Raw genomic sequence first — 144,179 nt, 5'->3', positions numbered from 1 at the left:
TTATCCATATGAAACACAAACTTATTCTATATAAATATAGTTAAACATTGAGGAATGCCTGATTCAAGCACAATACCCTTAAACTCAATCAACTGGAAGAGTTCAACGTGATAACGAAGAGTTGAACCGATTTAAAAAAGTCTTGTTCAGTCAGACTAAATGTCTTATTTTTTTCTAAACCTATTACGGATTAGGAAGGCACGAAACGAATGCAATTTCTTGTTGTTAACGGCATATGAAAGGCGTTTGCAGCGTTCCCGTTAGCTCTAATGCGAGGATTGGAATGCGTTTTTAAGGATGTTTGGTGGATTTAAACGATTTTCCAAGTGCTTTCAACCGTCTTTGGCATATTTGAGTCAAAGTTTCAGGAAAAAACCTCAGCCTCAGGAAAAGAGAACTCTTCCCCTCTTCTTTTTTCTTTTTCATCAATCCACTAACAGTGGCCCCCTATGATCCCCCCCAATCGATGATGAGCAGAAACCGGATGAGAGGCAAGAGATGAGGACATATGGATAGACAGGCTGTGAGGAGGGTAAAGAATGCTTGCAGTAATGATTGCGAGAGCGGAGGGAACGTTCTTTTTTTCCTGGATGCTGCAGAGGTCTGGTGATGCCGAATAATGAGCCAGAGGGCGAGCCGATAGACGGGGAGGCGAGCACCAGCAGCGGTTCCCTAGGAGATCATTAATATCAGGAAATTTCTTTTTCCTAAGAATTATCCGGAAAGTGACACGCACACAGAAGTAATATGTGTGTATATAATGGATCTGAGGAAATAATCTAACGGCATTTTTGAAACATTCTCAAGTATTCTCAAGCTATAAAAGGGAAAAAAGTGAAGAGGTGGCTTTGTGGCTTTAAACTAAAAATAACAAGGATTATATGTGTTGAAGAGATAAATTCGACACAACAACAACAGCTAAAGTCGCAATTTTGAAACCAGTAAATTCGGAGGAAAAGAGGGAAAAATAGAGATATGGAAAAATGTTAGACTGGTAAAGGTAATTTTTAGGCTACAGATACATAGAAAATTGTTACACGACAATTCTTCGCATAGTGGAATCATCGTAAAAGAATTATTTTAAGGTTAACGTTGTTATTTAGGGAAAACAACCAACTTAATATCGTTTAAAATGAATGACACGTTGACTGACTAAGGTGTCTGGAAGTCTTTCAAATCCATCAACCTCAAAAAAAAAAACCATCGGGAACGTTGGAAGAGAAAAGGAGAAATGGATCACTTTCGCTACATTTTCTTAGTTTATTTGCGCGAAATTTAATTCCTTCGGATACAGTTAAAACCATTGTTCACAGCAACCCCCGTTTAGTTTGTTAACCAATAAACGAAAACATAAACATATCACATAAACATCATAAACAAAGCAATTAGTGCTGCATATTTGCGAGAAAAAAAAACCCACACCTTCTATTACCCTCAAGATCCGTTCAGAAAAATGTGTATTAGTAGAGGAAGAACAGATTAATTGGAAAACTCCCGACATAAAATATTCTAGAACAAAAAAAAAAACAAATGAAAGAATGAATGAAAGAAAAATACATACGGTTTTCATTAAAACCTGTAGAAATAGTTGTAAATTATTCGAAAAATTCCCAAAACTTTTCTGATTCGGAGATTTCGATTTTAGTGGTACGAAAAGTTGTATAAAAACTATTTCAAAATATTTTTATATGGTAATTTTATAAAAATAGAACTATTCTGTCACTAAAAAGAGAGGAAATTATTCATCTGCGGAACGCATACAAATGAGAATGAGTTATTTGCATTCGGTACATATTAGTAGTTGAAAAGGAGAGGCGACTCGAGGAACTTTTCGTCCGATAATCAGAGAAGCGCGGAACTGAGAATGTGTGCTCGCTAACAATGAACGCGAAGACCGCTTCAGTTGCATTGGAAATGTGAAACGAAACCATTTTCCAATGGCTGTAATTTTCTGGAAGCGTCGAACGATTCGGAAACAGGAAAATGAAATTGTTTGGAAAAGTGTTTTGGTGCCGCCAGCTGGCTGGCTGCCGCAGCTTCGCTTAAAGAAAGAAAAGGGGATCTGCTGCAGCACAAGCGCACAAGAACTTCACTGCCCTCGTCATTTGGAGACAAATGCGGATGCGAGAACCGCTTAGTGATGGATTGCAATGCGTTTTTTTGATGTCCTGGAAATGCTGTGTCAGTCGATAAGACGTTATTTTCAAGGCGTTAGACGCGTTCTAAATGTGAACGGATGAGGACAGTTGAGGAAATTTTCATTTTCGTACCCAAAAATATGTACATCGAAATCAAAAGAAAAAAAAAAGAGATCGAATGCGCCTTTCGAAACCGGAATCACGATTAAGCATCATTGAAAGCTGGAAAATTCCAACCAGCACGATTAAGATTAGAGTTTAAGAGGGGATTAAAAATCGGAGGAGATAGGAGACGAAAAAATCAGCTGTGAATCAAAATTTACTGAAATATCATCAAAAGTCAATAGATTGCCCCCAAAATACAGGTAAAATATGTAAATAGGCCCTTGTAAGGTCCTTGTAAATAGGGAGGTCCTTGAAAGCAAATATCCTTGAAAGAAATACGACTGCTGAACAATAATTTTTACTTTAACCTCTACTGAAACCTAATTAATTTATTTCTCCCTTAATAATCTCCAAAAAAGTCGTTTATTCATTTGTTCATCCATCTATTTATTTATTTGAAAACACCCATTTTTCTCATACACTCATGATGCGTCAGCCAGCCAGCAGAAAAAGTGATAGGATCCTATAACATGATGTTAAACAACAAAACTAAATGCAAATTATGTCCCTAAAGGTGAACACAGAAAAAATGAAGGTGACCAGTTTCAGTTCCAAATCTAGAAATCGAAAGAAGAAAAAAGAAAGTGTAAAAGAAACATTTTCCTTAAAAAAGTGGTAAAGTTAGTGGAAAGCGACACAAGGAGGCATCAAATGCAAATACTATTCTCTGAGACTTAGAACTGGAACTCAAAAATCCATTAATCTTCTTCGTTACCGATTAGTCCCGTATATTGAGTAGGTTAAAAAAAAATTCCACACATATATCATCTGTCCCGCCGGAATAGCACAACGATTGTAGTCGGCGCCAAATATATTCAAACTAATGACAGCGATGCTCATCAATTGGTGCGCGGCACACGCGTCGCGGTCACCCGGTTGAACATAGTTGGTGCCGAGCATGAATTGTGCTGTTACGAAAAAAAAAACGCATTTAGTTTTGATCATCAATAAAACATGGTTTATAATGAAAAAAAAAACACTTATCAAACAATTATGTGAATATACTCGAAATAAAAGTAATTTGAAAGATATGACATCTTTAATGAAGGTAAGCTAAAATCAATCAATGTTCGCACGAACTTCAACTAACCAAGAGGCTTAATTTCTAGTGAAAAATTCCACTCTCGCATGATTTTCCTGAAATATTCATGAGTAGACGTTCTTGAATAAAGAATATAGGAATTTCGAAAACTTCAGAATTTCGTGCTGTTTCGTGCAGCATTAATTTGAATGCTGTTCTATTGCAAAACTGAATTTTCTCAAAGAAAAGAAAAAAGAAAAGATGAATCAAATGTTCTCAAGGGAAAAAAAGAAAAGATGAGAATGTAGTCAATTAGTGCTTTCCTGCACTACATTATGTATGTAGATCGTGAGTACCATAAAGAAAAAAGACCGACGGTAAAAAAAAATGTCCAAGCGAAGCGAAAGCCGGAAGTTAATCGCAACGAATGTGTTTGTCTTCGACTTCGAGAAAGAGTTCACACAGATTTTGCGCTGTTACCGACAATATCCGTATAGAACCTTCCCAGATAAAACATTAGCAAATAAACTATAATTTTGTCTCCATTTCCCCAAAAGTATTAGACTATCGACATCTTTCTCGGTGTACTTCTCCTTTCCTCTCTTCAAATGACCTCTTCCTTTCTGTTTCCTCTCGTTCTCTACCTTTTCTCTTCCTATTCCTTTACTTTCCTAATGTCGGTAGTCGTCAATCGCTTCGTAATAAAATAAGAAAACAAAATCTCCTTCTCGTTATACTAACGAAATTGGAAATTTTATAGGTGGGATTTCGTGGGAATTCACAAGAGATTTCCATCAATTCCATAAAAATACGACGTTATATTCGTGCATGGCACGAAATATGACATCCTCAGTGATGTTCCAGCGGAAAAAACGGTGTTCTACCGCTGATAGAATTCAGTATACAAAATCCTAGTCATTTTTTAAACTTTTGCCCTACACGGGATCTCCTTCAAAACCTCTTCGATCTTTTTCTCCATCTTTCTTCAGAATTTTTTCCATTCTTTTCCACCTTATGCTACATAACTATCGTTTCTTTGAAAAACCAAAGAAACTGTAGTTGGGAGCAAGAAAACGATGAAAGTAAGATCGAGAACTTTAGCTCGATGATTTTTTTTTATTTTCTTATTTTATTATTACTATTGTCGGTTGTTTTATTATTGTTTATTTTTATTTTGTTTTCTTTTTTTTAATTTTATTCTAGGATTTAGAAAATAGGTAAAAGAAAGTTCGAAGGTTATTGAAGGAATTCCTGAAAAAAAAAACATACGAGTGAGAAATGAAAGAGAGAAATGGATAGGTTACAGTAGGACGACGACAAAAAAAAAACGTTGTGTGTTTTTGTTCGAGGAGCGACCATTTTCTTCGTATATTACACTGTAACAATAGAGAAGAAAATAATTTCGAAAATTCCCCTAAGCGTAAAATTAACGAAACTATGAATCGTATCGTAACATTGACGACGAAAACGGAATTGAAAATGCAAGGCAATCGAATCTTCTCTCTCTCGGTTTACGGCAATGACTCATATGTCAGAGGAAAAAAAACCATGCAATTTTACTAACCAGTTTTTGAAATCACAAGTGATTGACAGACAAAAAGTCGCGCACTATAGTCAAAAGTAGTTAATGACATTAAAATAGAAGTCACGGGAATATGTACACATTGTAACAAATAAAAATCAACGCTAGGTATATAAAGGCACTAAGGCAGTCCAATAAAAAATGTAGTATAATATTGATTTAAAAATTAAAAGCAATTATATCAGCATGGAAAACCAAAAATACCATAAAAGACGAATAAAATACTGCTTTCAGAGGAATAAATACTCTTTTAAATGACTTGTTACATAGTGGTAAATTCTTTTTTTTTTCTGCGCGGAAGTTTTTAGAAATTGAAGAATCTGAGGGAATTTTCTTTAGGATTTGAGGATTTAAAAAAAAAAAACATCATTAGTTCCATAGCCTAATATAAATGCAAAAATTATGGAAAATGAGAGTTTTCGATAGGAGTTTCGATAAAGTGTGGATGGGTGTGGGAGGGGGAGGGACTCAGTCACGCTCCTATTTCTGGAAGTAAATAACTAAAGCAGTAGAGGCCTTAAAAACTAAGCATCAATCTTAGCGGCGGATCTATGACATGTTAGCTAAGAGAAAAAAGAAAGATAGAGCGTCCAGAAATAAGAGCGCGGTTGAACGACGCCTCCTCCCCTCCCAACTCCCCTCGAACTACATTTCAACACCCAGGAATTTTTGAAAAAATCCAAGGAAACTCTCAGTTTTCTCTGTGGGAAATCATAAAATAATCGTTAATCGAAATGTACTATGCTATACTCACCAGATTATCCTACAAAAAAAAACAGCTACCGAACTAGATACTATAAAGTATTAATCACATTCCCGATAGTAGCGAAAGTATAGCGGAAGTACTTATGTTTACTTGGATAACTGTCAGACGTCCGCTACATTTTCGATATTTTCTCTACCTGGCGACACACATTCTTACTGCCCAAAAGCATGCTCTAATCGAACGCGTGTAGCGGACGGATATGCGCACAAACTCGCATTACTCAGGGGTCTATGCAGGGAAATTTGCGAATCATTTTACTGTTGACTTGACTATGTTCAGCCGGCTGACCGCGACGCGTTCGGCACAACGCAAGCTTTTCTGTGCAGGAGACACATCCACTCCGATGCACCTTTTTCGCCTTAATCGAAAGCGCATCACGGTCAACTGGTTAAAGATGCGGACAGTGATCGGTATATGTGAAGTAACTACAAACTAAACGATTCAAATAGCAACCTGGTGTACTACTCGAAAAAAAATCAATACTAGCTCTTATTATGAAATTCATTGAAAGTTGAACATTTCGATACGAACGAAATGATTCCTTTAATGACACATCAGCCTTTAAGAAAAGAACAATCACGATGATAAGAGCGAGCCGACGTAACAAAATGAGTAATGATGCTTCAAAATCGCATGTATTTTGATAACGGATCAAAAATTAGATCGTAGGAAAAGAGTGTAAATAAAGCAACCACGTGACAACTGACAACTTGTCAACGCTTGAGAAAATCGGTGAATGAGTGACAATGACAACGAATTCGGATACTCACATCATTTTCTTCCAAGCATCTTATCTTTTGCTACTTATTAATATTATATCTATGGAATTTTGATAGCAAAAGATAAAATGCTAAGGTTCTTAAGGAAAAATAACTAAAATTCACTCTGCAGCTACGCGAAACACGACCATCATTCTACATACCTCAACAGATCCAAGCAGTTCTCAATCCTAATCGATTAGTATGATCCGGATCTTCTCGCCCCGGCTCATATCGTCCACCTTATCATCGTCCTACTAATGTCAGTCCCCGGTTTTGAAAGTCCTCACCGAACTCGGATCGATGTCGTCAATTAACGCGCAACAAGTGCAACATGCACAACGGTGAGGGTCTTGAACGGATTACTACGGAGATGTCCGTATAGAGGGGAACATCAAAGCCTATTTTCCGTGGCAAGATTTTGGGCCTAGAGATTAACTGCCGCTTTTTTTGCACAAATACGTCCTTGAACATCTCATGCGTTGTTTTTTTTTTCAGGATTTTTGTAGACGGATCTATCTCTAAGTCGCATCTAAAGGTCTTGGTTTACCGTCCGCATAGAAATCTCAACAGCATGGGAATGTAAACACACTGGAAACGGGGAAAGGAAAACATTGTGAAAATTCCGAATAATCTAAGGAACCTTCTTCTTTTTTTTATTTTGTCGGGTACGAGAAGGATCTTGGTGTTCTAGCACAACTACGTAGAATTCATTTTACCTAGATTTTGAGAGAATAATTTCCGTTTCCGAAAAAACCCTGCAAGCCGGAGAAACCAAAAAGAAAAAAGTAAACAGCTGTACCTTTGGATTATTTGTTTAGATGTCTTTCTGGAATCGACGATCCGCAGTGATTCTAAGGAAATAGGAATTTCTTAGAAAATATTCGATGTCTAGAGTTGCGGCCCTTTTAAAGCAGAACCAATCTTTTCTTTCATCCTTTAATTATGCGCTGCCTTCTCAGAAAAGCTAATCCTCTGTGTTTGTTTGAATCCCGAAAAAAAAAGACTTGGAAACTTCCAAACACTGAATATCGGACATAAACAGGTATAAAACAACTTTTTTTTTACGAAGAGATGAAAAAAGAAAAAGAAAGTGAGGTGAAGGAGAAATAAATGGATGAATAGCTGAACATTTACGTGGAATTCTCAAAGAGTAAGGATTAGTTATTAATGTTACGACATTATTTAATAAAATATTTCTTTTCCGTTATAATTTAACATGGAAACAACACTCAAATTTTCCAATCCACTGCAGAGAAAAAATCCTCGTTCTTTTCCAAAAAAATCCCTGTTCTTCTCCCTTTTCTGTATTCAGGTTTCTGCACTGCTGGAAACGTACTACGGTGTGATTTATATGGATCCCATTCTTTGCATTTTTTCCTTCTACTAAACACTCAATCAACGAATTTTACTGGATTTCATAAATGTTTAAGGAATGAATTCTTGATTACTGTGGATACGGAGTGAAAATGTTCTTTTCTAATCTTTTTTTCTTGGGTGTTTCCCTCATCAATCATTTCAAAACCAACTTTTTATTTGGGCAGCATGTGATCGATTGATCGAAACTCGAATTAATCGATAGGTCGGTCAAACTTTAAAAAAAAAACTTGAGCATTCATAGGTATAAAAGAAAGATGCTTCAGCTATGTATCAGCAGAATTAACAGAAAAAAAATTAAATTTCACTTCAGTTGTCGAATTTATCTTAATTTTAGCCTGATCTTGTAGCTATCCATTTTAACAGAGGATTTCCCTCTTTACAATAGAAAAAGTCTTGAGGAAAATGTTTTTCCCGATGATTTCAACAATTATTCAAAAATGGCAAGGTATACAGGCATGTTTACGGAATTCCGCATAGAAATTAACGACACACAATTCTCATCAAACTTGGAATAACTTCTGGAAACTGGAAATTTTCATCCACAAAAAGAAGTCATTTTTCCTCCCGACAATATCATTTTAGACGAGGAAAACTGCGTATGGTGTAGTTTAACAGGGTTTCATGCGAAACCGGATATTTTCACGGATACAGTGTTTATGGTTTTGTTTGCTCTGTGATCAGAGAAGAATTTGACGCGAAAAGCAACATATGTGATTTCTTAAGACGTCTGGCACTCTCCGTGTAATCTCTGATCTTTCGCCGAATTCCACGACGCATTTGTTTCCTCGGCGTTTCATCGTTTATGACACAGAAGAAATATGATAAATAAATAATAAATATAATATATAAATGAAAAATAAAATAAAATAAATAAATTTAGAAAATAATAAAGTAAAAAATAAAATTAAAATGAAAAATAAAATTAATATAATATAGTATAGTAAATAATAAATAGGAATTAGAAGTTACGGTGACTTTATACTCAGAATTTGGATGAAGACTGTTTGGATGAACAAAATAATTTTGTGTTTTTTTGTTCTTATGTTTTTGTGTTTTTTCCTATTTTTGTTTTTGTGTTTTTTTTTTCGGGGAGGGGAATGAATATCCGATCAAACTGTAATCTTCCGTATTTTCCTGATTTTTTTTTCAGGAGGAGCAGGTGATTTTTTTACGAATTGTTGCAACTGCAAACTGCAAACTGATTCTATGTACTTTTGTTTTTAGTACAATGAGAGTTGACTGCAGGATCAAAGGTCCTTCAATCAAAATGTGAATTTTTTTCAAGGCGAGCCTCAGCACTGCAGTGAATTTGGACGAGTTACACCACGTGCACTATACGGAGCACAAATTAATGTCGAATCGAGACGACAATCCTTTCCATTGATGCGATTTGGTGCAAAAATACGTGTTAGATTAACGTATTTGTGCAAAGTACGTGTTTACACTATTGCCGCTGGCGAATGTCACGCGCATGATACGTTCACGAGTATTGACACATGTACGAGCGCTGCGGTAAATTAGTGCGGAAAACTCGTCCACGTAGGCCCCGGAACTGATGCCACCATCACAGCGATACCCGACCTTATCCTGCAGGTTTTTTTTAAGAGATTGGGGGGAGGAGGAGGAGAAGGAGGAGGAGGAGGAAGAAGAAGAAAAAAAAGAGGAAATAAATAGCTGATTTGAGCAATCGCCCGTATTTTTCTGATTTTTTTTTGAAAAAGAGAAACCTATCATTATTTTAAAAGAATCCAGAGTTTAATATTTGTTTTACGTTAAACCATACTATCAGCGTCCATGAAAATCAGGTCCCAGTCTTTTTTTTTCTGTTGGTCCCACTTCTCGTAGAGTTCGATTTGCTCAGACGAGAGAGACAAGAACAACAATAACAAAGCTATATAACTGGTGCTGGGTTCACGAACACCCCATGGATATAATCCTAGCATTTGTTCCATGCAATATTATGAAAAATAAATAAAAACAATAAATTTTCACTTGGGAAACTCATTTTAATGTCGAACGAAGAAAAACAAGGAGACAGAGCCTACCTTCTTTTTTTCCACGGCAGAACAAAAGTGGTACGATTATTTAGGAACGAGATACTAATATTTCAAATGAGGTGATCTGATACTAACAAATCCTGACCGCAAGAATGACAAAGAATCGATGACAAGAGGAAAAAATTCATCCGAAGTGTACTTTGCTTGTCTAAATTTAAATCTCTCCCTTTTTATCCGAAATTAATTAACGCTGAATTGATATGTTTTTTTTTCTTCCGTGAGAACACGAACAAAAAAGTGAAAAAAAAACGTGGGAGATTCGTCGAGATAAAAAAGGAACGTTTGAATCGACGCTGAAGAGAGAACGACGATGCACAAACTTTAATGTAAACAGCAACTGTAAACAAAAAAAAACGTAGCAACATGATGTAGAGAATAGCAGGTTGCGTGGATGGATCCGAATGAGTCAGAGGACTCAGAAAATCATATAGACGATAGGATTTCTGTTTACTTAAAAGCTTGTCGTGAGGAAAAGAAGCTCTCTTTTGAAAATGACGAGCACGTGAGAAAAAGAAATGTATCTTTAAAATGTTAGCCGATAATATTTCTGGATTTTTCCATCGAGGAAACCTTGCGGAAAATCGAATAGCATTGGAAAATCGCTTCCGTTTACACATACGAAGCAGCATGAAAAATCGATGAGGGGGATTGAGGCGAACACGAGAGTTCAGCAGCAGTGAGCGGCCAGCCAGCAACACAACGACAACAGCGCCGTCCACGAGGTGACGGCCGCCGCCGCCTGATCCGCCACCCGGGCCGTGAAAAAATTCGCCAAACCTTCTCACATATCGGCGCCCGTTGATTATCATTAAATATTCATAGAAACCGTGCGTTTTTTCCCCGTCGCTCATCGTCCTCCGTCCTACATCCGTAAACCTTTACGACGGAATTTTCTCGGCGGATATTTCTACTATATTGTGATATTTAGTTGTAAAATTTGCTCTTTTCACAATCAGTGGATATCCAGCGAGCAAAAACGATTACGGTATTTAGAAATTACGAAATAGAAGCAAAATCTATTAATAAGATATGTACCCGAAAAATGTCTATCTATTACTGTATCTCTAAAACTAGGATTAAGAAAATGAGAAAAATTTCTCATTTTAATGGAATCTACTTCGTTTCGTGAGAGTGAGAATTCAATCGCTTTCAACCAAAATTTTATTTTTACAAGCGTTTTTTCCCCTAAACAAGGTTCGTCGGGTCCAAATTGTGACTGTCCAAAAATTGCTATGATTTGGTGAATAACTTATGGAAACTGTGGACAGTAACAAAAAAGTGTTAGGTGGATTGTATGTAAAATAAATGTACACAGAACCATGTAAACAGTATGTACAGTGGGAACATGGAGGATAGACGTAGCTAAAATTTAATATTTTCTCCATTTTTTTATATTTACTAGTTTTTAACTTCCATATTTATTTTATTTTATTTTATTTCTATGAATAAATAATTTCCTATCCATTCCCTTTTGCTTATTTACTTGTCTTGTTCCACTTTTTAATTTGAAATTTAGAACTAAGACTAATTTTATATGCAACGTTCATATTTTAGACCTATTTCAAATTTTACGGGGAATATGTATCTCCTGTTTTAGTTTAGGATTGATTTTATTAAAATTTATAATTGATCTTTAGATAGATTTATTTTTTATTAATTACTATTTTTTGGATTTTTTTAATATCTATAGATTTCAATATTTTGTTTTGAGATCTATATTCATAGCATATGCATTAGTTTTTTTTTTGTTTTCTACATTATGTCTAATTATTTTATTAAATTTAATCTTTTAACTAGCTAATTTGAATTTTTTTTATAGTCTTATCATCTAATCATACGTGTGATTAGATAAACTGCTTTCATATTTCGGTTGAATGACACACAGCATACTGTATTTAAAAAAAAACAAATAAACACCATAGTTACGTCGGAACATGTTTTTAGTGATTATGCTGCTGTTCCCATGCAATTTCCCGCTGTGCTATTTGCTGCTAACACCTTATTCACATATTTTCCATGTGAATAGAAAAAAAAACCTTTGTGAGGGAAGAAAAGCAGTAACTTGACTTCTAGACACATTTAAATATGTAGATTTTAAAAAGGGTACCTGTGACTGCAGAAGCTATTCTTGAAAGCAGTAATAAGTAAGAAATAACAACAATAATAATAGAAATATAATAATAGAAATACTAATAACGAAATAATAAATAAATAAGAAATAGTAAGAAATAATAAGTAAGAAGGAAATAGTAAGAAATAATAGAAAAAAACAGAAATAAAACCAGTCTCATTAGTTTAAAAAAAATTTGGAGTGAACTACAAACAAGTGAAACGGTAAGAGCGGCTGTAAGATAACAAATAACAACAATAATATAAGTGTATTATTTAGATAACGCAATAATATAGATAAAATAAACAATAATATTAAATAAGTTAGCCTTGATGAGGTCAATCAGAAAAAATTAGAGATTAATGAGAAAAAAGAAAAAAAAGTAAAGATTAGTGAGACTAGTAATGAAATAACGAAATAATAGATATAAAAAAAATAGTTAAATATGAAAATTAATATAAATATAAGTAATAATGATAAATATAAATGATAACAATAAAATAAAAACGAAACGAAGAAGTAAATAACAATAAAATGTAAATGACAATAATATAATAGAAATGAAACGAGGAAAATAATAATAATAATAATAATAATAATAATAATAATAATAATAATAATAATAATAATAATAATAATAATAATAATAATAACTAGACGTGAACTGATTGAAGATCAGCGCCGCGTACATACATTGAAAAAAAAATAAAACATAAAAAAGAGAACTTCAACATTAACGTTAGAGTCTTAGCTGTAGAATTGGCGAACGATTAATGAAAAAACTGCTGTGGTAATTTGTGTTTTTGTTTTCTTTTTTTTTGTCAATGAGATTTTAGCGAAACTTATTTGAACTCACAGCCTGAGGTCCCACGAATTCCGTCTTTATCAAAGAGCTAAAAATGGCTCGACGTTTTTGCGGCTACACATATCCCATCGAACTTTTTTCCTCTCCTTTTTCAGCCATAATCGTCCAAAATACATTACGCAAGGGCCTCGGAGCAGAAGAAAAACAAATCGAATGAGAAAAAACACGTGGAAAACAAGCAGAATGAATGAAAACAAGAAAAAGCACCTGATTATCAGAAAAAAAAAACGGAAAAAAACAGAAAAAAAAGGCCTCGAAAAATCCTTCAAATAAAAAATAAAATAACGGGTGAAGATAATAAAATAACATGGATGAAAACAATATAAATGAAAAAATAACATAAATAGTAAAATAACGTAAATAAATGGTACTAATTTAAACTTGGAACTAGCATAAAACGGTGTTGTTACGGGTCTAGCACCTTTATGTCACCTTTGTGTACCTTTACGTTTAATATTCCTTGGAATTAGGATCCTAAGGGGAAGGCACATATTTTATTTCATGCTTTATTTATCCAGATCATCTCTGACGATGAAACATATCGCGTGTGCATGTTTTGAATGGATTTGCATACGTAAAATGTTGACAGAAACTTCTCGTGTTACTTGCTTCTTGTTACGTTACGCTCTCAAGCTGAATTGTTCCCGATTACACGATCTCAGATTACAAAAATTAAATGTAGCCTGAGAAAGTTTCGCTTGGTGATTAGAGATCAAATAAAAGATATGTCTGGCCTAAAATTACAAAATCTTATAGTTCTATAAATTTAAGTCCAGGACTTGTAACACAATATGTAAGAATGAATTTATGCACCGAAAACCCGCAGGTAGGAATCATTTGGAGTTTATAAATATTTTTTATTACTTTGTTATTTAGTTAGAACTTATGCGTAATTATTTCGAGAAAAAAAAATCAAGTAATGGCATCTCCCTAACATCAAGTGTTGACGTATTCAACAATTTTTAAGGGGTGAATTTCAAGACAAAAATAGTCAGTACAAGAATGGGACTTAATTAATTGATTAAAAATTATTTATGCAAAAATTCTGATGATTTAATTAGCGCAGTTGTTCCAGAACTTTACTCACTTACAACCTCATTCCGCTCTAAGGAACCGCACTGAATATCGCCTATTCTATATGATATTTGAGCGCGATTCGAGCACCATGCGTTGCGATCCTCGCTTGAAGGTCCGATCGCTTCGTAAGGGCGGGGTCAATTGTCATTTTTCCTATAATCGAAAAAAAATTCTGTACAACAAAAAAAATCGCATGCAAGATGATTAACCCGTTGGCGACAGCGCGCTTTTTTGCGTATTTGGGCCATCTTTCTTTTCCTGGTCCAGGTTATGCGTAAAATATTAAATATAAATAAAAAATAAATAAATAAATACAAATGAATATGTAAAATAAAATATAATATCAAATAATAATGTTATAGTAATTTGATAATAACATAATAATATAACATAACATTGAAATTTTTATAATAATAATATGCAAAATAATATTGTAAAATATTCGAAGACAATAAACCAGCTAACTAAAAAACAAAAAAATAACAATAATAACAGAAAAAGACTTTTTTAATCAGGAAAAAAATTAAAATTATGAGTAATAACAACTGAAAACTATACGCCTCATTGGTGAGCTGCGCTGTCGTCAAACATTAATTATTTAGAATTTATTTGTCATTTTTTACTCAATATTGTTTTTATTTTTCAATTATTTTTTAGGTTAATGATGCTTTAGAAACACGGCTCATCACATTTCAGCATTAATACAAAAGGTAGTAAAGGTGGAAATACTAAATAGATATACCGGCTCTAAATCCTGGAAAATCACGCGAACAGTTGCCGAAAAGGACCCTCTGAGAACACATTCGCCGGTCGAATTGCGCCGTTAATGTCCCATTATGTGCCGGTCCCCGTTTTCGCCGCTTCAAACGCTTCAAAAGGCGCCGGTCCTATACCGAATACCCGATATTCGATTGTGAGAGCCTCACTGTAAAAAACTGTAACTGCCATATCTTTTCACTCTTTTTCTTTTCACTCTTTTTCATCTTTTTCTTACTGCCATTTTTCTTCATTTGCATCATAATTGCAGTGTTGAAGCGTATTCCAGGTTCTTTCATCCTTCTTCGAAAGGAATTTGTAGCGAAGCTGCATTATGAAAACGAAAAAAGTGAAAAACTCGGACAAAAACATCTTAATTTATCGATTGACTCTTCCGATTCACATCAATTTCATTATTTTCATCAATTAATCAATCATAATCACAAATTTCGAGGAAAAAAAAAGAAAATACTAGAAGAAGGAAGCGTTGACTCATGGAAAAGTGCTAGGATTTATCACGGCAAAGTCGCGTTGCTATGCTCCGATGCTGTCCGCATTGAATTTCTAACAATACGTAGTCAAGTGCCTCTTTTTTTCGAAAGAATCGTACTCGTTTAAATGCAAAAAAAAAATCAATTTTTAGAATTAATTCTCAAAGTGGCCACAAATATATGTAAAAGGATGCCAGATATGTTACATAAGTGTAAAAAATTAGTGTAAAGAATAATAGGAATGTTGTGAATAAATAAATTAGTAAATACATTATGAATATAAATAAATACTCTAGGCATAGAATATCTGAAAAATCATCTGATCGCGAAGAAAAATTATTTTCAGAATTAATTTCCTAGCTCCGAATTTGAAACAGTATCAGATATGTCGAACAAATAAATAAATAAAAAAATAAACATATGTAATTGTTCTAAAATAACAGATAAAATAGATATGCTTCAAAATGAGTGTTGTGTATAAAATATTATATATGAGAATGTTGTTGAATTAAACGTTATATAGATATGTATATATTATAATGAACATGTAAATATTAATTATTAAAAATAAATGTATGACTTCAAATAGATACTCTAAATATAAAATAAAAGTATGCGAAAAAATAAATAAAATATATAAAAAATGTGTGTTACACATAAAATATTGTGTGTAGAATTGTTGTTAAATAAAAAAGTCGAATAAATATATAATATAGCGAATATATAAAAATAAAAGAATCAAGTATTAAATTAAAAATATGAACATATATAAATATTCTAGATATAGGATAGATAAAGATATACGAACTAAAGAAATAAATAAAATAAAAATAATAAAATAATAATAATAATAAATAAAAAAAATAGAACATGTATATGATGTGTATATGAAAATGTATGTTACATAGAAAATGTTTTATGCAGAAATGTTGTTAAATAAAAATGCTTAATAAATGCATGATATTTTTAATATATAAATATTAAATATTAAGCTAAAAATATAAACATAAATAAATACTCTCTATTAAGAATAGTAGATGTACGAATAAATGAAAATATACATATTGTGGAATAAAGAAGATGAATAATCAAATAACTAAATAAATAATAAAATTAATGAAGCCAAACGTCAAGTCAAAATAGAATCAAATAGATAATGAATTTATACACTAAATATATAAATATTGAACGTTAAATTACAAATAAATCGAAAATAAAAAATTATTGATTAAAAATAAATTAAAAATCTAAAAAAAAATAGAAATAAAATTAAATATAAAAATAGATATGTGTAGTGTTATGGTATCTTTATAGGTATGCAAATTATTTTATTACGTTGGTTAACAGGGTGGGTGTAGTGTAGCGGTTAGAGGTTCCGCTGCCCGTACAATCGATCGGAGGTTCGAATCCGCCCTAGTGCTCACCAAGCCTTTTATCCCTCCGAGGTCAATAAATTGGTACCAGACGTATCTGGGAGGATAAATGCACTGACTTGACACATCGGCTAGCCACCGCAAGTAATTGTATGGGCCAGATACACGTTCGTAAACCTCAAACGATTCTGAATTGAAGTGAACGTGGGGGCGCATCCCAAGCGGATTGATTAACGCGAGAAACTTTATCCTTTTATTGTACAATTCTGTAGCATGAAAATTGAAAAACCGACCGAAAGTGACGACGGAGCACCGTCGTTCAATGCCACTCGCTTTTAACTTTTTATAAAATGGAAATTTCTGGACAATTTACAAATATCATGTTTATATTTATTATTATCATTACTTATATACTACACTTATCTATCGTTGGTTTCCTCTCTTTGAAATCCATCCACAGGTCGGGATATATAGAAAAGGAGCAAAATGCCGCCGATTATTGGCCAGAAGCCAATAATTTGAAACGAACGTAGTTTGGGGTTCTAGTCGAAAAGGTGTGATTGATTAATGCCAGAAATTTTATCTTTTTATTAAATAAAAAAATGTAAACGTAAGTGAATGCTCTAGATATATAGAATATGCAGCTGAAGAGAATAAAATATGGAATTTTGCCGAGAACCGGGCGACCAACATTTCACGTTGAACTGGATGAGCAGCAATTATGCATAGGTGCGATTGTGCGCGCCGGCGGACGTCGGTTTAGATCTCGCCGCGACTACGATGCGATTCGTTTTCTCGGTTGCCGAGCGCGCTCTCTCTCTCTTCGACACTCACAGAACACATTAAATTCGCTTGAAAACACATGACACTATGAATTTAATAGTGACTAGATGAAATGAATTTCGTATTCGAATTCATTCAAGAATTCGTTTAAGAGAAGCGTTTGAACATTCAATTGACAATTTGTCGGAGCAAAATTGCACTAACAAGGAATTGAACGAGGATGAAATAAGCGACCCGATCGGAGCCAGATGGAGTATTACTCGAAAAAAAAATTGGAGAGAAGAGTGCGCAAATACACACACACACACAGACATGGACACAGTATCCCTCAAAATTTTTCTTCATTTGAAACGTCAATCATCCCTCAAAAGGGCACATGACTGACGTTTCAAATGAAAAAAAGACCACGAGACAAGAATTGTCCGAAAAGAAATCATCAACGATGAAGAGCACGAACAGAACAACAACGGCTACAGTAAGAAATGACCTAATTCCATGGAAATTTCCACTGTATGTAGATGAATGTGCTGTGATGAATTTTGCTTCCACTTTTCCCCTCGAAAAACAAGAAAAAACAGCACATTTCAGTGATCCGGTGATCCTCAATGGATTTCAAGTGTTTTTTTTTTGACGGCATCCCATAGAAAAATTAAATATTTTGTTTCTATTATTTCTATATTCTGTACAATGTGAAATTATGAGAACTGCTTAAGAAAACTGTAATAAAGCGACTAGGTCACGAAAACCAACGCTCATAATACGAAGGATACGGTAATAAGCAGATACGCAAGGGAAAAGAAACCATCCGCAAAGGGAAATGGAGCAAAATCCATCTTTTATCGTTTCATCTCTATCTATCTGTGCTTTTTTCATCTGAATATTTCGAAAATTTTGCTTCTGTTCTGAAAACTCTGAGAAAAACGCTTGAATATTTTCGAAATCGCGTGACGGATGCTAGAAAGAGAAGAGAAAGAAAAATAGATAAAAATACTGGAAAAGAGAGGGAAAAATCTAAAAAATGGAAAAAAGCTGCGTAAACAGTATTGATCCATTCATTGATCGGACCTTTTCGCATTTAATTAATAGTTTTCGTAATTAAATACCTATAATACAATATAAAAAATGCAATAAATACAATCATATGATAATTAAATACAGTATTATAATAAATATTACAATTTCATGATATACCTATTGCAAAAAAAACTATATAAATAATGTAGTAGGTAGTGCCTCAGGGCGGTTCTCATAATTCCCACGGTTCTCGTATAACAGAGGAACGCATGTGAAACGCTCAGCAGTGCATATTACATGTTACTTCGGGAAAAATTCGTTGTTTGTTTCAGAAAAAAAAATTGAAAAAAAAGAAATTTCAGAAAAAATTTTCCATCACAAAATGAAAAAAATTAAAATATAAAAATTAAACTCTAAAATAGAAACATTGACATCGATTAAACATTTGAAATTGAACATTGACATTTTAAACCTTTAAAATATCAGCTTCAGAATTTTAAACTGTAAATTTCAAAAGAAATACAAACTAAAATTTCAACAAATTTCAAAATTAATAGCAAGAGGAAGGTATGGATACGGTATTGATCGCATGTCCTTTTTTTTTCTTGCATGAGATATGTCTTTGTGTCCCAACAAGCTGCATATACCAGGAATAAATGAGAGAAAAATCTAGCAGAAAAATCTTTTTTTTTTTGGTAATGCGAGAGATGCGTCGTTTTCGATCGATATCATGAGATTCATGCCGGCACATGTTGAACAAATTGTGCAAATGCACCATTTCTCATCATTTTTTGATGCTGCTCATAAATTAATGACAGTATAGAATATTTGTCAAAATGATTAAGGAAAAATTAGATCAAAAATTGGGGTTCGCAATAAAATCAATCTCCGAACAACATTCGGAGCAGCCATTTGGTCACGCGGATGCAAACGCAAAAAAAAACGGCGCCAAGCATGAAACGAACGGATGTCCAGAGGGGTGATTACATATTTTCCCCGGGACGACGACGACGACGGCGGACGGTTCAAACCACTCACACCCCGATGGTGGCCCGATCGATGACCGGAAGAACTCAGGACAGCAGAGCCCAGCCCAAACGCCTGCTGCTGCGGCTGCAGAGCTCTGCCGCTGTGAGCTGCGACTCCGCTCAATCCACTTCGCGGAATCGGAAACATCTGAGGATCATCTCCGGATGCAAAAAAGAGCCAGCGGAGGACATGGGGAGCAGCACTTGACGCCGACGGCGCCGGACCACCGGATGTAGTTTTATCGTTGTTCGGTCGCTGCGAGGACAACGAGAGCTCGATGAGGCGTTTAAACACTTGTAAATAAGAGGAAACTGTTTCTATCATGCTTTTTTATATTTTTTAAAATTTTTATTTAAATTTTTAATTTTCAAAAATTTTTACTATATTGTTTGCATTATTATATTATGTTATGTTTTATTATGTTATGTATTATTATGTTGTATTGTGTTTATTATATTTTTACTATATTATTTGAATTTTTTAAAATTAGGTTGTATTATTCAAGTATTTGAAAGTTCAAATAATTTTAGAATTGAATGAAAGAATGAAAGTTCACGGCTCTGTAGAATCCACCACCCAATTCGATCTTTGCAAACACAAAAAAATTAACCGTAGGTGTCCTGAGCCAGGAATATAATATAAACTTTGATGCGATATTGGAAAAACAAATAAATATATAATATAAAAATAAATAAATGGGGTTCTGGGGGGATTCCTCCAATATTCTGAGTCGAACAAGGTGGGTTTCCTTTTTCCCGGTGCACTATTGGTGCATGTGTATAAATAATTAAACAAATATATATAAACATGCAAGTAAACACTAATAATATAGAATTTACAATTAAAACCAGTGATAATAACAACCTGAAGAGCAAAAAAGACGAAACGTACCCAGCCATGGCGAAGAAAATGACATCTATGAGAAAAATATCGCGCCATGGCCATTTATTACCATCATGTAACTCATTTCGATGGAATTTTAAGATATGAAAAGGAGGAGCCGGTAGGTAAGGAATGGTGACACAACAGGAAAAGATCGCTGGACCGTTCTGATATTTCCCCAAATATTACGACATCAAAAATTTTTTTTAAAATCACCAAAAAATTCTTTTCAAGGATTTTTCGCGTAGATGTCACGGTTACATATTTGCGATTTCTTAGCATGATCGGTGGTGATTGGAAACGGAAAAAAAAAGTTAAGGAAAATCCTTCAAACTAGTGTTTTCAAATCCAGAGAGTTCTACATAGATGAGCGAGGTATGTACTCTGTTCTTCATACTAGGTTTATCCACAGAAATTTGCACTGTATTCCATTAAAAATCGAACAATAAGTAGGAATTCGAAGTTTTCGGACATTTTCGTCGAAGAAAATGAGAAGAATTTGTTTTGACAACGAAAACGGCCAAAAAGAAGAGGCTTATGGGTAATTTACTTAAGAACGGCGCTGAAGGAGATTTCCTTGGATTGAAATTGAGGATTAAGGAAGAAATTCTCCAGGCTTAGGATCTGTTTTAGGATCGAAATAAAAGTCACTAGATTTCATCAAAAACGAGAATGTAAGTCACTTCAGAGAGAAAAATTTGGTGTTTTAGAAAGCAAAAATCTTCTATTTTTAAAAATGAGGAGGGAAAAAAGAAGTTTTTGACAAAAAGCCAAATTTGAACGCCATTCAACGACGACATGATGCAATACAGATTAATCTCATCAAGAATTGAAAGACAAACGCTTACATTCTAGACAATTCTGTTTTTTGTTTCTTTACGTTTTTTTTCCTAAGCAAAATGGATCAAAACACGAAATTCACATATAACGAACAGAAAAATGCCAAAATTCCACGATTGTAGGCTCAGAAAACCCTTTTTGCTCGTTGAAATCCAGTAAACATGAGGTGTTTTCGGGAATTAATGGTGTGAGCGTAATCCGCGTGATCAAAAAGCAATAACTAGTCCCATATTTTCGACAGAACATAATAAGATTGTACGAAAAATACAATAAAATTTGATCTTTTTGATCTCTGATTCCAAAAAAAATATGGAATATGTGAAAGAGCAAAACATGCGCTAGATTCCACGTTTAGATTAATGGTTCTCGCTAGAATAAATGCTCTCCTTAACTCCGAATTTAGGATTATTTATTTATTTATTTATTTATTTATTTATTCACATACACGAATGGTGTACCATATGGAAAATAAAAGAACACATTTTTGCCCAAGTCAGAACACTTGAGAAAAAGTCGGCTAACTGTGAAGGAATTATTAGAAGGAATTTGGCATTTATTTAGAATTCTTAGTAGAAGGAAATTTATTTAGAATTATTATTAGAATAATTTCTGGAAAGAATTCGCTATTCATGGAACAATTAGGATGCAAAATTAAAACTAGAATAATACAGTTTCTAAGAAAAGAAAAAAGAAGAAGAGAAGAAAAAGAAAAAAGAAAAGAAAAAATAAATTTTGATTACTACCCGTATTTAAGACGAGTAACGCATCTAGACGATCTCAGACGCAACCCGGATAGAGGGTGAGAGGTAAGGAAGCGGACGGGGAGGTACATCTCGTCCGAACCGCCGCCCCGCATTCGCAGCATACTTTACACTGTTAACGAGCAACGGAGGGCTCGTGAGGGACGGCGAATCGCGTCACGAGAACGAAGGGAGGGTAGCGAGGTTAAGGATGAGGCTCTGCTCGAGTGATAACGTTTCAGAGTTCGGAAAGAGAACAATATTTTCATTTCCAACTCATTTTTTTCCAATTTACTTATTTTTTCTTATTTTTTCCAATTTATTTATTTTTTTCAGAATTTTATTTCCCGTTTAGATTTTTGGAATCGCACACATGGAACTGATCCTTGCTCATTGAATTCTTTTTTTCTGTCATTTTACTACAAAAATGTATTAGGTGAGAAATAAGAAAAAGAAGAAAAGAAAAACAAAAAAAGGAAAGACAAAAATAAAATTAGATTACTACCCGTATTTAAGATGAGTAAAGCATCTAGAAAATTCCTAGATTTTTCCGTAATTCTATTATTTAAGTGTATTTTATTCTATTTTTTTTCGTTTCTTACTTCCCACATCTTTTCGGTCTAGCAATGAGCGTAATAAGTAAATAAATAAACAAATATCAATTATAATTACGTATAACTCTTAGCTAAATAATAAGGGAACGTAGAGAGGGTAGCGAGGTTAAGGATAAGGCTCTACACGAGTGATAACGTTTCAGAGTTCGGAAAGAGAGGAATATTTTGGAATTTTATTTATAATTTTTATTTATAACTTCCAAATAACATCTAAAAAAAGCAGATTTTCGATGATCAAATCCGTTTTAGCATATTATACTGTAACTTCTTACTCGATTATCGATTAATTTGAACTATAGTGTTCAATTCGGTAGCCAGGGAAATAGAAGTATATAGTATACATCGATACTGACAATGTCTCCAGAAATCCAAGAAATCCGCGCAAATATGACATCTACATCGGATCAAATTGTTCAGTTCACTTCAGGCACAGTTCAAAAACTGATGATACACACTTGGATGAATGTATAGATCCACATATTTCATAGTGAAAAAACGATAACGGAGAGCAAGCGTTGTTAGAAGTACTGAAAATATCGTAATGATTCATTTGTTGTTGTCTGTTGTCGGTAACGGTAGCATACAAATGTGACAAATGTCATATGTATGAATTATATATGAGTCAGAAAAATGAGAACGCGAGAGGAGGAACGAGAAAAAAAGAACGAGGGACGTTAGAAGAAATTTCACACGCAAACACACCGACGACGACGACGACGACGACGAACGATTCGTCGTTATTGGGAGGGCACGAGTGTGCGCAACTGTGGGGATGCACCCACCAACGCGCTGGTGCCGGTACGGGGCGAATGGCCTTGAAAGCGAAAACACACGCAACACACACCGCACACACGTACGTTATTCTACGTTTATGTGTACGTGTGTATGTACGCATGTGTCGTGAACATAAACGATTTCTCTCCGAAAGTCCGAAAATCATGGCGCTAATTAGATTTATGTCTTCTGTAGGTGCAAGTGTGGCGCAGTCGGTTAGAAGTCCCCTGCAGCCAAACGGTCGATGGTTCGAATCCGCCCCAGTGTCAACCAAGCCTTTCATCCCTACGGAGTCGATGAATTGGTACCACACTTGTCTGGGATGATAAAAACATTCTATAGGCTAACACGCGCACCAAAAATCCCAACGATTACGAATTGCAGTAAAACACGTTGCCGTGTCCCGTGTGGATTGATGCGCCAGTGTCTTTGTCTTTTTTATTGGTATCCCTACAAGGTTATTTTTTTTTCTAGATGGGACCTTTATTAGCTTGTTTCGGTTTTTCGCCGTCCTCAGAAGGCTAAATAAAGGTTGGCTGGAACAATTTTAGGTTTATTCAGTCAACAGTCCACACTATCCTGGAACATTGGTTCGAAAATAGTTCAAAAATTGTTTAAAAAAATAAATGGAAGCCATATACATTGAAATTAGCCTTACATAGTCGGATACAAAAAAAACTTGCTTCGCCAAAACCAAGAACAAAAAAGTGGTATTTTCAAAGTTCAAATATGTTCATTCCCAAGAATTCTGTTGTTTCTGTTTGCAACGGATTTTGATAGAGAAGTAAGTAGCGGTATTGTCGACGGGCGAAAACGAATGGATATTGACATTCGTGGATCATCAGTGAGGATAGGATAAGACAAATCAGAATGATTTGATCTACACACTCAATATCTGGGAGTTATAGGGCACTGAGTTGCATGGACTGTGGCATGGACTCATTCCTTATCTACAAGCGTTCGTTCCCATTTTATATATAATATATAATATATACTGCACATTTTCATATATTCTATACATATTTTCTGAATAAATCTATTTCTTCTTATTTTCTATTTATTCTTCTTATTTATTTCTTCTTTATTCCTTCCTATTTATTGAAAGGGTTCTTTTATAAACCTAAAACGCATCCGATATCATTAAAGAGCATTTTTCTTCTCTTAATTCTTTTTTTCTTTCTTTTGAACTGCTCTGCTTAGGTTTTCATGTAATTGTCCAGAACAAAGTTATAAATTTTCATTGCTTCCTTGATGACAGAGGCTTAAATTGTACTGTAATGATCACAAAATTATCGTAAGAGTCTTTTGAATCCCAACAAATCGTTTTCCTTACTTTATGAACAAAAATCTCCTTGAGGTCATTCGAATGAATGCTTCAACGTATCAGATCGCGCTCCGAATAAGACACTCCGTACGTGAATGACGCATTTTCCCCGGGGACAACCAGTTAATACTGCAGTACCAACTGAACATCGTTTTATGATAGAACTAACCAGGAAAATCGGACCTTAAGTCTCTGCGGCCACCTCTTCGCTCGGGGTTCTCATTTTTTTTAAATCTAATTCTTAATTAAATTTGAGTTTTCTTCCCAGGGAAACCCCTAAACACTGGGATTTCTGAACCCAGGGATCTGAATCTGTTCAATTTCCCAGTGTAAAGTACGTCAAATGCGAAAATCTTATCTATTTCTCATCAAGAAACAAATAACCTAAGCTCATCTCTAAAAAAAGTTGTGGAACGATGGAAATATTACTCTTTTTGGCAATTATATGTCAGATACTGTGTTAAGGATTCAAAAAAATTCATTTAGAACCTTGTGCTCGGTCGGTCGCTTGCTTTTTTAAATTTCGGAACTCTTTTTTTCCCGAGTTCTACACTTAAATCCCCGGAAAAACGTGGGAAAGACAAAAAATGCCACGGAAAATACGTTTTCGAATTATCCGCATTATCCGAAAAAAAATTCTCAGTAAAAAACCTCTATAATCTCCTAATCCTCTTTAATCCATTTATTCTCTGTAAAAATAAACATTAATATGTGCACATCATTATTATGATATGTATGGTATTACGGTATTTGGGACGTATGCAAATTATTTTATTGTCTCGGGTAACGATAGAAGATCCCAATGATTTTTTGTGATATTTTTTTTTAAATTTTTTTATAAAATAAAATAATAAATAACAATGATAATATAATAATAAAAATAAAATAAAAAGAACTGGGTCCTTTTACAATTGTTTTCTCTATAAATAAGGAAGAAACGAAGAAGTGTTCAGCATCTATCGATCGCTTCGGGATACGTCAAAGCGTTCGGCTTCTGCTCAGAACAGAGGTATGTAGAGGTAAATGAACGCGTATACGATGACGCAGTGAGACTTGCGCACGGGTCAACCGATGTATCATCCGAGTCAGGGAGTTTTTACAGTTTCTGCAGTTACAGTACCTCCAACAGAAGTTTCTTACCGATTTGGAGCGGCCTCGAAGGGAGACTGAACGAAGACTTGGATGGCGTGAGGCGATTTCGAGCGACCGCCGTACAGCGGTAGCGAAACCTCTAACCATTGCGCCAACCCTGCTCTGGAAAAAAACACCCCGCCTCAATAGGTCCACGGTAACTGCTATACGTATTACGAATACGATAACACACGAATTCCAACCATTTACGATTATGAATTTCGGTTTGTCGAGGCGTCGGATGAATTTTTCAGTACGGTATCGCTTCCCGACGTTTTCCAGAACTCTTTTCCAGAATTTTCCAGAAACCCCATGCGGCATTCTCTGTCGAAATATGCACCTCGAACAATTTAAGATGTTCCCGCATCGCTTCAGCTATGTTGGTAGCCTAGCTGACACAAATCGTGCCCGTTAAGATCGCCGTATAGCGTACGTAGGAGGTCACCACTTTGCGACGTTGTAAACGCATCGAAGAAAAGTTGCTGGACATATTGTGTGGATGCGTAGATTCATCGCTATTACAACGAAACGAATGCATATGCATATGTAGAAAGAATGCGCCACGGGGAAATTTCCCTAATGTTATTCACCTGATTCATTCTTTTTCAGGATTCATGTAGATGCGATACATTTGAGTCATTCTTTATCAGATCAGAGAAACAGGAGAGGTTTTAATTCCATGGTTCTGGGTACAAAATTCGAAGCATTCGAATGGTATTTTCAAAATTTAATTTTGTTCCCGAAAAAAATTAAAAAATTTTCTCAAGGATTCCAAGCGTTTGCGATGGATTAAACTGCGCTTGACACGGATTTTAAGACAGAAGTTAATGGTGGTGTTGTACATGAATGTATATGGAATGAATGAATGAATGAATGAATGAATGAATGAATGAATGAATGAATGAATGAATGAATGAATAAATGAATAAATAGATAAACGAATGAATGAATGAGGAATGCAAAGGTGACACAATCAAAAAACTGATGTAATCCATGCATAGATTACAACGGGCACCTAATTTCCAAGTGGAGGGGGTTTTGTTTGCGGAAATAAATATAAAATAAACACATGGAAAAATATGAAACATAGAAATATAAAAGAATTAGAACAGTTGAATACAGTAGAAAACTCACAGAAATTTACGAGTTCCGAGAGAAACTTTTCGGGAAATTCTGGATTATCAAATGCGTGGATACGTATTCAATTTTGGAACTCAACGGAAATTCGCACTTCTCCGATTTCAATTCTTATTCGTTCGAACGGAACGGACTTCAATTCAACGCTATACAGAGCTGATTTCGATGACGACCAGTTTCAGACGATTGCTTCAACGAACCAAAGTGGCACTTCAACAACATTCTGGTCGGAGAGATTGGAGTGAGATCGAAAAACTGACACAAACTTGTAGTTGACGTCTACATGAATTATATACGAAATGCGCAATCGTGGTAAAGTTAAACCGGATTTAGCAACGTTCCTTTTTTTGTGGTGGTGGTGGTGGTGGTGGTGGGCCGAAAGACCCGATACAAACCATACACGATTACGACGACGACCGACCACGGCCATAACGGAACTGAACGAGGTGGGAGAATAACGGGCTTGTTTACGATGAGATCTCACGGTGAGTGTAAATGACAGAAGGAGGGAGATGGAAGGGAAAAAAGGATTCGAAAAAGAGGATGAGGTACCGAAAGGACATTGTTCAATCCGTTTAGGATTCCCCTAATACGTTCGAGTTCAATTCGAAATCATTCGAGGAATATAAACATCCACGCAGCCTATACAACTATCTGATAGAACTCGATCAATTTATCGATCAGGCAGATGAAAAGATTGGTTGATCAACGGGGAATTTCTAATTATTCACAGTGCCGCAGCGGTGGAACCACTTACCACTGTGCTACACCCATCCTGAAGACGGAAAAGAAGAAAAAAGGAAAAGTAAAATAGAGAGAAGTGGAGAATGAAGTGTACAGGTATTGGATGAAGTGATCGGAACATTTCTTCCGATCGACCGCTCACCATCAAGTGACATTGTAACACACAACGGAACGGTGGGAGGAGTAATGGAATGATCCGGAACACCGCTTGTGACTCATGGAGATTATGAAATGTCGGGAAATGAATGAAATTTTCGTGGATAATTCATTGCGGCGAAAATTCTTCCAAATCATTGAAATGATAACTATGCAAGAAATGCGGGAAAAAAACCGTCTCTGGACTCCAGAATAGCCCCCAGATGATGATTTTTCCGGGAAAATTGAGGTGAGAAGTTTTTAGAAGCGAAAAAAGGTGATGAAACTCTCGTTTAGGCCCATAAATGTAATTATTTGGAAAAATTTCTATTGAATAATTTAATTATAACAATTATAATATATACATAAGTGTAAGCGATGAAACTCCTGTTTAGGCCCATAAATGTTATTATTTGAAGAATTTATATTATATTAAATAATAAAAAATATTTTAACTGTAATATTTTTATATAGAATAATTTTCTTCTGGTAAAAGAAATTGCATCGAAAAATAGAAATTTAATAGAAATCATGGAAATCGAAAGAATTCGCGTAAACAGCAGCAGAATGGAATTATTGAAGCTTCTCGAAGCTTCGGCTAAAGCTGAACCAGCTGCAGATATACAGTGTAATGTTTACATATGGATGATACAACGTGAAAACAGATGAAATCTCTTCCATAGAATCTCATCCGAAGCGAAATCGAATCCTCCTCTGTCACGGAGGTCGGTCACTAACAATACGACGGATTAATACACGGCACCATCGCCGTCGCCACCACCATCACCGCCACCATCACCGCCGTCGCCACCGCCACCATCACTACAGCAACAATAGATGTCACACACAGCTCGAAACATCGCAAGTGATCCCGATAAACAGTGGATAACGTCGAGAGAGAGCGCGGAACGCGAACGTTCGTTCGATCACGCGGTCATCTGTGAAATTCATCGGCGACCGCATCGAATATATATTAATTCGACGAAATTCGGTTCCGTGCGCGAAACAGCTCCGGATTTCCATTCGTAAATAATCTGGATCTACCGTTTATAACGATGATATGTGACTATATTGTTTTTTGCATGACTAATTGTTTCTTGGATTCTTTTCCTTGAATGTCCTTGATTTTTTACCTGGAATTCGCTGAGTCATACAATTGCTGAAGTTCTATCACGTAGCTACGGTCCAAATAATGAAACAAATAGGAATTTTTCAAAAAAAAAAAACTGAAAAGCATAGAGATCCAAGAGGATTCAGTAAGAGTATGAATCTATAGATTTCAAGTGGACATTGGGACCGATAGTGAGTATTATCCTTACCGGGAATCCAGAAAGTGGTAGACATCAGGCAACCATCCGCAGAAACTGATTACTGTCGGCAACGGTACACAACCAACTAAATGACAGGAATCCAGACAGATCCACTTAAGAAGAGCTTCACGTCCAGTACGGTAGTGTCGGTGTGTTGTTTTTGAAGTATCCAGATAACTTACCCTGACGCCAACTAGTACCAATAAAAATCTTGATGGAATAAAAAAGAGTAAATTTATAAATGTACAAATGTGTGCATAAAATATGATGATATGGAAATATGAATATGTATGTATAAAAAATAAATAAAAAATAAATATGTAAAATAAAAAATAAAATTAGATGAACTTAAATTAGAGAATTAACGATACATGTAACATTTTCTTCTGATTTCCTAAGGTCATATGAAAATATGAATGTGTATGTATAAAAAATAAACAAAAAATAAAAGAATAAAGTTAGATGAACTTAAATTAGAGTAGGAACGATACGTGCAAGATTTTTGTTTTGTTTCCTAAAGTCGTATGGAAATATGAATCTAATGTATGTATAAAAAATATAAAAAATAAAAGAATAAAATTAGATGAACTTAAATTAGAGTAGGAACGATACGTGCAAAATTTTCTCCGTCCGATTTCTTAAAGTCACATGAGTTAACTGTACTTAAACTACACTTCAAATACCGTACAGATCCGGGTACCGTACACAGTGAAATCGGTTGTACATACGATGCATGTCCCAATCCCAGTTTTAGCGCATGAACACGTGCTTTTGAAACGCAATTGCAACCAATGCAATTACCGTAATCTTCTCAAGCGACACAGCCACAGTTTAACACAGTCAGAAATTCCAAACCATAACATAAGTCCACTTTTTCGAATCGTACCTTACAACGTAGCCACGCAAGTAGAAATGCTGGTGGCCGTGCTTGAGAAACACTCGCAAGTGGCGCTGTCTTTTTCCCCCACCCAGCCTCACTGCAAGAATGTCACCGTTTCTCAAAATTGAAACAACGTCACGTTGGGAATTATGAAGGGATATGACGAGAAAATTGTCACAAATTAGTGGAAAAGAGGGAGAGAGAGGATCAGGAAAGACACAGACAAATGGATAAAATAATCTGAAATCATCTTCTTACATTTATGTTTTTTTGTTATGCCAACGACTTTTAGGTGAAACTTTTTTTTTACAATAAAATTCCAAATGTCGAGGTTTCAAGAGGAGAGGACTTGGAGATCATCTTTTCACCTTTTCTTCCTCCTATTTCTATTTTTCTGTCGGCCAAAAAAAAAGACGCTGTAAAGTTTCATGTGAATGGAAGAAATTTGCCGGCAAAATCATAATTATTGCAGTCCAGGCAGTGTGTTTACAGTATCATTTAATTGCTAATTACCATAATTAGGTACCCTAGGCCTGAATCGTACAAGGAATTGATCGATGCCAGTTGTAGCCGTTTTCCGACCTTCTACTTTCTATTTACTGTATTTGTTTTGTATTTTCCTTTGCCACATCTTCTTGACACGCTATTGAGCGTAATATTTCAATAAATAAATAAATAAATAAATAATTGGAGCTTTTCGTTAATTTCGTTCAGAATCCTTAATTAGTCACGAGTGATTTTTTTCCCAAAATAAAAGGTAGAAAAATACAGATAGCAACATATAAAAGTAAACATACGTGGAATAGAATGAAAAATAAAAATAAATATAAGGTAGGAATAAATAACAATAATAACAAATAGTAAAGAATAATACTAAACAATAACTAAATAAATAACACAAAATCGTAAATAAATAAAAACAGCACATAAACAGTACTATCTATTGAGAGGAGGACACTTGAAATTGCTCGTTACAGTAAACTCAATACATATATGAGTTCCAAAGGTGCTGGATGTGATTTTTCAGCTGCCGGCGGCACGTCGTCCACGGCAATATCCACTCAGAAGAATTGCTTGCAAATGTCGTAAACGATTCTGTCATTGTGTCGTAAAACTAGCGTTTTAACACACATGTTTATTAGCAGCGCTAAGCAGGATTTTTCCCAAGCAAACAAGAAATGGGACCCGGCTGCAATATAGTAAAATTATTAGACAGGGAAAAATTATTTAGTAGAGGAAAATTTTGAAACAACAACAACAACAACATGAAAATATTTGATACGTTATCTAAATTTGTGTTGAGGACTAGGTAAACATCGGAAGAAATCCGAAAAATCTTCTGTTGGTTATGTCCATTGGACCAAAAATAAAAGCGATTTTTTCCTTATTTTTTCAATGAAATAAAGAAGAAAGTGAACGGAATTGAATAATTAGAAAGGTAGAATCCTGGTTGGAAAAGTTAAGCTCTTACCCTATTTTCTTAGGGTAATTTTCGTTAGGTTTTGTTTATGTTTACACGTTTACAGTATAACGCTAATATCCGCGATACTACGTAGTAATTGTTATTGACTTTTGAAAGCAGCTCAGTTCATGTGTAAATTTTTTTTCAGCAGAACAGCAGTACATATAGTATTTAATACACACATATTTTTATTTATTATTATTTATTTAATACATACAATTTTTTACATATTTTTTTAAAATTTATTTCTCGGATAGAACCTGAAACCGGTTGTCATTTTCAAGTAAAAGTACAGGTAATTTTCAGGTTTTCAGGTAAACGTTTTTTTGTAAAATTCAAAATTTTCAAAGTTTTGCTCTACCGCAACAGGTTCGTTGTCTGTTTGCTGGTACCGGAAGTACCTTAAAAGGTCCATTGACAGGTGCGAAAAATCCAAGACAGTTTATAGAATCTCACCATAGCGATGTTCCACAGATAAGTCCAGCATTTTTCTGGGACTTTCTGGAGAGTGGCGTAGATTTTGGATTATTGGACGTTTCTCGAAACTATTAAGTGTGTAAAAAAAAAGAGTTCACATCTGATTCACATGTGTTCCTGAAACATGAATGCATGTTTTACTTTTTTTCTTTTACCAACTTCTTGTTGAACAGATCGCAGATTTAAATTTTTACACCCTAACAAGGGAAATTAAATCCTTGAAAAGTGATCTAGAATGCCGAAGCTCCTCACTCCAGGTCAAGGATTCCTTTAGACCTCAAAGATTATTGGAAGATATGAAAATGTTCGGGGGAAATTTTCACTTTCGATTTTGAAGATGACAAAATATTGAAATACATAATAGATAAATAATATACGAATTTTGAAATAAATAAATAAAAAATATGATACATTAATCAAAATAAAAACAAAGCAATAGTCTGATAATAAATCTTATAATATAAACTCCCTCAAAATAATATTAATCTCATCTCTTATAATAATAATATATACAGTAAATATTAAAATACTCGAGGAGATCCATCCTGGAACTTGTTGTTTACACAAATATCAGCACGGAAATAAATAGACTTCAATCAAAAATAGGTCAAAAATAGGTTATTAACTAAGACACTCATAGCAAATACGGTAATCGAAAAATTTCCGTCGAAAATGTAAGACAAAACATAGGTGAAGGACAGCGATAGACATTGCGCAAACAGTTCATCACTGGAAAACAGCGCAAATCGTACTGTCCGGAAGAAAAACGCCCGATTAAAGATGGATGAAATGGTTGGAATTTTACTTGTAAAAAGAGAGAACTGTGTAAGTAAGACGATATCAACGAGCAATTCATCATTTTCCAAGTGGCAGAGAGAGAGAGAATCGAATCGAATAATACAGTATACAGTACAGCATTGAATTTTGCTAACTGCTAAATATGACGGCCATTGTGGACATTAATGAATGAATGAGGGAGGGAGGGAAGCTGGGAAACAACAACTGATCAAATAGGCGCTGGATTTCATTCTATTTCTATGAATCCAATTCACACGTACGATTTTTTTTTCTCAGCTATTGCACAATTCTGCAGCATGAACAAAAAAAAAAAAGAAAAAACCGACCGAGAGTGACGGTGCAGAGGCGGTAAGCCACCGTCACTCTCTTCTACCTTGTCATAAATTGGAAATTTCTGGACAATTTATAAATATCATGTTTATACTTATTATTATCATTACTTATATATTATATTTACATATGTTTGGATTTCCCTCCTTGAAATCTACCCAAAAATAGGGATATTGTTAAAAAAAGGAGCAAAATTTCGTCGAATATTTGCCGAAGGGCAGCGTTAATAGGACTCAAACCTAGCTTCAGATTATGGTCAAAAAAGTGCTCATAGACTCATACTTTCATATTTTATCAGAACAAAGAAAATTAAAAATTGTTGAAGGTAAGCATATTAAAATGCTTATTTTTTTAACTCATTTTTTCGATTTTGATTATCGCGTGAAACTGTTGTGTTTTTTTTTTTCAGAAAAATAATGAATCTAAGAGCAAGTACAGTTTTTTGATCTTTCCAGAAAAAGCGCAAAATTTTGCGGACATTGTATCCATTACGTGTCCTTGGATTTGCGTTTGAAATCATTGATATCAATCAGTTCTCATCAAAAGGATTAGAACTACGGCTGAACGGAGGCGTTTCAAATCGAATTTGATTGTTGGACAAAAAAGAGGTGCAGTGATACAATTAAATCTAAAATGACAGCCCAATGACATCCTATTTAAGTTAGATGAATGAAAAAAAAAATTAAGAATAAGAGGGAGTCGGCCCGAGTCTGTGAAGAGAGACTGGAAATCCCTGTATCACTCGCTGAGGAGGTCTTCTCGGATCTTTCGGTTTCAGCTGCTTATCAGCTTAGCTTATAGGGAGAAGCTATCATCTGATTGTAGAGCAAGCAGTGATTAGACGAAAATATTGAACGGCGCACACGCACCTGTTTTTTTACTTATTTTTTGAATAACTGCGATGCGTGCTCGTTTAATACAATGCAGAAAACAAAAGATATTCATTCGCTTCACTCGCAAAAACTGTGCGAATTGCAGCGGATGCGTCGCGGTCACCCGTGTCAACATAAGTGCCGCTCACTTTTGGTGAGGTGAAGTGAACGGCATCTTGTACGCTACGGTGGGCAGAGTTTGATGCCACCACAAGCTAAGATGCTCGAAATTATCTATGATTTTTTTTTGCGGCTTAGAAAAGCAAATCCAGCAAAGTCAATCCACAAAGTTCAAGGAAGCCTTTGGATTGGCTGCTCGCATCGCAAAAATGACGTTGTTTCTTACTTTTTTTCCATTTATTATATTTCCTCTCTTAGGTTCGCCAGAGCAAGATGACTCCCATTACGAGCAGCAGACTGACATGTGTGCGTAGAAGATATGAAACTATGAACTAGGATCCTGGAACCTAGGACCAATGCGGGTTTTGATCTACGGGGCGGGCCGTAAGGTCCCTATATAAAACCCTTGTGACTCGTGGTTGTGGTACGTGCTGGTCTGTTGCGTTACCAGGACTAGCTAATGAGGTAAGCACTAGCCAATGTGTTGCTGTTTGAGTTTGCCTACCGTTTGGATGCTTTCTGTGGGGTGATGAGGCGCTTGAGAGGATAAATCACTAATGGCTTTGATTTTTCCAGGCTCTGACGAAGACGATAACGCCGAAACGTTAGCCGTTGTTTGATAAAGACGATCAATACCGATCTTGGCTACAGCTCAAGAAAATCAACTAAAATTACGTTTCGACATGCTGAGATTCACAGACAGTCGAACATGAGCGATCCTGGAACCACTTTAATCTGAAGGATCTATTTTTATAGCACAGCGCTCAGGAGCCGAGATGAAACGACGGACAAGTATTGATTGCCGTTAGGTATGCTAGTCATCGTCATATGAACAAAAGGGCACTATAAATCCACATTGACAAGATCGAATGCATTTCGGTGGGGCAGCACAGCTGCGCCCTCTCTCCCTCTCGATTACCGAAAGGCTGCAGCCGAGAGAGAGAGAGAGGGAAAAAAGTGGATGCAGATCGTCAAAGCGTTCGGATACGAAATTCCACAGCTACAGCTGGCCCCCATCGGAACGTTTGGTTTCGTGTGTCTGTGTGTGTGCGTTTTTGGATGAAAAGGTCAGGTGGGAATGGAGTGAGAGAGAGTGCGTGTTTGGGAACGAGAAGACAGTGCCAGGAGGCGCCGTGGTTTTTGTGGTTAGCATCCTGAGAAGCGCCGACGATAAACGGATAACGGTTAAGTGGAGTGTTTTAAACGGAACGACCACGGGGTTAGAATAAAGTACTAAAGTGTCCGAGGAGAAGTCTTAGAGGATGATCGTCGAGGGTGATTAATCACTTTGTTGACGCTTTGTTGATTATACACTCGAAACAATGTAACTTCTAGAACATTCTCTCTTTTTCATGCAACGTGCACGTCGGACCGTGCTGGTCACGTGCAGCACTTTCTTCCGGGGCTTTTGTGTAAAGCTTAGAAGCTTTTCCAGTCTTTTCCACAGTGCATACATATGAAAATTGAGGGGCGAGGGCGATTCTACGTAAGTCAGCACGAAATTTCTAGAATCAAATCCAAGACGAACAATGCGGCGAGTGCATTGGACTAGTTCTTTATGAATTTATTCACCCGATCACCACAGTACAGCAGAAAAAAAAACACTGGAATTACATTGAATTTACTGTTTCAAATGCAAAAAAATATGGGTTAGGTATAGCTCAATCGGTAAGAGGTTGGGGGATCGACGGTTCGCGACTAAAGCAATAAGGAGGTATACTCAATCGGTAAGAGGTTCGGTTGCGACTGCACTGACGGTCGATGGTTCGAAACCGCCCCAGGGCCAATGAAGTCTGTCATCCCTCTGGGTCATCACATAAAATGGTGCCAGAATTCACCAGGAGGTTACATACGCATTTATCGACCTCAAACGATTCTGGGTCGAAAAAAAAACGTGCAGGCGCATCCCAAGAGGGCTAATTAACGCCGGTTATCCTTCAAATCTTCTTTCTTTGAAGAGTCTGAGTCTCTGAATGTGAAAGATACAGTAAAAAAAAAGAAAAATGGGGAAAAAAACGAAAAAAAATCAGACAAAGAAAAGGTTAGTGAGGATCAGCCAAAACAGTAAAATAGAAAGAAAAAGAAACATGTAGATGCGCGTATTTACTCCAGGAATCCAAAATGTCATAAAATAAAAAAGATAATTGTAGATGTAACTAACGTAGTCGAATTAACTTCTTGTTTAAAGGCATCACCCAACGAATTTGAGGTGGTACGGATTTCAGGTAGAGTATTCGTATACAGGATCGTAAATTATGGAGAGAAGGGTGATTCCGTCCATTTCTTCCTAATTGCTGTAAAAAACGGCCCGGAAGATACGGTTTCGAGCGTTCCGGCGCGCTATTTTCTGCAAGGAGTTCGATTGGAGCGCGCCAGCCTTGTGCACTCACCGCATCTTCCGGACGGTTTTTTACGGCAATTAGGAAGAAATGGGCGGAATCATCACCCTCCCCATAATCTACGATCCCGTATACGAATACTCCACCTGAAGTCCGTACCAGACTCAGATTCGTGGGGTGATGCCTTTAAACTTCTGGTTCGGCAGGATCATTACACTTTGTTTATTACTAGTTATGTTTTTTAATCTTAATTAGCACTACGCTGAACATTCCTGAAACGCGTACTTCTTACGGTGTAGCAATTAAATAAATGACGTTAGTGGCCACGTAAGTCCCCTAGACATCTGTATATGGGAAAAGAAAAAAGATCTTTCATCAGATTTTCGGATGTTAAGTATCCATTTTACTGCCCTAACACACCACAACGTAAGATTTACTTAACAGCAAAAACGTGCGCGAATAGAATCGGCGCCGAATCGGGCGGCGTTCCGTAGCGGATTGCACACGAAATACACATTTTAATTCAGAGCACAGTGCAGAAGGAGAAGTGGGACGTGAACGTGGAGCGGATGGGGAATATCGTAAATGTGAGCAGACGCGTTGCGGTTCCCCGGGTGAACATACGGTGCGTGTGCGATGAACATTATGATGGTTGAAAACATTTTCAGGAATTTTTTGCCGAAAGAAAAAAACCATTCCAACATGGAAAGAATTGGAAACTTGGTGAAATCAGCTTGTCACCGTTACATGAGCGACTTGAAACGTGCTCGCAGGTTTTTTTTGTTTTTTTTTTGCGATTCGTGCACTGTTTTCTGGAATATTCGTTTTCTTAAATTGAAATTCTAGACGCAGTTATACTACCATTCTTTCCCAGACGTGAGAAAATCGCAGGAAAATTTCTTTTCTGGGAAACAATTCCCTTTGGAGAAGTTTTCTTTCTCTTGACCTACCCTATTATTATTATTATTATTATTATTATTATTATTATTATTATTATTATTATTATTATTATTATTATTATTATTATTATTATTATTATTATTATTATTATTATCTAATAACCAGTTTTATAATTAATCTTATTATCTTATTTTGATCAACAATGAAGAAGAGAGCGCAAAGAAACATCGATTTCGCAACAAATCATTCATCTTAAAACAAAAAAAGACATGAGAGAGAAATAAAGGCGAGGAAGTCAAGAAGCGTTGACGAATTTTTGTGGAAACTCTGGTTCCGCCATGTTTCAATGAACATTATGACAGTTGAAAACATTTTCCGGAATTTTTCGTGGGGAAAAAAAACCATTCCAGCATGAAAAGAATTGGAAAATTGGCGAAACCAGCTTGTCACCGTTGCATGCGCGATTTGAAAAGTGCTCGCCAGTTTTTTTTTCTTCGTTTTTTTTTGGCGATTCATACACTGTGCAGGAATGGGAATAGAACAGGCGAACGCGTGAAACGTCAGAAAAAGAAAAGAAGTGAGACGAAAGAGAAAGGGAAAATGATGGACAACTGGCACTGATTTTGAGTGAGTGAGTGTTTCGTTGAAGTGAGTGAGCGTTTTGTCCTCTCATAGAGGATTACTTGTTTTTGGACTGCTTAGCAAATACGACAAGTTATTATTGGACTCCTTACAGCTATCTTCGCTGGTTCTACAATCCAAATAAAATAAAAATAAAATAAAAATAAACAAAATAAAAATGAAATAAAATAAAATAAATAAATAATAATAAAAATAAAATAAAATCGATAAAATCCATAAAAGATACATTTCTACATTTCTATCCACCAAAGAACTATCGGAACTGGAAGACATCGTGACTGAAAAAAGTGCACGACAAACCTGTCAAGTCTTTTAAAAGGCAAAGAAAAAAAGAATAAAATAAAAAAAAGAAGAAAAAGAGAAATTAGAAGTGTTGCCAACGTTCGATTGTCCCTGAATCTTGGCGTTTTGAATTCGAGGATTAGAAGTGCTAATCATGGCTGTCAAAATGTCAGGCCGATAAGTTTGCAATGTCGGTTCAACGGCGGAAAAAAAATTAAAAAATTAAAAAATTAAAAAATGTCCGTCGATAAATTTGCAATCTCAGTCCAAAGACAAAACAAAAAATCAAATTTAAAAAAAACATTGATGCCGTATATCGGTCCAAAGCAAAAACTACTGTTTATTAATATTAAAATATTAATTTATGTAATTATTTATTTATTAATATTTAATTATTTATTTGTTAAAACCCCGCTGTTTATTGGAAACAGCCAATAAAAATGGATGTTATAGTAGTAAAAATGAATAAAATGCAAATAATAAAACGCTTATCCTAAAAACTTGAGCCGGACATAAATTTTTCACCGCATCACCATGGCACACTAAATAAAACTAAAATAAAATTAAATTTACCGTTTTAAGTGCTAGAAAAGGATCAGGAATGGTTCAATCGGTAAGAAGTTCGGCTGCGACTGTATCGTCGACGGTTCGAAGCCACAGTAAGTTAGTCAAGCCCTTAATCCTTCCGCGTTCGACGAATTGGTTACAGATTTGTCCGGGAGGATAAAAACACTGACTTTTGACGCGTAGGCGACACCGCGCCGCTCATTCTGTAGCCCAGACGTGTTCGTAAACCTCAGAGGATTCTGAGTTGAAGTCAAACGCGTTGGTGTGTCCCGAGCGGATTGATTGACGCCGGCAGGCACTTTATCTTTTATTCTGTATATCACTCCAAAATCTCGCTAAACTCATAAAACTTTAAATTCCAAGCTATGAACTTATCAAATTCTGGGATTTTCCTCGTTCTTCCGGGAAATTTCTCCTGTTACATACGGAAATTCAACCTTCTCCGAAAAAAAGTGCAAGTGTATAGCGCGAAATATGAGCTAAACGTTCCTCCGAAATCCGAAGTAAAATTCGGATTCATTTCCTTGTCTTTTCAATTTTCAATGAAAAAATTGCTTTTCGGAAAAAATAGCTCGTCCAAATCAGTTATTTCGAAGATTTCGTTTAAGAGAAATTTCACGCTGAAAATATTGAATGAGTTCTCGTTGTTTTTTTCAAAATTTTTAATTGTTTTTTTTCTAACTTTTTCAACTGTTATACTTCGCCCATTGTCTTCGAAAATACACGAACATAACCCATATTTATTATTTATACTACTATACGGTCATTTTTGGTCCACTTTGTAAAAATCTCCTAAAAAGTCATGGTTAATATTAAATGATTAGTGCTAAAGTTTAGATTCTCTCAAAGTCCTTAAGAAATAAGTCTCATAAGTTTTACTCCATGAGAAGATTTATTTTTATCGATTGATTGGCCACTTTATCGTATTGGATTGATGTATTGGATTGTAATGATGGGTCTTGTATTGATTATAGATTGATTGGCGAGTTAGTTCTACCGCTAGAACTACTTCTACAGCACAGTCAATTATCAAAATCAGTCGGGGCTTAGTATGCTGCACTTCAATATCAAGGGGTAAGTCATAGATCAATAAAATCTATAAATCAAAAGTATTCTATCCTGGTTGTAGAGCAATTAAATGAAATCCACGGTTTTCGCAACCCAAAGAGCGAAAAAGTAATTGCAACTTTCTAAATAGGTGGAGGAACGGTAATCGATTAAGTGGGACCTTTTTGTGTGAAGCACGGATGACTCAGAGGAATGAAATGCAGCCTCCGCAGCCGAGAGCGGTATTCAACAAAAGGTGGTTCTCATAGAAAAGAATTCCTGTTGAAACATTCATAATTCTCGATAATATAAGCATAAAGTTATGGAAAACAAAGAATTTTCAATAAGACAGAATCGTTTTGTGGTCACGAACATATTGGTGCTGGTATTTTTTTACTTACTCAAACAACTACAATGCGCTAAGACGAAGAACGATGGGGCGGATGAAAAAAGTATGAGCGAATTTCGGCGTACGCGTCGCGGTCACGGGTGTAAACATATGTGGCGCCGACTATGTCTTGAAATACAAGCTAGTTCTATAACCCTTAACGTTTATGGTACGGAATCAAATCAATTTAAAAGATGTTAAGTCAGCTTTGTGAATGGCAATCAAAAACAAATAAATAAATAGAAGAAATAAGCATAAAGATGAAGATAAATAGAATATAGAGGGAATCACAATAACTTAGGAGGTGTAGCATGCTTTATCCTCAATTTTCTTAATCGGACATATCCTGTTACGGTTATCGGTGATAGATGTAAGAATGTTCGATAAAAACAAAGGACGTTTCGTACTTACGGTTACCGAACGGAACACCGCAACGCTCGAATGCTCGCGCCGCTCGGCTCAGACAGTGAACGAACGAACGAATGAACGAACGAAAGAACGAATGAACGAAGAAACGAATGAAGACATATCGACTGTTGTTTTCGCCTATATTTTATTGCGCACGCACAAAAATTTTCTCACCGCCCTCATCTCACATGGCGTTTCGTCTCTGGGGCGAAACCGAAGTGCAACCCAAGCAGACACAAGAATTTACCGCTTTTAATCTATTCCAGAATAAATTCCACGGCCCTCTCCCAGCTACATCTCGCAGGACGTCGTTGCGGCGAGAAAACGAAACGAAAACGAGGGAAACAAGAATTTACCGCCTCTCTTGCGAGCGCTATTCACGCTTTCGCAAATTTTCAAAAGTAATTTATGATAATAACAATAATAAAAATAATAAACAGGTACACAAAAAAATCAGGGAAATCACTCACAATTTTCATTTTCAGAATTTTTTTCAGAAAGAATTCAAATAAAAATAACAGTAAAGTGTAAACATATCAAATTTGCAAAAACAACAGAACTTTTTTTTTTGTTTCTGAAGATTTATAGAGCCTAAAATTTCAAACGGCATGAGTGAGATCATAAGAACATTCTGGAAGTTTGTGGAATCTCACTGAAAATACTTTCGATGAACAGCGTTGCTGTTTTCAGGGAAGCTCCACGAAGAGGAGACGAGTACACGACATATTCTCCCCCCCCCCCCCCCCCCCCAGAAAAAAAAACTCAATCCTCAAGATTCGAATTTCGGTTGGAGTGGCGGGTGATCGAGTGAGAGAAGGAGGTGAGTGAGTGAGTGAGTGACGGGGTTTGCCTCAGCTACGTTTTGCACTATTTTTGACCTTTCGTAGTCCTATAGAGAGCACGATCCACCGTTCAAATCTACATGTTTACTGTCCAGCGCTGCGTGCAGGCGCCGCTGGAAGAGGTGAATATAAAAGAATTGATTTGAATGTAATTGATTCTATATTTTTTATTTATATATTTGTATTTATTTGTATATCCGCTTGAAGAGAAAAATATAAAAGCAGTGAATGCAATGCTGAGTCGACCGAATCTGAAGTTTTTCGCTCCGAACCTATTAAACGCCTATATGTATGTGTTGATTTACATCGAAACGAAGCTACTGTACCGTATACCGTACCCCTCTAACTATCGTATCCAGGAATCGCAAATCATTAGATAGTGAGTTCAGCTGAGCTGAACCTACATTTGAGGTAGCTTCTGGAGCGTAATCTGTAAATATAAATAAAATATAAAATAAATAAATACGAAAAAAATTAAATGAATATCAAATAATAGGAATATAAAATAAATATGAAAAGAAAAATATAAAATGAATAATAAATAAATAAAATAACCATGGAATATTAAATAAATATGAAAATAAAAATATAAAATGAGTATCAAATAATACTGCTCACTCTCATTCTACTCCTTTCTTCTTGCTCGAATTTCTATTGTTTATTTGTATTCATTTCTTGCCTCACTTACTCTTCGCATGCCTTGAGCGTAATAAATAAATAAATAAATAATTCAATGCAAATAAATGAATGCAATTACTATATAATAATGTAAAATAAATAAAAGGAAAAATTATAATAATGCAAATAAACATAAAACATAAATAAATATCCATATGAAATCCGGACGAAGTGCTCGTCGTTGAACGTGGAATAATAAATTACAATAGGACGACGTCAGGAGTGCAACACACATAGAAACTGGCTAGGAGAAATGATTGGAGGATTCATCCATGAAAAAAACGATCGTATGTTTAACGTCGATTGGCTTGACGTTGATAGATTAACAGTACGATTCAGATGATTGATGCCCGGATAACTGGTTCTACGTTTGCAGTCATCAAAAGAAGAAAATCATGCAATCAACGGTGGATGGAAATGTATTCTGGGCAAAAAAAAACCCTCAGCCTCGACTACTAGTACGCAAACCACACCGCCGTCATCGCCGCCGCGGTTTATCCGGGAAATCTTAGGAAAAATCAATAGCCGAGCCGAGGATGAAGTTGTGCGCTTCGGTCACCGCCGCCGTCCGCCGTTGTCGTCGTCCTCGCAAAACAAAACAGGTGTTTAATCGAATTCAGAACGGAACGGTAGCGCTATTGATAAGTACCGGTGAAAATTTACATACTATACATATGTGTAGGAAAGAAAATCGTATAGATGAATTGGTGGGACGTGGACCACGAAGCGATGAGCGCAACTACGTGACCGATTATCCAAGGGGATTTTTCCTGGAGTGCTTAGAAATCCACTCAAATTTATGACGCCCCAGAAAAATAACGTGATAAATTTTCTGCTCGTTTATGGCCGAAGGAATTTCGAAGCTCGAACATCTGACAAATAGTCATGTGACGATTTAAGAATGGACATTTTCTCCATCCATAAATTTGTTCGACTAAGAAAATTACAGCCAACTGAATTATTACTGTGGAGAAAATGGTGTGAAGGTGAAAAAACCGTCCGTGTTGGAGAATCTCAAAAAAAAAGCAGAACACTAAGAAATTCATTAGATGGTAATTTTTAAGTTCCTTTAGGTTCTTGAGTTAAGTAAAGTAAGTTTAAGTTTTAAGTTTACATATGCAGAAAAAGTAGTAAGGAGAGTTTTTTTTTTTCGCTTTTAAGAATTTTAAAGCTATATAAAATGTGGTATTACCCAAAAATTAATTTTAAATGAGAAATTTTTAAATGAAATAATTTTAATGATAGTTCTAGTAATTATTCGTTTTTAAAGATAATTTTTAATTTTTTAAAAGCTATGGCTAGAGTTTGTGAAGGTATGCAGTAAAAATAGTAAAGAAAGTTTTTTTCCTCGTAGAAAAGACTAGTAAGAGCACGAATTAGGAATGTTATGGTAATGAAAATGAATGTAAAATACATGTACAAGATTTATACTACTTTATGTTTTCTTATTAGTACTGTTTCTTTTTAATGTTTTCTAGGTTTTTATTAGGTTAATTATCTGCAAAAAAACTAGAAGTTTTCTTAGAAACAAGTTCGAAAAACCTCGATATCCCCTCACCGCCGCAGCTTTTTCAAAATCGAATTATATGGAGTTATTTACCGGTTTTTTTTTCGGCATCACAACATTCAAACAATAGCAAAAAATGCAAAAAAAACTGTTTTTTTTTTTAAGTTTTGCAAACTAAAAAAAAACTATAAACTAAAAGTACAGAAAAAAGCATATATACAGTTCGGTACAAAATCTTACATCCACCCCTGATTTTCCTAACGGCAGCCTAGAAAGGGATTATCAAGCCCGGACAATACCACCACTATATTCCTTAGCTGCGAAAATCTCTATGCAAGTACTTCTGATCAGCGCAGGACCCCACGAACTTTTATTGAGAAGTATACAGTATATCTCAAAGCAGCAGAGTTCAGAATTGAGATAAATATCATGAATCACGTGAGAACTAAAAAAAAACAACAGCGTTGCTGTAATATTAAGCTCCATTGATCGCCAATCGCCCACAGAACAACCATGTTTTAAGGGTTATTTTGGACCACGTGGTCCGCAGATGAGTCACCGTTGCCTTATCTATTGCCGTTTCGCTGTACTTTTTATGTCTTCTTGTGATTTCGGTTGATTTGGTAGAGTGGACGTAGCACAGCCGGTAAGTGATTCGGCTGCAACTGCACGATCGATAGTTCAAAGCTGCCGCAGACCAACTAAACCACTCATCACTCTAGGGGTCGAAAAATTGGTATTAGACTAGTCTGGATTCATTTAATAGATTAATCAAATTTAAATAATATAATACTATAAAGGAAACGATTCAATGGAATTGTATTATTTTTTTACAACTAAAAAAATTAAGACTAAACAATTAGAAATCATTTTTACTACAAGAAAACAAAATGTTCTTACGTCCCTTGAATACAGAAAATATGTTCAATTGAGAGCACGTGATGCGTTTGCTGCAGCACACGCTCATTAGCGTCTCCGCGCTTACCGCGCGCACACGCGTCGCGGTCAGCTGGTTGAACACATTTGAAATCGACTGTGAATGCGGGAACCGAAGGGGTTGCCGTACCTATCTATTCGTCAAAAAAATCCCTTACTTTATTATTATTATTATTATTATTATTATTATTATTATTATTATTATTATTATTATTATTATCATTATTATTATTATTATTATTATTATTATTATTATTATTATTATTATTATTATTATTATTAATGTAAATGTTGTCTCAAAGGTAGAGTACTAATATTTTCCCTTCAAATTTCACACGTTGCGCCGTATGAAATCGTATGAACATGAAAGAATCAATAAAAGAATAGATTACGGTTTTGAGTGCAGTTTTGCAGTTGTAGCATCAACTGAGCGGATATTTCTTAAGATTTATGTCACTATAGCGATTCTGAAGTGTTCCACATTAAAGAATAAAGATAAACATAAAGTGTCTGGCGTTAATCATTCCGCTTGGGATGCGCCCCCACGTTCACTTCAATTCAGAATCGTTTGAGGTTTACGAACGTGCAACTGGCCTACACAATGACTTACGGAGGTTAGCCGATGTGTCAAATCAGTGCTTGTATCCTCCCAGACAAGTCTGGTACCAATTTATCGACCCGGGAGGGATGAAAGGCTTGGTGAGCACTAGGACGGCTTCGAACCTTCGAGCGATCGCGCAGGAAGTGCAACTTCTAACCGCTACACTACACCCACCCCGTTCCTTATTGGGAGAATAAAATAAAAGGAAGAAAATGATAAAAATAAAAGTTACTACTGCTATGCTAAAGTAAATATTATCTTTATTATTATTATTACTATTATTATTATTACACTACTAACATTTTTCTTCTGCTTATAACAACTATTTATAATTTAAAAAACATTTTATAATAAATAATGATAATAACATGATAACAATTTATAAAAAAAGATTTAAGAAATGAAATATGAGAAAAATGTGTGATAAGCTTCCGTTGACACCTTCGGGCCGCTGATATCGACGCTCGATGTTTTTAGGAGACTAGGGATTAGTCATCGTTGTTCGGCGATGCAACCGATGGTGTTTTTTTCGGAATGACCAATGAGTAATCCGAAAGGAGTGAGAATCTCCGTCATTACAGCACAACTCGCAAATCGTGAATTGAATCGGCTAGGATTTTTTCTTTTCGTTTCCAGGGAAATTCTTCTGTTGAAACAGGGGCACTGACAGTGAGACTCCTCTAAGGTTTTGTTCAAAATTCTACAGAAGTGTAGGAGATGACAAGGAATAAAATAGAAAGGGAAAAAAATAGAATAAAATAGAAAAATAAGAGAGCTCAAAAATCTATGTAAAATATTATGTCACTTTGTGAGGAATAATGAGTAATAGTAAACAATCCCAGCAAAATAATAATGTTTTAGTCCTAAAAAGTTTAAAAATAGCTTTTTTTTCTTTGAAATTCAAAATGCTTTCTCTTTCTTTTTCTATGTTTTTTTTTTCTTTTTCGATACTGTTCCATCTTTTTGGTCGGCTTTCAAACTTTCTTATTTCAATCTTATGGAGGAAATAAAGGAAGGAATAGATGGAAACGAAAGGATAAGAAAAAAAGAAAAGAAAAAAGTAAGAGAGATCAGTAATCTAAAATATCATGTTATTCCATAAAAAATGAGGCAACAATAATAATTAATTCCAGCAAATTATGCTGCTTAACCCTTCAAAATTAAGTTCAACGAAATTCCTTCGGACCTAAAATGCAGCGATTTTCGAAACGCGATACTAAAATCCCTCCTCCTCCCTTCGCTCCATAATTTAATTTTTATGCAACCCGCTGTGAATCAAAACTAAAAATATCGGATTTTAGAAGTTTCTATGTTTTTTTCCGCTCTCTAGAAAGTAGCAGGAGAAAATTTTGACTGGAAACCGATTGTGGATTGAGAACAAAAGCAATAAATTGTGTGATTCATCCTGAAACCCTCGTAGAATAATGTTGCACACATTTCATGTGTAGATATGACGTTTGTACTTATGTTTATGTGCACTACCTGGTCACGAGTGGATACGTTTCGGGAAAAGCATAAACAGAGCAGAATGTTTGTTCAAGTAACCGACTTATCATTTATTGTACTTAGTAGTTATTGTAATGTGCTTATTTAATTTATATTTTAGGACTACAAAAATATACAAAAAAGCTACATACATAATCTAATGGATTGGTTCTTCTGAAGCCGTGAAAACCTTTAAGATCGTGCAAGATTAATTTTTAAAAACACCAATCTGGCCACACATAAGCTATTGATTTCTATTAAAAGGATAAAGGAGATAAAGTCACTGGCGTATGAATCCACTTAGGATCCACCAACACGCGTTTTCCTGGAATTCGTAATCGTCGAGCTTTACGAACGTGTGATTGGCCTATACAAGTGATTTGCGGGGGCCAACTGATGATCAAGTCAGTGTTTTTATCCTCCCAGACAAGTCTGAATCAACTTGCCGACCCGGCGGGATGAAAAGTTTGGTTGGCACTAGGGCGGTTTCGAACCATCGACCGTGTGGCCATAGCGGACCTTCTCTAACCGACTGCACCACACCCACTCCATGTTGTATTTATCATATTTTTATACTATACTATTTGAATTTTTCCAATTTGTGTGTACCATTTAAGTGTTTGAAAGTTCACGGCTTTATAGAATCGACCACGCAACACGACATTCTTCGAAAACACGAAAAATTTAACCGTACATGTCCTCACCTAGGAATATAATACAAACATTAATATACGAAACAAATATATGAACATATAATATCAAAGTGAATAAGAGGCGTTCCGATTTTTTTTCATGTTCTAAATAAGACAACGGGTTTATACAGCCACAGCGGAAACTCTTTCCCATTGAGCTTAAAAAAATTATTTAATTAAAAAATTAAAATTAAAAAATTAATTTGAAATTATAAAGTTTTCCTAAAATTTCAATAAAATCAAACATTATAATTCGTTCAAGCGCTCTATGACGTTTTTCTTCCGCCGAAAACTTCGACATGACATTCTGACTGTTGGCTAATTAAAATGAACAAGCGAAGCAAGTGAATGACGACTCTTCCTCGACGGCGCCAAAATATCAGCCAGCAGGTTTTTTCCACCATCGCCAACCGCACACGAGTGGCGAATAGTGAGGTGTTTGAAATTCAAAAATTTGCTAGGTGAGAACGGTAGGAGAAACCGAAAATTGAATGTTGCCACTGAAATTTGTAGAGTTTTCCTTATAGAAATTTCCGGAACATTCAATAAATTCGCCTTTTAACAAAAGTACCAATATTATTCTTTTTCACGCCAACATTCTTTTTAGATTTTTGGAATTAGAACTTTTTTAGAGTTCTGAAGTTGAAATCCAGCAAACTCCTCGATTTCTTTTTCCATTGTTTCAATAAAAAAAATAACATCAAAATATCGTTCGTATCGGATTATTTCGCGTTGTTGAGTCGAAACCGCTGAATACACAACAGATTTGCATATAATTTACAGTTTCTATGAAAACAGTTAGAACTATGAATTTATGACTGGAGTTCATGGAAAAGTATGTAAGAAGTCTAGGAAGTCTTGAAGACGGGACAGAAAAAGAAGAGAAGTCCACGGAATCTGACGGTGCCACTCAACAACAGAAAAAAAAACAAAATAAAGCCAAGGAATGCGAAAAATTTGGCGTTAACGTTAAAATAACATCGAAATGCAAGTGAATATAGAACTGGAGAAGGAGAAAAGAGTTTTCTAAGGATTCGTTTTTCTCCACGGTTTGATGGGTTTCTTTTTTTGAGATCTTCCCTCAACAGCTCTTGAGGGATGTTAAGTAAACAAATCAATATTCTAAATGGATGAGTGAGTGAAGCTTAAGGCACGATGGATGCGATGAAACTACTTCGTTAATCACTTTGCTGAGGGAAAAGAAAGAGTTATGAGGTAGATTCGCTCCGGCGCAGAATTTCGCTCGTTTTTTTTTGGGGGGGGGACATATGTGATGTGGTGCAGATGGTCGTCTTTCATCCGGATTATGTTTTTGAAAATTTTGAGGGGTTCACTACCACACAGCCAAATTTAATTATCATATAAAAATGTAATTATATGATTAAATAATGTTAATATCAAATATAATTTTAATAATATCAATTACAATTACAATTATAGAAAATAGCAAATATAATTTATCCTCCTCACTCATATTTAAAAAAACTTTCGATAAATCGATTTTCGACTCGATTCTCAAAACCTGATTCAATTTTAAGTGGTGAAACAACCGAAAGCGAATTCCTTGAAGGATTTGCTGTTGTTTATTTCGCTACCTTCGCTACCGTAACATGAGGGAATCTTTAATGGTCGATTTCTGGTAAAAATTCTTGAGGTGGAGTTTTTTTTTCGAATTTAATATGGATCGGAATTCATTTCGTAATGATTATAGCAAATTACAGGAAAAAATTTCCCTTACAACAAATCCAGAACCACGGTAGGACACGGTTGATTGGAACAATTCGATCTATCGTAACAATAATAGCAATATTGAAGAGGGCGGGCGTACAGCCAATATTTTTCATCGATACCACCGATTTTGAAAGTAAACAAATACAAAAACAAGCAAATAAATGAATTTTAAACGTGCTTTTTTATATTTTTCACGTCCATCAGACGCAATAATAATTCCACAACACTTTCTTGATTTGATATCTAAGAGACTAAAATTTAAAAAAGGTCAAAAACTAGGAATTTAAGTTGAGAAAATATTTTACCTTAGGCATCCTTATTGTGATCTACGTCTCAATTTTTACCAGTTACTCTAGAACACTGTATTTTGGAAATTTTCCTGAAATTTTCCCGCCTAATCTCTAAGCTTTTTAGAAAAATTTTCACGTCTAACAGACGCCGTGAAAATTCCACAAAACTTTCTACATTGGAAATCTAGGAGACTAAAATTTAGAAAAAAAAAACTCAATGTTAGGAATTTATGTTGAAAATTTTTATTTTCTTGAATGTTTAGAAGAAAATGTTCTAATGTAGGTATCCTTGTTATGATCTACTTCTCAATCTCTACCAGTTACATTAAAAAGTGGAAATTTTTGGGAATTTTTCTGAAATTTCCCCGCCTAATCTCTAGATCTACTAGCAGCCATACTGAAGTAGTTTGTTGATCCAAGTACTAGTGCTTAAGAATTTGTCTACAGAAATCCACAACACTTTTTTTTTCGAATTCCTGCAACTTTCTGGATGTGAAGCGTACAAACCGTCGTATTTTTAGTGTTGTTAGTGGTGGTGGCTGCCGACGAATCGTTGGTAGTTTAATGGTAGTAAAAGACGGAAGGTCGTGCACCATATGACCGCATTCCGAATGTTTTTTTTTCATCCCGAAAAATTGGCGCTTACGAATTTTATGAGATGCGTGCGCATGGTGTGCTACAACACTCGTTGTGTTGTGTGCCTGTGCGTGTGCGATATGAGCTATTCTCGTATTGTTCGTTTTGCTTCATATAAGCGTTCGAATCCACACGAATCGGATATGGAAACGGTATGAATTGCAAATGCACAGTCGAGTACGGGGTCAAAAACACCAAAAGATTCTAGGATGAGGACTCGCTAGACTAGATGCAGGATAACAGGATTTTTCCACACAAGAAAAAACGCGGACCTTTTTGCAAGTAAATGCAATTCGAAATAGTTCGAAAAGATTCTAGAACATCCTTCCGACGAACAATGGAAAAAGAAATCAAGGAGTTCGTTGGATTTCAACTTCAGAATTCTAAAAAAGTTCTGATTCTAAATATCGTGTTAAAAAAGTTGTTAAAAAAAAACTCGTTCAAAAATCGAAAAGAACGTTGACGTGAAAGAAAAGTTATTGATATTTTTGTTCATTTACTTTCATTAACACATATATTTTTGGGACGGTGTAGCGTAGCCGGTAAGAGGTTCCGTTGTAGTTGCGGTTTGATGGATTGGAGGTTCGAATTCGCCCTAGTGCTCACCAAGCCTTTCATTCCTCCAGGGTCGATGAACTGGTGCCAGACTTGTCTGGGAGAGTAAAAACACTGACTTGACACATCGGCTAGCCCCTGCAAGTCACTGTATAGGCCAGTTACACGATCGTAAACCCCAAACGATCCGGAATTGAAGCGAACGCATGGTGGCGCATCACATTTTCGGCTTTTTTTTTGCTCTCCCCCTTAAAAAGTCCATAAAAAAAGCTGCCGTAGCTGGTGTTTTCCCTCGAAACGCAGCAAATTTGCTACGATCACCAACGACCTTCACTGTCGCTGTCAATTTCGCTGCGTTGCCAACTCAATTTTACAACAACATGCAAAAAAAAAACTCCCTTGCGCCCGTTTACGTTGTTGACATTTGGTTTATGTCGTCGCATTGCGCTATCGCTAGGAATTTTTGAGGTTGGATTTGAGTGAGTGCGGGAATGTGGTGTGCAAACTGCACTCAAAATCAATCAATGTACGGAAGTATTTGAAACAACGAGTAGTCGAAGCACGAGAAGACGGATTATTCGTACAAATGATGCGAGTTTTCCAGAGCAGAAATATCACCGAGTGGACAGAAAAAACATTCCTTTATGTATTTTTGTTTCTCATGTTGTGCTTCACACCATTCTACCACGTGTTTCTCGCGCTTTATTGCGATCACATGTGTCGATAACATTGGAATTTTCTCGCAAAGAAAGGGAGAGAAGAAGAAAGAGAAGAGCTTTGTGACAATTGTAGAAAATGTAGCAGAAAGTTGGGAAAGAAATTTGAAGATTACTGCAAGTGCAAGGTGAGGACGAATCTCATTGGAGTTCGGAACGAAAACAACATTAAATTAGTGGTCAAAACGGCTTTTCTTTCAGCCCAAGCCAGAAGCAAGGAAACCGGGCAAAACGACATTGAAAGCGAGACGAGTTCCAAAAATCTTGTTCACAGTTCCTAATTAATGAGTGAAAAAATATTTGAATAAAAATAAATATGAATAATTATAGATACGAATATAAATAGGTATGGAAAAATACGAAAAAAATGCGGGAAAAAATGGAAATGATGAATACAGTCGGATTTTAATGACAATATCCATCGAAAGCCGAAAAAATCGGTTCAAACCACCACCGCCACCACCACCATCACCGTTTTCAATCGCCACTAAGGCGGTCGAACCGGTTAACGTCTAAGGAACACGATCGAAACGATTGCACGTACGAAGCGCAACGTTAGAGTGTGTACTTGAAGGATTTAATTGCTAACTTGCTGCAATCGACGGCGAGCGACGATCGCATTGCACGGCGACGACGACGAGGGCGATGGCGGCGCCGGCGGCGGCGATGACGGAGAAACGGGTTCTTCAGCCGCCACCTCGCAACCAACCGACAAACGTCACACGAATGATAGAGGTGTTACTCCAATCTGTCTGTCTGGCATCCGAGAGAAATCTGTGTATGTCTGAAAGAGAGAAGAGAATGCTCGCATAATAGTACGATTATCGGAAGTTTTAAGGCGAAACGAGACGCCAAATAGGGCGGAGGACTGAAATTTTCTGGACACCTATTTTGATGGATTTTTTTTGATAAACGTTGAATTTGAATCCCGTTGGATTTTCTGATAAATTTCATCAATCCGGTTGCGGTACACCAACGCAGTCGACTTTATATCAGAATCATATGAGGTTAATGCGAGTGAAGCCTTTAGGGTGAAACTTGGGAACAAGGAGGAAAAAAATCCACAGAACAATATTTTTAGCCTTCCAAACACCTCTGGTGCTAATTTATCCACATCAGATTAGAAGGAAAAGCTTTTGCCTGGCTCCTGGAAGAGTTTGGAACCATAGTGGGAAAAAGATGCCGCGTTGAGTAGGAAGAGCACATCCTTATATTGTAATTTAAACGATTTCTAATGAAAAAGTACTGTAAGCTGCACTGACAGCTTTTCATATGTACTATTCGTCTGGTTTTTCAAAAAATATCCATATATTTGAGTAATATTCGGGAAAATTACTTTTAATAAATGAAAAATTAACAAAAAAAAGAAGTCAAGAAAGAAGTAAAAATAAGTAAAAATTAGAATTAAATTCAACGCCTACAGATCTATGAAAAGCGAGCATTCCCCTTGATAAGATTTCCTATAACATAACTTAAACTTTTTCCGGGAAATTTTCCTACTACGCTGTTAACACTTTTACTAGATGGATTCCATTGTCTCGGATCATCAATGAAACGAACAATCCAATTTTATCCGGGAAATACGCGAAGAATTCAGGCACGACGGTCAATTGATTGATTGAAAAGGTCGTTTTTTATGTTGCATGTGTGTTACGCCGAGACCTATGTACTTCTTTCTCTCAATCAATTGTAGGAACAATTGCTTGAAAAAAATTGATTTAAATTGATTGAACATTAGCCTTCGAGTCGTTTCTGATTTTTTATTTTGATCGTATGAGCTATATTATTATATCAAATATTTTTAATGTGTTGATAATTATTTTTTTATTCATCATTTATTTTTATTATATATTATTTCATTATGTCAAATATTTTTAATGTGTGCTGATATCTATTTTTTATCCATTATTTATTTTAACTAAATTTTCTTCAAAAAGAATTCCGTATATCGACGAGTTTTCCAGGTTTTTTTTCATCTGACAATGTCTCCTCTGAGAAAAATTTCTGCCATTTGATTTGTGTGACGTGGATCACATACGAAAACGTGTAGTTTTATAAGATTTCAATATTTCTGTGAGAAAAATGAGTAAAAAAAAGGAGGGAAGAAAATGAGGAATTTCAATTTTTCCAAGGGAAGAAAAAAATGCGATGCGAAAAAATTCGAATATAGATAAAAGCTGTCTCCACAATCAACACGGTAAATAATAGGATCACTTTGTTTTTTTTTTTGAGAAAATCCATTATCTATAGAAAAATTAGTTCGCAAAAAAAAGAAGATTTGCAGAGAAAAGATTTCAACAAAAAAAAAAAGATTTCAAACAGAAAACATTCGATTCGACGTCTGACGTATGGTAGGGTAGCGATTTTGATTTCGGTGAAAGGCGCAGCATTCAGCCGGAGCCGGAACAGGTATCACCACAACACAGAGGCCATTTTTTTTTCTAAAATTCATGTTGACAGGCAGAGCCGCATGAACAGGTTCTTCCGCTTTTTTCATCCATTTCATGCGGAATATTTCGTTGGGCGATGGGTTTCGCTCTGGGAGACGCGAACATTTCGCATTTAGAGCGGAAAATTCGTGGATATTCATCTTTGTTAAGGAATAAAAAAGTAGTGAAGATAAAAAGATAAAATAATAAGTAATAAATAACAACAATAGTGAAAATAATAATTTCATGATCTATTTTAATATGTAGTAGTATACATCAATAACATAATAATAGGAATATAAAATAAAAGAAACTATAAATAAAATTTTAATAAATAAGGAATTAAACCGATCATACCGAATGCTAACTTTTGATCAGTTTACAAGTATTTCCTCAATATATTTGACATCTGAGTTTCTATTAGTTCTTATTTTTTATTTTCTATTATTTTTTATTTTCGAACATTTCCTTAGAAAAATGATTTTTGGTGGATTTTTCCAATATCTTACGAATCTACGTAGTTCTTATGTCCTCAAATCGATAAGCATTTGTGCTTCTTTTGTACCCCTTTTTTTTGGTATTTTTTGTTTGGTAAACAACAACAATTCGAACCTATTCGAACATTCGAACATTCAGGTAGGAACCATCCACGTCCTTGTGTTGACTTTATAGTTGCATCTCACTTGGACGTCATAAAACATAAAGTTTATTTACTTAATCGTACACCACTCTCTCTCGCTCGTGTATGTTTGATTTGCTCGATTTACGTTCGATAACTCTACGCTGCCTGTATTTCCACTTGAAACTCATTGAGGCTTGATTTGAACACATGACTTTACTGGATCGACGAAAAGTCCCGAAAAAAAAGGATTTTTTCCGCATTTTTTCGGTTGCTTTATTTTTTCAGTTGTATAAGAATAATGTAGACTGTACTGGATCGAGAATTAATCCAAAAAAAGAGATTATTTTCTCTTTTTTAAGTTCTGTAGGAATAATGTTAAAAAAAGATGAAATAAAAACACCGGTTCGGTCCGTGAAGCGAGAGGGAAAGGGCAAAAATTTAGCAAAAGAAGTTTTTTTTTTCCCCGAACCGAACCAGTAGAGCAAAGAGGAAAAAATCAGCTGACAACGAATTTTTTACGGTTTTTTTCAGTTCATATCTTTTCCTCCGTTTTTAATTTAAAAATTTTATTCTAGTTTTTTTTTTCTGTGGGAAATTTCTGAAACGGTTCAATTATTCTGTAGAATTTACTTGAAATCTCTGGACGAAGCAACTCCAGAAACTGGCTAACGCAGTGCACGAAAGACGTCTACAACGCTCCGAAGTCGCACTGCTACGCGACAATGCGAGACCTCAGACACCTCAAAGATGGGATGCGAGAATTTCTGGATACTGAGCCTGAGCAGGACTACCGTTCCCCATCCTCCCTATTCATGGCCCGGGCGTTGTGCCACATGCGACCATCAACTGTTCCGGATCTTGGGGAAGCATCTGCGCCAGAATAAAAAAAAGTTTCTAGAGACTTCGATGACCTCAGGAACGTACTTGACGACTTTTCGTCATCGCAGCCCTTCACGTTCTCGAAAACGGTCATTGAGACTTTGCGCAGTGGCTAACTGGCTACACCTTGCTGATAATAATGGTAATTATGTCGCTGATCTTTAATTTGTTCCAAGAAAACAAACATAAATCTTCGGTTTTAAGATTGGTGAAAAAAAGATTACATTCCTAACGTTTTCTCGACTTGGAGTAGTTCTGGGGAAATCCAAACTCACAACAAATGCAAATCAGGGTGAAGAAAAAAGTTTTAGCAGACAATTCAGCAAATTTATTTTGACATGCGTTAAGTGGGGCATAGGACAAACAAAAACCGTGGTCCTATATGGAATTCTGTTGACATTCGTGTTGCAGTCAAACAATTCCATTATTCTCCCTGCGTTCAGTTCCACGCATCAAAAAATTCCCTAAAAAATTTTTAAAAATTCCCCTAAAAAGACATCAATAGAACATTCCTAGCGTTTCTTTTTTTTTCGGAATTTCAGAAATATTGAGAAAATTATTGTCTGTATTTTATTTCTTTATTTTAAAGTTTATTGAGTAAAGCTGTTTACTTATTATCACAGAAATATTCTCTTTTTATTTGTGAATTGTCCTGAATACAGAACATCCCTGAGATTCTTAGGATCTCTGTCCATGCGTTTCAAAATGTGATTTTTCTGCAAGAAAACGAAAAGCCAGAATGTCAACAAAAAAATCATCTATCCACTAAAATTTGTGAAAATTTAAAATTAAAAATGTCGTAGTGGTGAAATTTTGGATTAGTGGGGTAGAAAGCTATTTTTTGGAGTTTTCAACATTCGTATCTCTGCCGAAACTAACTTTTTACTTCTCTTTGTTGTTTATTATATATTCATCTATTTATTTTAGTTTATTTATTCAACTCAGATTAATTTACATTCACTATTATATTTTTCTTTGATTTCATTCACTTTCACTTTTATTTTTTTTTCACTTTTTTCACATTCACTTTCACTTTTATTTGTTATGATTTATCATATCTAATATTCAAAAACGAACTGTTCACACAAAATTTCAAAAAAGAAATGTAAAAAAGTGAAAAATCCAATTCTATGTTGAAAGACGCGCATGGTTTGAGAGAGCTCGTTGGATACGATTTCCTCCCATGCATAGCAGAGGTCCTGAGACGAAAAATAAAATCCCCTGTTTGATGGAAGTCATCGCAACAAGTGAAACTGACATAATGGAACAAAAAAGATGTGAATGCGTGAGTCAGGATCTATATTCGTGGCTGTTTTTTTTTTCTTGTGTGTTTTTTGGAGCACTCAAACACATACCAGAACACACTTGGAAAAGCTGCAAAGAGGAAAATTCCTCGTTTTTAACAACTAGGACCCACCAACAAAGGTTAAGTAATGATTTCTGGATGTTTCTGGTGGTCCATGTATGTAAGTCTATGGAATTTCATCTAGGTCCCATTTTCTTGCTTCTCCCATAGATTAGTCCTATTGAAGTTCTAAAGTCAATTTTCTTTTTTTCTTTCACGATTATCGGTGGAGGTTTCTCGTGGATGTATCAAAGCGAATAAGTCCGATGAGCACATTCAAAATAATGAGCACCATGAAGAAATAGGGTTAAAAATAGGAGATAGACGAAAACCGCTGAGGACGTTCGTTGAAAAAACAAATATTAACGTAAATCCACTCATCTACCACATCAGTATTGGATAAGTGCCACCGGTGGAAAAAATACAACAGATTTTATTTCCCTACTCACCTGATTGGTAAAGAACAACATCTGTTACAAATCCATATTAAAAAAAATCCATATAAAAACATCCCCATGGTTAATTTCAAAAAAAAAGTAGGAAAAAAGAAAAAAAAACAAGAAAACAAAACCTTAAGACAAGAAATATGGTTAAGCTGATTTGTTCAACTTCATTCGGCTATTTCATGGTAAAAAAAAAAACTTTTAAGCTGTAGAGAGCAGAATTCTTTTCAAACCATTACTTTTCTACAAATATATTAAGGTCTAGGAACATTTCAAAGTGTTCAGTAGAAATTTTCTCATCAACAACCAATCACCAATCAATTAAATCAATCAATTAAAAAAGGTTCAGAATTCGCAAATAGAAAACAGCTAATCATTTGCTGTTAACTAAGAGCCGTAAGTGTGTTTATAAGCACTTGAAAAACCTGCAAAACGGTTGGTTTCCCTCAAATTTCACACAAGACAGTTATGTCTACCGAAGTGACCGCGATACGCAGTGGATTGGAGCAGCGTAGAGAGCGCGAGAATAGTACGTCAGGCGGGAAAGTGATGGATTTCAATCTCTCGCGGAAGCACGACTTTTGGTTTTTTATCTAGTTAATATAAAAGGATAAAGTCACTGGCGTATCAATCCACTTGGGATTCGATTACCCGTTTTACTGGAATTCGTAATAGTTGAGGTTTTGGAACGCGTGTTGGTCTCTAGAATGACTTGCGGGGGCCAGCCGATGATCAAGTCAGTGTTTTTATCCTCCCAGACAAGTCTGGTACCAATTTATCGACCCCGGAGTGATGAAAGGCTAGGTTTGCACTAGGGCGGTTTCGAACCCTCGACCGTGTGGCTACAACGGGCCTCTAACCGACTGCGCCACATCCGCCCCGTTAATATAAAATAAAAGTATTTTATTCTAAAATGGTTGTCTTTTTCTACAGCTTTTTCTATTTTGCATGGAAGATCCTTTATTCTATCGTGCAATTTTGTCTCTGCACTTTTAGACCAATTTCTTTTTCAAACTCACTTCGGGACCGACTGAACAATAGAAACGGATACCTGGACGAGTTAAAAGTCCAGTCATCATATCGAAATTTTTTATACATGGGAGAAACAGCTAGACCACTATGTATTCGAATCAAAGAACACCTGCACAGCAAAAGGAAATCATGTGACTCCACTGCATTAGGTGGTCATAGGGTGTGGCGTCATAACGGAGAAGATTTAGAAGTTAGGATCACGATTTAGGCACGCGAACCTAGTATTGCGGCGCCCAAGGCTCTGGAGGCTTTTTGGATCCATGCCAAGGGCTCAAAGATGAATCGCAAAGAGGAATGCGTCTGGATTATGCGGGAACTCGCCCCCTATTTAAGGCTGATATTTGATTGCGCTAGTCACCTCGTAACAGGTGTTTAGCAGTGGCAGGATAGTCAGCTGATCTTAAAAGCATCGCTCCACGAATCTGAGGTGGTACGAATTTCAGGTGGAGTATTCGTATACGGGACAGTAGATTATGGAGTGGGGAGGGGGGTGATCCCGTACATTTCTTCCTAATTGCCATCAAAAACGGCCCGGAAGATACGGCTTCGAGCGTTCCGGCGCACTATTTTCCACAACGAGTTCGATTGGAGCGCGCCAGCCTTGTGCACGCGCCGCATTTTCCGGGCCGTTTTTTACGGCAATTAGGAAGAAATGGACGGAATCACCTCCCTCTCCATAATCTACGATCCCGTATACGAATACTCCACCTGAAATCCGTACCACCTCAAATTCGTGGGTAGCTATGAGGCCCAACAGTAAACGTAGTGCTTTCTTTGTTGGGCGGATAAGGCGTTTGATCGGATTAATCACCTTCGATTTCACCCTTTCAGGCTCTGAAGAAGGGGATATTGCCGAAACGTTATCCAAGGAATAAAGGATTGTAACAACCTCGTGTCCGCTTCAATTAAAGAAATCAGCTATCGAAATTTTTCAGTTTTTCTCTTTTTTTCGCAGACAAAATGGCTATTTGCTCTCAAATGCCATCATATACTGAGCCCCTACGAATAAAACCATTCTTTTCCTCAAGATTATCACATTTGTCACAAATTACCACGAACTTAAGTTGACATAAACATTTTTATTAATTTTCCAAGAAATATTTGTACACCAATTAAACCACCATTCTAGCAGAATCCGTGAATATGTGGGAAGAAATTGTTCAGCATAGGTATTGGCACTGATGTATTATTTTTAATGTAATTTAAAATATTCATCATATGCCTATCGATGTCCCGATAAGATTATTTTATTTATCATTTATTTATGATTTGTTACAATATTTATTCTCTCGATATTGATTTTACGAAATCCAAAAGCCAAGAAAATTACTGTATTATTTTATTTGTTACTTATTTACACATCATTTGTTACATTAGTTATTATTTTAATATTAGTCTTCTCAGGTTGAAATTCTGAGAAAATTTCCTCTCTATCATTTTCAGTACATAACAGCGGAAGTCCGAAGTGCACCTACGAATTATTATGTTATTTTTAGCGGTATGTGACGGAAACGACAATTCCCATTAACTATTTCAGGTCTCGAGGTCGGGGGTGTTGTTTCTGTTCATTTTTCTTTTTTCCTTTTCTTTACAATCCTCCAAATGTCGTTTGAAATTCTCGCCTGTCACATAACGTTTCCGATTTCTTAATGATACGACGAAGTTCGTGCATTAATGTTCTGTTGCGCAGTCACACCCAACGACGAGAGAGCGAAAAATTCGCAATCACTTCAATTCAGAATAATTTCATGTGTTGAGTCATTCCATCCCCCATAAACAATGCTGTTCTGGAAAAGTCTGGAAGTGTCACGAACAAGTGAATTTTGGAAAAAAGGCATTGAATGTCTGCCAGATGGATGAAAGAGGATCGAAGAAAATTGATTGATTGATTCAGCGTAATTATTGACTTAACTGAAAAATTAATTTTAAAATAATTTCAGAGAAAATCTACGAAAATAGATAAATCGAATGAAATAGATCTAATAAGATAGATAAAATAGATCTAATAAAATTATTCTCTATAATTCATAAAAAATAAAACTGCTTATGACAATTAATTTAACTGACATAATTACTATATTGCTATATTTTATTAGTATTATTATGTTGTTGTTGTTATTTATCATTATTATTATTATTTCCAAAGTATTACCTAATTAATTATTTTAATTACACTTACTTTACTAACTATTTTAATACTACTATTTTACTATTTATTTTAATACTACTATTTTAATTCTGGTAAATAGAGGAAGTATAGATTACTGCATTGTTTATGGAACTGAACACTCAACAAAACAACAACAACAACAACAAAAAACTCAAAGCTATTTCAAAAATATTGAAAGATCATTCTGGAAGAGCACCTTGAAATCGTTGTGAAATGTACGTTTTTTTCCCTACGAATGAACACCGATTCGGTTGAAAAAGTCCACTTTTAGTCTCAATCAGGTTAAACAGCGAACTATAAACACCAGAGAATTTCTGGCAGTCTTAGGATGTCCATATTCTCGAGAATTCTTCTATATTCCGAACTCAATAGCAGTTTAAAGGATTATCGTTGTTTTTCTCTCACAAATTTGCTAACGTGGGTTCGATTTGAATCGATGTGACCTTGAGCGGCGAACTTATCTCACAACCATAAATTCGTTTCGGGAAATCGCTGACAGCTCAGTTCAAAACGGTTGTATGGAGGAAAAACACTCCGAGATTGCGTTCAGATTACGTTTCATCGATGCTTTCTACCTCTTCTCAGTGAAAAACTTTTCCATGAAGAAAGATGGATGTAAGAATATAATATCCGATTTAAATTACGCGCCAATCACGTGTATCTAGGGTTAGGAGTCAATAATATTACATCTATTTTCTGCCATCGTTGCTATTAGTACTAGTCACTAACGTTACACCTTGAAACAAATTATTTTGAAAAACATTCTTTTGAAAAAAAATGGAAAAATTGAAATTGTTGTGAAAATTTACTGGAAACTTTGCTAGAGGTCTCCTTCCTTCTGTCACTAAATGACAGCCAAGGGAAGCTAGCTATACAAAAACCGTCCAAGTCGTTTCTTTTACCACCACACCATTTTTTTCTTTGATCGTAATTGATTCCTACTGTTTCCATCGGAAAATCGCCAATAATTCCTGAACTCAGGGGAGGAGTTCAATGCTTTTTTGACAGAGTTTCGAAACACACAGAGAAATGTTAAAAATTCCGCATGAGGCGTTTTCGACATGGGGACCAGATCTCGCAGAGGAACCTTTCAGCTCCTGTGAAAGAATTGACGACGCTCCTTGAGCACTCCAAGATTTACCCTCCTTGAGGATGGCCGCATCAATTTCCATTAACAAGAAAAAAATAAGAATTTAAAAAATTTCCACTTTTAAAACTTTCTTTTAACTCAGATATAGTACATAACTCAGATTTAGTGCAGTTTTTTTTTATGTTCCATTGGTGTATGCGTATAAATAAGTGGATAAATATATAAATAGATAAATAAGTAAATAAATAAATATGCACTTTGTACTGAACTATGTAATAGTATGAGCAATTTTCAAAGTATATTATTCCATATTTTCCAAAATCAAGTTCGACATGAATCGATACTTTGCAATTTTTAGGTTAAAACTAACTCCACCAAATATTCGAGCAATTGAAGACCACGTATTTTTAGAAGAAAATAACGTAAACCTGAAGAAAAATCATCTTATTTCTGATCTGAACCACCAAAGGTATCTGTTACTCGTAGATCATTTATATTTTCCCAAATTGTGCAAAAGTATTTGCTCGAGAGAGTACCAAAGGGTTGTCCAATCTTATTGTCAATCACGACCTTTCCTTCTGTATGGATTATTTGTAAGAAATCCGCAAATTGAAAAGCAGACACAAGCATTTAATCATAACACTAATGAAGTATTGTTTTTCGTCACCTTCCGCATTGTTTCAGATGGTTTGAAATCCCTTTCCCAATCACAATACAGGATGAGGGTGATCCTACTCATTTTTTCCTGAGTGCTAAGGATAGCACTTGAGGAATTTCCGACATTTGGTTCTCTCCCGTAGTAAATAAAGATCGGGCGAAATATCTGTGGATATCACAACAAAAACACAAAACACTACCTATAGATCCGGAAATCAGACATATCGTGAGCATCAAACTGATCAATTTAACCTATGAAACAACTACTGACAGGCCCTTCCCACAAGGATTCTTTCGGATTCTCACATGGGTGTAAAGAGTTGCTTCGTTGGTCGAATTGATCAATATTTGTCTACGATTGGTTGATGATCATGTGATTTTTTTTGGTTTGCTAATGAATACACATCGTTTTTGCTATATTACCTGCACACAACGTCCCAAACTCCATTTACCACTACTAGAGAAAAAGCATACCGAAGAAAATTTCTCCAAATGAGAAAACATTTGTCCAAACAAATTTCTCCAAATTTCTCACACATCACCCCTTTAGACCAATGCAGATTCCTTCTTTTGATAACGAGGAAAAAAAAACGAAAGGAATTGATTATTAGACATGCGTTTCCTTTTCAGGAATTACTTTCGGTGAAACTGAACTAATTTTGATCAATACCAAAAAAATCTGTTGATGGAGCCATTAATGGATGACGTATTGAAGAGGACTATTTTTTTCAACATTCCCAGATATTTGTCAAGTTCAAAAAATCGAAACTTCAAGAAAAATCACCTCGCAATGTGTAAGACATGGAACACTTGAAATAAATACAGATATACATATTTATTCATTCATTTACACATGTATTGATGTAAAATGTACAAAGAAAACGAAAGCACATCTTGTTTGAGTTGACAAAAAACAGGAAACAGGAGAAAAATTTTCAGAAAATTGCCACCGATCTGATTTGAGTGGGACCTGGCGGAATCCTTAGTGATGGCGGACGGAACACTTCAAATATATCGTTCTTCTATTATATTTCTTCTATACAGAAAGTGAAGAATCCTCTTATGACATCTATTCCCCTAATCCAGAGCGCTTAGCATTAGTCAGAATGAAGTGACCAGGCTTAAAATAAGGGAAATAAAACACTTTTCCGAAGCACTTTTTCGTTCAACATAGAAACTTCCTTTCGGTTCTTTTCGAAAAATTGAATTACGGCCTACGTATCATCTCTTTTCTTTTCTAAGGATCACTTTTTTTCATTTTTGACATTTTCGATCTCGAATTTTGAGACGATATACGGATAAACGCGAACACTAGCCCTTGATAGTTAGAACTTTCTATAGTTTAATATTTAGGCTCCTTTTTAAAGCTGACTAGTCTTTTTTATCGAAGTTTGGACTTGAAATACAGGGTCTGTTAGGCTGGCAACTAATTTTTGTTACACTTTGCAAATTTCATTTGCAAAATGTTCACTCCCCCACATTCAGTTTTCAATCACTGACGTATCCTCCATCGGTATCGGCGGCATGGCACCAACGTCCAGGTACCTTATAGATCCCCTGCTTATAGATAGAAGTCCGGCGTCTAGCGATCAAAAAATGTCTAAAGATCCATTTTGAGCTCATTTCCATCCACGAAGTGTCGCCCCTCCAGGTAATGAATGAGCCACAGAAACACATAAAAGTTGGACGAGGAGAGGTCCGGGGTATACGGCGGATGGGGAAGGGTGGTCCCGTCGAGACGGCGCAGCTTCATCTGAGTCAACGTCGCGTCATGTGAGCGCGCTTGATCATGCGAAGGGAAGACTTCTCTCTGTGTCCCTCTAAGCTTCGCCGCCATCCGGTCCCGCTGCTCGCAGTACTTCTCAGCACAGAGAGTAAAGCACAGTCTCAAAAGAACTTAAAAGCATCACCCCACGAATCTGAGGTGGCATGGACTTGAGATGGAGTATTCGTATACGGGATAGTAGATTATGGAGAGGTGGATGATTCTGTCCATTTCTTCCTAATTGCCGTAAAAAAAACGGCCCGGAAGATGCGAGGCGTGCACAAGGTTGGCGCGCTTCAATCGAACTCGTTGTAGAAAACAGTGCCCCGGAACACTCGAAGCCGCATCTTCCGGGCCGCTTTAACGGCAATTAGGAAGAAATAGGCGGGATCACCCTTCTCTCCATAATCTACGATCCTGTGTACGAATACTCCACCTGAAATCCGTACCACCTCAGATTCGTGGGGTGATGCCTTTAACGTTCCACTAGCAGTGCAACATGATACCCGTGGATTCTCGCTCGATTTCTTCGATTTCTTGGACGAGATATAGGAACAGCACCAGAAGCGGACATCCAGGAGGAGCGTAGATGTGAATACAGATTACTTAGTATAGATAATAATCCTTAGAATTAAGCCAACTAAATACGTGGACCAAGTAAATTTCTATAGCGAAATCTCTAAAGAGTAACAGAAATTAGTTTCCAACATAATACGTCGAATCGGCAGCAAATAGGCAAGTAGATACGTAAAAATCGGTCAGCAGTGCACTATGAAAAGCTGAACAAAAAAAAACAGAGGTATCTGGCGGTTGTAACTTACTTAATAGGATCATCACATTAGGAAAGAAGGTTACGAACAACTGGATTATGCATGGATAGGGAAAAAAAGGTTAGGAGTAAGTGAATACGTATAGTTAAGCAAAATGAACGGAGAAAACGAAGGCAAAATTTTTTTTTACCTATTTAACGAAGAGGAATGTTCTGTTATGTCTCGCTTTGGAAATCTTTGGTGATCATCGAGAATAACTCGCGTTATCTCCTAATTCCCTTCTAAATCCAATTCTATATGTAATTTTAAGATTTTCATGTCGAAAAAAATCCCTTAGAAAAGTTGCAAACAGCAAAATTTTCCTGTAAAAAGCACAAATTTAAGTTCTTAGAAATTTTTATAAAAATGAGACATTTGGGTGATAAATCTTTGGAAAGGTTAAAGAATGGACTGTTACCATTTTTCTTCCGATGGAATCCTTCCTTTTGTTTCGTTTCTCTCTTTAAAACTTAATCATTTGCATTCAAATGAATTTTTTCCACTCTAACCCCTAATTTAAAAAATAATCATTCTTCGAATATTCTATCATAAATTAACGATGGTATCTATCCCAAAGTATACCGTATGCCTCCCCTACTGATGACGCAAAAGGCGGAGGCGTTAGGGGAGACAACGAGTCCCCATATTACGGTTTTGAATATATAATGGAGATCAGAAGGCCAATATGAAATATTCAGTTGAGAAATGATTCATGCACGTTCTTTTCGAAATTAAAATTCAAAACATAAAATAAAGATATTCGCGAAGTACAGATTTGCACTTATTTATTTATCTATTTATTTATTTAATTACTTATCAACTATTATTATTATTATTACTTATTACATTGTTACTTATTTATATTTATATAGTATTTGTGAAAGTACTATACAACCCGAGGCAGAATTAGTCTTGATGCCCCTTTTTTTCTTTCTTTGCTCTTATTTATGTTTTTTTCCACACTTGCGTCCTACTTTCGCTTGTCAAAATCAAATTAATTAAATTAAAATTAGTAATGGACAAAACAGAGCACACCATTTGCTTTTTGCATTTAATCGAGGCGCTAACAAAGGCTCGTTTTCGATTTGGAGGGCATCGAATGAGGTATGAGAAACTTTTGGAGCAACGAAGAGGAACATATCAGGAAAATAATTTAAAAAATCGAAGGAAAAGACGATGTTAGAGAAAAAAGACAAAACGTCCTAGGGAAAAGTGAGAAGAAGTCATAAACAGCAACGGACACTATATTATAGATTTGTTTAGTTTATATTTAGTCACAAATTAGTTATTTATTTAGTTTAGTTTTCCATACTTGTTTGTTGTTGTTTTTTTCGCTAAAATAAAAAATTAAAGATTTAAATTAAAAATATTAAAAAAGTCTTAAAAAATAAAATTTGAAAACACGATCATGAACAGGTTTTCCACTTTTAGATCACATGGAAACACCTGTATGTATATGTAGATTAACCCTTTTGACCTTGTATAGAGATAAACAGAGATAAATAATAACAGTGTACACGGAAAATTATGTGATCAGCTTCAAGTAACGTTTCTCTGCAAAAATTCATTCGTCACAAAATCCTTGGTGGAAAGTGGAAGTTTCCGTGTGATCGAGAAACATTAGCAGCACAAGAACTTGTGACTAGTGAATTTTTGCAGAGAAACGTTACTTGAAGGTGATCTCATAATTTTCCGTGTACACTATTATTATTTATCTTTACTTTAGTTCCATACAAGGTGAAAAGAGCTAATCTATACAGATGTTTCTCGAAAAACTTGAGAAAAAACCAGTAAAACCCATCAACTCTTGCCAGGATTGAGAAGAATAGCAATAAGACATTCTCGTAAAATAACTTTTGTTGAAAATATTCCATTATTGATGTTTAGAAAGTAAAATTTATTTTTTTTCCTCGTTGATAAGTGAATACTGAATTGAATAAAGGAATTTCATAACTAATTGAATTCAATAAATAAAATTGTCCTCCGTTCTACTCTGAAACCTTAAGATTTTGTTTTTGTAGTTGTTATTTGTCTTGTTCTCAGCCGAATTCGGTCGTGTAGATCAAAAATTTGATGGTAACAAATCTGAACTGAACTTTACCCTCTACGCTAACATATCCTTCAGCATTTGTTTTTTTCTTTATGCAGAACATCACATTTGGATTTCAGCCAGAACGAAAATTTACTATAGAGCGCCAAGGGTTGGGGGAATGGAGCCTAACCGTACATAGTTCCGCACTTTACTTAAGATACGGTACTTATTCTCTTTTCCATTCTATATTCTATTCGATATAGTCACCTTCTAAACCCTGTCAACCTCTCATAAGACCAACTTTTCCGCTACCACGATCTCTACAATGTTCTGTCGCTGCTAATCACTGCATCCCGTTTGTTTCGGCCCAGTAACTTCGTTTTAAAGGATGGCGAAAAATCATGTGCACCATAAAAAAACTCCCAAACTTTATTTTTCATCTACAAACATCTAAAGAAGTTTACTGCAAGCGTCAGTTCGTTCTTTTGCCAAAAATTCAAATCGCCGATACTGTTAACCATCGATTCTATGAAGGAACGGAATAAAAACCAATAAATAAAATATACCCCCAAACAGAAAATTCTAATGGATTGAGATCCGGGGCTGTTCGTAGCCCACAAATCACTTTCGTGAAAAAAGACCCCTTAGTTTTGTCTCAAGGAAGTGGATCGCTGTTTTTGATCCATGGAATGGAGCCCAACCTTGTTCAAAGAAAAAATTGAGATAATTTTCCTCCCACGGCAGCACAGTTTTCTTGAGGATCTCTTTCTGACAGACCTTAAATTACCCCCCCCCCTCATAAATTTTGACAAAATAATAATATTAATTACCCCCTCCACCCTACATATAAATTTTGAAAAAATCAAATGTCACACGAAAGTAATTTCTCGCCCCCGTCCCCCCGTTCATATTTACATGTTATTGAGGTACGATGGTTAATATTACTGCTCACAGTAAAAAAATAGTCTAATCAATAATGCGGATAAGAACAGGGTAGAATCCAAACATTTTCCGGCGTCGCGTCCTCTATTTCGCTAGAAATTGAAAATTCATTGGCAAACATTCCCTTCAAAGACAGAGATGATCCTTCCATTCATCCTGCTTTTTTTCCCCTAGAGGAATATCGATAAGGAGATGAGATTTAATGCCTTGAATCCCTTAAATTTAATGCTTTAATTTAATGCTCTTATGCTTTGAGCTTTAATAATGATGGGACGAAATGTATAACAGCTATAAAACCTGATTTTCTTACATTTTCAACATTTTTGTTCATAGTACATATTATTTATTATATATTTTATGTTTTATATTACATATCATATTTTTTGAAATATTTTGCTATATTTTCTCACAAGTTTCCCAACTTAATTTTTGTCAATTTTATGCTGTGCTGCCCTTAACTCACACTGTGAATCTTCACATTTAAAAAAATACTTCAAAACGTCTTACACGGACAACATGTAAATTTGACCTGGCTCCATGGACAATTTCATCGACAGTATGGAGAGTGAAGGTGGATTCCAGCCGCTCTGCCACCGTTGTTGTGGTCAGATGCGTTATATTACTATATGGTACATAGCTTATTCTTAACAGTGATCGCGTTGGGTTACGAAGGTACTGTAAGAATCGGTACTGTATCAAAGAGATGCAACAACCTCCAACAGACATGATAACACTTCAATTCACGCTGTAAAAATTAAAATTAATTTCACCCCGCGAATCTGAGGTGGTGCAGATTTCAGGTGTAGTATTTTTATAAGGGATAGTAGATTATGGAGAAGAGGGTGATTCCGTCCATTTCTTCCCATTTCCCGTAAAAAAAACGGCCCGGAAGGTGCGGCGCCACACAAGGCTGCTGCGCTCCAGTCGAGCTCCTTGTAGAAAAAAGTGCGCCAGCATCCTGAAATCCGTACCACCTCAGATTCGTGGAATGGTGCCTTTAAGCTTAAATATTTCGGATGGATATAAACATTTATTGGTCCATCACAATGTAAATTCACGCTTCGTGACATAAACTATGGAATACTCCTTCCTGGATACACAACCAGGATGCGAAACACCCACAGGATCAAAAGCAGCTTATCACATAACTGACGTGGTTGGGACCTCCACACGAATTAAGAATAGGAATGTGGTTTACGAGTGTGGCCGTAATCAAGCTCAATTTTCCCTAGTAATCGAGAAGAAAAGTCTGTTAAACAACCTTATGTGTGAACCTATTTTTCGAACAACACAACTTTTTACGGGCAATAAAACGAATGCGCACCGCAGCATGTCCACGACTGTGCAGATGGAGCAGCATCTGCTTCACAGTTTAGCTATATTAGTTGAATGACAATCAGCTTATTTGACGACAGACGATGGAGTAGCCCTCATTCCATTGCGTAATATTCGTTGTATCGTCGGAAAGATAGGATCGTACACGGTTGTCACATCACACGGCTTTTTCCTGGTTTAGTAGGTAGAATTGAGTGTGATCATGGCCAGAATCGCGAGCTACTTCCATATCTCTAATTATTCGTGACGAGAGTACAACATCGTCAACTTCTTGATGCGGTGCCTTTAAAAATTAAAAAAAATACAAGTTTCGTGCTGTAAAACCTCGATTTTGTGGGAAAATTCTTCTCATCCTCACCAACCATTCCGCCATTAGGTTTAAAAATACTCAGATTAGCTTAGTCTGCCAGAGAATTCATAACCTTGGACCGTTTACGCGTGAATGCGTAGGCGTACCACCTCCACTAAGTAGTCAACACACGAATGGGTGAGTCCGTTGTGCGCGCTAGATGTCCCTCACAACACTGTGAGGGTCACTGTAGGCGACCATTGTAGGTTTACAGTATATTTTGCGTGAATAACATGAGGAGATACTTTTTTCTCAATATATCACATATATCGGAATTTGGCGAAGTTCACTAGGACCACAGTAACGAATTGGATAGAAGAGAAATAGCAACGAGGGGAGAAATTAGATCGAAATAATAAAGTGATGAAAAAAAAAGAACGACGAAAGATGTATCACCTTCAAGTCAGTTCTAAAAACAATAATTTATTGGAATTGCTAATTTTTCCGGAAATCTTTTAAAAGAATTTTAGACCCACGTTAGTATCAGGACTTTAAATTCAATAGCAGAGTACTGTAATCGATAGACTGTAGGAGTTCACGGTTAGAAAATTACGCGTTACGTTGATCTCTTGCGATTAATACAGCCAGAATAGCTTTACTTCGAGTGCAGCAGACGAGGAACATATCCTCGATACTTCACTACAAGTTCCTTATCAGCACTGCTTCGCTAGAATCCGAATCGTCCACGGGAAACGAACGTCTTCTACATTCTTAGTTTTATGATCCTTAAGGGAAAAATAAGGTAACTGTGCAAAAGATTCCATGAACTCCATGAATCGACACGGAACTCTTGGCTGAACACATTTGCGTACTTCGCTCTACACATGACCAGTGCGCCAGGAACTCGAACCTGCTTCAAAATTGATTTTTTCATTTAATCGCCAAAAAAACATGGGATTACGAATTGTACAAGGAGAAGTACAGAAGGATAACCGATTGTTGTTAGTCCTTTCATCACTGATTTACATTTTTATTCATTTTTCCTCTCCCTGTGTTCTGAGGTCAAATCCGAATTCAACAGTTCGTTCTTCAAAATCCGGAAAAAGCCAGGAATCCCAAGTTGTTTTCTTTGTAGGAAGAAGTGGGATTATTTCACCTAACCTTCCCTAACAGTGATGAGTAAACGCGCCCGAATAACAAAAATTGACCCATCGCGAATGTGCACTGCTCCGCCTGCTCTATGTCAAAAGAAGCGCCAACTCGTGGATAATCCAGAACTCCATGGTGAGAATAACGGATTATGGTCTTTATTTGTTCAGATGTTCATGGTCCAGTGAAAGGAAACGCAAACAAGAGATCAGTACAAGGTGAGTGCCCGAAATTAGAAGTCACTAATTCCTTTTAGGTCCTAGATCCAACAAATTGTAATCTGTGGTCATTCCGCTAATAGATCATTTTCATGCCTATATTTTTCTTTTGTATTGAAGACATCATATCACGAATCTGCCAAGGTTGGGATTTCTCCACGAAAAGATAGCGTTAGGGATGTAGAACACGAGTGTGAGAGTGATCACGCTCAATTCCACTTCTTATTCCCGAAAAAACGCGTGCGAAACGACCGTTGTGTTCGATGTTTGCTACGAGCCGCCTTACAACGCTGTACATGCGCCGCTTTCCTCAGCAGCACACTTATTCGTTTTGCTTGAATAGGCTGCTGAGGGGACCTCATTGTTTTCTATACACTCGCTCACTCGAATGAGATGCTCTTATACACATATGTGTGTATGTGTGTGCGTTAAAAGGTGTATCGGAGGAATTTCGAACATCGAAGTCCATGTCCCACGCCGTTTTCAGGACGATTAGAGGGAATGCTGAGTGTGTTCATGTTCACGCTCATAATTTACACCCACAACCTATCTTTCCATGAAGATATCCCAACAAAAGATAAATTTCGTGGCATGCTGCCCTTAAAGGACGCCCACGTAAGGCGGATCGGGCGCACTAGCAAAGCTCCCTTTGCGATAAATAGTGCACAGCCTGCGAATACGGTACGCGAATACATTTACGATACTAAGTAGAAATCGAACTCAAAAATTTAAGCTAGTAGATATAATGGAATTCTTCGTTTTCTATTCTCGGTTTCTGCAGAAAAAAAACACTTTGACTTTGGTGTCAGCTAGACGTGACACTTCCTTGTAGAGTTTTTCTCTTTTTTTTCTATTGCTACTATCGCACCGCTGAAAACTAGAACATAGAGTGCTTCTTTGTAAAATTAATACGTGAGAAATCTAGTGTTTATGAAATTTAAGAGAGCTCGCAGCAGATCCAGTTGTTGCGAGTAGAGAAATATTACTTTATCGGTGGAGCGCGTCACGACAAAACATTGCTGGAATGACACAAATGATTCGCATGTTTAAAATGAAACATTACAAATGAGAGAGAGAGGTCGCATACACTTCTCCTTCACTTTCTGGCATTATCTTCCACATCTGATAACGAGGAAACAAAGAGAGTGATGCGGCTGAAAATGTCAGTACTTTCACAATTGACATTCTAATCAGAAGGACCCATCTTTCTCTTTCATCATTATTCTTCGGAACTCATCAGAAGTTCTCAACTACTTCACCTTCGAGTTAAAATCAAGTTCAGCAAATTATTATCCATATACGGTAACATTCGTAGAGTAGGGTCAAAACGACATGAAGCACGGTGCAATTGCGTACGAGGGTTCACCAGAGCCGCTACGGTGGAGTGTAGCGCTTAGGATCATGGTGGAACCCTTGGTAGCACCATACATCGCTGCATTTTGTGATGGTCCCATCTCGGTTCCAACTGCTGTCTCCACTGCGCCGTTTCGAGCGAGTACGCAAATGCACTATGCTTCAAGTCGTTTTGACCCGTCTATACCTCAACACAAATCCTTGACAGCGACTGAAAATTCTCAACGGCGAGCATAAATTGAATTTCTGTTTGATTTGAAGTATAGTGCTAATCAATTCAATCGTTTTACGCAGCGTGGGAGTAGTTGCGTCGGTCCACTGTGACTAAATGGAATAAGTGGGATTCTGAACCCGTCGTTAAGGACCAGTAGAATTGTACGCAAAGGTCGTAATGCGGCAACTTAGTCGCAAAAAAACTGCTACGGACGTTAGGTATGTGAAGTACATGTTTCCTCGGTCATCCTTATCTTCCTTTTCAGCAGTGACTAGTGTTTCTTATTTCAGAATCGCCTGGCAGTGCAGTCAAGCTTTTCTCACACAGGACACATGACGTATTTTAATTAAAATCGTCAAAATTTCTCCTCGATCGCTTCCCCTATAGCACGGCGGAATTCGGATCGGTGGCCGAATGTCAAAAGTTTTAGTGCTCGGTATGTTCGTATTCTCGCGATGTGCGGCGGCGGCAGAGATCAAAAAGTCTACCAACTGACCTATCGATGAGATGGTTATTTGCCAGGTAGCTATGGAAAGAGTATGTAGCGGCCGGAGACCGTAGACAACGTAGAGATTGTGCTAAACGCGGAGACTGAGAACAGGAATTCGACGCATACGGGGACGAGATAGCGTCCACGTCCACAGGAGACGCAGTCGATGGAATGCGCTAGCGCGCGGTCGTCGCCGCAGCGGCAGTGTAGGGCGGAAGAACGTGTTCAGACGGCCCAGCAACCAACCAACCACGTCTTCTTCTTCTTCGTCGTTGTCGTTGTCGTCGTCGTCGTCGTCTTCTTCTGATTCTTCATCTCGTTGTCAGCGTAGCCGAGCATCACATCCGTGACGGCCATGTGCAATGCGGGCCAACGGACATCGTGCTGACAACAATTTACAGGTATCGTTGTTTTTTTTCCGTCTGAATCGTTCGTTTATTCTCCTACGATTCTTCTCCATTTTTTCATTGACCTATTTGTCGTATATTTATATAGTTGACATATTTCAAACTTTTATTTTTCCCCCACCATTAACCTATATGTTTCTCACATTCCTCACATTACAAAAGATAGCAAATCTCCATCGACAGGTCGATTGAATACCAGGATATTGAACTGAATACAGCGAGTTCGGCCTTTTTCCCGCTCGCAATTCATAACTAAACTAATATGATCATAAATTTAACATCTAAAGACATATTTTAGGAATATAAAATAATGGCGTATCGCTCACTTCTTATTAATGTGAGATTAGACGATGTTATCGTTACTTGTTAAGCAAAAAATATGTGTAATTTCTCGAAATTTACCTTTGTATCATTTCTTTCGGTACTTTTTTTTTGTTGCCAAGGCAATCGCAAAATTCCGTTCACATCTTTTATGTGTATGTGTGTGTGTGTGTGTCTGTGAGGATCGTGAAGGTCAAGCCCGTTACATAAAGTGATAATGATTGCTCACTTTCTTTTGCTTGAGAACGTCAACGCTCTTAAGATTTTATTTTCACACTTCTTTTAATATACGATTCTACTAGTTTCCAATACTTTAACTCTTCTTGTATCTCATTTTCTTCGCGAAACTAAGAAATTTCTGGTGACTTAAAATCGCCGTTTGCCTAGTTTCTCCCATTTTACTTCATTATTTAACGAAGGAATTTGTAAGGAGTGGAACCAAATGTTTTCTTTTCTAAGTTATCGTGACTCTTTTAAGATGTACAAACCGTAACGATGTTAGAAAATCACAATCACGTGATAGTTTCAATATGTGTTGCTTTTTCGCTCTATTTCTTTCAATTTAATCACGTATACATTGACGAGGATTCATTGAAAGAAAACATTTTATTGGAATTGTCTTTACGTGTCCTTGAAAGATTCATATTATAGTAAACAGCTCGTTTCGTATTCATTCAGAATTGTTCTCTGTTCGTTCTGTCTTATGAACCTATCTGTTCGTCCTTACCAATATTTTCATCGTTCTGCTAGTTTGATCTCATCGAAATCTTTACCTATTCTCGTACAACGTCGTCCTTTCTTTTTATCCTGACCCTAACTGTCTATCTCTAATCGATCCATTTGACGTGAGTCACTGAGACGCTGCTGCTGTTGCTGCAGCGTCTTGATTCTAAGTCGATCACCGCATCCTTCATGGATCGATCGATCGGCAAATCGAGGGCTGATCGACGGGTTCATAAATAGGAGGCGCTGGTAGCGAAAAGTTCTCGTTTTTGTGACATTACAACTCTCTAAATAAGTAAAATCAGAATTATGGCTAAGCGCTAACTCCACAGTTTTTTTCTCTTGGATATTTGCACAGCTTTCCTTTCAACAAATTCCGACTACGGTATCCGAGAGAATTTTCGCGCTTCAAATCGGATTAAAACGAGGCTATATCAGTGCTAGACTATGACGACAATTTGTTTCAGGCTACCTGAGATGTATCACTTTTGTGTAGTCCCTTGATCCTGACTTTTGACTTTAAAGGACACGAATCTTGCTGGATACTGTTCTCGGAATTGGTACCGTAAGAGACGTACGAATGTCTGAATTGTTCGATCGGTAAAGAAATGTTACGTCCACACAGTAACGTACAAACGACATCATAAGGAATGTGCTTTATCGACCAATCGATAATCGGGCTGGTCAGCTGTTTTGCAGTGAGGCGTGATGGCGAGTGTCGTTGGAATGTAAGTTTATGATCGGATCGGAATAAAAACTATCCCCGGCTTCGACCAAACACATTCCTTTGCTTAAGTACAAACCACAGCAATGCACGTTGTAACTATTTGAAGCTTCAGGAATCCTAGGAACTGTGTTTACTTAGTGATAAGTGTCGGTTGTTGTTTTTTTTTCTAAACCATTTATTTCTCCTTATACTCTCTGTCACCTTTTTTTGATTAAGGATCCCTGAAAATCAAAATTGGATTTGTTGCAAAGTATACCTTTTTCAGGGGAATCTGCCCACACTTAAATGAACTCTTTCTGGTAGTTCTAGCAAAAAAGTAGTAGTAAATTTTGCAGAAACATATATTGATGAATGGGAATTTTGGCCTTTTTTTCTGAACAAATCCGACGAAAATGACAATTGTTCAAAATTTTGGGATGTCTCTTGTACCGTTGTGACCGCTTCCGCTACATTTTCTGTGGAACTATTCTTTTGTGTGCATATCAATCTCTATCTCTCCTCTTTTTTCTCCTTCTTTTCTCTTTCATTCCTTTCCTCGTCCCTTCCTCTCGCTCCTCTCTTTGCTCTCCTTTCTTCGCCCTTCTTCCACTTTCACCGCCACTGCTAACATACGTTTAGAGCACATAAAAATAAGTTTTTTTTTGTTTCAAGAGAGGTTCCGTATTTCGTTTTAAGTCTTATTTTTCGTCGTTAATCATATTTTAATTCTTTAATTTTCTCATATATTGGCAGCAGGTTTCGTTCTCGTTGATGTGATAAGTGTGATTGATTCGATTATGATCTGACGTTGTTACTACCGCAAATCAAAATTCTCTCTTTCATCCGAGTGGCACTGGACTCGGCTGTTTTTTTTTCCAAGAAAAAAAATCAAGGAAACTGCTGCCTTAAAGGACAAAATCACTGGGATATTAACCCAATTGGGATTCGCCTACCCATTTTACTGCAATTCGAAATCGTTGAGGTTCTGGAACGCGTGTTGGCTCTTCCAATGTCTTGCGGGGGCCTATCGATGACCAAGTTAGCGTTTTTATCCTCCTAGACAGGTCTGATACCCATTTATCGACCCCGAAGGGATGAAAGGCTTGGTGAGCAATAGGGCGGATTCGAACCTCCGATCGATCGTGTGGTTATAACGGACTTCCAACCGACTGCGTCAAACCCGCCAAAACAGCTACCTTAGATTTCATAATATTAGTTATTTATGTTGATTTTCTTGCTGGTCTTCTTTTTCTAATGTGATGAACTTCTTGGTTCAGCATACTTACCCATACGTATAGCTATCGTGCTCCTCGTAATTTCACCACTTGAACAGCTGAAAACTTCCCGGTAAATTTGTCAGGTGGTCATGACAAGCACCAGACGGTAAAAAAAGAAAAAAATATCAAGGAATTCTCGTTCTCCATTGTTTTTTTTTTACCATTCGGCTGGCTCTAAAGCAGCCGGGTACCAGGAAGGGAATGAAGGATGAGAGGATCAAGCGTAAAGTGTTGATAAAACCTTTAGGATTTGCCAACGCGTTCGAATTTAAAGGCAGCATACGACGAATCTGATGTGGTGAGGGAATGTGGGGGAGTAGCTACAGATGGAGTTGTAGATTGTGGGTTCCGGGTGGTTCCCCTCATCTCTCCCTAATCGTCGTAACAAAGAAGGAAAAGACTGCTGATGAACGACCGGAACGTGTACATAGAGGCGCGTTTTAGCGTACTTCGTAGGAACTGAAGCGGTTCCCACGCCGTTTTTTTTTACGACGATTGGGGAGAGAAGGGCGGAACCACTCTGGATGCCGCAACGTACAACACCATCTCTAGCTTTTCCTGTGGATTCCATCACCACTTCAGATTCGTGATATGCTGCCAGTAACTCAGAATCTTCTGAGGTTTGATGAACTCGTGCGCAGCCTAAACAATGACTTAAGGCGGCCATCCGATGTGTCAAGTCAATTTTTCTTTCCGGTCCCTGTAGTCCCAGACGAACAAAACAAAACTGCTACATGTCGGTCATTATTTCCCTATATGTACAAGTGATTTAACGCTTGGCTGATCAATAATTCTGATCGGTGCGGTATGGGCAAGTTAGTCTGTAAATCACCTAAAACTGGTCCAACGTTTAAGTGTAGCGAAGTTGTTACGGTTTCGAGAGAGGAACTGTTTGAGTCAAGATTACAAAAGATGTTATCGGTGCGACCTTCGGTGAAGAGAGTGCATGGCGACCGCGTAGTGCAGTCAGTTTAGTCGCAACACAATGAGATTTTTGTGTGGTCAAAGATACCAACAAGGTGTAATCATTGAGCTTCGGAAGGCAGCTTACCACGAAATTGGTGATACTGGAATCCCGTTGTGAAGAGATAGATATCAGTAGAGGCGTAATTCACGATCACTTTCTCATTGCCTGATTTTGCTCATTTTCCCCTTAGTAATCGAGAAAAAAACATGATCACGGTAATTTCCCCTTAAGAAATCAGGAGAAAGAACATGTGAAACAGTCTAGTGTGTTCCCATCTTCTACACGATGCATCTTCTTACGGGCAATAGAAGGAGGGCACGTGTCTCCGAACTGAGCGCTTGTAGCAGCTTCCGCTGCTCATTTGAATCATGTTAGTCGAGCATTGCGGAAGTTTGACGACGACAGCAGCATCTACTACGTAACGTGCTGCCCTTCCTTTGCAAACGTAGACGCGTTGAGGAATCCCCTTGTTTTCTCACCTGCAGTAAGTTGTATCGTAAAGTAGGGACAAGTGTAGCGCAGTCGGTAGGAGGTTCCGCTGTCTGCACGGTCGATCGGAGGTTTGAATCCCTAGTGCTCTCCAAATCTGGTCAGTTTCATACTAGCTAACTACAACCTCACCCTCTATCTATTTGTGGAACGGTCCAAACGTCGTCAACATCTTGATTCGATATTTTAAAACTCTGCTCAAAACTCTCGACATAATAGTGAGGTGAAAAATGCTATTTTATCTTCAATGAAATACTGTAACATAAGCGAATCAAGTGATACAGAAGAGGTCTTCAATTGGCTTACTGCCACTGTATGCACTGCCTTCGAGTTCGCGCACGAAACAGTTCTTTTATGCTGAACTTGATCTCTGAAAAACCAGGAAGAGTCTCTCGAGTTCGGGTCCGAAATGTCCTGTGGTTGTGAAAGTGTTACCACTTCTCAATTAGAAATCCCCTCAACTGGATCTATCCCACTGCTACGCGTACATACTCTGCGAAACACTCCTCCAAATTCGCTCGCTACGATGAGCAGTGGTTGTAGCGCTGGAATTGATGCGGTAACGAATTGTTATTTATAAATTATTATTTATTTATTTATTTATTTATTCAAATACACCAATGGTGCACCAGAAAAGAAAGATTAAAAAAATGGAACACACTTTGCCTGAGTCAAAGAGTCTTACGAACAAAAAAATTACAAACTTTACTAAGAACTGATTATGAATATTTAGTGCTGCTGCTGATAGGAAGATGATTTTTGTGGATTAAGATTTTTTCGGAATTGGGAAAAATTAATATTCTGTATATATTCAACTTCCTCCAAAGTTCTAGCTGAACCTTTCTATAATGTTTCTACTGAAATAATAGACGAGACCGCTACAAGTAGGTTCTTTTTGATGGCTTTGATTCTAGATTTTTAAATAATTATAGACTTATCTGAATTGAATGTGTACGAATTGTCGTAAATCGTGTTGAAGATTGAAATGAATGAATAGCTAATAAATAAACATCAGAATGTAGTTGTTATGGAGAAAGCGATCAAAGTAAGAGGAATAAGTTGAGTGGCACTTAGAGGAACGCTATATGTGATATTCAAGAAGAATTCTTTACCTAATTCCGTAATTCCTTAGTTTTCCTTGAAAAAAAAAAACCATTCATAAGTAATCCTTTTTTACAACTTTACCTTACGGGTATCTTTGATGAAGAATAACGCTGCGAACTCGTGCATATCGTAGTTCAAAATTGATCTCCAATTGTTTGATGCGTGAATGATTTAAACAATGGTTGGTTCTTCACTTTAAACTTTAAATTAATAATCTCTTATGAGGTGTTGTGACTGTAGAGAAAGCGGGGTAGATGAAAAAATCAAGCAACGAAAATCATAAAATCCATAACGCTGCCTTTGCTAAGTTTTGTGGAGAACGATAAGCGGATATCTGTGCCTGGAAGTCACTAAACCCACTCTAGATTCTATAATATTTTTCCTATTAGTCAGAAAAAGTAGTGACACCGCCGTTATAACCCTTCTTCCGCATGTTCGTACCAGGATCCTCTATTAAACGACGCATGACTGGGGAGTTTCTTTCGCAGCGGATCGTGGTGCAATTTCAACGTAAGGTATGCGCTGAGTTCCGCAATCGGCGAAAATACGAAAAATTCGCAACAAATCCAGCAGTCAGAGCAGTCAAAAACACCTGAGGTATCAGATCATTCCGTGAATTAACGTCTGATGCTTGGATGACCAAGAAATCCGTACCACATAAGGAGTATTTCATTTCTCATTTTATAAACAGTCGCTCTTTATCGAATAATTTCAATATTAGTCCAATTTACGCTGTTTCACTTCGACAATTCTGCATGGGTGAAAAGTTGCTCCGTTCGGTGATTCATGCCTCTGGCGCTTGTAATTCTTGTACGTGAAGAGAACTTCTCTCGTTTTCATTGTCATTCTTGATTTCTACGTCGCTAATTTTACCTCTTAGTGCCAATCAGTGGGAGGAAGCCAACATCGACAGTTTCCCAGAACGCTGTCTTTGGTCACATACGGTCACATCCTTTGTTTTTTTTAACCCTAACTGCTTAAATAGTAATAAAAAGCCACATTCTACCAATTAGCATGATTTTTTTTATTTGGTTACTGGTTAAAAGCATAGACGAGATTTTCGAAGCCGGTGCTCTGACCTCCTTCACTTTTGAACGGTTGGCTAAGGACTCCTTTCACTTGAGCCACCCATGAACCAGAGACCCCATGAACTAAACCCCCTCACTTGGGAAGGAGAACCTTCCTCCCTATCGCACCTACGGTTAAAAGCGTCCCATTGTTCACGGAAAATTCGACGAAACACGACGTCATGACGGGGAAAGTTAAACTTCAGGGGAAGGATGGATGTGAAAAATTGTATGGAGGTTATATAGTAAAGTAACATCTTACTGACTTTTTTTCCTAACACTATCTAACTACTCTGACGGTTATCTAGCATGTGTAAAAGTACATATGCAAATATTTCAAGTCTAAGTGTCCAACTGTTATTTGAGTCACACGTTCTTCATTGCTATGATTACGCCTTTATTCTGGTTCACTGTTTGCCAAGGCTCGTAATCTAAATGACTTTCTCCATAAAAACCTTGTCTTTATTTGTTCAACCGATCGCATGCGCTATAGTACGCTGTGATTTTATTTACTAATTTATTCACGTACACCAATGGCGCACTAGAAAAGTGAGAAAAAAACAGAAACACATTTTGCCTGAATCAGAAAATTTTGCAAAAACCGCCACCCAATTTATTGTCAATGGAATCTGGCGCTGTCCTTTTCGTGGCGAATAACATGTCGTAAATGTCATTCTCCTATTCAAAATGAAGAATCCTCTTATGACATCTATTTCCCCACTCCAGAGCCCTTATAGCATCAAATTATCCATATATCAGGGCGAATCTAACGGAGGACCTTAAAGGCATCATCCCACGAATCTGAGGTGGTATGGACTTATTATGGAAGTATTCGTATACGGAATCGTAGATTATGGAGAGAAGGGTGATTTCGTTCATTTCTTCTTAATTGCCGTAAAAAGACGGCCCGGAAGATACGCTTCAAGCGTTCCGGCGCGCTACTTTCTACGAGTTCGATTGGAGCGCGCCAGCCTTGTACACGCGTCGCATCTTCCGGCCGTTTTTTTTACGACAATTGGGAAGAAACGGACGGACTCACCCCAGCCTCCCTCCCCCTCCCCCTCTCCATAATCTACTATGCCTATACGAATATTCCACCTGAAATCCGTACCACCTCAGATTCGTTCGTGATCCTTAAACGACCAACTACCACAGTCCTGACAGAGGGCAGTACAAACCAAACCAGCTAAAAAAGTGTGGTGTTCAGTAAGAGTAGGTTTTTGAAAAATAGTTGAGAGAGGAGGTAATGTAACGGAACACATTAAAGAGAGGTAGAACTGCAAAGTTTCAGCATTGTTTTCGCGATGAATACTTCTCTCAACGTACTATGGTAAAACCATGTGCTTTTCGAGGTTAAATGAAAACAAGCTTGACTGCAATCAAATAATACGGGTTTCGGTGCGGATATTAAAGGCAGCATATTACCAAATTGACGTAGTATGGCAACCTGACGGAAAATGTAGAGTTTGGAGTGCACTTTACGAGTTTAGCCCGCTCAACTCGCCCTACTCGTCCTGATAAACGGTGTGGGAAGCGGCGTTTGTCCCTACGAGGTACGTGAGAACGCGCCAATTCTACGTACATGCCGGTCCCACACATGAGCGGTCGAGAGTCTGCGGAGGTCTGCGTAGCAGCCTATTTAAGTAAAACCAATGAGTAGGCTGCTAAGGGGACCGGAACATGAACAAGGGTGGAGCGTTCTCACGTACCTCGTAGAGACTAAAGCGGTTCCCACGCCGCTTTTTAGGACGATCACAGGGAATTAAGCGGAGCCCCTCTCATATATGTAATCTACTCTCTGAGCTCTATATTTTCCATCGGCTTTGCAACTCCCACATCGATTTTGTGATACGCTGTCTTTAAATCAAAGTTATGTCATTCCCTGTTTCTCCATATAACTTTCGGAAAAAATCATTTTCCGACACAGATCAAGTGTATAGTTTTTCACATTAAAGTATTTGGTGGTTTTGGTCGCGATGTATGCAGTTGGACGAGACATTTGCTTGAATCTGTGCCAGTAACTGGATTTGTTTTAATCATGGTATCGAGGATCGTCCCGCCTAAAGATCCCCCAACTGCTATGAAACTCACTTGTTCTGGATCAGGCATTTGAAAACGCACTTTACAAGTGTTTTCTAGGATTTGACGAAGCGCCGAAAATTTGGTCGTAATTACAAGCACTAACAATTTTAAGCGCTTTTGATGCTCAAATATCATCATCACCCACAAGCTCTTACCTCTTAGCTCTTACACTATCATTTAGATGTCATCCGTAAATGTAGTCGGGTCAAAACGACATGAAACACGGACATTTGCGCAAGCGGCTGCGCTCAAAGCGGAGTGGTGGAGCGTAGCGGTTGGGATCGTGTAAGGATCCACGCTACCTCCACACACCTCTGCAGTTCGCTATGGTCCCATCTCGATTCCAACCGCTGTCTCCACCGCACCGCTTCCGAGCGCGGCCGCTTGCGCAAAGGTCCGTGCTTCATGTCGTTTTGACCTAACTATACTGATCCTAAGACGTCAGACGAGTCTTTTTTTTTTGCTACTACTATCGTCTATTGCTTAAGATGTTTCTGAGTATGAACTTGCTTCCCTTTCCAGGATGTCCGCGTTGGTCGGCACCGTGATAAACTTGAACTAATTCGTGACTCATTGCGACCATTCGAACAAACTGGTAGTGATGCTCCGACTGCTGCAGCCGAGCAGACCGCTTCGCATCCAGAATTACACTCACTTGTTGTGGACACTGCTGCGAATTCGGGAATTGTTGAGCAACAACGAGCAATGGTTGACAATCTTGTAGGGCAAGGATATGAACAGGTTCGTCTCACTTGTAGATTCCGTGCAGTCCATCATAGAGTCGGTACCGAATATGTTCAATGGGATGAAGTTAACGCCGCAGCATGCGATCCTTCTCTCCTTTACTGTCTCTTTTTATTCTAAGTGAACGTGCTTTATTCGTATGCTTAATTAGTTTGGAATGGAATTTTATCACTGCGTGAAATGAGAAATGAAACCGAGGAATCGTACATTTCTGTTTATTTGTTTTGTCATGAGAAAGGAGATTTTGATACTCTACAAATGATGTCATCATAACGTTTTAACAAGGTATTGGATGGGAGGTTTGCATTATTGAATACTCCTTTTTGTAAAGAATGGATAAGAGTGGGATAGGTGAGGAAAGATGGAGGGGTAAAATGTAGTCGGGGAGGGGGCGGGGCGTTCAGTGGCATCCTTATTTCTTGAAGTAAATAATTAGATCACTCGGGGCCTTAAGACCTACTCATTAGCCTTGGAAAATCTATGACACGTAAGCTAAAGTTACTAGGAGAAAAAGTAAGTTAGGGCAAGAAATAAAGCCGAGAAATAGAGGCGCAACTGTTCTCCCCCTCCCGCCTGCCCAGCTACATTTTCCCCTAAAGGAAGATCTCGATATTTATCTGTTTAATTTGGGTGGTGCACCGCAATATAGTAATAAAGGGATTTACTTCCTTCTTTAATTCTAGCTCCAAGTGTTTTCCCTGTTTCTCTTGATACCTTTTTCTCGTCAAATTCTTCGAACATTATGGAATCGCATCGTCTGCGGGTTGTCTTTCAATCAAAATTTTGAATTTGACTATGTTTATATTCTCACAGCCATCAGCATTATTGCGCTGTCCAAACATCGTTGCAGGAAAAATTAGCGATTAGAAGGACTCAAAGGTCTTTTCTTTTCTTTCCTCGTTATTTCATCGCTGTTAGAGAATATTTCTAGCTGAAATGTGCTCAATGTGAAATACGAACCTGTATAGTTCAATCATCGCATTTTAACATTCCTTTGCGTCAGTGTTAATAATGTCGGAATTACGAGAACGCTGACATTGACAACGTGTGCGGCTTCAATTCTTTTTAATTATTACATTTCCGTTGTAACCGATGTAAGAGAAGTTTGACTAATGAAATTCTTAGAGTAATAAATATGAACTGGTCATTAGGGGAGAAATCTTTCTTCTTTTCTATTTTCTTTTGTTGTTCAATGTGAAAATGTTGGAACTTATTGTGTTTATTTGTTACTGGTGTTGTAGTTGCACTGCTGCTTACTCATACTGATTTTCAGGATGCTGCTTTTTATGCTTTGAAATTGGTGAAGTTTGCGAGTACTGCCGCTGCTATAGACGTCTTAAAGCATATTAATCATGACCATGCAAATATGGAGGAAACAAAAAATGTAAGGTCTTTTTTCCTCAGTGTTGTCCTCCTTTGTTTTGCTTCACGAATGTTTATTCGAGTAGAATTTTGACAATCACATTAGTCTGTAAAAATTCAAACTGAATATGTAAAGATAGCTTGAAAGGGTTCTATCGAGGTTATGCGATGCGTTCTTGGTGAAAACTTGCACTGAGCACCCTCTACCGTACGCGATAAGCTCCCTTGATCCTAAATCCCTAATCTCTTTTCTTCCTTTCACTAGTTTTTTCGTGTAAGAGTGCATAAATAGAATTACGAAGTCTATGCACAGTCTTTCTCCATTTGTTTCATCAATTGCTTCGCTCCTAGGGCGCCTCTAAGGCAGCCGCCCATAGATACCGTAACGAAGGACGGCGAGAAATTACGAGAAGAGCCCCATTCCTTTATCTGAAGGTTGCTATTAGTGTTTGCATTCCTCAACTTTCCTGCTGACGACGATTTCTGGAGGCATGCGCGTATTTTACCGACCGTGATCGGACTGTGCGTCGAACGCGTCGCGTCACTCGCCACGTTTTGACACGACTGTATATTTGTGAGTATATTAGGGTCAAAACGACATGAGGCACGGTGCAGTTCCTTGAACAGTTGCGCTCAAAGCGGTGCGGTGGAGCGCAGCGGTTAGGATCGAGTGAGGACCCCTTCTACTACCGTTCACCGCTGCAGTTCGCGATGGTTCCACCTTGATTCGAACCGCTATCTCCACCGCGCCGCAATCGCTTAAGCAGCTGCACCGTGTTTCATGTCGCTTGGTCCGACAATGCCGTGTTATCTCTTAAAGCTACTTTTGATCCACAATAACCGTACTGTAAGCTAGACAATAGTGTATCTAAAGCACTTCAACACATTCTATAAGAAAATGTTTACGTTCCTAGCCACACGTAAGCAATGATGTCTAAAATGGTGATCAAAAAATGCTGTAACTTTTTGTCAGTTCTTTTTTGTCTATCACTATTATTTTATCCCTTGAAAATAGTTCACAGTGGGCTCACGGGCAATTTTTTTTTGTTTGTTTTTTGATAATGACTATCAGCGAAAATTTTTAAGTTGACGTGAGATGATTAACTTGGTTTCTAGAATCACGGATTTTTCCCCACTGCCATTTTCACATTGGCCATTTCTCTTCACCTTCGTATATATTCATTCCGTTACATATAGCATTAATGAAATTCGATCCAGGACCGCCTTCTCAGCGTCCTGACACCGAACAACAATTCATCTACAAATGGGGGTATTCATGTGCAAAACAAGGTACTATCTTCACGTTTTGTTTGTCGACTTCGTAATACTTAGAATTTTTTGAATTTCTTAAGCAGACAAATGGTGCATCAAACGGTAATTTGTTTCCGCTGCAGTTTGTCACTGTTGAAGATAGGTATGTGACCTGATTGATCTCTATTTTGAAAATTTTCTTGCAATGTCAAAGTTCTAGTGCTTCCTCGCGTTCCACTTCACCACTACCGCCTCAAATGCCGTCACCAACCGCTGGCGCAGTGCCGGCATTCGCATCGACAGCGGGTCATATAGCAACGTCAACGGCATCATATGTGTCCATGGCCGGCCCATCCACGAATTCATCACCTCATTCGGTCGTATCGAATGCTGCTCAATCGGGTGGAATGTCTAGTTCTTCTCCGCATAAAGGCTTGCGACGACAATATACTCCTGTTGCACCGGATTACCATCGGACGCATGTTCACATATCAACGTATGTTTACATCGTTGTTATATGCAATTAATTCCTCTAGCTTGTTCGAAAAACTGAACCAGAGCTTCTCTGGTCAAGCTTGCACACATGTTAAATTGTTTGTTCTTACACATAATTGTGTAATCACTGCAAATGCAGCACATCTGGGGCTGTATGCATACGATTCCCTGCTCGAAAATGCTCTCTAACCCTCTCTCGTGGAAATATTCTTCAAAGAGAAGGCTGGGGAGGAAGTGTACGCACATCTCAGGGAGCAGGGGAGGGGAAATTCAGCTGAGTTAGGCACTTAACGCGCTCTTATTTCTGGACGTTCTATGTTACTTTTTCTGTTAATAACCTTAGTTTACATGTCATAGATCTTCTAAGACTAATGCTTAAGTCTTAGGTCCTCGACTGACTTAGTTATTTACTTCCAGAAATAAGAGCGCGACTGAGTGCTCCTCCCCCAACTACTTTTTACCCTCAGAGGGCTTGGGTTCGGAAAACGAACTAGGTGGGAAGCGGTAAGGGTGCGGATTACGTTAATATATGATGTATGTTTCTGTACAACTTGTAATGAATACCTCATTACTTCTCTCAACGGCATTCATTTCATTCATAGTTCACAGACGGATTTCTTACGAAATAATAGACTGGTACAATGAATTAAGTTGTTTTGAATAACAGCCGGTTTTCTTCGACTCCTGTTTTCTGCTGCTTTGCACCCCATTACACATGCTGCCTTTTTGTTATTCGAAGTTCCTGAATTTGCCGGATACCTATTTTGGTTCATTTCTTTTTCATACAGACTTTCTGACAATTCAAATACGTTTCAAATGAACACTAGTGATTTTTTTCTTTAAAATTCACACGGAGTATGCGCTTGATACGTTCCCTGAACCGTGGAGGAGTTCCCCAAATTCAGCTCTAACTGTAGGGGGAGCTGTGTGATCATTTCATACAACTTAGGAGCGGTGATACGCGTACGTCCGTTGACTAGTTTCTTCTCACGACTTACCTGTCTTTTATTATCTGACTTTGCGCGTCTGAAAACGCCTGTATTCTGTGGAAGTGACGCGTAAAAATAACATTTTAACAATACTCCTTACCTTATGTTTTTATCGTATTACTCTTTAGCTCGTTTTCAGAACACCGTATACAGCAGATTTTTATCAGCCACAAGTTCGATCACAGCAGGGGAACTACAAACCGTCAATCTATATCGAACGTGGTTCGGAAAGGTGAGCGGTTTAAGGGGAAATGTAAGTAGAAACAGGCAGCTTTTAAAGATACTAATTCCCGACATGGGGGACTAAAAGAAGTGAATACTGCCAATGACTAATAAAAACTACCCTTTCATGTTTTATTGTATATATTTCCTTTATTTTTCATTGTGTATCTCCACTATATATTATTTTGAAATACTTCCAAAACTTGGTCGTTTTTCTGTGAAAGTTACCTACAGAATAGAACAAATCGACATTCTAAAAGCTGCAACGCTACGCAATAGCAATTTTTTTTAATGATTCTTTTCTTTGATTCAGACCAGTTATGAAGCAACATTATGTGGTGAGGGACACATATAAGAGCCCACTGGACTCATCAATGTCTGCTCCTATGGGGCAGTCCACATCTCACGTTCAAATAGGAGGAGTTCCACCACATATTAGCCGATACGGACAGCAAAATCATCCTGTTATTCGAACTACGTTTAGTGCTGCCCCACTAAAGAGTATGGTGAACATTAACGTCTCACCAATAAACGCTGTAAGTACCATCATTTATTTAAAAAAAAATAGATGTTCTATTTCATCCATTATTAAGGTTACCGATACAAGAGCGTACCGACTGGATGTCGCCGGAAGAGACGGTGTCTCTTCCGTTCATGGAATTCCTGGACAAATCACCGGAGTGCAGAACATTATGGTTGATCCAGACATGTCTCATCGAGGATATATTGGCTACGAAGATGAGCTGCGTCCAAAACATCCAACCAACGACGTCATGCCGTCCACATCCAAAGAACAGTCAATGCCTGTGAGACATGATCGACTTGAGCGCACTTACGGTGTCGCGCTGCAGCATCCAGCTACGAGGTCGGCTTCTGTCGTATTTGCCAATATATGAAGATTTTTCTCTATGTTTTTTCTTCTAGAACAGAAACATCTCAAAATTCTGTGACTCGATGTACATCACCTTTGCCGGAATCCATTTGTAGTCGTTTGAAGCAACAAAAATATGAGAAATATATGAAACCTTGCAAACCGCGAATGTTTTGCTTCTTCATGGAACAGCACGTTGAACGACTCCTTGCTCAATACAAAGAACGCATGAAACGAGCACATCAGGTATATTTCACAAGTAAAAATTAGTTGTTATATATGTTTTGAGTAGTTGTTTTGAGTTTTGAGTAGTTTTATATATGTTTTATATACTTTGTTTCATTAATTTTCACTTTGGATTCAATTCCAATATGATTTTGCGCGGAAGAAATGATAGGGAATTTCGTCATACTATTCCTTACACGTAAGCATATTTTGAACTACTTCAGTGCTGCTTACTTTTTACATGCGTAAAAATTACTTCCCGGTACCTTTAATACAACTGTAACCATAATTTCGCAAACGATTCGAATTAGGTCTGTAATGTTAAACCCTTTCACAGCAGAATGTATTATTGTACCGCGACGATTAGGAATACTCGGAGAGTGGTGTTTGGCGGAGAGATTAGGGCAAATCAAAATTGTCCTATAATTAACTCTCAACAGCTGTTCTGGCTTTGAACCAAGGTATTTGAAATGGGACATAGTCGGGTCAAAATAGCATGAAACTCCACACAATTGCGAAAGCGGCTGCACCCGAAGCGGTGTGATGGGGTGGTCCCAGCTCGACCCGCTTCGAGCGCTGCCGCCTACGCAGCTGCACTGAGTTTCATGTCGTTTTGACCCAACTATATTACACCGTTGGAATTGATGTGCGCAGCAAAGCTGAAGAAATCATCTTCATTAACGAAAGTCTCTTACACAGATTCGGCGCACGAAATCAGTGGAGTAATATTATTAGTAAGCGTATAGTCGGATTGAAACGGCATTAAGCACGATGCAATTGCTTAAACGCTTGCGATCGAAGTGCCGCGGTGAAATCGAGATGGGACCATCGCGATTTCACCGCGGCACTTCGATCACTTCGATCACCATCGCGAGCTCCAGCAATGTACGGTGATAGCAGTGGTCCTCTCTCGATACTAACCGCTGCGCTCCACCGCATCGCTTCGAGAGCAACCGCTTGCGCAACTGCACAGTTTTTCATGCCGTTTTGACTCTACTACACGACATATCATTCCCTCAATGTAATCGTAATGCGCTCGCTAAAGATGAGTTAACGTGTCATCTCTCTGTCACACATCATCTAAAATAAGAGTTTCATTAATGAACTCCAGCCAGACCGAAAAAACTGGTCATGTTGTATTTGATTTTCAACTCATCTCCCCTAACATACGTACAAATAACTACTTCCTTATGCAAAAAATGATAGTTAAGCATGTATTGAAGAAGGAATCCCTCCGTTTACTCTTGATTTCTTCATGTAATTGATCATTTTTAGTTACAACGAGAAATGGAAGCCGCAAATCTACCGGAATCAATGAAGCAGAAAATGTTGGATTTTTTGCAGCAAAAAGAGTCCAGGTAAAGTTTTCTAGATGCTCTGAAAATGCGCTTTAGGAATTCATGGTTGTGTCCTGATTTCTTTTCTAATAACGGCGTGTTCCCGATCATACGTTTATGCAAAACACTTTCACAACTGCGAATTTTCTTATTTCGCCAGGTACATGCGACTACGACGGCAGAAAATGAATAAAGATATGTTTGAAGTACTGCAACATATAGGTGTTGGTGCGTTCGGTCGGGTATCCCTCGTTAAAAAGGTGAGTTCCTCATTTTTTCCCGTCATTTTTTCCCGTTGATTAAGATAATTTCCTATTCAAATTACTTGCGGCAGGATTGAAGAGGAACTGCACCTTGCATATGTGTTAAATGTTTTTTTCCGTTTGATGCAGTTTTTTTGAAACTATATTATATTTTCTTTACATTCTGAAAGGGGTAGAGAACCTAGTAATCTTCACACAGTGAGGCAGTTAAGAGTCTGTTACGAATTTTAAAGTGGCTTGAAGAAAGGAGATTCCCCGGTAATCTCATCGTGGCCTTCATCATGTTTATTTTTAGATTCTCATGGATATATCTACGTAATTATCAGTAGCTTTACGTCCTATAGCTTCATTTTATGTATTGTAAAATGGTGCTTTTTAAATCTTACGGCGCTTATTTTTGTTGTTGGGGCAGGGGTAGTATCATTGTTCTTCCCGCTTTTGATAATCCCTCAGTGGACTTAATTTTTCTATTCGCTTCTCTTTGATTCGATCCAGTAGTGACCTTCCCGTTTCTCCGATGTTGTATTGTTGCCGCAACCCCACACAAAATCAAGCAAATGACATGTGAGCTCGTGTAATTCTCTCTTTTCTCCTCCGAACATTTCTTGCAATATTGCTCTGAATGCTGCGTCATTTCGGGGTTTATTGAAGGTCGACGAACATATGAATGTTTGTTCATGTTGGCAAAAGAAGAGATGTAAGCCGTCACACTATCTTTAGAATCAAATAGTGACCAAATAATAAGTGCAGGTTCTGTTTCCATAGAGTCGTATTTCGATATTCGCGCTCACTGTACCAAGCTATGCTACAGTTACCATTACTAATTAATGGGAAGAATTTTCTTTGATATAAAACTTTGCGTTTGGTATAAAATCAACATTTTATGTTCGCTAATGTAAACATAGTTGTAACTTGCGAAGACAATTCACCCTAAAGTTTTCTCTTCTGTACAGAAGTCTTTACAGAAGGACTCTGGTCAAGTGTATGCCATGAAAAGCCTGTTGAAAAAGGATGTCATCATGAAACAGCAGGTCAGACATATGTTTTTTTGTGTTTTCTAAGGTCCATGTCATATCAGGTTTTTGGTTTTAGGCCGCACATGTTAAAGCAGAAAGGGATATTCTTGCGGAAGCTGATTCGCCTTGGATTGTGAAGCTATTTTTCTCTTTCCAAGATGACCGATGCTTGTACTTCGTAATGGAGTACGTCCCAGGTGGTGATATGATGCAGCTCCTTATAAACAAAGGAATATTTGAAGAGAAACTTGCTCGGTTTGTTTCAAACAACTGTCTATTATTTCGATTTTTCCTGTAGTTTTCTATATTATTTGGAGCGCTGGCGTTCCTAGGTTCTACATAGCTGAGCTGACATGTGCAATTGAATATGTCCATTCGCTGGGATTCATCCACCGTGATATCAAACCAGACAACATACTTATCGACCAGCAGGGTCATATAAAGCTAACGGATTTTGGTTTGTGTACTGGTCTTCGTTGGACACATGATAGACGATACTACGGGCCGGAGAATGACTCGGAACCATCCCATCTGCGCGCTGATTCTTTTTCACTTCCACCCGAAGTGGCCGCCGTCGAACAGAATATGAAGGTATGAAGCTCAACTCACACACATGTGATTTGTTTCGCTTTATTTTTTATTTTGCAAAAATTGGGCCAAAGAAGAGAAATCTCAGTTGGAGAAGTTGGAGAAAGTTACGCTCTTCCCTCCCTTCTAAGGCACACTGTAGAAATCTACATCTCTTAGACGTTTTCTATGTGTAGGCTGCCGCGTATAGACGTTTTCTATGTGTAGGCTGCTGCGTATGACAAGTGAAGTTTTAAGTGAATGAAAAAAAATGAGAAAGTGAAATCTTTAGGCATTTGTACCAAAGATATCATGGAAGCTTGCACAGTTGTTATTTTTTCATTCTGGTGAATTCTTCCATGATCTTCTTCAGTAATCTTGCTTATTCTAGTTGTTGAACATTCGTCACCAGAAGAAACGCGATCAGGCTCACTCTGTTGTTGGAACTGGTAACTATATGGCTCCAGAAGTAATACTGAAAATAGGTGTGTCATTCTTCTTTTAATTGTTGTAGCTGTTCTCAGTCGCTTTTATTTATGTGGAATTTATTCTGTGTCGTTGTTCTGTAATCCGCTACTAACAAGGGATTAGATCCATGGGAGTGCAAATAAAAATCTGCAGTTGGAGTATTTTGGGATTTTCGCTAATTTCTACAGTATGTAATTCAAGGTCACACACAGCTTTGTGACTGGTGGTCTGTAGGCGTCATCCTCTATGAGATGGTGTTTGGACGTCCACCATTCATGTCTGTTGCTGACGATCCTAAAGAGACACAGTATAAGGTGTAGTATCCGAATTATTTCTTGTAGTGCAGGAATTTATCTCAACAGAACCGTTTACAGATCATTAACTGGCCGAGATTTCTCGATGTTTCTCCTCGTGCAGGAGGTGGTCATCTATCACGTGACTGTATCTCTCTTATACAACGTCTTTGTTGTGACAAAAACAATAGGATCGGATCGGTCGGGGCTCGTGAAGTTATGGATCATCCATGGTTTCGGGTTTGTAGTTATTGTTTGGAGCGCATTTGTCAATTACCTCCAATATTTTCACCTTATATTTTGATTAGTCTTCTCTTAAGGTTGGCTAACGCGCCAAGTTATGTTTATATTTTATGTATTATTTCTCACAAATTAAGATTATATTATATTTGTGGTATATAGGTTACTAAATCTAAAGACTGTACAACAATTGTTTTGAATGAGTAACAGATATAATGCAGATATAATTGATCGTTATGACACAGTGTTTCATTGATTGGTAGCTTTTTAGGGGATTGATTTCAAAAATTTGCGGTCCGTTCGCGCTGAATTCATTCCGAGAGTCGATCATGCCGAAGATACATCGAATTTTGAGGCCATTGAGGTTTGTTTTCCATCCTTTAGATTAGCAATCGGATCGCGGTGTAGAAATACATCTTTCAGATAAGTGAATCACCATTTGAAACTTTGGGGAAACGTGCACCTAACAATCCAGCATTCTACGAGTTCACATTCCGACATTTCTTCGATACTGACGGGCAAGGCTGTCCGAGTCTACGTCCGGCGCAGAAACGTCCTCCTCTCGCACCACTGTTCGAGGGTACTGGGGCACGTCATGAAACTGTTAGCAGCTCGGAGTCAATCGTCATCTAATACATTGGACATCGAAATGGATACTTCCTGACCAGAGCAGGCTTGAAATATTTGGATTATATTAATGCTAGATCAGACAGGAAATTGCTACAGCAAAATTTCTTATGCTCTATTCTACCGCAACGTCATTTTGATCTGGTAAAATCACTGCAATGTTCTGCGGTTATCTGAGCGCTTGTGGTTTTCTGATTTGTTTTTCTTTTCGCCTGTGACAGTTACGGTCCTGTTTCAGTTACGAACTAAATAGGTTGTCGAACTTTCTGACTAACGATTTTTTTGTTCTGTTTTTGGATTTTACAGGAACTTTTTCGCACTAGTTATCTCCATTTTCAAGGAAAAGAGTGACAGTTCCCATAGAACCCCCCACTGCGGCCTGTAAAATCCATACACAATCGGGCTCTTCAACTTTGAATCGAATAGCTCGATCGTGAGGCTGAAAAATCAATTTCCAGTTAAATGGCTGTTTCCTCTACTAGACGCATTGTTTTTTTTTTTTGTTATTCTTTGCGAGCGATGGTGCAGGATTACACTTCATACTAGTTCTAAGAAACTGATAAGAATTTTTGTGTTAATCTTTTATGGAACGCGGTCCCACACCCTCAAGCCTTTGGTACGTGGTGCGCCATGTCCGTTTTGTGATGAGCGCATTAAGTCCACATGTAACGCTTAGAAAAATTTGAAATGATTAATTTGAAGGACGCATCATTAAAGTCGCATTGAATGCCCGATTTCTGCCAGTGAAGTCAAAATGTTAGCAAAAGTTTATTCATCAAGGTGTGCCTTATTGTATTCTGTTACTATTTGCCTTCCATCCTTTTCATTGTAATCAGATGTCATTTTAAAGTATTTTGTTGCTTTCTTTCACCTGAATCCAACTTAATATCACATATTTAATGAAAGTAGTTTGCGCTAAATGACATTCGTCTCAACATTTCCATGGTAGCTACGGTAGACATAATACGGGTTCAGAATCTCAGGGTTCCTCTCATATTTTTTTAGAGAATTATGCTAAAACTTTGATTTTTTGTTGTATCAATTCATTTATTGTGATATTTACTACTCTTACTATTTATTTAGTTTTTTTTTTCGGGAGTTTTTCTCCTATAACGAATTGAGTTGTTGAGCTTGACATTCTAGACGGTTTACAATGTAGTCAAATGTCATATGGGATATCATGTTGCTCAACGAATTGCTGCAAAACTGTTCTGGAATAAAAAAATTGAATAATTGTTCATTTCTGTTGATTTTCTCGTGCGGTATCTTAAGGAAAACAGTAAGCGTTCCGAACTGCGATCGCTTACTAACAATTGTAATACGACGGCTAACGGCATAGAAAATTTGGGAGCGCACATAGGATACGTGTAAATGTAAATGTAAGTACCACTTTACCGGGAGTACTCTGGGATTCCAGAACACAAGTCTCACCTTAATTACAGCACGTCGCACCTCACGAATATAGGTGGGCGCTTACTGCAGCCTGAAAATGGTCCGCGGTTGTATTCCCACAATTACACGAATAAGATATACGACGGAAGATATTCACGGTATAGACCGTTGCTCTCAGTAACCACACAGCCGAACAATATATTCTTTATCCGAAATAACCGATGACAATTAATGGCAGTTGAGGGAGAATAACTTGTTGAGCAATTTCCTGAGATTAATGAGGTGATGGTAATGCACTGAGATTGGATGAGTATCAATAATAACACGAGTGAGAATACTAGGCTCGTGCCAATTGGTGACGCAGGGTAAATGCGGCTATGATGCCACTAGCTGGTCCTAATCCGGCTGCTCCTGGCTATTGCGAAATGTTGCGCGTGACCTCCTTATTTTGGATCGCTCACTAGAGCTCAGAGGAATCGCCTCTCTCTTGCTCGGTTATCCGATCAACTACCCTTTAGAATGAGCAGACGCGCCCTTATACACGCCTTGGCCTGGGAAACCCCGCCCATTTGTGCGCGAACCCTGAGTCACCAATTGACCTTACTATCGATCGATTATGATGCACTAACCAATAACTAGGTGTTGAGGTATAACATAGCAACAAATAACTAGGTGATAACATAACAACAAATTAGTAGGTAATAAGGGATAACATTACAGCAAATAACTATGTACATAATACTCTAACATACGTTCATACTTGCTTTCGCAATTATTTTTCGAAACTAGTCGACGTTACTATGGTAGCCGTGAAATTATTTTTTTCAATACAATATAATCTTTTGCCAGAAAGAAAACTGTACCAAGGAGTAGTACTGTAGCAAAAAAAAAACAGAAATTTATTTCCTCTGAGAAAGAAGTGCTCCGTTGCAGAGGAAGTGGTTTTGGTCTGGAAACTATCGATAAGAGAGTAAGAAGTGACGTCCTACATTTACAGTGACCTCTATAAGGAAAGATGTAACGTCGCTGCACAGCTTCCGGCAATCGCTGCAGCACGGTAATTATTCGTTTCAACTATAGATATGTTAGGGATCAATAAACTTTTTTTCAATAATATTAGGTTGTTCGAAAAGTTATTGTCATTTCAACAAAAAAGAAAAGAATTAGCCATGAAACTTTAATAATAATATGGCAATTAGATCGTTTTAAATGAATATAAAAATTAACAAAAAAGGCATATTTGGGGAAAACGCAAGCACAACGGCAATAATCCCGAGCAACTTGATCATATATGGATTTGACAGTAGCCGGGGAAACAAACGCTAATTCACGATGCCACCGCAGATTCTATTTTGCAAGAATGAACTATGGGATGTACAACACATTGATTCATTAAATTCAAAACACAAAAGCTTCTATTCTACCAGAGATTTTACACTGCATTTTAGTCCTGAGTTTCAGTGAACAAATGAGATGAAGTCTCCGCAAGGTGCCACCGCCTCATAGTGGCGTGGAGGTGACTCTGCGCGTCGAACTGCGATGCACAATGGAGGTTCGTCCTCCGGCAAAGTCTCCCAAGCCGAGGAGTTCGACACATTCCGAGATTTCGGAAACGGAAGCCTAGCTAAGAGTAAAGCACTGTTAAGATCCAACACCGTCTTAGCAAAATGTCGAAAGGTGGTTCCCATGTAGGTTGTGCGTCGACATGTGGTGAAAGTTAAGCTCACCATGGCAGGGGTGATTAGATTGTAGAAGTCTTTCTGTCACTCCAGCATATTCGCTGCCTCAGTATTCCTCTTCACAGCCCTGGGCCCTGCTGTCTCAGACGTCGAACGGCAGACCGGTGAGAGGCAATCAAATCAGGTAGCTCAGGACATCTTTGATTCTGCATCAAGGCGACATATGCACGACTCGCCATGGAGACTGTCTCAGAATGTGTATTTAAAACGCAAGAACAATGTCCACAGACGCTGATCTTCATGCCCTTCTCGGAGCTACATAGCATTATCAAATTTCACGTGATTGCTCTGCAGGAGATCAAGAGCAAAAGGAGCGATGTACGACAGATGAATGACGAATGATAAACTCGTCATTCGTGGAGAGAATATTCCGTCGCAAAATGTAGACTATGTTGGTTTTCTTGTGCACCCATCTTTGGTCCATTTTGTTGATTCTTACAAGGTCCTATCACCTTGTCTGGCCATTCTTCGCCTCGGTTTTATGTGCAAAAAACCCATCAGTATCATCAAGTGCTACTCACCAACATCAGCAGCTGATGAATCTGAATTGGACGCGTTTTACGAGGAGCTGAAGGAAGTAATCCGCAACGAGAAGCCCTACAGATTCGTTGTCGGAGACTTCAACGCAAAACTAGAAAAGGCCACAGAAGAGGAATACAGAATCGGAAGATTTGGACTGGGGGACCGGAACGAAAACGTCTTGCAGGGCTATTGTCTGCCGCTCGCCTCTTTCATGGGAATTATCTTTTCATGAAGGAAGATCGACGTCGGTGGACATGGGAATCGCCCAATGGCGCGACTCGTGCGAAGATCGACCACATTGAGCGGAGGTGATGTCTACTTTACGTTTTGGTAGAGCCATCCTTTTAAGTAGTTCTGATTACCACTTAAAAGGATGGCTCTACCAAATCGTCTCCCTCCTGCTAAAATACAACTTAGCTACACGGTGGAAAAGAACATCTGCTATCGGCATCGAAGCAGAAAAGAAGTCGACTACGACGATTGCGTACTCGAGGACTCCTTGTTCTAGGGTGACTGTCACATCGAGGAGGACCCAAACGTGGACTACGAGCTGCTACTCAGAGGACTGCGAGCCTATGCTAACCGTGCCTCAAAGCCGCGTATGATGAACATGAATCGAATTTTGAAGACCACCAATGAGTTGTTGGAAAGAAGGACTTTAAGTATTGATCTGAATGCATCACACATTGAGCGGTTACCACCAATCACTATCTGCAGAAAAGCTTTGCAAGAGGATCTTTCGAAATACAGGCAGAAGAAGATTCTGGAAGCAGCACAAAGAAGAACGAGTCTAAAGAAGTGCCGCAGGGATCTTTGCGAATATGATATCCTGATAGCAGCTTTGCTGAGCGAAGGCGGGACTCACACTTCTTCTCGTGGTGAGATAGAAATCTTTTTCTAAAGGTTCTACTCAAACCTTTTTCGCTCATCAACTCCTGCGTCAAGCCCGATCACTCCCTCTGGTGAAGCTCCACCCACGGATTCTCCCTTCGGAAGTACGACTCGCTATCAAGAGCGTGAAACCTGCGCCCCCTCTTCGGGCCTGATTTTATATTAGCAGTCTTTCTTCGAGCTGGTGGCCATCCGCTTCATGCAATCTTAGCAGCGCACATGACATCCTATCTTCAGAAAGAAGGGATCCCAGACCAGTGGAAGACCTCGCGATCCGTTCTTATCCATAAGAAAGGTGACCTAAAGGACTTTCGGAACTACCGTCCGATATGCTTGCTGAGTGTGTTATACAAAGTATTCAAGATCATACTCACGCACATATCTAGGACGCTGGATGAAGCCCAGCCTCAAGAACAAGCTGGATTCCGCCAAGGGTTCAGCTGCTTGGACCACATCCAGACCATGTCGAGGGTCATAGAGGTTTGCCGAAAATACCGCCTGCCTCTTGTTCTAACCTTCGTCGACTATGAGAAAGCCTTTGACAGCGTAGAAACGAACGCAGTACTGTCAGCGCTGGTCGATCAAGGTGTGGACGAGTCGTATGTGAGGACATTAGGCCTTTGCTACGATCGATGCACGACTAGGATAAAGCTTTTCCACCCCCCTCACCATACCCATTGAAAAAGGGGGTACGACAAGGCGATACTATATCGCCGAAGCTGTTCACGGCTGCATTGCAACGGATAATGAAATCACTATCCTGGGAAGAAAGGGGCATACGTGTTGATGGAAGATTTCTTTCGAACCTTCGTTTCGCGGACGACATCGTTCTCTTTTCGAGCAGTACCAATGAAGCAGAAACGATGCTCAACGAATTGAACGAAGCAGGGAAGAGAATAGGACTACGAATAAACAGAAAGAAGACACAGTTCATGAAGAACGCGCACTGCGAGGAGGGAGAAGTACAACTTGAAGACTCCCAAATCGTGGAAACTCCGTCATACGTATACTTCGGACGTTGTATGAACATGGAAAACGACTTGAAGGAAGAACTGAATAGAAGAATGAGAGCAGCATGGGCAGCATTCGCAGCCGTCAGGGAAGCTACGGACCAACTGACGGACCAAGATCTTCGTGCTCATCTGTTCGACTCGACAGTCCTTCCAGCGCTCTGTTACGCAGCGGAGACGTGGATAGACACCGCGGCCACGTCTAGGAAGCTACTTACTACCCACAGAGACCTTGAGAGATGTTTACTGAAGTTTAACCGGCGCACACAACACCTTGCCGGTCTTCGTAGCTCCGACTTAAGAGGAATGTCCCGTCTTCGCGGCCCAGCCGAATATGTATCGAAAGCAAAATATAGATGGGCCGGTCACATCATGAGAAGAATCGACGATAGATGGACTAAAAGAACGCTAGAGTGGATCCCAATGGACGCTAAACGCCCCCGAGGGAGACCGTCAATGAGATGGGGTGACGTGTTCGCTGCACGGATGGGCCAGCTGAGAAGTCAGCTGGATACGGCTCAAGGACCTCGTCAACGTCACTCACGAAGCTTGAGAACATCTTGGATGACAATGGCGAGGGAACGAAACGAGTGGAAGAGATGCTGGGGCCCGCACGTCGGGTGAAGACGGGCAATCTAAGTATCTAAGTATCTAAGTAAGTATTCATTATAGAAGGAACAGGTAGAGTGCGGTTATCCACCACCATAGTTCAAACTAACAACATTTGTTATTTCATTTTATGGTCGGATAATCCTATCCTCCTTTGTTAACACTTCAACTTTGTTTGCACTCGCCACATTCACTTATGGGTACTGCCAATAGAAGGATAAAGGATAAAGTTTCCCAAAATAGCCAGAATTTCCCAAAAATAAAAAAAAAACCCAAAATGTCGAACAAATATAGAATTTAACAAGAAATAATTGTTTAACACTACCAAATCGTTGTTGAAAATGACTAGTGATTTATAGGTAGGGTATTCATATCCTGAAAAGACACAATAATTCGATCACTTCTCTGAACTACTGTGGATTTTAAGGTTGAACCACATCTGTTGTTAAACCAACGCGAAGATAACCACTTCATCAGAAAACTTTCAAATAATCTGCTAAGATGCCTCATGCAAGGGAAATAATAAACAAGATGTTCACACCTGATTCATATTGCAACTGATGGAAAAGTGAGTGCTAATATCCTACGTAAAGAGCAGACTCACTTGTTTTTGGCAACATTCCCTCCTGTGAGACGGTTTCAGTTTCCAGGTTACAGTACAGGTGTTTGAAATGAGTTGTGCAACTTACTGTGTACAATAGACTTGTAGACCCATTCAGCGCTATCGGAGGGGTCTGTTATCCATGTACAATTCCTCTTCGTTACTCAACAAGACAGTGACAATATGCTTCGAATCGAGTTCAGAGCAATGCGGCGTTACCACGAGCAGAATTAGCAGTTCCAGTGTTTCCGTTTCTAATTGTGCTGCGGTACGAAAGTTCGGAAATGATCGCTAATAACTCATGAACATGAAAAACTTATTTGAAATGGACTGAAGTTTTGTGAACAGCTATAAAACCGAACCGCTCAGTTACGATTTCATTGATATCATGCTGTGTGACTCATTGTTGAAATGCTTTCACACGTCTTCTCAAAATTCTCGAGTCCTCCAATTCATAACGAAATGAATGTGCAAAGGAAACGGATTTAGTTTGTAGCTCGTTGGAATGTACAGTGCCACCAAAAAATGGTAAAAGACTAAACCAGCTCACACAATAACTGGTCTTACACCGTTAATTGTCGTATCCTTTGTCGATTCACCTGGAAATTAGGGATATCACCTAGTATTACGGATATTCTGTGCAGATTATGACAGATTAAAATGGTTGGAGGGATACAGCTCGAAAAAGAATACAGTAGTACCTCGGACAAATCGTATATAGGTTACGTGGAATCGATGGAATTCATTCGTCACCTTCGAAATGCAAGCGCTATTCCTCGGCACCGTTAGTTACATTTTCAGTAATTTTGAGTGCCAGATTCCTTGAATGCGTTTCTTCTCAGTTTTTCTTTTTATAGATAGCCATTCTGGCACTTCTAAACTCCGCTCAAGCAACTTCCACCTCCAGTGGTCAGGACAACTTCACCTCCAGTAAGGAACAGCAGCAGAAAATTAGCTACGAATGACGATTTTTATGTGATTATTCTAGAAAAGTGTCGGATACCGGAATTCCCCACTGAGCACATATCGGCGATAGATACATTCTTCTTACAAATTCGTACTTTGGCTGCGAAAGGTGAAAAGTATTCGTCACAAATAACGCTGGGCCCGGGAGGACAAATGTTCGGACTCGTAAGCCACTTCACTCCATTTTCTAAGGAATAAAATAAATAAGCGCTGAAACGTACGTCTTGGGTTCGCAGCCCAGGGAGAGGTCCGGCACCTCTGCGAGTTTCGTTTAATGATTTTCTTGGGGTAAATGTTAATTGTTTTTCAGAGGTTCAGTCATAATCTCTACCGCAAAGCTATGAATGAGATTGAAACTTTCGGCACTTTGAACGCAAGCGAATACGGTCTGTTGAGATTTAACCGGTATGTTGTTCCTACTTCTCATTTGAATAGATTTCCGTAGTCCTCTCATCTACAGGGTGGACCACATGAAGTGCGACGGAAAAAATTACTCACAACTTTCCATCAATCAATCCAAATAGAAAATATTTTTTTCTATTCAATAGTCACAACATTCTATTCTATGTCCACACAACACCCACAGAATAACTTTCAGTGCAAGCAACCAATCTCTTTCGGGAATTTTTGAGGATACGCGCAATCATTTCCCTTGTCCTATCCCCAATTCAGGGATCTTTTCAGCAAATCCACCCACTTATGCTCAAAAGAACAGGATCTTTGACGAGAATCCCTCTAGAAACTCTCTCTAGAATCGGCTAGAAATCAATATCCAAAGGATTGAGATGGTGCGAATTTGACGGGGAAACACCTTCACCCAGGAATCCGAAAAATCAGTCCCACACCTCTCCAGTGTCCTCTTTCGCAGAGGACTGCGCACAATCTCGCAGGAAGGTCCAGTCAGTGCCCTTACCGGTTTCTTTGGCCCAGGAAATCTCCGGATTTCCCATAGCTCGTCACACTTCAGGTTTACCACCCTATACTTGCACAGCGGTCTTTTCGGGGCATCGATAGCAAAGAAAACAGATAGTCTTTGAGCGAATATCTTTCCTAGTGCCGCTGGCTTTGTAGATGTGTTTGTTGGATGACAGATAATTTGTACGTAAAAGTTTTTGATCTCCTTAATCAATGAGATAATAAGGATTGTGCACGCTACTACTACTCTATAGCTCAGCTTTCCTATTACTTAATTCTTTTCGTTCCTTCTCTTTTTACCACGTGAAAGAGAGAAATAAAGGGAAAAATTACATCAAACAAACTTTGAACATTCAGAACATTCAACTATAACGATGCCTATGAAGGTAAATATACTGCTGTGGACGGCCTAGCAAACCTCTTGGAAACTATCGAGCCAGTCAAGAATCAGGTGGTGCTATTAATCATTTTTACACTGCAAAATAGTAAATTCCGTCTCAATCCCTTCAGATGATATATCCAAATGCAACAGCATACGGATGTGGAATGACAGTTTTCCCGAAGGAAAATAACGAATGTGAAATGTATGTTGTGTGCGTCTTTGACAAAAGGTATGCGCTTCTGTTATGCAGGTCGTGGGTTTCATGTCGTAAATGGTTGGTATATTCCAGTGCTCCGAAGCCTTATACAATGCGAGGCGACCCTTGTATGGAGGACAAGGATTGCCCCCAAGGATTGAAACCTGCGAAATGTATCGTCCCTCTGTGTCACGTTAAAGAGTGAAAAACGGTCATTTCATGCGAAGTTTCTCTGTTTCATTCCGTTCGTCATTGTGGAATTTTTATGAATGAAGAAATGCATGTTATTTGAATACGTTTTAAATAATCTAAGATTTCAAGCTCAACAACATAATTCATTTCAGCAGTTGGGAAAAATCCTCCGAAGAAAAAAGTAAACAAATAAATTTTAAGAGTACTAAATACCACAATAAATATGAATTAATAGAGCAAGAAATTAAACACTTTTACCTTAATTCTTCAGGAAATTTGAGAAGAATCCCGAGGTTCTGGACCCGTATCAGGTCTACTGTAGCTACCATGAAAATGTTGAGACGAATTTAAAACTAGCGAATCTAAATTTAGCTCAAGCTACTCTCATTAAATGTATGAAATTGAATTGGAGTCAGAAAAGCAGACAGCAAAGCACTTTTGAAAAGCATCTGATTGAATTTAAGAGGAATTTTTCTGATTTGATGATTATTTCGTAGATGATCATCATTCACGGCTGTCCTCAACACTCTTCTTCGTGAAAATCAATGTTCGTGGGGTGTGTTCGTTGAAAAGCAAATTTGCACAAGTCCTCCCAGCGCCTACAGAATTCATAGGGCACAACCATTATGCTCAATCAGGTCTGTCAGAGAAAAATGCGGCACGGAGTCATTTCATTCGTTTCAGTTCAATTCATGAGCTTTTTTCTTCTATACGTTCAAAATTTAAATTCAAATTACACTATTATTATTTGTATATTTGTTTCATTTATAAATTTTTATATTTATTATAAGTCTTCCTTTCTTGTTCTTCGAATTTACCTGAAGCTTACGACCGCTCATGAGTTCTTTCTTCTATACATTCAAATTAAACTTTTCTGAAACTCTGAAATTTACTTGATATTTACGCCTCGCTTATCCATAAAAATGATCTGTGTGGAATTTTGTGTGGACTCATTGCACTCAACACATAGGGTTGGAATCACCTCAGAAGGATCGGAATCACCTGAGATCACTTTTTTGTTTGGCAAAATAAGGAGGTGGAGTTCAGAAGGAAGAAATGATGGAATAAAGGCAGTAAAGTAGTTCAGAAATTGTTCGTGTTCCATTTTGAAGTCAGAGTAGAGAAATTTTCAGCCTTTTTAGAATCCAACTCACTCTCTTTCTTCCTCACTTCAGATAACCGCTTAAACGCGTTGATGAAATAATTCATCCTTGCAGTTGTGCTGCTCCTATCTTGCTAGTTTTTTTTTAATCGTACATCATTGTTCTAACGTGAGGAAACGATCGGTAAAAATTCTGGAGGTCATGCTATCTATTATTACGAGTACACATAAGTTGTATAATAAGTTAAGCTAAGTTAGTTAAGTAAGTTTAGATGCACTAAGAAAATGTTTTTTTCTTCATTGCGAAGAGAGAATTCAAGAAAAAAGAAAAAGTAAATGTTTTGTCTTTAAAAGAAGGACAGTACCGGTACCCAATAAAAATTTGCTCACACACAAGTGCATCGAGTTGCAGAAATGCATTTCCACTCGTTTTAGCGCTGGAAGTGTTTTGTAACAAACGGTTGGCTCCCAAACCGAAGTGTCGTTGACCGAGTTTGCGTCGGTAAATTGACTAAATGATATTCGACAACAGGATTGGAAAAAAAAAGTTTTCCGATGGGTTAGGTTTCCATCATACTTGCCTTGCGAGGGATGTGGACACAGGCCTTGATTCATCATGGAGAAGGTCCATAGAACTCCCATTTAGGTGCGAACCAATTTTATTGATTTCTTCAAGAAAGACAACCATAGAAAAGCTGCTGCGGATAAGACGGATTTGATGTCTTTAAAAATGTATCTTGCATAAAATATTCTCGATATATTTTCTCTGCACACATATTTTATGTAATCTCGTCCGCCCCTTCGACATTTCACAACAATTATTTTGGTGAAACATATTCATTATAGAAGGAACAGGTAGAGTGCGGTTATCCACCACCACAGTTCAAATTAACCACATTTGTTACTTTATTTTATGGTCGGATAATCCTATCCTCCTTTGTTAACACTTCAACTTTGTTTGCACTCGCCACATTCACTTATGGGTACTGCCAATAGAAGGATAAAGGATAAAGTTTCCCAAAATAGCCAGAATTTCCCAAAAATAAAAAAAAAACCCAAAATGTCGAACAAATATAGAATTTAACAAGAAATAATTGTTTAACACTACCAAATCGTTGTTGAAAATGACTAGTGATTTATAGGTAGGGTATTCATATCCTGAAAAGACACAATAATTCGATCACTTCTCTGAACTACTGTGGATTTTAAGGTTGAACCACATCTGTTGTTAAACCAGCGCGAAGATAACCACTTCATCAGAAAACTTTCAAATAATCTGCTAAGATGCCTCATGCAAGGGAAATAATAAACAAGATGTTCACACCTGATTCATATTGCAACTGATGGAAAAGTGAGTGCTAATATCCTACGTAAAGAGCAGACTCACTTGTTTTTGGCAACATTCCCTCCTGCGAGACGGTTTCATTTTCCAGGTTACAGTACAGGTGTTTGAAATGAGTTGTGCAACTCACTGTGTACAATAGACTTGTAGACCCGTTCAATGCTATCGGAGGGGTCTGTTATCCATGTACAATTCCTCTTCGTTACTCAACAAGACAGTGACAATATGCTTCGAATCGAGTTCAAAGCAATGCGGCGTTACCACGAGCAGAATTAGCAGTTCCAGTGTTTCCGTTTCTAGTTGTACTGTGGTACGAAAGTTCGGAAATGATCGCTAATAACTCATGAACATGAAAAACTTATTTGAAATGGACTGAAGTTTTGTGAACAGCTATAAAACCGAACCGCTCAGTTACGATTTCATTGATATCATGCTGTGTGACTCATTGTTGAAATGCTTTCACACGTCTTCTCAAAATTCTCGAGTCCTCCAATTCATAACGAAATGAATGTGCATAGGAAACGGATTTAGTTTGTAGCTCGTTGGAATGTACAGTGCCACCAAAAAATGGTAAAAGACTAAACCAGCTCACACAATAACTGGTCTTACACCGTTAATTGTCGTATCCTTTGTCGATTCACCTGGAAATTAGGGATATCACCTAGTATTACGGATATTCTGTGCAGATTATGACAGATTAAAATGGTTGGAGGGATACAGCTCGAAAAAGAATACAGTAATACCTCGGACAAATCGTATATAGGTTACGTCGAATCGATGGAATTCATTCGTCATCTTCGACATGAAAGCGCTATTCCTCGGCATCGTTAGTTACATTTCCAGTTATTATGAGCGCCAGATTCCTTGAATGCGTTTCTTCTCAGTTTTTCTTTTTATAGATAGCCATTCTGCCACTTCTAAACTCCGGTCAAGCAACTTCCACCTCCAGTGGTCAGGACAACTTCACCTCCACTGGTCCCAACAACGTCACCTCCACTGGTCCCGACAATCTTACCTCCAGTAATCACTACAACCTCACCTCCAGTAAGGAACAGAAGCAGAAAATTAGCTACGAATGACGATTTTTATGCGATTGACTTACTTGACTTAATCGGCGAGCTGTTGTCATCGCCTGATGCGATTACCCGCATCTTCGCCGAGGTGTGCCGTCCTTGAACATAGCTCTACCCAAGCTTCTCGATCTTCTCCGAGAGCTTGCACATAATCAATCCATTCATTGCTATTCCATATTCTGGGAAACCTTACATCTCGCCTGAACTGCCTATCCACGCCGAGTGTCCTCAGGTCCTCTTTCACCACCTCAGTCCAGAACTTCCGTTTTCGGCCAGCTGACTTCTTCTAGCTCGAACCCGACGAACTCCTCAAAACTCGTTGAACAAGGCGATCTGCCGGTCTCCTTAATGTATGATCAAAGAAGCGAAGACGATTTAATTTAGATGTTGGTGATGGGGGTCGAACACAGGCATTTCGTTAAGGAGTTAAATGCAGAAGTCGCCTTAGCGCATCTTTGCTGAACATCTCTCTCGTAGCTGCCATTGTTCTTCAGCGTACAGCCTAGGTAACAGAACTCATCGACGAGTTCTATCGGTTGTCCGTCCACCTTAATTCCCGTTCGAGGTCTCGAAGAGATCCACATCTGCTTGCATTTATCAGGGCGTAGGCGTAGTCCATAGGCTGCAGCCAGCTTCGATACAAGGTTGACAACATGTTGAAGTTTCGTACTGCTTTCCGCGAATATAACGGCATCGTCGGCATACTCGAGGTCAGTCAAGGGGCACCCTGATGGTGTTAAGACAATGTCGGCAGGACACTGGTCGACTGTTCTTCGCATAATCTCGTCGATGGCGAAGTTGAACAGGAAGGGTCCTGCCACTGCCCCTCGTTTTAATCCAGTTACCACTTCAAACGGTGTTGTACATCCGGCTGGTGTTCGAACTGCAGCAGTTGTTCGTTGATTCATGTCATCAAGCAAGCGAACGAACTTTCCTGGTACTCCATCGGCGCGGAGCGCGTTGAGAAGACCTCGATAAGGAGAGTCAAACGCGGCTTCAAAGTCCAGAAACGCTAGTTGCATTGGCTTTGAATACCGCTGCCAGATTTCGATCACTCTCCTGACGATGAACACCTGGTCAATCGTAGATCGGCCAGGACGAAAGGCTGCTTGCTCGTCGCGCGTTGTTTCTTCGCGATGTTTAATGAGTCGGTCCAGGATAATGCGCTCCAGTACCTTGTACATAACACGCAGCAAAGAGATTCCTCGATAATTCCTGGGGTCCGTGACGGATAACTTCTTGTGGAGAGGAATTATGATAGCATGTCTCCACGAATAAGGTATCCTTTCGTCTGTCCATATTGAACGGATGATCTTTGTCATCTCACGAATCCCAGACGGAGGAAGATATCTTAGCATTTCTGCGCTTATTCCGTCGTCTCCATCAGATTTTCCATTCTTCATTTTTTGAATACAGACCAGGACATCCGACTCGGTCGGTGGCTCCTCGTTATGTCGGTCTATGAACGTGTTCGAGTCCAGGAGCTGACGGTGCTAGCCGTTTCAGCAAAGTCTTGAAGTGTTCCTTCCAAATTGGAAGGGTTCACCGACAGCTACCCCATTAGCAGTGTTGAGGACAGCGGTACATCTTTTCATTTTGCCGATACACGGTTTTAGAAGAGCATAGGCTTTCTTCCCACGCCTGTCCTCTCACGCCTTCTCAAACTCCATCGCTCATGACGTCCACTCGTTATCGCGGTCTTGTTGCAGTTGAGCTTCCTTCTAAGGCGCTTTTCTTGGTCGAAGTCACCAGCGCTGCGCGCGACACATACAGAATTGTATATGGATTTTGTTTCCGCAGATGCAAAGGCAAACTTCTTCCGCGGCAAAAGAACCGGGAGCGTTTTCCTTGCAGCGTCCTGGATGCACTTTTTGAAGGAATCCCCATTGCTAAGCTTCTTCGTGGTCTGTACTCCAACATGAATGGACACACGTTGGGGGATTTTCGTTCTGCATTCTTCATCTTTCAGACTTGCATGTCGATTTTCGGTTGAAGAGGATCTCCTCGGTTTCTCTTGTGAAACCGTATCTTGAAGCTGAGAAGAACTGGACGGTGGTCAGAGGCGAACGCGACGTCCCAAACAGCTCTAGATTTTCACGCTCCGCTGCATAGTACCATTTTCCTAGCAAATCGGATTGCTGTTTGAGTCCCATCTTCGCATTTGCGTCGATTCCGACAATGACCACCTGCTGGCTTGGTATTTTAGACATCAACGCATTGAGTTGATCATAGAGTACGTCCTTACTGTTGTTCTCAGCGGTTTCCGTAGGTGCATGAGCACTTACGATCCAGAGTTTACGTCCTCTGCGAACCCGCAGTCGTAGAAAGGCGCATCTAGACGGCATTGAGCCAAATTTTGCTCCACCAGGTTCTTGTAATTGTTCCTCACAGCTATCGCTCAGCCACCTACTTTGTTCTCATCAGCATCGCCGGAGTATATGGTGTAATTTTCGATGCTAATGACGGGCCGATCTCTCATGCGTGTTTCCTGCAGCGCAGCAAAAGGCACACAGAAATATCGCAGAAATCTGGATAGTCGGTGTGCTGGACGACTACACCTTTTGCAGTGTACAACACCGCCACTAACTTGTGTCCCAAAATCCGCCGCCGACGGATTAATCCGTCGCAAACCGTCGGAATTCTTTGAAGTGGTCAAAATCAAATTTTGAAAGTACCATTCGAAAGTAAATGAGTCGCTGATTTCAAATATACTTCGAGAACTTACTTTTGACAAATGTGTGGCCTGAAAGCGGGCAAAGTTTCCTTAAGCCCCGTTAATTACTTTCATACCTCCGCAATCCTGCCACTGGCATATCTCGCGGATACATCTGCACGGAAGGAAGGGGTGTTCAGAGGATTTCCGCTTATTTCTCGGAATTGGACGAATTGTTTATTACATCCGCAATTGGGAGGTTATTTAGAGCATTTTGGTACCCCACATCATATGTTGGTACGTAATTTCCATTCTCTTAAGAAATTCACGAAAGTGTTCCATCGAAGATTAATAAAAAGCCATACTTTCCAAGCTGTGAAAAATCTCCGCGGAAAGTTTCCAGCAAACAACTTGCACTTGACAATAGTTTATATTGTAAGCTTCTAGCTTTGAAAATGTCTAGTTTTTTTCAGTGTCAAACTTACAACATTACTCTATCGTTATTTGGTCCAATTTTTGAGCAGCTGTCAACGGCATAGAATTAACGCTTAAGCCTCGCGATTCAGTGCTTGCTTAGAACTCTCCTTTCCTTTTCGAGAAATGAATTAGGCGCCAACATTGAATGAGAGTTGGTCATGGTTTTCGAGTGACCCAATTGGAGAGAATTTTCGTCTGTTTTCACAAAACAGAAATTTTTGCAGCCTCTATGAATTTTTTCAGTACCTCAAATACCCAGTTCTTCTCACAAAGAGACGCTCTTTCAAATGATGTTGAATTCACTTTTGTTTACAAACTTCAAAATTTCAACACTGATTCCGCCCTCTTGTAGAGCAGGCGATATTCTATAGCTGGAATGGTTATTGCGGCCCAGGCACGGTCTGCCAGGCATCTCACACCTTCGATAGGTGAGTCCTCTGGCGATTCGGCGCCACAGAGAGACAACAATGTTTGAACATAAATGAACAGTGAAAATAATTCTAAAGAGTTCTCAGTCATCAGAACTAAAAAAAAGAAATCAGAAAAAACAGAACTTCTTCTTTTTCTTCCCTCTCCTCTTATTTTTGTTTCTTGGTGTAGTTTCGTCAGTCATTTTTTTTTCCAGGCCGTTTCGAATTAACACTGCTGTTTTTAGAAATAAGAACTGTGTAAAATTCTGGTCACCGTTCTCGTGTATGCGGCCCTTTTATGTGATTATTTTAGAAAAATGTCGGATACCGGAATTCCCCGCCGAGCACATGTCGGCGATAAATACATTCTTCTTACAACTTCGTAGTTTGGCTGCGAAAGGTGAAAAGTACCCGCCACAAATAACGCTGGGCCCGGGAGGACAAATGTTCGGACTCGTAAGCCACTTCACTCCATTTTCTAAGGAGTAAAATAAATAAGCGCTGAAACGTACGTCTTGGGTTCGCAGCCCAAGGAGAGGTCCGGCACCTCTGCGAGTTTCGTGGAATAATTTTTTTGGGGTAAATGTTAATTGTTTTTCAGAGGTTCAGTTATACTCTCTACCGCAAAGCTATGAATGAGATTGAAACTTTCGGCACTTTGAACGCAAGCGAATACGGTCTGTTCAGATTTAACCGGTATGCTGTTCTTACTTCTCATTTGAATAAATTTCCGTAGTCCTCTCATCTATAGGGCCCACATGAAGTGCGACGGAAAAAAATTACAACTCTCTATAAATCAATTCAAATAGAAAATATTTCTTTTCTATTCAATATTCACAACATTCTATTCTATGTCCACACAACACCCACAGAATAACTTTCAGTGCAAGCAGCCAATCTCTTTCGGGAATTTTTGAGGATACGCGCAATCATTTCCCTTATCCCATCCCCAATTCAGGGATCTTCTCAGCAAATCCACCGAATTATGCCCAAAAGAACGGGCTCTTTGAATCGACCAGAAATCAATATCCAAAGTATCGAGATCGTGCAAATTTGACGGAAATCTCCAGATTGCCCATAGCTAAGGGAAAAAAATAAGGAAAACAGATAGTCTTTGAGCGAATATCTTTCCTTGTGCCGCTGGCTTTGTAGATGTGTTTGTTGGATGACAGATAATTTGTACGTAAAAGTTTTTGATCTCCTTAATCAATGAGATAATAAGGATTGTGCAAGTCAGCGCTACTACTCTATAGCTCAGCTTTCCTATTACTTAATTCTTTTCCTTCTCCTTTTACCACGTGAAAGAGGGAAATAAAGGGAAAAATTACATCAAACAAACTTTGAACATTCAGAACATTCAACTACAGCGATGCCTATGAAGGTAAATATACTGCTGTGGACGGCCTAGTAAACCTCTTGAAAACTGTCGATGCAGTCAAGTATCAGGTGGTGCTATTAATCATTTTTACACTGCAAAATAGTAAATTCCGTCTCAATCCCTTCAGATGATATATCCAAATGCAACAGCATACGGATGTGGAATGACAGTTTTCCAGAAGGAAAATAACGAATGTGAAATGTATGTTGTGTGCGCCTTTGACAAAAGGTATGCGCTTCTGTTATGCAGGTCGTGGGTTTCATGTCGTAAATGGTTGGTATATTCCAGTGCTCCGAGTTTTTATATAATGGAAGGCGACCCTTGTATGGAGGACAAGGATTGCCCCCAAGGATTGAAACCTGCGAAATGTATCGTCCCTCTGTGTCACGTTAAAGAGTGAAAAACGGTCATTTCATGCGAAGTTTCTCTGTTTCATTCCGTTCGTCATTGTGGAATTTTTATGAATGAAGAAATGCATGTTATTTGAATACGTTTTAAATCATCTAAGATTTCAAGCTCAACAACACAATTCATATCAGCAGTTGGGAGAAATCCTCCGAAAAAAAGTAAACAAATAAATTGCAGGAGTACTAAATACCACAATAAATGAAATAATATAAAAGAAATTAAATTTTTACCTTATTTCTCCAGGAAATTTGAGAAGAATCCCGAAGTTCTGGACCCGTATCGGGTCTACTGTAGCAATCATGGAAATGTTGAGACGAATTTAAATTTAACGCGAGCTATTTTCAGTAAATATATGATATTAAGTTGAATTCAGAAAAACAGACAGCAAAGTACATTTGAAAAGCATCTGATTGAATAGGAGAGGAATTTTTCTGATTTGATGATTATTTCGTAGATGATCACCATTCACGGCTGTCCTCAACACTCTTCTTCGTGAAAATCCATGTTCGTGTGGTGTGTTCGTTGAAAAGCAAATTTGCACAAGTCCTCCCAGCGCCTATAGAATTCGTAGGGCACAACCATTATGCTCAATCCGGTCTGTCAGAGAAAAATGCGGCCCCGAGTCATTTCATTCGTTTCAATTCCATTCATGAGCTTTTTTCTTCTATACATTCAAATTACAATATTATTATTTGTATAATTGTTTTATTTATAAATTTTTATATTTATTATAAGTCTTCCTTTCTTGTTCTTCGAATTTACCTGAAGCTTACGACCGCTCATGAGTTTTTTCTTCTATACATTCAAATTAAACTTTTCTGAAACTCTGAAATTTACTTGATATTTACGCCTCGCTTATCCATAAAAATGATCTGTGTGGAATTTTGTGTGGACTCATTGCACTCAACACATAGGGTTGGAATCACCTCAGAAGGATCGGAATCACCTGAGATCACTTTTTTGTTTGGCAAAATAAGGAGGTGGAGTTCAGAAGGAAGAAATGATGGAATAAAGGCAGTAAAGTAGTTCAGAAATTGTTCGTGTTCCATTTTGAAGTCAGAGTAGAGAAATTTTCAGCCTTTTTTAGAATCCAACTCACTCTCTTTCTTCCTCACTTCAGATAACCGCTTAAACGCGTTGATGAAATAATTCATCCTTGCAGTTGTGCTGCTCCTATCTTGCTAGTTTTTTTTTAATCGTACATCATTGTTCTAACGTGAGGAAACGATCGGTAAAAATTCTGGAGGTCATGCTATCTATTATTACGAGTACACATAAGTTGTATAATAAGTTAAGCTAAGTTAGTTAAGTAAGTTTAGATGCACTAAGAAAATGTTTTTTTCTTCATTGCGAAGAGAGAATTCAAGAAAAAAGAAAAAGTAAATGTTTTGTCTTTAAAAGAAGGACAGTACCGGTACCCAATAAAAATTTGCTCACACACAAGTGCATCGAGTTGCAGAAATGCATTTCCACTCGTTTTAGCGCTGGAAGTGTTTTGTAACAAACGGTTGGCTCCCAAACCGAAGTGTCGTTGACCGAGTTTGCGTCGGTAAATTGACTAAATGATATTCGACAACAGGATTGGAAAAAAAAAGTTTTCCGATGGGTTAGGTTTCCATCATACTTGCCTTGCGAGGGATGTGGACACAGGCCTTGATTCATCATGGAGAAGGTCCATAGAACTCCCATTTAGGTGCGAACCAATTTTATTGATTTCTTCAAGAAAGACAGCCATAGAAAAGCTGCTGCGGATAAGACGGATTTGATGTCTTTAAAAATGTATCTTGCATAAAATATTCTCGATATATTTTCTCTGCACACATATTTTATGTAATCTCGTCCGCCCCTTCGACATTTCACAACAATTATTTTGGTGAAACATATTCATTATAGAAGGAACTGGTAGAATGCGGTTATCCACCACCACAGTTCAAATTAACCACATTAGTTACTTCATCTTGCCTGCCGCTGCTATCGACGTTTTAAAGCATATTAATCATGACCACGCAAATATGGAGGAAACAAAAAATGTAAGGTCTTTTTTCCTCAGTGTTGTTCTCCTTTGTTTTGCTTCACGAATGTTTCCTTCGAGTAGAATTTTGACAATCACATTAGTCTGTAAAAATTCAAACTGAATATGTAAAGATAGCTTGGAAGGGTTTTATCGAAGTTATGCTATGCGTTCTTGGTGAAAACTTGCACTGAGCACCCTCTACCGTACGCGATAAGCTCCCTTGATCCTAAATCCCTAATCTCTTTTCTTCCTTTCACTAGTTTTTTCGTGTAAGAGTGCATAAATAGAAGTCTATGCACAGTCTTTCTCCATTTGTTTCATCAATTGCTTCGCTCCTAGGGTGCCTCTAAGGCACCCTAGGAGCGAAGCAATTGATGAAACATAGATACCGTAACGAAGGACGGCGAGAAATTACGAGAAGAGCCCCATTCCTTTATCTGAAAGTTGCTATTAGTGTTTGCATTCCTCAACTTTCCTGCCGACGACGATTTCTGGAGGCATGCGCGTATTTTACCGACCGTGATCGGACTGTGCGTCGAACGCGTCGCGTCACTCGCCACGTTTTGACCCGACTGTATATTTGTGAGTGTATTAGGGTCAAAACGACATGAAGCACGGTGCAGCCGCGCCGCAATCGCTTACGCAGCTGCACCGGGTTTCATGTCGCTTGGTCCGACAATGCCGTGTTATCTCTTAAAGCTACTTTTGATCCACAATAACCATACTGTAAGCTAGACAATAGTGTATCTAAAGCACTTCAACACATTCTATAAGAAAATGTTTACGTTCCTAGCCACACGTAAGCAGTGATGTCTAAAATGGTGATCAAGAAATGTTGTAACTTTTTGTCAGTTTTTTTTTTGTCGATCACTATCATTTTATCCCTTGAAAATGGTTCACAGTGGGCTCACGGGCAATTTTTTTTGTTTGTTTTTTGGTAATGACTATCAGCGAAAATTTGGAAGTTGACGTGAGATGATTAACTTGGTTTCTAGAATCACGGATTTTTCCCCGCTGCCATTTTCACATTGGCCATTTCTCTTCATCTTCGTATATATTCATTCCGTTACATATAGCATTAATGAAATTCGATCCAGGACCGCCTTCTCAGCGTCCTGACACCGAACAACAATTCATCTACAAATGGGGGTATTCATGTGCAAAACAAGGTACTATCTTCACGTTTTGTTTGTCGACTTCGTAATACTTAGAATTTTTTGAATTTCTTAAGCAGACAAATGGTGCATCAAACGGTAATTTGTTTCCGCTGCAGTTTGTCACTGTTGAAGACAGGTATGTGACCTGATTGATCTCTATTTTGAAAATTTTCTTGCAATGTCCAAGTTCTAGTGCCTCCTCGCGTTCCACTTCACCACTACCGCCTCAAATGCCGTCACCAACCGCTGGCGCAGTGCCGGCATTCGCATCGACAGCGGGTCATATAGCAACGTCAACGGCATCATATGTGTCCATGGCCGGCCCATCCACGAATTCATCACCTCATTCGGTCGTATCGAATGCTGCTCAATCGGGTGGAATGTCTAGTTCTTTTCCGCATAAAGACGACAATATTTTCCTGTTACACCGGATTACCATCAGATGCATGTTCACATATCAACGTATGTTTACATCGTTGTTATATGCAATTAATTCCTCTAGCTTGTTCGAAAAACTGAACCAGAGCTTCTCTGGTCAAGCTTGCACACATGTTAAATTGTTTGTTCTTACACATAATTGTGTAATCACTGCAAATGCAGCACATCTGGGGCTGTATGCATACGATTCCCTGCTCGAAAATGCTCTCTAACCCTCTCTCGTGGAAATATTCTTCAAAGAGAAGGCTGGGGAGGAAGTGTACACACATCTCAGGGAGCAGGGGAGGGGAAATTCAGTTGAAGAAGGCACTTAACGCGCTCTTATTTCTGGACGTTCTCTGTTACTTTTTTCTGTTAGTAACCTTAGTTTACATGTCATAGATCTTCTAAGACTAATGCTTAAGTCTTAGGTCCTCGACTGACTTTGTTATTTACTTCCAGAAATAAGAGCGCGACTGAGTGCTCCTCCCCCAACTACTTTTTACCCTCAGAGGGCTTGGGCTCGGAAAACGAACTAGGTGGGAAGCGGTAAGGGTACGGATTACGTTAATATATGATGTATGTTTCTGTACAAGTTGTAATGAATACCTCATTACTTCTCTCAACGGGATTCATTTCATTCATAGTTCATAGACGGATTTCTTATGAAATAATAGACTGGTACAATGAATTAAGTTGTTTTGAATAACAGCCGGTTTTCTCCGACTCCTGTTTTCTGCTGCTTTGCACTCCATTACACATGCTGCCTTTTTGTTATTCCAAGTTCCTGAATTTGCCGGATACCTATTTTGGTTCATTTCCTTTTCATACATACTTTCTGGCAATTCAAATACGTTTTAAATGAACACTAGTGATTTTTTTCTTTAAAATTCACACGGAGTATGCGCTTGATACGTTCCCTGAACTCTGGAGGAGTTCCCCAAATTCAACTCTAGCTGTAGGTGGAGTTGTGTGATCATTTCATACAACTTAGGAGCAGTGATACGCGTACGTCCGTTGACTAGTTTCTTCTCACGACTTACCTGTTTTATTATCTGACTTTGCGCGTCTGAAAACGCCTGTATTCTGTGGAAGTGACGCGTAGAAATAACATTTTAACAACACTCCTTACCTTATGTTTTTATCGTATTACTCTTTAGCTCGTTTTCAGAACACCGTATACAGCAGATTTTTATCAGCCACAAGTTCGATCACAGCAGGGGAACTACAAACCGTCAATCTATATCGAACGTGGTTCGGAAAGGTGAGCGGTTTAAAGGGAAATGTAAGTAGAAACAGGCAGCTTTTAAAGATATTAATTCCCGACATGGGAGACTAATAGAAGTGAATACTGCCAGTGACTAATAAAAACTACTCTTTCATGTTTTATTGTATATATTTCCTTTATTTTTCATTGTGTATCTCCATTGTATATTATTTTGAAGTACTTCCAAAACTTGGTCGTTTTTCTGTGAAAGTTACCTACAGAATAGAACAAATCGACATTCGAAAAGCTGCAACGCTACGCAATAGCAATTTTTTTTTCAATGATTCTTTTCCTTGATTCAGACCAGTTATGAAGCAACATTATGTGGTGAGGGACACATATAAGAGCCCACTGGACTCATCAATGTCTGCTCCTATGGGGCAGTCCACATTTCACGTTCAAATAGGAGGAGTTCCACCACATATTAGGCGATACGGCCAGCAAAATCATCCTGTTATTCGAACTATGTTTAGTGCTGCCCCACTAAAGAGTATTTTGAACATTAACGTCTCACCAATAAACGCTGTAAGTACCATCATTTATTTAAAAAAAATAGATGTTCTATTTCATCCATTATTAAGGTTACCGATACAAGAGCGTACCGACTGGATGTCGCCGGAAGAGACGGTGTCTCTTCCGTTCATGGAATTCCTGGACAAATCACCGGAGTGCAGAACATTATGGTTGATCCAGACATGTCTCATCGAGGATATATTGGCTACGAAGATGAGCTGCGTCCAAAACATCCAACCAACGACGTCATGCCGTCCACATCCAAAGAACAGTCAATGCCTGTGAGACATGATCGACTTGAGCGCACTTACGGTGTCGCGCTGCAGCATCCAGCTACGAGGTCGGCTTCTGTCGTATTTGCCAATATATGAAGATTTTTCTCTATGTTTTTTCTTCTAGAACAGAAACATCTCAAAATTCTGTGACTCGATGTACATCACCTTTGCCGGAGTCCATTTGTAGTCGTTTGAAGCAACAAAAATATGAGAAATATATGAAACCTTGCAAACCGCGAATGTTTTGCTTCTTCATGGAACAGCACGTTGAACGACTCCTTGCTCAATACAAAGAACGCATGAAACGAGCACATCAGGTATATTTCACAAGTAAAAATTAGTTGTTATATATGTTTTGAGTAGTTGTTTTGAGTTTTGAGTAGTTTTATATATGTTTTATATACTTTGTTTCATTAATTTTCACTTTGGATTCAACTCCAATATGATTTTGCGCGGAAGAAATTACAGGGAATTTCGTCGTACTATTCCTTACACGTAAGCATATTTTGAACTACTTCAGTGCTGCTTGCTTTTTAAATGCGCAAAAATTACTTCCCGGTACCTTTAATACAACTGTAACCATAATTTCGCAAACGATTCGAATTAGGTCTGTAATGTTAAACCCTTTCACAGCAGAATGTATTATTGTACCGCGACGATTAGGAATACTCGGAGAGTGGTGTTTGGCGGAGAGATTAGGGCAAATCAAAATTGTCCTATAATTAACTCTCAACAGCTGTTCTGGCTTTGAACCAAGGTATTTGAAATGGGACATAGTCGGGTCAAAATAGCATGAAACTCCACACAATTGCGAAAGCGGCTGCACCCGAAGCGGTGTGATGGGGTGGTCCCAGCTCGACCCGCTTCGAGCGCTGCCGCCTACGCAGCTGCACTGAGTTTCATGTCGTTTTGACCCAACTATATTACACCGTTGGAATTGATGTGCGCAGCAAAGCTGAAGAAATCATCTTCATTAACGAAAGCCTCTTACACAGATTCGGCGCACGAAATCAGTGGAGTAATATTATTAGTAAGCGTATAGTCGGATTGAAACGGCATTAAGCACGATGCAATTGCTTAAACGCTTGCGATCGAAGTGCCGCGGTGAAATCGAGATGGGACCATCGCGAGCTCCAGCAATGTACGGTGATAGCAGTGGTCCTCTCTCGATACTAACCGCTGCGCTCCACCGCATCGCTTCGAGAGCAACCGCTTGCGCAACTGCACAGTTTTTCATGCCGTTTTGACTCTACTACACGACATATCATTCCCTCAATGTAATCGTAATGCGCTCGCTAAAGATGAGTTAACGTGTCATCTCTCTGTCACACATCATCTAAAATAAGAGTTTCATTAATGAACTCCAGCCAGACCGAAAAAACTGGTCATGTTGTATTTGATTTTCAACTCATCTCCCCCTAACATACGTACAAATAACTACTTCCTTATGCAAAAAATGATAGTTAAGCATGTATTGAAGAAGAAATCCCTCCGTTTACTCTTGATTTCTTCATGTAATTGATCATTTTTAGTTACAACGAGAAATGGAAGCCGCAAATCTACCGGAATCAATGAAGCAGAAAATGTTGGATTTTTTGCAGCAAAAAGAGTCCAGGTAAAGTTTTCTAGATGCTCTGAAAATGCGCTTCAGGAATTCATGGTTGTGTCATGATTTCTTTTCTAATAACGGCGTGTTCCCGATCATAAGTTTATGCAAAACACTTTCACAACTGCGAATTTTCTTATTTCGCCAGGTTCATGCGACTACGACGGCAGAAAATGAATAAAGATATGTTTGAAGTACTGCAACATATAGGTGTTGGTGCGTTCGGTCGGGTATCCCTCGTTAAAAAGGTGAGTTCCTCATTTTTTCCCGTTGATTAAAATAATTTCCTATTCAAATTACTTGCGGCAGGATTGAAGAGGAACTGCACCTTGCATTTGTGTTAAATGTTTTTTTCCGTTTGATGCAGTTTTTTTGAAACTATATTATATTTTCTTTACATTCTGAAAGGGGTAGAGAACCTAGTAATCTTCACACAGTGAGGCAGTTAAGAGTCTGTTACAAATTTTGAAGTGGCTTGAAGAAAGGAGACTCCCCGGTAATCTCATGGTGGTCTTCATCGTGTTTATTTTTAGATTCTCATGGATATATCTACGTAATTATCAGTAGCTTTACGTCCTATAGCTTCATTTTATGTATTGTAAAATGGTGCTTCTTAAATCTTACGGCGCTTATTTTTGTTGTTGGGGCAGGGGTAGTATCATTGTTCTTCCCGCTTTTGATAATCCCTCAGTGGACTTAATTTTTCTATTCGTTTCTTTTTGATTCGATCCAGTAGTGACCTTCCCGTTTCTCCGATGTTGTATTGTTGCCGCAACCCCACACAAAATCAAGCAAATGACATGTGAGCTCGTGTAATTTTCTCTTTTCTCCTCCGAACATTTCTTGCAATATTGCTCTGAATGCTGCATCATTTGGGGGTTTATTGAAGGTCGACGAACATATGAATGTTTGTTCATGTTGGCAAAAGAAGAGGTGTAAGCCGTCACACTATCTTTAGAATCAAATAGTAACCAAATAATAAGTGCAGGTTCTGTTTCCATAGAGTCGTATTTCGATATTCGCGCTCACTGTACCAAGCTATGCTACAGTTACCATTACTAATTAATGGGAAGAATTTTCTTTGATATAAAACTTTGCGTTTGGTATAAAATCAACATTTAATGTTCGCTAATGTTAACTTAATTGTATCTTGCGAAGGCAGTTCATCCTAAAGTTTTCTCTTCTGCAGAGAAGTCTTTACAGAAGGACTCTGGTCAAGTGTATGCCATGAAAAGCCTTCCCGTCTTCCAGCGGAATATGTATCGAAAGCAAAGCATGAATGGGCCGACATGAGAAGGATCGACGATAGATGGACTAAAAAAAAACGCTAGAGTGGGTCCAAAAGACCCTAAATGCCCTCGAGGGAGATTCCGACGAGATGGGCCAGCTGTCACACATTATTGGGTGCTGAGAGTGAGAGTGAAACAAACTGGTACGAACCGTTAACGAATGGTGCGAGGATTATTCGCCCATAAAATCAAACAACAAATTATCGTGTAGTTAATCTTAAGAGTGGATTATCCACTGCTCCTCTTTCTCTAATGAACATGTTTCACCAAAACAATTATTTCGAAATATTGTGGATGCGAACGAGATTACTCGCAATAGGTGCAAAGAGTGGTTTTATGTTCACGATGTACTGCAATAAAAAAGATGCCATGAACAAGGCTCGTATACAGTAAAATTCTTCCAGTTGGACAAATGCCTACCAGCAGAAACAGTTGCCTTGGTCAAATACCGGTACCCAATAAAGAGTAGCTCGCACACAAGAGCATCGAGTTGCGGAAATACGTTTCCAGTCGTTTTAGCGCTTGAAATGTTTTGTAACAAATGGTTGGCTCCCAAAACGAAGTGTCGCTGCCCGAGTTTGCGTCGGTAAACTGACTAAATGATATTCAACAACAAGATTGGAAAAAAGTTGCCGATGGGTTAGGTTTCCATCATACTTGTCTTCCCAGGGATGTGGGCACAGAGCTTGATTCATCATAAAGAAGGTCGATAGAACTCCCATTTAGTTGCCAACAATTTCATTGATTTTCTTCAAGAAGGACAGCCATAGAAAAATTGTTGCGGATAAGACGATGGAATGACGATGCAAGAAACGGATTCGATGTCTTTAAAAATGCATCTTGTCATGAAATATTCTCGATATATTTTCTCTGCACACATATTTTACGTAATCTCGTCCGCCCCATCGACATTTCACAACTATTATTTTGATGAAACATATTCATTATAGAAGGAACAGGTAGAGTGCAGTTATCCACCAGCACAGTTCAAATTAACAACATTTGTCATTTCATTTTATGGTCGGATAATCCTATCATCCTTTGTTAACACTTCAACTTTGTTTGCACTCGCCACATTCACTTATGGGTACTGCCAATAGAAGGATAAAGGATAAAGTTTCCCAAAATAGCCAGAATTTCCCAAAAATAAAAAAACCCAAAATGTCGAACAAATATAGAATTTAACAAGAAATAATTGTTTAACACTACCAAATCGTTGTTGAAAACGACTAATGATTTATAGGTACGGTATTAAATCCACATATCCGAAAAAGACCCATAAATAATTCGATCACACCTCTCTGTATTGCTGTGGATTTTAAGGCTGAAGCACATCTATTGTTAAATCAGTGCGAAGATAACAACTTTGTCAGAAAGCTTTCAAATGATCTGCTAAGATGCCTCATGCAAGGGAAATAATAAACAAAATGTTCACACCTGATCTATATTGCAATTGACGGAAAAATGAGTGCTAATATCCTACACAAAGGGTACACTCACTAGTTTTAAGAAACATTCATTTTTTTCATTCTCATTTTTCCGTCAATTGCAATATAGATCAGGTGTGAACATCTTGTTTATTATTTCTCTTCCCTCCTGCGAGACGGTTTCATTTTCCAGGTTACAGTACAGGTGTTTGAAATGAGTTGTGCAACTCACTGTGTACAATAGACTTGTAGACCCGTTCAATGCTATCGGAGGGGTCTGTTATCCATGTACAATTCCTCTTCGTTTCTCAACAAGACAGTGACAATATGCTTCGATTCGAAATGAGTTCAAAGCAATGCGGCGTTACCACGAGCAGAATTAGCAGTTCCAGTGTTTCCGTTTCTAGTTGTACTGTGGTACGAAAGTTCGGAAATGATCGCTAATAACTCATGAACATGAAAAACTTATTTGAAATGGACCGAAATTTCGTGAACAGCTAGAAAACCGAGCCACTCGGTTATGATTTCATTGATATCATGCTGTGTGACTCATTGTTGAAATGCTTTCACATGTTTTCTCAAAATTCTCGAGTCCTCCAATTCATAGCGAAATGAAAGTGCATAGGAAACGGATTTAGTTTGCAGCTCGTTGGAATGTGCAGTGCCACCAAAAAAAATGGTAAAGGACTAAACCAGCTCACACAGTAACTAGTCTTACACCATTATTTGTCATATCCTTTGTCGATTCACCTGGAAATTAGGGATATCGCCTAATATTGCGGATATTCTGTGCAGATTACGACAAACGACAAATTGAAACGGTTGGAGTGATACAGCTCGAAAAAAATGCAGTAATACCTCCGACAAATCGTATATAGGTTACGTCGAATCGATGGAATTCATTCGTCACCTTCGACATGAAAGCGCTACTCCTCGGCATCGTTAGTTACATCTCCAGTAATTTTGAGCGCCAGATTCCGTTTCTTCTCAGTTTTTCTTTTTATAGATAGCCAATCTGGCACTTCTAAACTCCGCTCAAGAAGCTTCCACCTCCAGTGGTCAGCAAGGAACAGCAGCAGAAAATTAGCTACGAATGACGATTTTTATGTGATTATTTTAGAAAAGTGTCGGATACCGGAATTCCCCGCCGAGCACATATCGGCGATAGATACATTCTTCTTACAAATTCGTACTTTGGCTGCGAAAGGTGAAAATTATTCGACAGAAATATCGCTGGGCCCGGGAGGACAAATGTTCGGACTTGTAAGCCACTTCACTCCATTTTCTAAAGAGTAAAATAAATAAGCGCTGAAACGTACGTCTTGGGTTCGCAGCTCAGGGAGAGATCCGGCACCTCTGCAAGTTTCGTGGAATAATTTTTTTGGGGTAAATGTTAATTGTTTTCCAGAGGTTCAGTCATAATCTCTACCGCAAAGCTATGAGTGAGGTTGAAACTTTCGGCACCTTGAACCCAACCGAATACGGTCTGTTCAGACTTAACCGGTATGCTGTTCTTACTTCTCATTTGAATAAATTTCCGTAGTCCTCTCATCTATAGGGCCCACATGAAGTGCGACGGAAAAAATTACTCATAACTTTCCATCAATCAGTCCAAATGGGAAGTATTTTTTTTTCTATTGAATAGCCACAACATTCTATTCTGAGTCCACACAACACCCACAGAATAACTTTCAGTGCAAGCAACCAATCTCTTTCGGGAATTTTTGATTATACGCGCAATCATTTCCCTTGTCTCATCCCCAATTCAGAGCTCTTTTCAGCAAATCCACCGACTTATGCTCAAAAGAACGGGCTCTTTGCTCTAGAATCGAGAATCAGAAATCAATATCCAAAGGATTGAGATCGTGCGAATTTGACGGGGGAAACACCTTCACCCAGAAATCCGAAAAATCAGTCCCACACCTCTCCAGTGTCCTCTTTCGCAGAGGACTGGCGCACATTCTCGCAGGAAGGTCCAGTCAGTGCCCTTACCGGTTTCTTTGGCCCAGAAAATCTCCGAATTTCCCATAGCTAGCCACACTTCATGTTCATGTGGACCACCCTATACTTGCATAGCGGTATTTTCGGGGCGTCGATAACAAAGAAAACAGTCAGACAGATAGCCTTTGAGCGAATATCTTTCCTTGTGCCGCTGGCTTTGTAGATGTGTTTGTTGGATGACAGATAATTTGTACGTAAAAGTTTTTGATCTCCTTAATCAATGAGATAATAAGGATTGTGCAAGTCAGCGCTACTACTCTATAGCTCAGCTTTCCTATTACTTAATTCTTTTCGTCCCTTCTCCTTTTACCACGTGAAAGAGAGAAATAAAGGGAAAAATTACATCAAACAAACTTTGAACATTCAGAACATTCAACTATGACGATGCCTATGAAGGTAAATATACTGCTGTGGACGGTCTAGCAAACCTCTTGGAAACTATCAAGTCAGTCAAGAATCAGGTGGTGCTATTAATCATTTTTTCACTGCAAAATAGTAAATTTCGTCTCAATCCCTTCAGATGATATATCCAAATGCAACAGCATACGGATGTGGAATGACAGTTTTCCCGAAGGAAAATAACGAATGTGAAATGTATGTTGTATGCATCTTTGACAAAAGGTATGCGCTTCTGTTATGCAGGTCGTGGGTTTCATGTCGTAAATGGTTGGTATATTCCAGTGCTCCGGAAAATTATACAATGCAAGGCGACCCTTGTAAGGAGGACAAGGATTGCCCCCAAGGATCGACACCTGCGAAATGTATCGTTCCTTTGTGTCACAGTCAAGAGTGAAAAACGGTCATTCCATGCGAAGTTTCTCTGTTTCATTCCGTTCGTCATTGTGGAATTTTTACGAATGAAGAAATGCATGTTATTTGAATACGTTTTAAATCATCTAAGATTTCAAGCTCAACAACACAATTCATTTCAGGAGTTGGAAAAAATCGTCCGAAAAAAAATAAACAAATAAATTGCAAGAGTACTAAATACCACAATAAATGAATTAATGTAACAAGAAATTAGATTTTTACCCTAATTCTCCAGGAAATTTGAGAAGAATCCCGAAGTTCTGGACCCGTATCGGGTCTACTGTAGCTATCATGGAAATGTTGAGACGAATTTAAATTTAGCGCGAGCTACTCTCATTAAATGTATGATATTAAGTTGAATTCAGAAATACAGACAGCAAAGTACATTTGAAAACCATCTGATTGAATTGGAGAGGACTTTTTTTGATTTGATGATTATTTCGTAGATGATCATCATTCATGGCTGTCCTCAACACTCTTCTTCGTGAAAATCCATGTTCGTGTGGTGTGTTCGTTGAAAAGCAAATTTCCACAAGTCCTCCCAGCGCCTATAGAATTCGTAGGGCACAACCATTATGCTCAATACGGTCTGTCAGAGAAAAATGCGGACAGGAGTCATTTCATTCGTTTCAATTCCATTCATGAGCTTTTTTCTTCTATACATTCCAATTAAACTTTTCTGAAACTCTGAAATTTACTTGAAATTTACGGCTCGCTTATCCATAAAAATGATCTGTGTGGAATTTTGTGTGGACTCATTGCACTCAACCCATAGGACTGGAATCACATCAGAAGGATTAGAATCACCTCATCACTTTTTACTTACTTACTTAGATACTTAGATGGCCCGCCTTCTGGACTGGACGTGCGGGCCCCAGCATCTCTTCCACTCGTTTCGTTCCCTCGCCATTGTCATCCAAGATGTTCTCAAGCTTCGTGAGTGACGTTGACGAGGTCCTTGAGCCGTTTCCAGCTGAGGTCTCAGCTGGTCCATCCGTGCAGCGAACACGTCACCCCATCTCGTTGGCGGTCTCCCTCGGGGGCGTTTAGCGTCCATTGGGATCCACTCTAGCGTTCGTTTAGTCCATCTATCGTCGATTCTTCTCATGATGTGACCGGCTCATCTATATTTTGCTTTCGATACATATTCCGCTGGGTCGCGAAGACGGGACATTCCTCTTAAGTCGGAGCTACGAAGGCCGGCAAGGTGTTGTGTGCGCCAGCTAAACTTCAGGAGATATCTCTCAAGGGCTCTGTGGGTAGTAAGTAGCTTCCTAGACGTGGCCGCGGTGTCTGTCCACGTCTCCGCTGCGTAACAGAGCGCTGGAAGGACTGTCGAGTCGAACAGATGGGCACGAAGATCTTGGTCCGTCAGTTGGTCCGTAGCTTCCCTGACGGCTGCGAATGCTGCCCATGCTGCTCTCATTCTTCTATTCAGTTCTTCCTTCAAGTCGTTTTCCATGTTCATAGAACGTCCGAAGTATACGTATGACGGAGTTTCCACGATTTGGGAGTCTTCAAGTTGTACTCCTCCGTTCTCGCAGTGGGCGTTCTTGATGAACTGTGTCTTCTTTCTGTTTATTCGTAGTCCTATTCTCTTCCCTGCTTCGCTCAATTCGTTGAGCATCGTTTCTGCTTCATTGGTACTGCTCGAAAAGAGAACGATGTCGTCTGCGAAAAGAAGGTTCGAGAGAAATCCTCCATCAACATATAAACCCCTTTCTTCCCAGGAAAGAAATTTCATTATCCATTGCAATGCAGCCGTGAACAGCTTCGGCGATATAGTATCGCCTTGTCGTACCCCCTTTCCAATGGGTATGGTGAGAGGGCGGTGGAAAAGCTTTATCCTAGTCGTGCATCGATCGTAGCAAAGGCCTAATGTCCTCACATACGACTCGTCCACATCATGATCGACCAGCGCTGACAGTATTGCATTCGTTTCAACGCTGTCAAAAGCTCTCTCATTGTCGACGAAGGTTAGAACAAGGGGCAGGCGGTATTCCCGGCAAACCTCTATAACCCTCGACACGGTCTGGATGTGGTCTAAGCAGCTGAACCCCTGGCGGAATCCAGCTTGTTCTTGAGGCTTAATGAAATGAAATTACTTTCCTGGGAAGAAAGGGGTTTATATGTTGATGGAGGATTTCTCTCGAACCTTCTTTTCGCAGACGACATCGTTCTCTTTTCGGGCAGTACCAATGAAGCAGAAACGATGCTCAACGAATTGAGCGAAGCAGGGAAGAGCACAGGACTACGAATAAACAGAAAGAAGACACAGTTCATCAAGAACGCCCACTGCGAGGACGGAGGAGTACAACTTGAAGGCTCCCAAATCGTGGAAACTCCGTCATACGTATACCTCGGACGTTCTATGAACATGGAAAACGACTTGAAGGAAGAGCTGAATAGAAGAATGAGAGCAGCATGGGCAGCATTCGCAGCCGTCAGGGAAGCTACGGACCAACTGACGGGCCAAGATCTTCGTGCCCATCTGTTCGACTCGACAGTCCTTCCAGCGCTCTGTTACGCAGCGGAGACGTGGACAGACACCGCGGCCACGTCTAGGAAGCTACTTACTACCCACAGAGCCCTTGAGAGATATCTCCTGAAGTTTAGCTGGCGCACACAACACCTTGCCGGCCTTCGTAGCTCCGACTTAAGAGGAATGTCCCGTCTTCGCGACCCAGCGGAATATGTATCGAAAGCAAAATATAGATGAGCCGGTCACATCATGAGAAGAATCGACGATAGATGGACTAAACGAACGCTAGAGTGGATCCCAATGGACGCTAAACGCCCCCGAGGGAGACCGCCAACGAGATGGGGTGACGTGTTCGCTGCACGGATGGACCAGCTGAGACCTCAGCTGGAAACGGCTCAAGGACCTCGTCAACGTCACTCACGAAGCTTGAGAACATCTTGGATGACAATGGCGAGGGAACGAAACGAGTGGAAGAGATGCTGGGGCCCGCACGTCCAGTCCAGAAGGCGGGCCATCTAAGTATCTAAGTAAGTAAAAAGTGATGAGGTGATTCTAATCCTTCTGAGGTGATTCCAGTCCTATGGGTTGAGTGCAATGAGTCCACACAAAATTCCACACAGATCATTTTTATGGATAAGCGAGCCGTAAATTTCAAGTAAATTTCAGAGTTTCAGAAAAGTTTAATTTGAATGTATAGAAGAAAAAAGCTCATGAATGGAATTGAAACGAATGAAATGACTCGGGGCCGCATTTTTCTCTGACAGACCGGATTGAGCATAATGGTTGTGCCCTACGAATTCTATAGGCGCTGGGAGGAATTGTGCAAATTTGCTTTTCAACGAACACACCACACGAACATGGATTTTCACGAAGAAGAGTGTTGAGAACAGCAGTGAATGGTGATCATCTACGAAATAATCATCAAATCAAAAAAAAGTCCTCTCCAATTCAATCAGATGGTTTTCAAATGTACTTTGCTGTCTGTATTTCTGAATTCAACTTAATATCATACATTTAATGAGAGTAGCTCGCGCTAAATTTAAATTCGTCTCAACATTTCCATGATAGCTACAGTAGACCCGATACGGGTCCAGAACTTCGGGATTCTTCTCAAATTTCCTGGAGAATTAAGGTAAAAATTTAATTTCTTTTACATTATTTCATTTATTGTGGTATTTAGTACTCTTGCAATTTATTTGTTTATTTTTTTTCGGAGGATTTTTTCCAACTGCTGAAATGAATTGTGTTGTTGAGCTTGAAATCTTATATGATTTAAAACGTATTCAAATAACATGCATTTCTTCATTCGTAAAAATTCCACAATGACGAACGGAATGAAACAGAGAAACTTCGCATGGAATGACCGTTTTTCACTCTTGACTGTGACACAAAGGAACGATACATTTCGCAGGTGTCGATCCTTGGGGGCAATCCTTGTCCTCCTTACAAGGGTCGCCGTGCATTGTATAATTTTCCGGAGCACTGGAATATACCAACCATTTACGACATGAAACCCACGACCTGCATAACAGAAGCGCATACCTTTTGTCAAAGATGCATACAACATACATTTCACATTCGTTATTTTCCTTCTGGAAAACTGTCATTCCACATCCGTATGCTGTTGCATTTGGATATATCATCTGAAGGGATTTAGACGGAATTTACTATTTTGCAGTGAAAAAGTGATTAATAGCACCACCTGATTCTTGACTGGCTCGATAGTTTCCAAGAGGTTTGCTAGGCCGTCCACAGCAGTATATTTACCTTCATAGGCATCGCCATAGTTGAATGTTCTGAATGTTCAAAGTTTGTTTGATGTAATTTTTCCCTTTATTTCTCTCTTTCACGTGGTAAAAGGAGAAGGGACGAAAAGAATTAAGTAATAGGAAAGCTGAGCTATAGAGTAGTAGCGCTGACTTGCACAATCCTTATTATCTCATTGATTAAGGAGATCAAAAACTTTTACGTACAAATTATCTGTCATCCAACAAACACATCTACAAAGCCAGCGGCACAAGGAAAGATATTCGCTCAAAGACTATCTGTCTGACTGTTTTCTTTGTTATCGACGCCCCGAAAATACCGCTATGCAAGTATAGGGTGGTCCACATGAACATGAAGTGTGGCTAGCTATGGGAAATTCGGAGATTTTCTGGGCCAAAGAAACCGGTAAGGGCACTGACTGGACCTTCCTGCGAGAATGTGCGCCAGTCCTCTGCGAAAGAGGACACTGGAGAGGTGTGGGACTGATTTTTCGGATTTCTGGGTGAAGGTGTTTCCCCCGTCAAATTCACACGATCTCAATCCTTTGGATATTAATTTCTGGTTCTCGATTCTAGAGCAAAGAGCCCGTTCTTTTGAGCATAAGTCAGTGAATTCGCTGAAAAGATCCCTGAATTGGGGATGGGACAAGGGAAATGATTGCGGGTATCCTCAAAAATTCCCGAAAGAGATTGGTTGCTTGCAGCGAAAGTTATTCTGTGGGCGTTGTGTGGACTCAGAATAGAATGTTGTGGCTATTCAATAGAAAAAAAATACTTCCTATTTGGACTGATTGATAGAAAGTTATGAGTAATTTTTTCCGTCGCACTTCATGTGGGCCCTATAGATGAGAGGACTACGGAAATTTATTCAAATGAGAAGTAAGAACAGCATACCGGTTAAGTCTGAACAGACCGTATTCGGTTGGGTTCAAGGTGCCGAAAGTTTCAACCTCACTCATAGCTTTGCGGTAGAGATTATGACTGAACCTCTGGAAAACAATTAACATTTACCCCAAAAAAAATTATTCCACGAAACTTGCAGAGGTGCCGGATCTCTCCCTGAGCTGCGAACCCAAGACGTACGTTTCAGCGCTTATTTATTTTACTCTTTAGAAAATGGAGTGAAGTGGCTTACAAGTCCGAACATTTGTCCTCCCGGGCCCAGCGATATTTCTGTCGAATAATTTTCACCTTTCGCAGCCAAAGTACGAATTTGTAAGAAGAATGTATCTATCGCCGATATGTGCTCGGCGGGGAATTCCGGTATCCGACACTTTTCTAAAATAATCACATAAAAATCGTCATTCGTAGCTAATTTTCTGCTGCTGTTCCTTGCTGACCACTGGAGGTGGAAGCTTCTTGAGCGGAGTTTAGAAGTGCCAGATTGGCTATCTATAAAAAGAAAAACTGAGAAGAAACGGAATCTGGCGCTCAAAATTACTGGAGATGTAACTAACGATGCCGAGGAGTAGCGCTTTCATGTCGAAGGTGACGAATGAATTCCATCGATTCGACGTAACCTATATACGATTTGTCGGAGGTATTACTGCATTTTTTTCGAGCTGTATCACTCCAACCGTTTCAATTTGTCGTTTGTCGTAATCTGCACAGAATATCCGCAATATTAGGCGATATCCCTAATTTCCAGGTGAATCGACAAAGGATATGACAAATAATGGTGTAAGACTAGTTACTGTGTGAGCTGGTTTAGTCCTTTACCATTTTTTTTGGTGGCACTGCACATTCCAACGAGCTGCAAACTAAATCCGTTTCCTATGCACTTTCATTTCGCTATGAATTGGAGGACTCGAGAATTTTGAGAAAACATGTGAAAGCATTTCAACAATGAGTCACACAGCATGATATCAATGAAATCATAACCGAGTGGCTCGGTTTTCTAGCTGTTCACGAAATTTCGGTCCATTTCAAATATGTTTTTCATTTCCATGAATTATTAGCGATCATTTCCGAACTTTCGTACCACGGTACAACTAGAAACGGAAACACTGGAACTGCTAATCTTGTTCATGGTAGCGCCGCATTGCTTTGAACACATTTCGATTCGAAGCATATTGTCACTGTCTTGTTGAGAAACGAAGAGGAATTGTACATGGATAACAGACCCCTCCGATAGCATTGAACGGGTCTACAAGTCTATTGTACACAGTGAGTTGCACAACTCATTTCAAACACCTGTACTGTAACCTGGAAAATGAAACCGTCTCGCAGGAGGGAAGAGAAATAATAAACAAGATGTTCACACCTGATCTATATTGCAATTGACGGAAAAATGAGAATGAAAAAAATGAATGTTTCTTAAAACTAGTGAGTGTACCCTTTGTGTAGGATATTAGCACTCATTTTTCCGTCAATTGCAATATAGATCAGGTGTGAACATTTTGTTTATTATTTCCCTTGCATGAGGCATCTTAGCAGATCATTTGAAAGCTTTCTGACAAAGTTGTTATCTTCGCACTGATTTAACAATAGATGTGCTTCAGCCTTAAAATCCACAGCAATACAGAGAGGTGATCGAATTATTGGGTCTTTTCAGGATATGAATACCGTACCTATAAATCATTAGTCGTTTTCAACAACGATTTGGTAGTGTTAAACAATTATTTCTTGTTAAATTCTATATTTGTTCGACATTTTGGGTTTTTTTTTATTCTTTGGAAATTATGGCTATTTTGGGAAACTTTATCCTTTATCCTTCTATTGGCAGTACCCATAAGTGAAAGTGGCGAATGCAAACAAAGTTGAACTGTTAACAAAGGATGATAGGATTATCCGACCATAAAATGAAATGACAAATGTTGTTAATTTGAACTGTGCTGGTGGATAACTGCACTCTACCTGTTCCTTCTATAATGAATATGTTTCATCAAAATAATAGTTGTGAAATGTCGATGGGGCGGACGAGATTACGTAAAATATGTGTGCAGAGAAAATATATCGAGAATATTTCATGACAAGATGCATTTTTAAAGACATCGAATCCGTTTCTTGCATCGTCATTCCATCGTCTTATCCGCAACAATTTTTCTATGGCTGTCCTTCTTGAAGAAAATCAATGAAATTGTTGGCAACTAAATGGGAGTTCTATCGACCTTCTTTATGATGAATCAAGCTCTGTGCCCACATCCCTGGGAAGACAAGTATGATGGAAACCTAACCCATCGGCAACTTTTTTCCAATCTTGTTGTTGAATATCATTTAGTCAGTTTACCGACGCAAACTCGGGCAGCGACACTTCGTTTTGGGAGCCAACCATTTGTTACAAAACATTTCAAGCGCTAAAACGACTGGAAACGTATTTCCGCAACTCGATGCTCTTGTGTGCGAGCTACTCTTTATTGGGTACCGGTATTTGACCAAGGCAACTGTTTCTGCTGGTAGGCATTTGTCCAACTGGAAGAATTTTACTGTATACGAGCCTTGTTCATGGCATCTTTTTATTGCAGTACATCGTGAACATAAAACCACTCTTTGCACCTATTGCGAGTAATCTCGTTCGCATCCACAATATTTCGAAATAATTGTTTTGGTGAAACATGTTCATTAGAGAAAGAGGAGCAGTGGATAATCCACTCTTAAGATTAACTACACGATAATTTGTTGTTTGATTTTATGGGCGAATAATCCTCGCACCATTCGTTAACGGTTCGTACCAGTTTGTTTCACTCTCACTCTCAGCACCCAATAATGTGTGACAGCTGGCCCATCTCGTCGGAATCTCCCTCGAGGGCATTTAGGGTCTTTTGGACCCACTCTAGCGTTTTTTTTTAGTCCATCTATCGTCGATCCTTCTCATGTCGGCCCATTCATGCTTTGCTTTCGATACATATTCCGCTGGAAGACGGGAAGGCTTTTCATGGCATACACTTGACCAGAGTCCTTCTGTAAAGACTTCTCTGCAGAAGAGAAAACTTTAGGATGAACTGCCTTCGCAAGATACAATTAAGTTAACATTAGCGAACATTAAATGTTGATTTTATACCAAACGCAAAGTTTTATATCAAAGAAAATTCTTCCCATTAATTAGTAATGGTAACTGTAGCATAGCTTGGTACAGTGAGCGCGAATATCGAAATACGACTCTATGGAAACAGAACCTGCACTTATTATTTGGTTACTATTTGATTCTAAAGATAGTGTGACGGCTTACACCTCTTCTTTTGCCAACATGAACAAACATTCATATGTTCGTCGACCTTCAATAAACCCCCAAATGATGCAGCATTCAGAGCAATATTGCAAGAAATGTTCGGAGGAGAAAAGAGAAAATTACACGAGCTCACATGTCATTTGCTTGATTTTGTGTGGGGTTGCGGCAACAATACAACATCGGAGAAACGGGAAGGTCACTACTGGATCGAATCAAAAAGAAACGAATAGAAAAATTAAGTCCACTGAGGGATTATCAAAAGCGGGAAGAACAATGATACTACCCCTGCCCCAACAACAAAAATAAGCGCCGTAAGATTTAAGAAGCACCATTTTACAATACATAAAATGAAGCTATAGGACGTAAAGCTACTGATAATTACGTAGATATATCCATGAGAATCTAAAAATAAACACGATGAAGACCACCATGAGATTACCGGGGAGTCTCCTTTCTTCAAGCCACTTCAAAATTTGTAACAGACTCTTAACTGCCTCACTGTGTGAAGATTACTAGGTTCTCTACCCCTTTCAGAATGTAAAGAAAATATAATATAGTTTCAAAAAAACTGCATCAAACGGAAAAAAACATTTAACACAAATGCAAGGTGCAGTTCCTCTTCAATCCTGCCGCAAGTAATTTGAATAGGAAATTATTTTAATCAACGGGAAAAAATGAGGAACTCACCTTTTTAACGAGGGATACCCGACCGAACGCACCAACACCTATATGTTGCAGTACTTCAAACATATCTTTATTCATTTTCTGCCGTCGTAGTCGCATGAACCTGGCGAAATAAGAAAATTCGCAGTTGTGAAAGTGTTTTGCATAAACTTATGATCGGGAACACGCCGTTATTAGAAAAGAAATCATGACACAACCATGAATTCCTGAAGCGCATTTTCAGAGCATCTAGAAAACTTTACCTGGACTCTTTTTGCTGCAAAAAATCCAACATTTTCTGCTTCATTGATTCCGGTAGATTTGCGGCTTCCATTTCTCGTTGTAACTAAAAATGATCAATTACATGAAGAAATCAAGAGTAAACGGAGGGATTTCTTCTTCAATACATGCTTAACTATCATTTTTTGCATAAGGAAGCAGTTATTTGTACGTATGTTAGGGAGATATGAGTCGAAAATCAAATACAACAACATGACCAGTTTTTTCGGTTTGGCTGGAGTTCATTAATGAAACTCTTATTTTAGATGATGTGTGACAGAGAGATGACACGTTAACTCATCTTTAGCGAGCGCATTACGATTACATTGAGGGAATGATATGTCGTGTAGTAGAGTCAAAACGGCATGAAAAACTGTGCAGTTGCGCAAGCGGTTGCTCTCGAAGCGATGCGGTGGAGCGCAGCGGTTAGTATCGAGAGAGGACCACTGCTATCACCGTACATTGCTGGAGCTCGCGATGGTCCCATCTCGATTTCACCGCTGCACTTCGATCGCAAGCGTTTAAGCAATTGCACCGTGCTTAATGCCGTTTCAATCCGACAATACACTTACTAATAATATTACTCCACTGATTTCGTGGGCCGAATCTGTGTAAGAGGCTTTCGTTAATGAAGATGATTTCTTCAGCTTTGCTGCGCACATCAATTCCAACGGTGTAATATAGTTGGGTCAAAACGACATGAAACTCAGTGCAGCTGCGTAGGCGGCAGCGCTCGAAGCGGGTCGAGCTGGGACTACCCCATCACACCGCTTCGGGTGCAGCCGCTTTCGCAATTGTGTGGAGTTTCATGCTATTTTGACCCGACTATGTCCCATTTCAAATACCTTGGTTCAAAGCCAGAACAGCTGTTGAGAGTTAATTATAGGACAATTTTGATTTGCCCTAATCTGACGGAAAAACACCACTCTCCGAGTATTCCTAATCGTCGCGGTACAATAATACATTCTGCTGTGAAAGGGTTTAACATTACAGACCTAATTCGAATCGTTTGCGAAATTATGGTTACAGTTGTATTAAAGGTACCGGGAAGTAATTTTTGCGCATTTAAAAAGCAAGCAGCACTGAAGTAGTTCAAAATATGCTTACGTGTAAGGAATAGTACGACGAAATTCCCTGTAATTTCTTCCGCGCAAAATCATATTGGAGTTGAATCCAAAGTGAAAATTAATGAAACAAAGTATATAAAACATATATAAAACTACTCAAAACTCAAAACAACTACTCAAAACATATATAACAACTAATTTTTACTTGTGAAATATACCTGATGTGCTCGTTTCATGCGTTCTTTGTATTGAGCAAGGAGTCGTTCAACGTGCTGTTCCATGAAGAAGCAAAACATTCGCGGTTTGCAAGGTTTCATATATTTCTCATATTTTTGTTGCTTCAAACGACTACAAATGGACTCCGGCAAAGGTGATGTACATCGAGTCACAGAATTTTGAGATGTTTCTGTTCTAGAAGAAAAAACATAGAGAAAAATCTTCATATATTGGCAAATACGACAGAAGCCGACCTCGTAGCTGGATGCTGCAGCGCGACACCGTAAGTGCGCTCAAGTCGATCATGTCTCACAGGCATTGACTGTTCTTTGGATGTGGACGGCATGACGTCGTTGGTTGGATGTTTTGGACGCAGCTCATCTTCGTAGCCAATATATCCTCGATGAGACATGTCTGGATCAACCATAATGTTCTGCACTCCGGTGATTTGTCCAGGAATTCCATGAACGGAAGAGACACCGTCTCTTCCGGCGACATCCAGTCGGTACGCTCTTGTATCGGTAACCTTAATAATGGATGAAATAGAACATCTATTTTTTTTTAAATAAATGATGGTACTTACAGCGTTTATTGGTGAGACGTTAATGTTCAAAATACTCTTTAGTGGGGCAGCACTAAACATAGTTCGAATAACAGGATGATTTTGCTGGCCGTATCGCCTAATATGTGGTGGAACTCCTCCTATTTGAACGTGAAATGTGGACTGCCCCATAGGAGCAGACATTGATGAGTCCAGTGGGCTCTTATATGTGTCCCTCACCACATAATGTTGCTTCATAACTGGTCTGAATCAAGGAAAAGAATCATTGAAAAAAAAATTGCTATTGCGTAGCGTTGCAGCTTTTCGAATGTCGATTTGTTCTATTCTGTAGGTAACTTTCACAGAAAAACGACCAAGTTTTGGAAGTACTTCAAAATAATATATAATGGAGAAACACAATGGAAAATAAAGGAAATATATACAATAAAACATGAAAGAGTAGTTTTTATTAGTCACTGGCAGTATTCACTTCTTTTAGTCTCCCATGTCGGGAATTAATATCTTTAAAAGCTGCCTGTTTCTACTTACATTTCCCCTTAAACCGCTCACCTTTCCGAACCACGTTCGATATAGATTGACGGTTTGTAGTTCCCCTGCTGTGATCGAACTTGTGGCTGATAAAAATCTGCTGTATACGGTGTTCTGAAAACGAGCTAAAGAGTAATACGATAAAAACATAAGGTAAGGAGTATTGTTAAAATGTTATTTCTACGCGTCACTTCCACAGAATACAGGCGTTTTCAGACGCGCAAAGTCAGATAATAAAACAGGTAAGTCGTGAGAAGAAACTAGTCAACGGACGTACGCGTATCACCGCTCCTAAGTTGTATGAAATGATCACACAACTCCACCTACAGCTAGAGTTGAATTTGGGGAACTCCTCCAGAGTTCAGGGAACGTATCAAGCGCATACTCCGTGTGAATTTTAAAGAAAAAAAATCACTAGTGTTCATTTAAAACGTATTTGAATTGCCAGAAAGTATGTATGAAAAGGAAATGAACCAAAATAGGTATCCGGCAAATTCAGGAACTTGGAATAACAAAAAGGCAGCATGTGTAATGGAGTGCAAAGCAGCAGAAAACAGGAGTCGGAGAAAACCGGCTGTTATTCAAAACAACTTAATTCATTGTACCAGTCTATTATTTCGTAAGAAATCCGTCTATGAACTATGAATGAAATGAATCCCGTTGAGAGAAGTAATGAGGTATTCATTACAACTTGTACAGAAACATACATCATATATTAACGTAATCCGTACCCTTACCGCTTCCCACCTAGTTCGTTTTCCGAGCCCAAGCCCTCTGAGGGTAAAAAGTAGTTGGGGGAGGAGCACTCAGTCGCGCTCTTATTTCTGGAAGTAAATAACAAAGTCAGTCGAGGACCTAAGACTTAAGCATTAGTCTTAGAAGATCTATGACATGTAAACTAAGGTTACTAACAGAAAAAAGTAACAGAGAACGTCCAGAAATAAGAGCGCGTTAAGTGCCTTCTTCAACTGAATTTCCCCTCCCCTGCTCCCTGAGATGTGTGTACACTTCCTCCCCAGCCTTCTCTTTGAAGGATATTTCCACGAGAGAGGGTTAGAGAGCATTTTCGAACAGGGAATCGTATGCATACAGCCCCAGATGTGCTGCATTTGCAGTGATTACACAATTATGTGTAAGAACAAACAATTAAACATGTGTGCAAGCTTGACCAGAGAAGCTCTGGTTCAGTTTTTCGAACAAGCTAGAGGAATTAATTGCATATAACAACGATGTAAACATACGTTGATATGTGAACATGCGTCCGATGGTAATCCGGTGCAACAGGAGTATATTGTCGTCGCAAGCCTTTATGCGGAAAAGAACTAGACATTCCACCCGATTGAGCAGTATTCGATACGACCGAATGAGGTGATGAATTCGTGGATGGGCCGGCCATGGACACATGTGATGCCGTAGACGTTGCTATATGACCCGCTGTCGATGCGAATGCCGGCACTGCGCCAGCGGTTGGTGACGGCATTTGAGGCGGTAGTGGTGAAGTGGAACGCGAGGAGGCACTAGAACTTTGACATTGGAAGAAAATTTTCAAAATAGAGATCAATCAGGTCACATACCTGTCTTCAACAGTGACAAACTGCAGCGGAAACAAATTACCGTTTGACGCACCATTTGTCTGCTAAAGAAATTCAAAAAATTCTAAGTATTACGAAGTCGACAAGCAAAACGTGAAGATAGTACCTTGTTTTGCACATGAATACCCCCATTTGTAGATGAATTGTTGTTCGGTGTCAGGACGCTGAGAAGGCGGTCCTGGATCGAATTTCATTAATGCTATATGTAACGGAATGAATATATACGAAGATGAAGAGAAATGGCCAATGTGAAAATGGCAGCGGGGAAAAATCCGTGATTCTAGAAACCAAGTTAATCATCTCATGTCAACTTCCAAATTTTCGCTGATAGTCATTACCAAAAAACAAACAAAAAAAATTGCCCGTGAGCCCACTGTGAACCATTTTCAAGGGATAAAATGATAGTGATCGACAAAAAAAAACTGACAAAAAGTTACAACATTTCTTGATCACCATTTTAGACATCATTGCTTACGTGTGGCTAGGAACGCAAACATTTTCTTATAGAATGTGTTGAAGTGCTTTAGGTACACTATTGTCAAGCTTACAGTACGGTTATTGTGGATCAAAAGTAGCTTTAAGAGATAACACGGCATTGTCGGACCAAGCGACATGAAACACGGTGCAGTTGCGTAAGCGATTGCGGCGCGGTGGAGATAGCGGCTGGAATCAAGGTGGAACCATCGCGAACTGCAGCGGTGAACGGTAGTAGAAGGGGTCCTCACTCGATCCTAACCGCTGCGCTCCACCGCACCGCTTCGAGCGCAACTGTTCAAGGAACTGCACCGTGCTTCATGTCGTTTTGACCCTAATACACTCACAAATATACAGTCGGGTCAAAACGTGGCGAGTGACGCGACGCGTTCGACGCACAGTCCGATCACGGTCGGTAAAATACGCGCATGCCTCCAGAAATCGTCGTCGGCAGGAAAGTTGAGGAATGCAAACACTAATAGCAACTTTCAGATAAAGGAATGGGGTTCTTCTCGTAATTTCTCGCCGTCCTTCGTTACGGTATCTATGTTTCATCAATTGCTTCGCTCCTAGGGTGCCTTAGAGGCACCCTAGGAGCGAAGCAATTGATGAAACAAATGGAGAAAGACTGTGCATAGACTTCGTAATTCTATTTATGCACTCTTACACGAAAAAACTAGTGAAAGGAAGAAAAGAGATTAGGGATTTAGGATCAAGGGAGCTTATCGCGTACGGTAGAGGGTGCTCAGTGCAAGTTTTCACCAAGAACGCATCGCATAACTTCGATAAAACCCTTTCAAGCTATCTTTACATATTCAGTTTGAATTTTTACAGACTAATGTGATTGTCAAAATTCTACTCGAAAGAAACATTCGTGAAGCAAAACAAAGGAGAACAACACTGAGGAAAAAAGACCTTACATTTTTTGTTTCCTCCATATTTGCGTGGTCATGATTAATATGCTTTAAAACGTCGATAGCAGCGGCAGGCAAAATGAAGTAACTAATGTGGTTAATTTGAACTGTGGTGGTGGATAACCGCACTCTACCAGTTCCTTCTATAATGAATATGTTCCACCAAAATAATTGTTGTGAAATGTCGAAGGGGCGGACGAGATTACATAAAATATGTGTGCAGAGAAAATATATCGAGAATATTTTATGACAAGATACATTTTTAAAGACATCAAATCCGTCTCTCGGATCGCCATTCCATCGTCTTATCCGCAGCAATTTTTCTATGGCTGTCCTTCATGAAGAAAATCAATAAAATTGTTGGCAACTGAATGGGAGTTCTATCGACCTTCTTTATGATGAATCAAGGCCTGTGTCCACATCCCTGGCAAGGCAAGTATGATGGAAACCTAACCCATCGGGAAACTTTTTTTTTCCAGTCCTGTTGTCGAATATCATTTAGTCAGTTTACCGACGCAAACTCGGGCAACGACACTTCCTTTTGGGAGCTAACCATTTGTTACAAAACATTTCCAGCTCTAAAACGAGTGGAAACGCATTTCTGCAACTCGATGCACTTGTGTGTGAGCAAATTTTTATTGGGTACCGGTACTGTCCTTCTTTTAAAGACAAAACATTTACTTTTTCTTTTTTCTTGAATTCTCTCTTCGCAATGAAGAAAAAAACATTTTCTTAGTGCATCTAAACTTACTTAACTAACTTAGCTTAACTTATTATACAACTTATGTGTACTCGTAATAATAGATAGCATGACCTCCAGAATTTTTACCGATCGTTTCCTCACGTTAGAACAATGATGTACGATTTAAAAAAAAAACTAGCAAGATAGGAGCAGCACAACTGCAAGGATGAATTATTTCATCAACGTGTTTAAGCGGTTATCTGAAGTGAAGAAGAAAGAGAGTGAGTTGGATTCAAAAAAGGCTGAAAATTTCTCTACTCTGACTTCAAAATGGAACACGGACTATTTCTCAACTACTTTACTTTTCCTTGCCTTTCTTTGCCTTTATTCTGCCATTTCTTCCTTCTGAACTCCACCTCCTGATTTTGCCAAACAAAAAAGTGATCTCAGGTGATTCCGATCCTTCTGAGGTGATTCCAACCCTATGTGCTGAGTGCAATGAGTCCACACAAAATTCCACAGAGATCATTTTTATGGATAAGCGAGGCGTAAATATCAAGTAAATTTCAGAGTTTCAGAAAAGTTTAATTTGAATGTATAGAAGAAAAAACTCATGAGCGGTCGTAAGCTTCAGGTAAATTCGAAGAATAAGAAAGGAAGACTTATAATAAATATAAAAATTTATAAATGAAACAAATATACAAATAATAATAGTGTAATTTGAATTTAAATTTTGAACGTATAGAAGAAAAAAGCTCATGAATTGAACTGAAACGAATGAAATGACTCCGTGCCGCATTTTTCTCTGACAGACCTGATTGAGCATAATGGTTGTGCCCTATGAATTCTGTAGGCGCTGGGAGGACTTGTGCAAATTTGCTTTTCAACGAACACACCCCACGAACATTGATTTTCACGAAGAAGAGTGTTGAGAACAGCAGTGAATGGTGATCATCTACGAAATAATCATCAAATCAAAAAAAAGTCCTCTCCAATTCAATCAGATGGTTTTCAAATGTACTTTGCTGTCTGTATTTCTGAATTCAACTTAATATCATACATTTAATGAGAGTAGCTCGCGCTAAATTTAAATTCGTCTCAACATTTCCATGATAGCTACAGTAGACCCGATACGGGTCCAGAACTTCGGGATTCTTCTCAAATTTCCTGGAGAATTAAGGTAAAAATTTAATTTCTTTTACATTAATTCATTTATTGTGGTATTTAGTACTCTTGCAATTTATTTGTTTATTTTTTTTCGGACGATTTTTTCCAACTCCTGAAATGAATTGTGTTGTTGAGCTTGAAATCTTAGATGATTTAAAACGTATTCAAATAACATGCATTTCTTCATTCGTAAAAATTCCACAATGACGAACGGAATGAAACAGAGAAACTTCGCATGGAATGACCGTTTTTCACTCTTGACTGTGACACAAAGGAACGATACATTTCGCAGGTGTCGATCCTTGGGGGCAATCCTTGTCCTCCTTACAAGGGTCGCCGTGCATTGTATAATTTTCCGGAGCACTGGAATATACCAACCATTTACGACATGAAACCCACGACCTGCATAACAGAAGCGCATACCTTTTGTCAAAGATGCATACAACATACATTTCACATTCGTTATTTTCCTTCTGGAAAACTGTCATTCCACATCCGTATGCTGTTGCATTTGGATATATCATCTGAAGGGATTTAGACGGAATTTACTATTTTGCAGTGAAAAAGTGATTAATAGCACCACCTGATTCTTGACTGGCTCGATAGTTTCCAAGAGGTTTGCTAGGCCGTCCACAGCAGTATATTTACCTTCATAGGCATCGCCATAGTTGAATGTTCTGAATGTTCAAAGTTTGTTTGATGTAATTTTTCCCTTTATTTCTCTCTTTCACGTGGTAAAAGGAGAAGGGACGAAAAGAATTAAGTAATAGGAAAGCTGAGCTATAGAGTAGTAGCGCTGACTTGCACAATCCTTATTATCTCATTGATTAAGGAGATCAAAAACTTTTGCGTACAAATTATCTGTCATCCAACAAACACATCTACAAAGCCAGCGGCACAAGGAAAGATATTCGCTCAAAGACTATCTGTCTGACTGTTTTCTTTGTTATCGACGCCCCGAAAATACCGCTATGCAAGTATAGGGTGGTCCACATCAAGTGTGGCTAGCTATGGGAAATTCGGAGATTTTCTGGGCCAAAGAAACCGGTAAGGGCACTGACTGGACCTTCCTGCGAGAATGTGCGCCAGTCCTCTGCGAAAGAGGACACTGGAGAGGTGTGGGACTGATTTTTCGGATTTCTGGGTGAAGGTGTTTCCCCCGTCAAATTCACACGATCTCAATCCTTTGGATATTAATTTCTGGTCGATTCTAGAGCAAAGAGCCCGTTCTTTTGAGCATAAGTCAGTGAATTCGCTGAAAAGATCCCTGAATTGGGGATGGGACAAGGGAAATGATTGCGGGTATCCTCAAAAATTCCCGAAAGAGATTGGTTGCTTGCAGCGAAAGTTATTCTGTGGGCGTTGTGTGGACTCAGAATAGAATGTTGTGGCTATTCAATAGAAAAAAATACTTCCTATTTGGACTGATTGATAGAAAGTTATGAGTAATTTTTTCCGTCGCACTTCATGTGGGCCCTATAGATGAGAGGACTACGGAAATTTATTCAAATGAGAAGTAAGAACAGCATACCGGTTAACTCTGAATAGACCGTAATCGGTTGGGTTCAAGGTGCCGAAAGTTTCAACCTCACTCATAGCTTTGCGGTAGAGATTATGACTGAACCTCTGAAAAACAATTAACATTTACCCCAAAAAAATTATTCCACGAAACTTGCAGAGGTGCCGGATCTCTCCCTGAGCTGCGAACCCAAGACGTACGTTTCAGCGCTTATTTATTTTACTCCTTAGAAAATGGAGTGAAGTGGCTTACAAGTCCGAACATTTGTCCTCCCTGGCCCAGCGATATTTCTGGCGAATAATTTTCACCTTTCGCAGCCAAAGTACGAATTTGTAAGAAGAATGTATCTATCGCCGATATGTGCTCGGCGGGGAATTCCGGTATCCGACACTTTCCTAAAATAATCACATAAAAATCGTCATTCGTAGCTAATTTTCTGCTGCTGTTCCTTGCTGACCACCGGAGGTGGAAGCTTCTTGAGCGGAGTTTAGAAGTGCCAGATTGGCTATCTATAAAAAGAAAAACTGAGAAGAAACGGAATCTGGCGCTCAAAATTACTGGAAATGTAACTAACGATGCCGAGGAGTAGCGCTTTCATGTCGAAGGTGACGAATGAATTCCATCGATTCGACGTAACCTATATACGATTTGTCGGAGGTATTACTGCATTTTTTTCGAGCTGTATCACTCCAACCGTTTCAATTTGTCGTTTGTCGTAATCTGCACAGAATATCCGCAATATTAGGCGATATCCCTAATTTCCAGGTGAATCGACAAAGGATATGACAAATAATGGTGTAAGACTAGTTACTGTGTGAGCTGGTTTAGTCCTTTACCATTTTTTTTGATGGCACTGCACATTCCAACGAGCTGCAAACTAAATCCGTTTCCTATGCACTTTCATTTCGCTATGAATTGGAGGACTCGAGAATTTTGAGAAAACATGCGAAAGCATTTCAACAATGAGTCACACAGCATGATATCAATGAAATCATAACCGAGTGGCTCGGTTTTCTAGCTGTTCACGAAATTTCGGTCCATTTCAAATATGTTTTCATTTCCATGAATTATTAGCGATCATTTCCGAACTTTCGTACCACGGTACAACTAGAAACGGAAACACTGGAACTGCTAATCTTGTTCATGGTAACGCCGCATTGCTTTGAACACATTTCGAATCGAAGCATATTGTCACTGTCTTGTTGAGAAACGAAGAGGAATTGTACATGGATAACAGACCCCTCCGATAGCATTGAACGGGTCTACAAGTCTGTTGTACACAGTGAGTTGCACAACTCATTTCAAACACCTGTACTGTAACCTGGAAAATGAAACCGTCTCGCAGGAGGGAAGGGAAATAATAAACAAGATGTTCACACCTGATCTATATTGCAATTGACGGAAAAATGAGAATGAAAAAAAAATGAATGTTTCTTAAAACTAGTGAGTGTACCCTTTGTGTAGGATATTAGCACTCATTTTTCCGTCAATTGCAATATAGATCAGGTGTGAACATTTTGTTTATTATTTCCCTTGCATGAGGCATCTTAGCAGATCATTTGAAAGCTTTCTGATGAAGTGGTTATCTTCCCACTGATTTAACAATAGATGTGCTTCAGCCTTAAAATCCACAGCAATTCAGAGAGGTGATCGAATTATTGGGTCTTTTCAGGATATGAATACCGTACCTATAAATCACTAGTCGTTTTCAACAACGATTTGGTAGTGTTAAACAACTATTTCTTCATCAAGAAATAGTTGTTTAACACTACAAAATCGTTGTTGAAAACGACTTAAATTCTATATGGGCGGGGGTGGCTCAGTCGGTTAGAGGTCCGTTGTAGCCACACGGTCGAGGGTTCGAATCCGCCCTAGTGCTCATCAAGCCTTTGATCCCCCCGGGGTCGATAAATTGGTACCAGACTTGTCTGGGAGGATAAATGCACTGACTTGATCATTGGCTGGCCCCTGCAGGTCATTGTATAGGCCAACACGCGTTCCAGAACCTCAACGATTACGAATTCCAGTAAAACGCGTTGGCGCATAACAAGTGGATTGATACGCCAGTGACTTTATCCTTTTTTATCCTTTTAAATTCTATATTTGTTCGACATTTTAGGTTTTTTTTATTTTTGGGAAATTCTGGCTATTTTGGGAAACTTTATCCTTTGTCCTTCTATTGGCAGTACCCATAAGTGAATGTGGCGAGTGCAAACAAAGTTGATCTGTTAACAAAGGAGGATAGGATTATCCGACCATAAAATGAAATGACAAATGTTGTTAATTTGAACTGTGGTGGTGGATAACCGCACTCTACCTGTTCCTTCTATAATGAATATGTTTCACCAAAATAATCGTTGTGAAATGTCGATGGGGCGGACGAGATTACGTAAAATATGTGTGCAGAGAAAATAAATATATCGAGAATATTTCATGAAAAGATGCATTTTTAAAGACATTGAATCCGTTTCTTGCATCGTCATTCCATCGTCTTATCCGCAACAATTTTTCTA

The 144,179-nt window shown here is 38.4% G+C and overlaps 13 protein-coding genes across 18 annotated transcripts; 7 read left to right on the top strand and 6 right to left on the bottom strand.

The window, feature by feature from the left end:
• Positions 1 to 38,699: 38,699 nt before the first annotated feature.
• On the top strand, positions 38,700 to 44,759 carry RB195_004706 (uncharacterized protein; the record flags this gene model as incomplete). The annotated part of the gene is made up of 2 exons (XM_064182668.1): positions 38,700 to 38,757; positions 44,590 to 44,759. 2 exons carry the CDS (start codon positions 38,700 to 38,702, stop codon positions 44,757 to 44,759), a joined length of 228 nt encoding a protein of 75 aa, XP_064033935.1.
• Positions 44,760 to 71,442: 26,683 nt separating this feature from the next.
• RB195_004705 (uncharacterized protein) lies at positions 71,443 to 72,779 on the bottom strand (the record flags this gene model as incomplete). Its single annotated transcript, XM_064182667.1, has 3 exons — positions 71,443 to 71,537; positions 72,447 to 72,528; positions 72,687 to 72,779. 3 exons carry the CDS (start codon positions 72,777 to 72,779, stop codon positions 71,443 to 71,445), a joined length of 270 nt encoding a protein of 89 aa, XP_064033934.1.
• Positions 72,780 to 72,802: 23 nt separating this feature from the next.
• On the top strand, positions 72,803 to 92,559 carry RB195_004704 (uncharacterized protein; the record flags this gene model as incomplete). Its single annotated transcript, XM_064182666.1, has 20 exons — positions 72,803 to 72,841; positions 82,106 to 82,324; positions 83,601 to 83,711; positions 84,908 to 84,979; positions 85,042 to 85,103; positions 85,161 to 85,436; positions 86,564 to 86,656; positions 86,960 to 87,182; positions 87,240 to 87,511; positions 87,571 to 87,763; positions 89,018 to 89,100; positions 89,240 to 89,339; positions 90,308 to 90,373; positions 90,435 to 90,613; positions 90,691 to 90,949; positions 91,317 to 91,410; positions 91,595 to 91,707; positions 91,768 to 91,926; positions 92,198 to 92,290; positions 92,350 to 92,559. 20 exons carry the CDS (start codon positions 72,803 to 72,805, stop codon positions 92,557 to 92,559), a joined length of 2,916 nt encoding a protein of 971 aa, XP_064033933.1.
• A 2,925-nt stretch (positions 92,560 to 95,484) lies between these two features.
• On the top strand, positions 95,485 to 98,731 carry RB195_004703 (uncharacterized protein; the record flags this gene model as incomplete). Of its 3 annotated transcripts, XM_064182665.1 has the most annotated exons (6): positions 95,485 to 95,633; positions 95,718 to 95,808; positions 96,127 to 96,381; positions 96,715 to 97,084; positions 97,264 to 97,700; positions 97,784 to 98,731. In XM_064182665.1, 6 exons carry the CDS (start codon positions 95,485 to 95,487, stop codon positions 98,729 to 98,731), a joined length of 2,250 nt encoding a protein of 749 aa, XP_064033930.1. The 3 variants fall into 3 exon arrangements, with proteins under 3 accessions (XP_064033930.1, XP_064033932.1, XP_064033931.1); XM_064182664.1 differs by lacking the exons at positions 96,127 to 96,381; positions 97,264 to 97,700; positions 97,784 to 98,731 and having other exon boundaries at positions 96,715 to 97,107; XM_064182663.1 differs by lacking the exons at positions 95,485 to 95,633; positions 95,718 to 95,808; positions 96,127 to 96,381; positions 96,715 to 97,084; positions 97,264 to 97,700 and having other exon boundaries at positions 97,844 to 98,731.
• A 1,346-nt stretch (positions 98,732 to 100,077) lies between these two features.
• Positions 100,078 to 101,981, top strand: RB195_004702 (uncharacterized protein; the record flags this gene model as incomplete). The annotated part of the gene is made up of 7 exons (XM_064182662.1): positions 100,078 to 100,101; positions 100,175 to 100,247; positions 100,306 to 100,448; positions 100,594 to 100,688; positions 101,556 to 101,649; positions 101,709 to 101,809; positions 101,870 to 101,981. 7 exons carry the CDS (start codon positions 100,078 to 100,080, stop codon positions 101,979 to 101,981), a joined length of 642 nt encoding a protein of 213 aa, XP_064033929.1.
• A 3,884-nt stretch (positions 101,982 to 105,865) lies between these two features.
• Positions 105,866 to 106,888, bottom strand: RB195_004701 (uncharacterized protein; the record flags this gene model as incomplete). Its single annotated transcript, XM_064182661.1, has 1 exon — positions 105,866 to 106,888. One exon carries the CDS (start codon positions 106,886 to 106,888, stop codon positions 105,866 to 105,868), a length of 1,023 nt encoding a protein of 340 aa, XP_064033928.1.
• A 555-nt stretch (positions 106,889 to 107,443) lies between these two features.
• Positions 107,444 to 107,830, bottom strand: RB195_004700 (uncharacterized protein; the record flags this gene model as incomplete). The annotated part of the gene is made up of 1 exon (XM_064182660.1): positions 107,444 to 107,830. One exon carries the CDS (start codon positions 107,828 to 107,830, stop codon positions 107,444 to 107,446), a length of 387 nt encoding a protein of 128 aa, XP_064033927.1.
• Positions 107,831 to 108,991: 1,161 nt separating this feature from the next.
• On the top strand, positions 108,992 to 123,570 carry RB195_004699 (uncharacterized protein; the record flags this gene model as incomplete). The annotated part of the gene is made up of 18 exons (XM_064182659.1): positions 108,992 to 109,043; positions 109,339 to 109,481; positions 109,627 to 109,721; positions 110,378 to 110,471; positions 110,531 to 110,631; positions 115,571 to 115,663; positions 115,969 to 116,191; positions 116,248 to 116,519; positions 116,579 to 116,771; positions 117,987 to 118,069; positions 118,209 to 118,308; positions 121,655 to 121,717; positions 121,783 to 121,834; positions 121,897 to 122,039; positions 122,185 to 122,279; positions 123,145 to 123,238; positions 123,298 to 123,398; positions 123,459 to 123,570. 18 exons carry the CDS (start codon positions 108,992 to 108,994, stop codon positions 123,568 to 123,570), a joined length of 2,109 nt encoding a protein of 702 aa, XP_064033926.1.
• An 855-nt stretch (positions 123,571 to 124,425) lies between these two features.
• Positions 124,426 to 124,695, bottom strand: RB195_004698 (uncharacterized protein; the record flags this gene model as incomplete). Its single annotated transcript, XM_064182658.1, has 1 exon — positions 124,426 to 124,695. The coding sequence occupies one exon, from the start codon at positions 124,693 to 124,695 to the stop codon at positions 124,426 to 124,428; it is 270 nt and encodes an 89-aa protein (XP_064033925.1).
• Positions 124,696 to 124,707: 12 nt separating this feature from the next.
• Positions 124,708 to 125,214, bottom strand: RB195_004697 (uncharacterized protein; the record flags this gene model as incomplete). The annotated part of the gene is made up of 1 exon (XM_064182657.1): positions 124,708 to 125,214. The coding sequence occupies one exon, from the start codon at positions 125,212 to 125,214 to the stop codon at positions 124,708 to 124,710; it is 507 nt and encodes a 168-aa protein (XP_064033924.1).
• A 468-nt stretch (positions 125,215 to 125,682) lies between these two features.
• Positions 125,683 to 126,306, top strand: RB195_004696 (uncharacterized protein; the record flags this gene model as incomplete). 2 transcript variants are annotated; one of them, XM_064182655.1, is made up of 1 exon in its annotated part: positions 125,683 to 126,306. In XM_064182655.1, the coding sequence occupies one exon, from the start codon at positions 125,683 to 125,685 to the stop codon at positions 126,304 to 126,306; it is 624 nt and encodes a 207-aa protein (XP_064033922.1). The 2 variants fall into 2 exon arrangements, with proteins under 2 accessions (XP_064033922.1, XP_064033923.1); XM_064182656.1 differs by having other exon boundaries at positions 125,800 to 126,306.
• A 12-nt stretch (positions 126,307 to 126,318) lies between these two features.
• Positions 126,319 to 126,588, top strand: RB195_004695 (uncharacterized protein; the record flags this gene model as incomplete). Its single annotated transcript, XM_064182654.1, has 1 exon — positions 126,319 to 126,588. The coding sequence occupies one exon, from the start codon at positions 126,319 to 126,321 to the stop codon at positions 126,586 to 126,588; it is 270 nt and encodes an 89-aa protein (XP_064033921.1).
• Positions 126,589 to 127,439: 851 nt separating this feature from the next.
• On the bottom strand, positions 127,440 to 142,264 carry RB195_004694 (uncharacterized protein; the record flags this gene model as incomplete). 3 transcript variants are annotated; one of them, XM_064182653.1, is made up of 22 exons in its annotated part: positions 127,440 to 127,551; positions 127,612 to 127,712; positions 127,772 to 127,865; positions 128,730 to 128,824; positions 128,971 to 129,113; positions 129,176 to 129,227; positions 132,691 to 132,790; positions 132,930 to 133,012; positions 134,231 to 134,423; positions 134,483 to 134,754; positions 134,812 to 135,034; positions 135,340 to 135,432; positions 136,560 to 136,835; positions 136,893 to 136,954; positions 137,017 to 137,088; positions 140,426 to 140,510; positions 140,571 to 140,671; positions 140,731 to 140,824; positions 141,679 to 141,773; positions 141,919 to 142,061; positions 142,124 to 142,175; positions 142,241 to 142,264. In XM_064182653.1, 22 exons carry the CDS (start codon positions 142,262 to 142,264, stop codon positions 127,440 to 127,442), a joined length of 2,565 nt encoding a protein of 854 aa, XP_064033918.1. The 3 variants fall into 3 exon arrangements, with proteins under 3 accessions (XP_064033918.1, XP_064033920.1, XP_064033919.1); XM_064182652.1 differs by lacking the exons at positions 140,426 to 140,510; positions 140,571 to 140,671; positions 140,731 to 140,824; ... (2 more) ...; positions 142,124 to 142,175; positions 142,241 to 142,264 and adding an exon at positions 137,459 to 137,524; XM_064182651.1 differs by lacking the exons at positions 127,440 to 127,551; positions 127,612 to 127,712; positions 127,772 to 127,865; ... (10 more) ...; positions 136,893 to 136,954; positions 137,017 to 137,088 and having other exon boundaries at positions 140,399 to 140,510.
• Between the last annotated feature and the right edge of the window lie 1,915 nt (positions 142,265 to 144,179).

Source organism: Necator americanus, chromosome I (genome assembly GCF_031761385.1).
Source record: "Necator americanus strain Aroian chromosome I, whole genome shotgun sequence".
Lineage (NCBI taxonomy): Eukaryota > Metazoa > Nematoda > Chromadorea > Rhabditida > Ancylostomatidae > Necator > Necator americanus.
This window is presented reverse-complemented; position numbering and strand designations above follow the sequence as displayed.